The 111,966-nt window shown below is 43.3% G+C and overlaps 2 protein-coding genes across 5 annotated transcripts; one reads left to right on the top strand and one right to left on the bottom strand.

Moving 5' to 3' along the window:
- Positions 1-5,524: 5,524 nt before the first annotated feature.
- Positions 5,525-47,424, top strand: LOC149870887 (broad substrate specificity ATP-binding cassette transporter ABCG2-like). Its single transcript, XM_090037049.1, has 15 exons — positions 5,525-5,744; positions 7,722-7,781; positions 8,416-8,530; positions 10,390-10,542; positions 12,900-13,057; positions 14,074-14,225; positions 16,493-16,609; positions 18,074-18,321; positions 28,608-28,690; positions 33,302-33,391; positions 34,895-35,019; positions 37,886-38,040; positions 38,884-38,973; positions 41,768-41,868; positions 46,066-47,424. Exons 1-15 carry the CDS (start codon positions 5,533-5,535, stop codon positions 46,211-46,213), a joined length of 2,007 nt encoding a protein of 668 aa, XP_089893175.1. The 5' UTR covers positions 5,525-5,532; the 3' UTR covers positions 46,214-47,424.
- A 4,106-nt stretch (positions 47,425-51,530) lies between these two features.
- On the bottom strand, positions 51,531-103,013 carry PKD2 (polycystin 2, transient receptor potential cation channel). 4 transcript variants are annotated; one of them, XM_090037047.1, is made up of 15 exons: positions 102,531-103,013; positions 92,497-92,610; positions 84,656-84,669; positions 80,654-80,904; positions 78,687-78,911; positions 76,924-77,152; positions 71,187-71,357; positions 68,955-69,136; positions 68,041-68,161; positions 62,540-62,638; positions 61,442-61,563; positions 59,847-59,964; positions 59,457-59,620; positions 54,094-54,241; positions 51,531-51,970 (listed from the first exon to the last, which is right to left on the bottom strand). In XM_090037047.1, the coding sequence occupies exons 1-15, from the start codon at positions 102,925-102,927 to the stop codon at positions 51,731-51,733; spliced, it is 2,595 nt and encodes an 864-aa protein (XP_089893173.1). In that variant the 5' UTR covers positions 102,928-103,013; the 3' UTR covers positions 51,531-51,730. The 4 variants fall into 4 exon arrangements, with proteins under 4 accessions (XP_089893173.1, XP_089893172.1, XP_089893174.1 ...); XM_090037045.1 differs by having other exon boundaries at positions 51,533-51,970; positions 84,536-84,669; positions 102,531-103,012; XM_090037046.1 differs by lacking the exon at positions 92,497-92,610 and having other exon boundaries at positions 51,532-51,970; positions 84,536-84,669; positions 102,531-103,012.
- Positions 103,014-111,966: the final 8,953 nt, after the last annotated feature.

Below are 111,966 nucleotides of genomic sequence, written 5' to 3'. Positions count from 1 at the left end.
CTTACTTCCTGTGTAAACATTTAAAAAATGTGTTGTATCTGTTACCTGGCAGAAATGAAGGCTGTCACATGGGCCATGGCCCACAGGTTGTGAACCACTACTCTGCAGTGATCTATTCCTTATTCAATACCCTCCCTGGCATCCACTGTTATTGGCTTAGATGCCAGAGGAGTAACCGCAGCATGGGCCTACCTAGAATTTTGAAAAGGGGATGCAGACAGGTGCATCACCACATATGCAACAATATATAGTCTCCTCCAGTTAAAAAGAAACTAGCTTCACTAAGGGCCCTGCCACGTGTTCAAGTTAAAGTTGATCAAAACCAGTATAGAGTTGTTACACATTTCCAAGCACTAACTTTGCAGCTGGTCAGTTCTTTTAGTAGCTGAGACTATCTGAGGGGTGCTTAGAGTCTGAAAAGGTTGAGAACCACTGGCTTATATAAGTGAATTTAGAGACCTCGAAGAAAGAAAACATTAAATAAGGCTTTTAAATTCATTTGAACTAATTGCAACTTTGTAGTTCATGAAGTGTTTTACTTGCAGATTACAGACAAGGTTATTTGGGTTAACCTGAGACCAACTCAAATAGTCGGAAACAAATAGTTTCATAGTTTCTAGGGTCGGAAGGGACCTGAGTAACTCATCTAGTCCAACCCCCTGCCATGGCAGGAAAGAGTACTGGTGTCAAACGACGCCAGCGAGGTGTTCATCTAGCCTCCTCTTAAAGACCCCCAGGGTAGGAGCCTGCACCACTTCTCCTGGAAGTTGGTTCCAGATCCTAGCCGCCCTGACCATGAAGTAGCGCCTCCTGATATCTAACCTAAACCTACCCTCTGCCAGCTTCTGAGCGTTATTCCTGGTCACTCCTGGTAGTGCTTGGGGGAACAGGGACTTCCCCAGTGCCTGCTGGTCCCCTCTGATTAGTTTGTAACAGGCCACTAGACCCCCTCTCAGCCTTCTCTTGTGGAGGCTGAACAGGTTCAGGTCCTGTAGCCTCTCCTCATAAGGTCTGCCCTGCTGCCCCCTGATAATGCGAGTGGCCCTCCTCTGATCACTCTCCATGTTGTCCACATCCCTCTTGAAGTGCAGTGCCTAGAACTGGACGCAGTACTCCAACTGTGGCCTGACCAGTGCTGCATAGAGGGGGAGGATCACCTCCTTGGACCTGCTTGAGATGCATCTGTGGATGCATGACAGGGTATGGTTGGCCTTCCTGACTGCATCCCCACACTGCCAGCCCATGTTCAACTTGGAGTCAATGACAACTCCAAGATCCATTTCTGCCTCTGTACTGACAAGAATGGAGCTCCCCAACCTGTAGGTGTGGTGCCAGTTGTTCCTCCCCAGGTGTATCACTTCAGAAAAATTACTTTCAGATTTTGGTTGTTGTTGCTTTTTCTTTTGGTAGCTGGTCATTTCTTACCTGGGGTAAATACTTTGTGCATGTAGCTGCTCTAAATTAATTGTGGTTAACCAGTTAGTAGCATGCTAATGACATTACTATATGTAGCCTCTTGCAGGGGCCTAATAGGCTAAGGACCCAGGTCTGTGCTAGGCAATTTGGGTGCAAGCAGAAGCAAATTAAACTGCATTGGCATGGGTGAAAAGCAACCCACATTGCTGTGCAAGTGGAGCTTTGTTACCACGCGAGGTGGAAGCAGGCAGGAATCAAAGTGGGGTACAAGGGCACCCCCCACCTTTCTGGATTCCCCGGGCTCACTCTGCAGGGAGAGGTGCCTGGGGCCAGGCCGGCTCTTCGCTGCGCCCCCTCTGCTCATAAAACGCCGAGATAAATGTCTCCTCGGTGAAGTTTCCATTGTACCAACCGCTAGCGCCTGCAACACATATTGGACACAAACACACGCGACCCTAAACCCGCAAGCTGCACGGCTGAACAGCCACATGCTGCCATAAGCCACCACGCACTACCCCTTCCCTGAACCAGTTACTCTCGCCTCACCGCCCCGCCCCTGCCATACGGGCGCGCGGATTGGCTGGGAAAACTGTCCAGCTGGGCTGCGAACCAATCACTGCAGATCTTGTGGGAGGGGCAAACAACGGGGAAGCAACAATCCCACGCCCCACCTGCTCACGCTCCAGCCTCGAGTGTGCGGCGTTTTCCCCTCTCTCCAACCAGTTCCCGACCCCCGCGCAGGCGCATCTCACGTTCTCTTTCCGCCGCCGCTGCCTCCTCCTCCAGCCCTGAAGGCGCGAGGTGAGTGCAGGGGGCGGGGCGTCAGGCAGCCCCTCTCCGCAGCGGCCCCGCCCCTCGCGCACTCCAGCCCCATCCTCGCCCGCTGCCTCTTGCTTAGTGCCTGAGGCAGGTGGGTGCCGCGCGGACTGGCGCGCCAGGCGGGTGAAGCAGGGGCCCCTGACCACACACATGGACCGCCTGCCTGCGGGCCCAGGGGAGTACCCTGTGCTCACGCTGGCTGCCAGTGCAACAGTAGCCAAAGCGCTGTTGCAGGCGGGCAGTACCGGGGGGTTCAACGTGCCCCATGTGAGATCTGGCTTCTTGTTACACTTCATAAAAGGTTTCAGGGGCAGCAAATCCTGTGGTGAAAGTGCTAGGCTGGTGCCCTGTAAAGGAAGGGCTTTAATGCTACAAAGCTTCAGGGGCTAGTGCCCAGCAATGGTTAGGTGTAGGCACTGCCTTGGTGAAATGTGAAGGATTTGTCGCCCCTTTGGCTTATGGCAAAGCAGTCCGTGGTGGTGCTGCTACAGCGCACCACAAGGCCTATTTAATGCATATCAGTAATACGGAATCAAAACCTGTGGTGGAGGTGCTATCTTTTATTAGACCATAATAAAAGATGCTACCTCTGCCACAAGTTTGGACTCCTTTTGCTTCTAGACCAATATGGCTACAACCTGGATACCTATCAGTAGTGTGGGACTTCTGCCCAGACAGCAGCAGTTATCCCCTGCTGTTAAGAAAGGGGGCCATGAGATGTTTGCCCACTGAATTAGTGGGACGAATAGAAAAAGGGAGAAGTGTGAGGGGCGCAGGTTCAAAACAAGTGTACCAAGGGGGGAGGGGAGGGAGAAATCAAACAGGGTACACCAGGCAGAATGTACTACATGGGGCTGATGGGCACAGGAGGCACATGAACACCCCTGGACCAAGATTTTTGAATTTATCTATGGGAGAGCCCCTTTCCCCATCCTCCAATTTCTGTAAGGGAGGAGATATATGAAAAGGGTGGGTGACTGTCTTCAGCTGAACCAAAACTATACCATTTTGGGCATTTTGTGATAATGGTATCAGTCACTTGATATCGCAGATTCATATAACATGGAGGAGTGGTTTCATGTTAGGTGAAAACTTCAGTTAGTGACCTGTCATACTCCAGTGAGGGGGTAATGATGAAGCAGAATTATGTGACTGGCTTGAAAAAGTGGAAACTTATGTTTCATTTCAAGGCTTTATCTGAGGCATGCTAAGTTATTACTGAGAGAAGTGCCAACTGCTTGAGAAAACCCATTATAGAACTAGGCCAACAATAGGAGACTAGCAGTTACCAGTTGAAAAGATTTTAGTTTTCTTCCACCTGTAATGTTCCCAAAAGATATAATTCTCATCTTAAATTGACAGTATACTTGATGGTCAAAAGGACAAGTTATCTTTGCGCCCTGATTCATCAAGAAGTTACAAAAATAATAGTTTTGATGTGAGAAAAATTCACAGACCTTACAGCAAGTTGCCCTTTTAGAAATATTTAGTTCCCATTTCAAGTGAAGATAGATAATTTGCAAAAAAAAAAAAAAGATGGCAAGTAAAGCATATAATCAACTGCAAAGTTACAATTATTTAAATAAAATAAAAACACCCCCCAAAGCCTTATCTGATTTCTTTCTTTGAGGTCTCTGAATTCATTTATAAGCCAGTGGCTCTCAACCTTTTCAGACTCAAAGCACCTCTTGATAGTCTCAAGGCACTCCTTAGAAAGTGCCAGCTCTTAGTTTTCATCCATTTTTGGACTACAGACAAAAGATAGAGCAATTCTTCTGCTCAAAAGACTTCAGAAACACTGCAGTGGGTGCATCTACACAAGATGCTTGCTGTGCATTAGCCTAATAATTCCATGATGCTACTGTGGTGAAAACCATACTAATCGCCTACTGCACAGTGTTATTAGGCTAATGTGCAATAAATATCACTAACTGTGTACTGACACTACTGCGCAGTAACTCTAGGTACCATGTATTTAGTTAGTACTTTCTTAAGGAAGTACTAAACTAAATGTGCAGTATCTAAGTTGCATTAATAAACATGTAGATGTGCTCAGCAGGTCAGAATGTTTTGGACACTGTGGATATCTGTTTCAAATCTCTTGAGTTTATCTTGTGAATCATGTTTCACACCAAATGATGCTACCATTGTGTGGCACCTTGCAGCAGCTGTAAAAGGATGTGAAGGCATCCCAGGTTGCAATGGTACCCTGACTGAGAATCACTAATATAAGCTTAATGTTTCCTAATTAGTATTACCCTCCGAGCCATCAGTTTTACTCTCTCTCATTCTCTGCTACTTGAATATAATACAAATAAGAGTTTGGAGAGCCCAAGGAGAGAGAGAGAGAGAGAAATATATAACATAGAAAGTATCTTTGATTTGAAGATGTTTGAAAATCTGGTGTTGTCTTTTTCCTGAAACATAACTTTGTTTGATGTTTGTATCAATGCTTTGGCTTAACAGGGGCCAATCTTTTTGGCAAACATGCCACAAATTAGTGCCACACCCTCCTGGAGTGCCACTCCAGTCCCCTTCCTCTGCCCGTCTTGCTTAGGTTTCTCCTCCCTACTCTGTGCTCCTTACCCCTGTAGTGCAAGTAGGATGGGGTGACAGGGGCAACCGCCCTGGACGCTGTGTGAAAAACTGGCATCTACTCTAGTTGTGTGATTGCAATCACAGCAGAAGTAGCAACCAGAAGTAACTGCTGCTCCTGTGTGCAGCAGCCACCCCAGGCACCTGTCCGTCTCCTTATGCTGCTACCTTGCCCGATCTCCTGCTCAGTTTTCTGCTTCCTGCCTAGTACTCCCTACTAGATCTCCTGTTCTGTCTCCTGGACATATCTGCTGCTGTGCCACCTGACTCCTCCCTGATCCGTCACATCCCACACACAAAGGTTGCCCATGCCACAGGTTGGCCACCCTTGTTTTAGGGTAGTTTCAGAACCGGAATCATTCTTTGAGGAAAAAGGTGTCAAGTAGTATGCTGGTGCTGAGTTTTGTAAAAAAAGGAAACTTGCAGTTGGTCAGGAAGTATTTCAATGGCAGCTGTAAAATAATGACAGTCAAATTTCATATGTTTAACTTAAATCTTCCTGATATTGGGTAGCTGGGATTTTTCAGAGTAAGCTAAGAGAGCGCCATGATTTTTACTGTAAGTGTAGTTTCATCCCATAATAAAATATTAAAATGTAAGATATTTTAGCCCTTTTTCTATTGATGTTTTGTTATGGATAGGCTTTTGGTAAATTTTATAGCAATGTGTCTTTGTTATATGCAGCAATAATCTCCCTGTACAATGACAGAGAGCGAGTCCCATAGCCGCAAGCAGATGCTAGAACCAAATGTCAGAGGCTGTTCAAGGGGACATGATCACGCCTCTATAGAGGCACTGAAGTTTCCTGCACAAGCCACTGTGACCTTTCACAACATCTGCTACAAAGTAAAAATGAAAACTGGGCTTTTATGTTGGCAGAAAACTGTTGAAAGAGAAATCTTGAAAGACATCAAGTATGTATTTTAGTATCAAGCATATTAACTTAACTTTTCTTTCCAAGGAGGTTAACAAACCTCATTCAGCAAACAGATGAATGACAGATGAAATAACTGCACAGCAATACAATTTTGAAATTCATACTTTCAGATTTAGTTTTAAAAAGTTATTTAATACTGCATAGATACCCTTCTTGTTGTTGCACCCGTCAATTAAATTTGTCTTCCAGTTTTTATTAAGGAGTGTGTACACGCTGCTGATGCCTTCTCCAGTGCAGGAAGGTCTGAACGTCCATAGTGAAGACTTAGGTATTGCAACAGTGGACAGATATTCTGTCATCCAGTGACTTTTCCAGCTCCAAGTTAGGTGTCCAGGCTTCCTTTTATATGCATAAGAAGTTAGGCTGGCACATAAAGAAACAGGAGCCTAGGTAGCCAATAGGAAATGTTGAAGAGAAAGATGGGACCAAGAGAGTGAGGTACTTGACTCCAAATACACAGTTATGAATCTTCCTCTGGAATAGGCGCTTAAGTCAGGTCACTCTTTGTTCACAAAACACTGAGCATGAAAGCGCTTACTTCCTTTTATGCAATTGCCCAGCTGTTCTGGGAGGTGAGACCTTCATTCACAGTTCCCATTCCAAATTATATAGAGGACAAATTTGAATGTGGGTATTCCACCTCTCAGAAGAGTACATGTATTTTGTAAGTTAGACATACTCTGAGCACACATCTATGAGATCAGGCTCCACAGGCAGCCCACCACTTAATTTGTGAATCCCTCCAGAGCTAGGTATTAAGCAGCTTAGAGCTTTTAAGATTTACAGGGTCTACGTTTTCCTAATAGCAGAAGCACGTAAGAGACTTTAAGGTTTATTTGCACAATCAACCTTCTGCCAGTATAGCACAGTAAAATCTTCTAGTGGCTACATAGCCAGAGTCATTCATGAAGATGGTTTAGCTATGCTACTAGGAAAATAAATGGACCATCAGTATAGGTATATCTACACCATCAGTTTTGCAAGCATAGCCATGTCAGGCAGGATTCCCCCACTCCTCCTCTCCCCCACCCCACACACCTGGTTGACAAAGCTATGCCTACAAAATTTTGTAGTTGAGTCCAACACTTCCCAAGTTATTTTGACCATTCAATCATTGTTTACTATTGATGCTTCTCACAGACCAGCACACACTCTTTTATCAAACTTCTGACTGAAAGGAGTGTGTGCAACCCACAGATCAAAGTTTGGGAATCACTAGTAAAGATCAAGCTTTAGGCAGGAGCTGAGTAGCAGTTTCTTTGAATGCCAGTAGCATTAAAAGAGTGGCTGGGCATCTATTCCCCCATCTTGTCAGTCTCATTCCCATAATGTATTGAGGCCTGATTTTTGGGAAACCATTTACTGAATGGTAGAAAATACCCAAATAAAAGAATTTTACATAAATGCAAGAGGTATCTTCCTTTTGAGCCAGGTAACTTTCCAGAGTTTGCCTACTGGCAGCTCTTCTCCAGCCACATAAAACTCCTCAGACTGAGCTTCTTCAGCCCTTATAGGAATCAGGTGTTCATAATCCTATCTACGAGGCCCAAACAATTATTCTAAGAAGTCTCTGCTTTAGAATAGGGCTGGGTGGTCCAGGGTCCAGTCTAAAAAAAGGGTTAACCAACTGTTGCTGTGTGCTTAGTGTACAACTAGGTATAACTTTTATTTTTATTTTACTATCTATTTATAAGATAAAAGCATTAATTGTAGCAACAGCATGAAAAAATACTAACCTTTTACTAAGGTAAAAAACAAAACAGAATAAAAAACAAATCCACTTCTGAAATCGGCATGTATTTGTTTATGTTACATACATCAGTAAGGGATATTTAATAGTTTCTCAATGATTTTGTTTTAATAATACAATAAAATGGAATGGCCTTTAAAGCAATTCATTTTCACACAAAATGAAAATAAAATTAATTTGGGAAATGCTGATTTTGTTTTACAGTGGGATTATGAGACCTGGGCTTAATGCAATATTGGGACCTACTGGCAGTGGCAAGTCTTCGTAAGTGTTGTGGCAACAATAGGATTTCTTTTACCTTATGCATATTCCTCATATAGAGAAATCATGACAATCAGAAAACATGTCTGCACACTATTACGATTGATAAACAGATCAATAGAGGCCACATGTAAAAAATAGCTTCTATCCAATAGCCTTTGCATGTCCAAATTCTATTACTGTTCACCTCAAAAGCTATTCAAATTTCCATGCTTATAACAGATTTTTTGATGTTCAGCTACATAGCTAGGAGTGCATGTATCACATTTATAATGTGACACGTGTCACATTTATAATGCATAACTAAGCTTTGGGACCTTTTCTAGATAATATACGTAGGGTAGGACTTCAGCTGTTCAAATATACTAGCGTGATTGCAAATGGTTCATGAAAAATCTGAGATTTATAAACCTGGGATAAAAAGTCAGGGATTTAGAAGTTGTCTTTTGCTTGAGGTTTGGGCAGGTTAGTACAAGAGAGAATCTGGGGTGATATTTTCAGCACAGAAACTGCATAAAAATATGCACCAGATGATGCTAATTAGTTTGGTATGGCAAATTTACCTTTTACCTGCCCTGCCTTTGAAAGACTTACTCCTCAGAACCCTTTTTGGGAGACTGATTTTTCTTCTTTCTAGGCTATTAGATATATTAGCTGCAAGGAAAGATTCTCATGGGCTGTCTGGAGACATTTTGATAAATGGAGCTTCCCGGCCTCGCAACTTTAAATGTATTTCTGGATATGTGATACAGGTAAATAAGCCTGATGTTTCAGTCTTCTACTTTGGAGACAAATTCTGGATTAAACAGCCAGTGATGAGATTTACAGTATTGTGGTAGTGACATAAGGCCCTCATCATCTGGTTTCAACATTTTGTGGAATTGCTCCTTTTTTTTGGTCTCCTATTGTAAACAAGCACCTCATCCCACAGATGCAGCATGGTCTTGTCCACTCACTAATACAGTGGTTTTCAGCCTGTGTGGTCTGTGGACCCTTGGGGATCTGCAGACTATGACAGGTCCATGAAAGCTGATAATGATCAGTCAAAACTATGTGAATACCCACACTTACCATTCAAAGGGGTCTGCTCCTCCATTCAAAATTTTTTAGGGGTCCACAAATAAAAAAAGGTTAAAAACCACTGATCTTGTATATTGCTTTGGACATCTTCTTACATTTCCCATCTGGATTTGACCTGAATTTGAACTTATATGTATGCATATCTAAGATCATAAAACAATGTTAAAACTATTTCCTCTTTTCTGTCTCAGTTGTTTTGTTTCTAATTATTTTTGGATATATATGATGATTGGTAAAATCTTGCAAGAAAATGATATACGGTTATTGATTTTTTTCATTTTTTTCTTTTTATACAGGTATTATTTTTACCTTTTCAGTTTGCCTTACAGTCTCAATCAGAACTAAGGGTCAGTTGTGCCCTCTAGGCACTCACAAATTAACCTAGGTTATAGAGAAGTGTTTTTCATTTTGTCTGTTACTCACTTTCTACTGTTTCCTGCTTTGCTCTTTCATCTTCAAGTTACACTCTTCAGTTGATTCATTTTGGCTCTAAATACGATATTATGGAAATAATTAAAAAACCCAACTATGGTTAGAGGGGAGGTAATCTAAATAGAGCCTGTTCAGAATGAGGCCAGTATTGGAATTATAGCTGGCATTGTGCTCATTAAATGTTGTGGTGGACTGTGGTGGAAAAAGAGTGATCAGCTTTTTAATTAGCCATACTAGGTCTGGAAGTTTGTAAAGTGATCTGCATTCTCTTATTTAAAAAAATATAAATTATTGAACCTCAAAGACTTAAAATACAGAAACTCCTTCATACTTTGCCAGACATCATACAGTGATAGTTTAGGATCCTGTTGTAATCTGTTTTAAAATCAAATATTGTCCTAGTTAGTAGAAAATGTTTTCTGGCCAGTAAAGCCCAAATTCTGATCCTAGAAATAAGGATGCAAATCAAAGTAATCCTGTTAAAGTCCATGCATTTACTTGGTCTAGAGATCAGAAACTGATCCTAACAGATTTTTATCTTTTGCCATGATATTATTTTGTTCATATCCACCATTGATAGAGGGCAAACAGAAGAACAGTGCTTAATGCCTTTCTTATTCTCCTGTCCACATGAGGAGGAATGATGGACATTCTAGTAGCACTTTTCCCATCATCATGTAAGGAAAGCAAGCTACAAAGGGCACAGGAAAGCCCCATATCCAATGGGAAATGGTTCTCAGTGAAGTCCTGGAGAATCCTATTAGTTTGGATTCCTCGATGCAATGGATTCCCATCCACTGTGGGGGGGTCAAATTTTTCAATTCTGAGGGAGATCCATGACAAATATGGCCTTGGATTCCTTGCTATGATGAAACTCTGTGCATCCATGGGATGCAGTTTCCTGGTCTTGGAGTTCTGCCCACTAAATATGGCCTGGATTACCTAGGTTTGAGCTTCCCTGTCCTGGGAAATCCCCACAGACCATAATGCCACTGCCATCCACTATAATACTATAACTTTGCAGTGCATGATCTTGATGTCAAAAAGGGAAAAATGGAGCTTGAAACCAAAACTAGCTAACATTTTTGTATCTCCTAAGAATGATGTGGTAATGGGGACCCTGACAGTGAGAGAAAATTTTGAGTTCTCAGCAGCACTTCGTTTACCGACTTCTGTGCCTGAACAGAAAAAAAAAGAACGAGTTAACCAGATCATCCTGGAACTGGGTTTGTCCAAAGTGGCAGATTCCAAGGTAATGGCATAACAAGTCAAGGCATTTACTATTACCAAACTAAGAATTTAAAATGTAATTTCAAATCAGAAATTTCTGACAGTTGAGGCAACTTTAAAGTGTTTCCCCTACTAAGTTTGACTTCTGAAAAAAATTAATTGTGGGTTTACATACGTAATATTTTGCAATAATTTTCACGTTACATGTGTTAATTTACAATTTATGTAAATTACAGTTTACAAATCATATAGACAATTATGGATTCCAAAAAGGAAGCTGGGTTCTTTCCTTTTTTTTTGCACATCGTCACCAATTATAAAGGTTCTGGCTGTGAATTATGCCTTAGCAATATTTTGTAATCCAATTGCGTGAATGGGGGATTCAGAAACTTTACTGATTGGCTCAACAATTGGAATTTAGTAAAAAATTCTGTGAAAAAATGATTTAATAATTTCATAAAGAAGTAAAATTTAATACAAACATTTTTTCTTGAACATAAATATAAATGCCTCTGCATATACAAAGAGCAGATCTGTCCTGTAAGAAGGTGCATTTTTTCATAATCACTTATCAGGACTGAACTACTTTCTGACTCTGCTCCCCCAGATCCTACCAATTATTGTACTATCTATACACTTGTAAAGCTGGATATTTGCTCACCTTCACCTTAATTTGCCTTATAGTGTGGTTTGGTTTTCCCACTCACTAAAAGGGTCCTTCATTTAACTTGGTCTTTACTAGCACTACTTTCTGAACTCTCTCCTGAGTTTCCCATCTGACTATCACCTGATCCTTTCCTGCATCACTTATTAGCCCCTGACCAACCTTACTTCTGCCAGAAGGTGACAGGCTCTGTGGATGGGGGGAGAGCAGTGGTTATGGATACACCTTGACTTTAGGAAGGGTTTTGATACCGTCTCCCATAATATTCTCATTAACAAGCTGAGGAAATACAGACTAGACAGAAGTATGGTAAACTGGATACATGACTAGTTGAATTATCATGCTCAAAGAGTAGTCATCAATAGTTCACTGTCTAGTTGGGAAGAGGTATCAAAGTGGGGTTCGCCAGGGTCAAGTATGGTTTGTCCTGGGTCAGGTATTGTTTAATATCTTCATTAATGATTTGGATGATGGGACTGAATGCAGATTTAGCAAGTTTACAGATGACACAAAGTTGGGTTGAAGGTACTTTGAAGGAAGATCCAGAATGACTTGGATTGACTGGAAAAATGGTCTGCATTCAACCAGATGAAACAAGGGCAAGTGCAAATCCTGCACTTGGGATGGAATAATTGCATGCACAAATACAGATTGGGGATCGTCTGGCTAAACTTAGTGCTACAGAGAAGGACCTGGGAGTTACAGTGGACCATAAGCTAAATATGAGTCAATAGTGTGCTCTTATTGTAAAAAAAGCCAGCAGCATACTGGCTTGTATTAACAAGAGCATCACTTAAAAATCAAGAGAAGTGATTCTTCCACTCTGTTCAGCACTGATGAGGCCTCATCAGGAGTACTGTATCCAGCTGACAACAGTCTTCAAATACCTGAAGGATGATTATAGAGATGATGGAAATAGACTGTGGTTTGTAGGGGACAGGACTAGGAGCAATAGACCCAAACTACAGTAGAGAAAAGTTAGGCTGGAAAGTTGGTGGAAGTGTCTGATTATGAGGGTGATAAAGCTTTGGAACAGGCTACCTAGAGAAGATGTAGAATTATCATCCATGGAAATTTTCAAGAGCAGGTTGGCCTTGATGGTTTAATGAAGGATAATTGTGCCTTGAGCAGGGACCTGGACTAGATGATCTCATGAGGTACCTTTAAGCCCTACTTGGTATGATCCTAGTCATGCCTGTCATTTTTGCACTTCTTGTGTGTCCACAGCTTTTTATGCTCTGGACTCTCTTCCTTCCATTCATGTGATTCATGTTGCTTTTTAAATTTGATTCTTTTGCCCTTGACTTTTCCATAAAAGATTCACTTTACCAAACCCTAAACATGGCATATCCACAGCAACTGTTTCCTTCATTCCTTCTTTAGCATCTGATGAAGTATGTTGTTGCCTAGGAAAGCTTATTCCTTTTTCAACCAGTCAGTCTCTTAGGATGCCTGTAGATGTGCAGGATGTCTGCTCCGACGCCCTGTAATTACAGCATGTTCAAGTAGATTTGATTAATTGAGTCTGTTGGAGTGTGCTAAATATTATTTTGATGGGTTTTAAGATAAACCATGTAAATGTTTTATGTTTCATTTACATTTTAATATCTGATCTAACACCTGAAGTACTAATATTTTTCTGCATTTTGACATATTTAACAAAATTATTTACAAAGAAACCTTATTCTTAGGACATGATACTCTATTTGCACTAGGTTGGCACCAGTATAATTCGTGGCGTCTCAGGGGGAGAAAGAAAAAGGACCAATATTGGCATGGAACTTATTACTGACCCTGCAGTCTTGTTCTTAGATGAGCCAACAACAGGACTGGATGCCAGCACTGCCAATGCTGTCTTGTTGCTCTTGAAAAGGTGACTGTAATAGAATCACTAGGAATGGAGCATCCTTTTGGATAGAGATATATATACTCCTCACTTGCAATTATAACATTAAATTACATGTACACAGCCTTTAACAGTCTCCTTGGTTTATCCTTGGTTTATCCCTATTTAAAGAAAAGGCAACTGCAGGTTTGTGCACTTTCCTTCTAAATCTGCTTTTAGGGGATCAGGCTCTATCTTCTGTCCCACAGCTTTCAATGCACAATTGACAGGGTTTTCTGGGCAAACAAGAAAATCATTTTGAAGGTTCTGCCTAAGGGAAAAAAATGTAATATGAACATTACACCCTCTGTTATCTGCCCTGCACATGTTTTTGATTTGGAGGACATGCTGTACCTCATGAAGGAAAGTCACTGTAAGTTATCTCAGGCTACACTTTAGTAATAACAAGGATTACTTTGTCCTGTAGGCTTGGGAAATTACAGTCTGAACAAAATCTGATCATGCCCATATTTCTTTTTGTCATGCCTAGCAAGGGCTTAGAATTTACCCCTTTTAATTACATTTTTGCTCCATCAAAGTTTTTAAAAAATATATATTTTTTTACCCTGTGATGTTAGATCTATTTTATATTAATATAAATTGAAGCCAAGTGCTGCCTTTTGTTATTTCTTCTTGGAAATTGTCTAAATTTTTACCTCCTTTCAGGTCTCAAATCAATAGCAGGATAATGCAACTTTAATTGTACATCCTGAGAATGCTTCATTATAAGAAAATAACATAGGCATTGAGCCAAATTCTAAGATGTTTACTCCTTGTTTTATTCTATTTTCACTTAAGCAATTTTCTGCTGAAGTCTATTTCCTCACATAGGAATTAAGTAAAAATTGGGACTGGACCTCAGTGGTTTACCCCAATGTACTTGTACCTCTTCATAGTCATGGGTATGATTACTATTGGCCATTGATAGCAGAAATAAATGTAAAGGTGAAAAGAAAAACTAGAAGGGTTTAATATGTTTCTTCTATTTCTTCTGTTGCATTTAGGATGGCAAGACGAGGGAAAACAATAGTCTTTTCCATCCATCAGCCCCGGTATTCCATATTCAAATTGTTTGACACCTTGACATTACTAGCTTCAGGAAGGCTGTTATATCATGGCCCTGCTCAGACAGCTATGCAGTATTTCAAATCTATTGGTAAGCTTTCATAGGTAGCTTTAGTCACAATGTTGGGCACTGAGAAGAATCATGCTTAAGACTTCCAGCACATTATGTTTCGCATAAATAAGGAAACAAAACTTATTTTTTTAAAATCATTTGGTTATTAAAGAAATGAAAAGGATACATAGTTTACGTAGGCAATGATTCTTGAAATTGTAGACTATAGTATAAAATGTATATTCCAAGAACAGAGTGGTCATGTGCCGTAATAGCTAATTATTTTCCCATAGAGTTTGCACCAAAAGGGTCTATCATATGGAACACTATTAAGAAATAACACTTTTAAATATTTAAATAAATATTTCCTACCCATACTTTCCGATTCAGATATTGTAGCCATGGTGTGAACATGTTTAAAATTATACATACATTTTTCCCTGTAGGTTGTGCCAAATCAATTGGATAGGCAGGTTCCATAGTCATTGGTTCTCTGCACAAGGAAAAACATGCTTCCATATCCCATATTTTTGCATATGATAAGGACTTTTCAGCAAGAGCACATTAGCTGTTAAAAATGAAATAGACAAAAATGCACTAGGCACGATCTTGTAGGTATGAATCTTGACAGATTAATATTCATACCTTGAATTGCACCAAGAAATGGCAATTCTGTTCAGACTTTCCCTACCACCTACAGGGGTGGATCTAGGATTTCCCAAAGGAGGGTGCAGGAGCAATAACCCATACTGCAGTGGTGGTTGCACCCCCTGCTCCCAGTCTCCTCCACTCAGTTCCTAACATGGGTGAAAATCCCCCTTCCCCTTCCTGCTCAGAGGCATGCTTTCTCCCCTCTTTTTCTTCCTCCTGCCCCCTGTCTGCTGCTGTGGATTTCTCCACCATTTGCAGGGTGGGGAAGCTCCAGAGCCACCCAGGTTTAGTGCAGGCTGGGCTCAGCTGAGGAAGAGGCAGTGACAACAGGGTGGCTGGAGAGTAGTTCTCTCTACCCTGCCCAGTCCCAGAGCAGGTGTGCTGCCACAGTCCCCATCCCCAGCTGAGCCAAGCCTCTGTGCGGCGGGCAAGAATGGCTCTAGTGTTTTCCTGCCTCTGAACAATGAGGTTGGGGGAAGGGGCAGGGAGGGGACATGCCTTTGAGCGGGGAAGGGAGAGAGAATTTTCATCTGCTTGAGTTACTTTAAAAAATCCTAGGAGGCTCCTGTGGTACGGTCTAGTCCAAAAGGAAAGGGAAAGGGTACAGCTGTCCTGCTGCACCCCCTCTGGATCTGCCCCTGAGCATCTACGCTAATAGGTAGTGGGAGGCTACATTCAGAACCCATTTTAGTTTCTACACCATAGGCAGGCCTAACTTTTTATCAGTTTAAAAGAAGGGGCGGGGAGGTGCTGCCCAGAAGCATGCCTCAGCTGTTATGAGGTAACTGTCACATCTGCAATACAAATGAGCTGAATGGCTGTAATTTTAATCTTGATAAAATATTTAAATTGACAATACATTTGTTTTGTTACAGGAAGATTAATTTGTAACAGTTGCATTGTAATGGCACATACCAATATAATTCAGTAATCAGTATAATTCTTACATCTGTCTATACCTTAAACAGACTTTACAGGTAGCCTTATGGGAACCCCCCTTTAATAATCCAATATGGAAGTAAAAAAGGCATAGAGAATTGTTGTAAGGTTCACAAAATAGAAATGATCCCAAACATTGAACAAAATACAGATGGCCAAAGGCACTTCAGATTACTAGTTCTTCCTGAGGATTTGGAGGGTCAGGGATTCAGCAGTATTCTCAGGTATTGAATTTCATTCATAAATTATGGCCACCCCTTTTGTTAATGAAGTCAACACCTGGTAAATAAACAGTGACTAAGTCCCTCACATGCTTCTGTTTCATTACTCTGTTTTGGCTGAAAAGTGTTTCAGACAACTCAGTATCTCATTCAAGCCCCTGCTTTGGACAGAATTTTAAAAGCATAGGGATCATAGTATCCAAATTCAGATTTGAATGTTGTGACTGATCCCTATATCTCTACAACCGAATGAACCACAATTCTGGAGCCAAGCATTCATGAAATTTAGATCTGATTCTGAAGTGTAAAGTTCTGGCCCACTTAACTTTTGGCTTCATTTGTGCTCACCTTATTAGATAACAGGTTTAAATATCGAGGAGATATCTAACTGTTTTCCTTTCAAGGTCATTTTCCTAATTTTGCTCCTTGTCTATACAACACATTTTTATGATCTACTGAATGACTTTCTGTGGACTTGATATTATTTGTTTGTAGGTTATGAGTGTGAGCCATACAACAATCCTGCTGATTTTATCCTGGATATTATTAATGGAGACTCAACTGCTGTAACAGTGAGGAGAGCAGACTTTACCAATATGCCCAGTTGGTCAGGTATGATTATTTTCCTTATGGGGAAAAGGAGAATTTTGCATTTGTGAAAAATGTCTTGAAAAATAGGCAAGCAAGGTTCTTTGTGTAGATGTGATATCTTTTATTAGACTAACTTGAGTTGTGATATCACATCTACACAAAGAACCTTGCCTGCCTATATGGCCTTGGACTAAGATGGCTACAACCAAAAACGCAGCAACATGTTGAAAAATATATTTTTTACCACCCAGATAATTGAAAATATGGATTTTAGCAATTTTGAAATGATTCCAGAATGTGCAAATAAGTGAGAAGTTACAACACATTAAGAGCTGAGACAATCATCGTTAAAATAATTATACTTCAGATTTCGTAAGCACTGTTTCCTATCTTGCATTCAAAGTTACTTGTGGATACAGTTAAGAGCGGGGTAAAAAATGCAAACTCCTTATGGAAGCATAAAGAGAAAACGATAACTCTTAGTTTTTACTCTACTTTTTTACTACAAACAAGAATTAAGCACTACTTCTGTTGTAAACAACTCAAAAGATCACAGTAGGTCAGAATGTTTTTAATACTGTAGTATGAATTTTTGTTGGCAATCTCTGAGTTTATCTTGTGACTCATATTTGCATGCCTAACAGTGCTAACATTCTAACATTGTGTAGCACCCTGGTTGAGAATCACTGCATTAGACATTTAACAGAGAGGCCACATCTATATTAGTAAAAATTGAACTTTTGATTCCTTATCAGTGCAACTCCATTGGTAACAGCAATCAGAGAAGCTGTTGTGTTAACAAGGCTTAGGTGTTTTACCACAGTCATCTAACATTACTTTGAGAAGAGCTTTATATCATGGTGTTAAGAATACTGACTCCTGGCTGCACTTCCAACATTGCACTACCTGATGGAACTGCACCTGGACTGAATTATGATATTGATGATTCCTTTTGTGGACAGAGTCCTAGAGAAGTGAAAGAGAAAAATGATAAACCCCTGAGCACAATTCTCAACATTCCCAAAAGCCTAGTTTCAACAGATATAATGACATAGATTCTGGTTCATGACATGTGCATGTTCTACCATACACTGTCTTGTTACACTATCAAGAAACTCATTTCATCTTGCTTGCTTCATTTTACATTTTCAACCTTGTTTGATGTTTGTAGATGTAGATCTGATCTGATCTGATTTTGAATTTGGATCTATGCTGGAACTTTTCCAAACTTGAGGTGTTCCTTGAGCCCAGTGTAGACATAGATACAAGGTTTGAGGTTTGAATTCTGATCTGTATTGTCCTGAAGTTCACTATGTTTGGATTCAGGACAGTAATTTAATGTCATTTCTATTTTTTTGTTTGTTAAGTAACATTTAGGAGATGATGTGTAGCATTATTGAGACAATAGGGGAGGAGACCCTTCCAAGTACACAAACTGCCACAAACCTTTTATATCCTTACTGCAACTACATTTTTCTTTTGAAGCTGAAGAGACCTATGAAGAGGTCAGTGGTGATGACACTATTGCAAGGGCATTAGCAGATCTGTATTCCAGTTCCTCTTACTACAAAGAAACAAAAGCTGAATTAGAGAAACTGCCTTTGGAGCATAAAATGATCAGTTCAGATTTTAAAAAAATCACATACAGCACTTCCTTCTTTCACCAGCTCAAGTGGGTGTCCAGACGTACATTTAAAAACTTGATAGGAAATCCACAAAACTCCACAGCCCAGGTAACTGTCGTGAATCATTAGAATGAGAATATTCATAAATATATATTGTCATTTTACTTAAGTATTTACCTTACTGGAGTTGAGCTTTACTTGAGTTACATTTACATTATTTGAGTTGAAGTATGAAATGCTTGTTTCTAAAAATTAGACAGTAAAATAAAATCCAACTGCTTAGCCTTTGAATAGACACTTTTAAATGTAGAAGTCCTTACATAGGTCATATTTACAAAGAACCCCATAACTCATTTATGCTTTTTAAAACCGCTCTTGTCACTCATGCTAATTACCAGTACCTGGGATAGAAAAATATTTTCTCCTACAGAATCCAACATAACTACATAATTTCACTATGCAATAAGGTCAGAATGCTATATGTATGATAATAGATTTATTTTAAAAATTGTGATCTCAGAAACAAATTAGATGAAAACCTATAGTGTGTACACAGGCAAAATTCCCAGTAGCCTTAGTGAAAATAAGATTGATTCTTTAGGTTAGCACATCCTACATTTATAAATGTGGTTTTTATCTTAATCTTTGCAATTAGTCCCATTGATTTAAATGGGAATACTCATGTTAAAGTAGTGAGGGTGTCATAGTCTGGACCTTAAATTATTACTCTACGTTTGTGATACCTCTCTAGATTTATCGTAGTGTAGATATGACAAGTAATTAAAGATAGCGATAATAAAACATCAGTTTTATTTACATTTGTCCATCGTATTATAGGTTTAGAATGAAAATTATACATTTTTCTTTTTATCTAATCTTTACATAGCACATGTAGTTCTGGAGCAGCAAATGGTACAATGTATACACTACATTAAATTGGTAGATTTAGGACATCCAGTGATGGCATCCAGTGATATGTTTTACTGTTACTTCAGCCAGATCCAGCTACTCCCATAAACAGGTGTGCTGTGAGAAGAGGAGGGTACTTGAAGCCTTTCTTCACTTCCCCTTCTTCCTCCCTTTTTATGATCAACAAAATCATAGGCTCCATAACAAGGAGACTACAGGGATTCTTCCCTTTTTGTTCTGATTGCAGTTTCATGCACCCTGTTGTAAAGGGGAGAGAGGAGAGGCAGATAGGAAGTGGGATGCGGGGCCCAAAGAAGGGCACAGACTTGCAGGGGTCTGTGGAGCTGGGCTGGGCTGCACCACCAAGGAGAGGGGGGAGCTGGCTTGGCTCCACAGAGCCCCTGCCAGCTGGGACCCTGCACTCCTGCCACCTGGCTCTGGGCCCTGCCAGCAGTGGCCCTGGGACACTGGTGCAGGCTTTGTGCTCCCGCTGGCTCCCGCACCTACTCACTCCCAGTGCCCCTTGGCCCCAGAGTACAGGCACGGGGTAGTGCACAGCCCTGACCTGCTGCTCACTGGCAGGGAACAAGCTGGTGCTGAACGTGGGGAAGATCAGCCCCTCGCCCACCCGATGGCCAGCACTCCCTGCTGCAGCCACTTTCAGCCCACATGGGGTTGTCCTGAACAGGCACAGGCAGCCCCATGCAGGCTGCAAGCAGCTACAGCATGGGGTGCCGGCCACGGGGTGGGTGAGGGGCTGCTTTTCCCTGTGCTTAGCACCAGCTTGTAACCCACCCCGCTGCTAGCCTGGGCCCTGTGCTGGCTCTGGGCTCACTCATTAGGGCCGCACGCGGCGGCAGCAGCTGCAGCCCATCTGCTTGCTCTGCCAGGCAGCGTTTGTTGCCACTGCCTGTTCAGAGCTTGCTGAGCAGCCCAGAGGCGGCAGGGGCAAACACTGCCTGGTGCAGCAAGCAGGGGGGCCACAGCTGCTGTTGCTATGCACAGCCCCAATGGGCAAGTCTGGAGCTGGCATGGGGCCCAGGCTAGCAGCTGGTCTGAGCTACAAGCTGGTGCTGAGCATGGGGTGGGAAAACCGGCCCCATGCACGGCGCCTCGCACTGCAGCCACTTAAACCCCACCTGGCACTGCCTGTGCCTGCTCAGGACAGCCCTGCGTGGGCTGTGAGTGGCTGCAGCAGAGAGCGCCAGCTGGGGTGGGGGGAAGGGCCACTTTCCTCCGTGCTGGGAAGGAGCAGGAAAGGAGCCCAGGGAAAAGCTGAGCCTGGGGAAAAGCGGCCCCTCTCCTGCCCTGTGGCCAGCGCTCCCTATTGCAGCCGCTCGCAGCCCATGTGGGGCTGCTCTGAGCAGGCACAGGCAGCCCCAGGCATGCTGCGAGTGGCTGCAGTGCAGGGCACCAGGCACAGGGTGGGCAAGGGGCCGCTTTTCCTCATGCTCAGCCTTTCCCTGGGCCACTTTTCCCCGGGCTCCTTCCTTGCCTGGGGTCCTCCCCTGCCCTCCTCCCTGTCCCTTACCTGAGGTTCCAGCATGGGGCAGTCATGTGGTCCCAGGCCATAAGCCTCTGCTGGGTCTTCTGGCTGGGGGGCAGGGCTGGGCAGGCCCTGCTATTGTGGGAGCCCACCAGGCTTCCCCTGGGTCCTGCTGCCCTTGGTTCCTATCATTTTCCTGTCACAGAGGAAACAAGGGCAGATAAATATTGATTTTCTAAATTTTTTAGGGGCCCTGCGGGCTGAATAGAATGGCCTCATGGGCTGGATGTGGCCTGCAGGCCCTATTTTGCCCACCCCTGCCCTAGAGCAAAAAGACATGTTCTATCAGAATTCTTTGATTGTGGACAGATATAATGCTCAGATATTCTAAATGCACTTAAAGCCCGCAGAGTCAGGAGGTGCAGGCCATTTAAGACTAGCTTAATCTTCCTGAAACTTTTCAAAAGCACACCAGGAAAATCAAGTACTATTTTGAGCCAATCTTCTGGGAACTGGCTCAGTCCCCAGGTCAAGTAAGAGTCCTGCCCCCTCATTTGCCATCCCCACTCTTGCCACCTCTCCCTTCCCCTTTGTGCTCAGCAGTATGTCACTGCACCCCCTCTGGATCTGCCCTGGCCAGGTGATGAGGGTCTCTGTACTCTGGACCCCCCTTAAAATCTCTGTAGCTTTTCAAACCCTACCTTGAAAGACATGCTCTCAGTTTCACTTCCCTGCTAGAGACCCTGCACTCAGGTGCCAGGCTCATCTGGGGTGAGCACCACGAGTAGAAGAGTTACCGGATACTGAGGCAAGCCACACAGCTCCAACCCCTGCCCCCCAGAAGCTGGCAACTCCTCTGCTCCTCTTAACACAAATGAGCCTGAAGTTCAGGGTTTCTAGCAGGAAGGTGAAATTGACAGCTTGGTTTTCAAGTCAGGGGTTGAACAGCCATTGAGATCTTGGAGGTTCTCAGTAGCATATAACCCCTTGAGAACCACAGGCAGGGGGCCATAGGGCCCCCCCAGGCCTTGGCAACCCTTCCACTCTTTCCTGGACATCTTGATGGTCTGGGTTGGCTTTCAGCAGCAGTGCTGTCCCTAAAAGATGTGGGTTCTACTTAGAACCCTTAGCAGAACATGTGCAGACACTTCTATTCAGGTACAGTTGTTAACTAGTTCTCAATCAGTGGCATTCTTAAAATGGTTTAAGTGTTATGTCTGTCTGTACCCAAAGAACTGGAACATCTCATCGTTCCCTACTCTGACCTGTGCTTAAATGGCACTATCAAAGTATTTGGAGGCAATTTAAAAAAAATATGCAAGACTTTTCAAATAGACAAAATGATTACTATAGGCAAAATCTATTCTGAAGATCTGTGTGTGTATGTGTGTGTGTGTGTGTCTGTATGCTGATATTATGGATATCCTTAATAATTGCTTTGTAAAAGCTTGACCTTGTGACAAGAATTATACTTTCTAGAGCTTTATAATGCTCCAGGGTTAACGGTCCTGACTTTTTTCTCACAAGCCTTTCTCCCAAACATCATTAAGAATGGATTTTCATTCTGTAAGTGGTACATAATTAATGAAGTCCTTTTTACTAATCTGCTTCAATTGGTCTTGATTTGATCCTTTTTTCCCACTACAATTGGCTTAGTGGCTGAATTATCCCTGACATTTGATCCTTTCAGCAGGTTCTTAGCAATACAGTACCATGGATCAAGTGCTTTATAGTGGAAAGACTCTTGCATCCCACATGCTTAAATATGACTGAACTGCCTGATACCATAATTCTTGCTGAGATTTTCATCACTTGTTCTTATTCTTAAAAACTGTTGATCTACAGATTTTAAGCATCTTGATTATATCACTAAACCTATTGATATGTTTTTATCTGTAGGAAAAAGGTGTGTTTTGGTTTGCTTAATATTTACAATTGAGCTGCAATCTAGAAAGCTTTAAAAGACTTTTAATTATTATATTAAATTATTAATATGGTTGAAGTTTTCTCTTAAATCCAACACTGAATCTATTTTTAGACTTGGAAAAAAATTGAAAAATCTAATTTCAAAAATAATTTTAATAGCAATTTGTATCTACTATGGGAAATATGTACTCATTATAGCTTTAAAAACAAATTTCTTTTCTGCTTCACCGGAGGCCTTGTAGAAATATTCAGTTTGTCGTGGAAGAGTCGCTACTCTTCCAGGAGAAATCACAAATTTACAGATGTTCAAGCTTTTTCTCCCAGAGTAAAAATGGCTGCTCCAGGAGAAAAATAACCTGGGTAACAACTGGTTAAATCACTCCTAGGAGAATTTATTCTGGGACAGTGAATATCTGTACATGCTGTGCTTCTCAGAAAAGAACATAGTCCTCCAGCATTGTCTCTCCCCACCCAGAGAGACTGTGTCTCTTGCTGGACTTTGCTGCTCCAGCAAGGAGCAGAACATGTTCCCTTCAGAATATCCATATTGTGCTACAGGAAAACACAGGTTAAACATGCACAGTTTGGTTCAGTCAGTCGGGACTGCTTTTTGCACTGCTGCCATCTGTTGCCAGGCAGACTAAGTGAGCCTGCAGAGCATGCTGAGATGTGTGCACAGGGCCCCCATCTGGCTACACAGTGTCAGCACTGTAACCTGTCTGCTCTTCAGGGCCTCAGCGTTTGAATGACTGTACATGTGGCTCTGGGTAAGTTTCTCCACCAAGAGAACAAACCTGAAAGGATTATGTGAATGTGTGTACACAGCCAGAGAGAAAATCAGTCTCTATATTTCAGCAAAAATGTCTGTTTTCTTTATTAAGCTTTGTCTAATTAATTAAAGGTCATTGGTGTAGTTATTAAATATGCATTATTATTTATTACTATATTTATTTGAACTGGGATGATTCAGAGACCTCATTAGTAAATAAGCTGTGAAGATTTATTTTTGTATAAAATGTGGGACATAGTCTCACATCAGTTTGTATTAAATTAATTGTTTTTTTACCACTAGTGTTTTTCTGCAGCAGAGCAACCAGTTGAAGGGAAAAGATGCTAGTTTTGCTGTTGTATAACCAAGTCTTTGCAATCTGAAGTTCTTATTATAGTTTCCTCAGATAGGCATGTTTTGTGGTTAATTTACTGAATTATGGCCTTTCAATCATCTTGCTAACATTTTTTAGAACATCAGCTACACATTTAAACAAACACCAAGGATCTTTCAAAATAATATGAACAATAAGAATATGAAAAAAACACAACTTGTTTTCATAAATATTTCTAGAGGAGCTGTCCTAACACAGCTTTGAAAACAAGTGACTTCTGGGAAGAAAGGTTTAACAAGCATTGCAGGAACTGACTGAAAAGTCCTCTTGTCAAAGCAATAAAGAACTACAGGATAAAATTATAATTAACATGTTTATATGGAAAATACTTTTCATTGAGTCCACTGCATATCAGTCTTTGATAAAGTTACAGGTTTTATGTGATAAAAACTATTAGATTGATACAAGGTACTTAGACTTCCATAGGATGTTGGAATTGGATCCACATATTACAGTTAAAAATAATCACTGTAAAATCATTATAGCATGTACTAAATCAATTAAAATCAACTAATATATTATAACAGCAACATTAACAGTGTGCCATCCTTTTTTAATTGAATTAAGTAGGGATCAGTTCTTGACCCAACTCTATTCCAATTTTTTATTAATGACCTTAAACATGCTTGATAGTATTTGCACAGGACAAAAAGATGGGTGGAGTACTGAATGGTGAAGAGGATGGGTAATTATTTGCATCAGATATCATTTAACAACGTGTGTTTTAATGCCAACTAATGCACGATCTAGGAGCAAAAGAATGTTAATCATACTTACAAGATGGAGAACTGGTAAAGCCTCTGAACTGTATTCAGGGATCTTGGTAGATAATTAGCTAAACATGATCTTTCATTTAGTTTCTGTGGCAAAAAGGGGAATACAGAGTAGAATAGGGAAAACACATTGTACCTGAAAATAGAACTGGTGAATCCAGTGGTGAAAAAATTATAACCCATTTTGGTTCCTACACTTTAAAAAAGGTGATAATATTTATCAGGATTCAGAAAAGAGACCCAAGAATGAGTCAAGGGGTAAACAGTCCTTCCAGCTGAGAATCTTAGATCAATATATTCAAATTAGCCCATGGGCACCCATCCAGAGAGAAGCATCTTATCCTGGAAGCCTTATAAATTTAGTAGACCTAGGTCTGTCCAATTGGCAGCTTGTGGGCTACATGTGGCCTCTGAGGCATTAATTTGTAGTCCCCAGGTTCCCCCCTGGTGGTCACCCCTCCGATACTGTTGCAGCAGCAGTATGGAGTTCTGGGCTCTCCCTCCCTCCTCCATCTTCTGCTTGCTGCCTCTGCCTCTGTGAACAATGCGGGACAGCATAGTCCATAGTACTGGGCAGGGCTGGCCCACAATTTTTTGGGGCCTCCTGCAGGAAATAGTTTTGGGGCCCTCTGCCCCAAACCAGTGGGGGGTAGGGGTGGCAAGCAGCTGGATGAAGGGGGCTCCTTAGCTGTGGGGCCCTCTGGAGCCACAGGTTTTGCAGGAAAGGATTGGCCGGCCCTGGTACTGGGGGAGCCTGTGGCCCTAGACTTGCACGACGCAGTACAACAGGGAAGCCTTGGTTGTAGAGCTGAGGGTGGGTCCAGGATGCCCACGCATGGAATACAGAAAGAGGGTAACTATGCAGCTTGCAACCAGGGAGAAAAGTGGCTTACACTGGTGCAGCCCATGGCATGTATGGCCCCTGAGTGCTTAGAAGTTGGACAGACCTATGGTAGACAAAGGCAGAGTGACTAAAGCTTGAATCTGACAACCTGGAAATAAAATGCAGGGGTTGTTCTGGTTGCATTTTCTTTACAATGAAGATAATTAACCAGGGGAACGGATAACCAAAGACATAGTGGAATTTTTACCTCAAGATTGGTTGTCTTTCTATAAAATATGCTGGAGTTTAATTGCAAATTATTGGGCTTGATGCAGGAGTTACTGTGAGATATTCTGCAGTGTACACATGTCGGTCAAACTAAATGGTAACTGTGATCTCTGGGGCCTTATGGGTAGCATGGCCTGTCAGGTATGTAGCCTCTCCCCTCAACTCGCTTGCCACAACTTTGATGTTAAGGTACCAAGAGAGGGGGTTCAGTGGAGATCTTTTTGGAAGGGATCCCCAACAATAGTGGTACTCACGGTCACTCGTCGTGAAGTTCCATGGGGCTCTGCCTCCCCTACACCCCGTCCACTCGCCAGCCGGATCGGTGATGGTGTGACGGTTGTTTTGAACCCACGGGGCTTGCTCACCGCTTGCTTCAGATGGGGCTTCCCATGTCCAAGTGGGGCTCAGTTGACTCAGGTACTTCTGACCTTGATGTCTCACCTTCTTTCTCTAGGTCTTTGATTTTCCTTTTTTTTTCCCCCCCCTCTTTCTTCCTATTTTTGTTATAAGTTAGAGGAAATATTCTCCTGGGGAGAGGAGGAACATGGAGCCGCCTTCTTTTTCCCAGTCTCCTTCAGGGGGCTCAAATGTTGCTCCTTCTCTGCCTCCTGGAGAGAGCTCAGATGCTTCCCTTGGTCTGTCTGCCACAGGGAGCTGCAGTGCTTCCCTTGCTCTGTCTCCTACAGGGGGACTAAATGCTCCCCGTGGCCTCCTTCTGGCAGGGGGATCAAAGATTTCCTCTGCCCTGCTCGCTGGTGCTGCTCCGGCTGTGCTGCTCCTCCTTGCTCTGGGAGCCTCAGCGCTTCTGGGGTGCTGCTTGCCTCCTCCCTCTTCCTCCGGCTCCCCCTCACCACAGGGACCGCCAGGGCTTTTAAACTTCTGCCTGGCGGCCATACTGGGGAACAGCTGATTAAACAGCTGGTGTAATGCCGGCTCACATGGCTGCGGCTGCGGTCCAGGTTCCTGTGCTGCCAGATTGAAGTGGGGTAAGTTTCCGCCATGGGAAACCCAAGTTTGGGCCCTTTCTTATGACTTGGGCTATTAGCTAAGATCCACCTACTGGGACCTGGCTTCACTGGGACCCTATACAGCTGCACCCACCAGTGCACTGGGCCCTTTGGCCTTTTATGACTGCACTAATGAGGTCTCCTCCTCCCCTACAGCCTCGATCACAAACCACCAGTCTACCAGTCAAACACAAACAGTAAGTCCATGGGATATAACCAAAAAATAAAATTAAGGAAGGCAGTATGCCAGCTCACATTTTTTCTAAGGCTCTGGGTTTCTGCTTCCCACCATCAGCTATGCTACTTCTTGTGGGACTGCTGCAGGTTCTCTGAGAGTCATCAGGAGTTCACCCCTTCTGCCGCCAAGCCCAAAACAGCTCAGCCCACGGTTTTTATAGTTCTGGCCTCCTCCCTTCTGGTTCCCTGACTAGCCGGCAAGGCTCAGCTTTTAACTCCTACCCTGCCAGCAGGCTGTGCATGGAAAGTTCTAGTCTTAAAGGGACTGGCCTGCTTTCTGGTTAGCGTTACCTTTTTCCTGTACTTTGTTCTGTTATTTTTTTCTGAAACATAGCTTCTGACATTTGCTGCAACTACAGATTCACAAGTAGATACAAATAAACTTTACACACTGTGTAAAATCTTATAAGGAAAAACAGCCAACAGTCTTAGGAGTGGGTTTTGAGACAAAAGTATTTAATTATTTTCTTAAAAATGTTAAAGATAGAAAAAAATGTTCTTGGCTTGTTAGAATACTTGGTGGAAAGTTTCTAATGGCAGCAAAGAGAGCTATTCAGTAACATATACCATATTTACACATATACCACATGCATATTTTACCCCAAAGTTTGCCTTCTAAAAATTAGCATGTGTGCCTTAGGTGTAGGGAGGCTGATTTTCTGCCCAAAATAGCGTCAGTTGTGTTTCTATTCAGACAGCACTGAGGGAGTCAGTTGGCTCTGAGGCTCATTTTAATCTATTTAATTTTTGCTAATTGCTTTTCATTTAATAGATGTTAATGTCCTACTGTCTTTTTAATGGTCGTGATGGTCCACCAGTTAAGCTGTCCTTTGTTTGGCAGTTGTGCTGAAAAAATTGCAGTTGAATTACTTTTGGTCTCTCTTCTGGCCTTTCACAGCCCTGCAGACTGTTTTTAGTTCTTTTTAAAATCCAGATCTACCCAGGATGCCCAGTCTTCAGCAGCAGATGCTGTTTCAACTTTTGGTAAGAGAGGATAAATGTATTGAAGATTAGGTTCTGATCCTGCTGTATGTATCTGTAAATCTAGAAGAATCTTCTTTTCTTCATTAGTCTTCCCAAGGTGTGTGTTTTATTTTTGAGGCATGTAGTATGTAGGGAAATATGGCATTTTCAGATTTATTAGTTTACGTTCCTGTATCATCTGCTGCTCCAAGTATCACACTTCCTTGCCTTTCTGGTATACTCCTTAGTCTCTAGAATTAGACTGAGTTATTTTAGAGCTATCAAAGTTTTCATTGCAGACCTGATTTCTGTTCTAATCTTATAGTTGATATTGAGACAGGGTAGATTTGTACCTTGTAGAGTAACCAAAGTAGGTTTATGAATAAATAAATATATAGCACGCACAAACGTTTATGGGCTGAAGCTCCCTTCATCAGATGTTGTGAAAGTACATGCACAAAGTGTATAAAGGTTGATTATTGAGGCAATGGTTAATGATTAATATAATTTTACTGGGAGGGAAATTATCTGTTCATTCGTCTTGTTTTGCCAGTTTAAATGTTTGTTTCAAGCTGCAGTTGAATTACATAGTAGTTATCTATATAGCTACTATTAACCTTTATAGAAAATGCACAAATGAGGTTTCACAGCATATTTTGATTTCCTTGTAAACTTATACAAAATGCTATATTAATAGGTAACTTGTGATATATTACAAAATAGTTTTATTCACCTGTAACAGATCTTAATATGAAAATTACAGCCTTTAAATATACTTCTCTTGCTAATAAAACATGAACTCTTGCTTGAATTTTTTAGCTAGGTATAGTAACTGTTCTGGGAATAATTATTGGAGCCATTTTCGCTGGAGTAAAAAATGATGCCAGTGGTATTCAAAACAGGTTAGTAAACTTTAGGAAAGAACATTTTAAAGGGCATGCAAATTGCTCTTATTTGGGCTAGTTTTCAAAATACTTTTATTTGTGATAAAGTAAGCAGAGAACTCTAGATTAAAGGAAAACAATACTTTTTTAAAATTATAGTTTTGTTTTAAAAAAAAGAAACTCTTTTATACTTAGTTACATAAGAACTAAAAATTACTTTTATAAACACTCCCTGTATTTACCTGAATCCAAGATGACTTTGAAATTTAAGACAATCCTCCCAATAATTAGATCTTATACATAGAAAATTATAAATTTGTTATAATTTCCCATGTGTAGAATAAAATTATTGGAAGACCATCTTATATTCACCCCTCACCCCCAAACTACTGAGGCAGGGGATAAGGGGCCAACCCCCTACCCCTGTGCCTCCCCTATGCCTGCCCCTCCTGCCACTTGCCCCCTGCCATGTGCCCTCCTGCTGCCTGCTCCTCCAAGTCTGTGCCTACCTCCTGTCCCTTGCCCCTGTGCCTGTCTCCCCAACAGCCTCCTCTCCCCCTGCAGCCTGCCTCCCCACTGTCTGGATCCCATCCTTACTCAGGGTGTCTTCAACATTGCAATCTCCCCTGTTCTCCCCCTGGTCCCTTGCCCCTACTCCCATAAAATGAGCAATTCCTAGGGCAAGTGGCAAAGGGGCCAAAGCTCCAAGCTTGGGGCCAAAGGAGGAGCTGAGCTACCATCTACCCCAGGCCAATACTCAAATGCAAGATGACAAGTGTGTGGGGGAAAGATTCTCATCTTGTATTTGAGTAAATACACATTTACACTATATGACACTATACACAGCTCAATCAGATTTCAAAACTTTTGTCTGAACCTCACAATGCTAGTGGGATTTTAAATAATAATTAAGAAAGGCCCAATTCTACTGTCTTTGTCCATGTAAATGGGATTGCTTCCAGTATTTACCCGAATTCAAGATGATTACAAATTGAAGATGACCACCCCATAATTAGATTCTATACATGAAAACATTACAAATTTGTTATAATTTCCATGTATAGAATCTAAGTATTGGAAGGGCATCTTAATTTTATCCCCCCCACTGCTGTTTTGGGGCAGGCAGGAGTAAGGGGGCAGGTGATGGGGCAGTCAAGTTGCCTGACTCTTGCCCTTTACCCCTTCTGCTCCCGGCCCCTGATGTCTGCATGGCTCAGTGCCTACCCCACCTGCACAATACCTTCCCCCACCACAAGTCCCTCCATGATTGTGCCCCCCCAACACCTGTCCCCTCCACTTGCCCCCTTCCCACCTGTTCCCCACTGCACTTGCCCCTCCCACTTGGCTTATCCTGCTACTTGCCCATCCCCCAGCCACCACTTGCCTTGTCATGGCTCTGGCTCTGGACCTGCTCCAGCCTGAGGCACAGAGCACATGATCTCTCTGGCCTCTGCTTGGCCAAGCAGCAGTGGTTGTAGTGGTGGCAGTCCTGGTCCCAACCCCACAGCTGGGGCTAAAGCTGGTGCTACCACTGTATAAATGTGTGGGGACCAGATTGATCATGTGCTGCATACCCTGGGCTAGAGCCATTGACAGAGGGTAAGTAGCAGAAGCAGGGGAGGGTGACAGACGGGGAAGTGGAAGCTGTGCGGGGTGGGTGATGGTCAGGTTTGCTACTGAAACTCTGACTCCAACTCCCAGGCCAGCGTAGGTATGTAGGCTTGTTACTATTTGCTCTTCTCTTTCTATTTTGCTGCTATTCAAGGCCAGGAGAAAAAAAAAAAAAGCAGAGATCATATAACCTAGTAGCTGTTAACACCTGTTCTCCAGCACTGTAAGTGACCCTTCAGGGTTCTTATAATGCTTCTTCCCACCTCTAAATACAGGACCGCATATAGACTCCATTATTTAATTCTATCTCCAGATGGCACTCACAATAAATGACAAGAACAGGGAGAAAGCCAGGAGAAGATGTGGTAGACAGTGTCTGAGACTTCAGCGCCAATGAAGGAGGTGGCTGATTTACTTGCTCCTTTAGCTTGTTGGTTAAGGGCAGGTGACTCTCAGGAGCATCCGAACCCCAGGACCTCCAGGCTTTGGCCTGCATGTAGGATGCCTGCCATCATTTTGGAAGTATCTGAAGCCCCAGGCTGAAAAATTGGGCAAAGAAGATACTTGCGGTTCTGTTCAATTGTTCAGATCCATTTGGTGCTATCACCGGCAAATATCCAGCCTGGGGTATGGAGCACATGGAGCATTGATAGGCTGAATTGACAGGATTTGGAACTGATTTGGCTAAGTTGACTTGGAACATGAAATAAAAATACAGAGAGGAAGAAGCAGCCAGCTGGGGATTAGATGCTCAGGCACCACACTCATTGCTTCACTGTAAGTTCCTGATGCAGCAAGCCATCTCCCTTGTTCTCCCCTCCCAAATTGATATACATCCCCTTCCCCTGGCTTGTTAATGCAGGTATAATTCAAAGCCAGAGGAGCTGTTGATTTTGGCACTAAGTGCATCCTCCAAGTCAGTCATTGAAGCCAGTGCAAGAGCTTGTAGTTGTCTCCCAGAAGCAAGAGGCACTGTGCTATGGAGAATCAGGGAGGGAAAGCTGACCTTGTTCCCTTTGCCCTCCTTGGGTCCTGATGCCCTTGTCATAGGTGGAACATACGGACCTGCTCTGGAGCTCTGGCAAAGCCAGGGTAATCCTTCACTGTGAGCTCTGAGCATAGCTTTGGCAGCTTCTCTGCAACTGTCCTGCAGGCCTGTCTTTAGCTGATTTTCATAGCAGAGCATTTCCCACACCTTTGAGAACTTGGGACATTTCTATGTCTTCATGAGCAGTCAGTAAGGCTGAAGGAAAGTTTCCAAGACCTCCCTTGGGAATAATGGCAGCAGAGGCAAGAAGGAGGTCCCCCTCACCTGTTGGCAGTGGATCTGGTCCCAGAGTCCCCAGTTGTTGACACTGGACCTGGTACTAGTGGAGTCACCAATTGTTGGTGCTGGATTTATGACCCAGTCCTGACACATTGTTCCAGGCGGATCCAAACCATCAGACTGACCATGACTTCTTTCATTTGATAATAAGCAAATTTTATTGATGCAGAGTGATAGGAAATAAGAATAATGTAAGCAAAACAAGCAAGATGATTACAGAATACAATACCAATTATTTTTCAGTCCCAGGGTGTTCTCAAGTAGAGCAGTGCATCCAGCCGGAGTCAGAGCTGCAGCAGCTGCCTGCCTCCCAGCTTGTACTCAGATTCAAGACAGGGGCTTCTTTCCTCCATATTGAATGAGGGGGAAAGAACTCATTTTGGATTCGAGTAAATATGGTATTTTGGGGATATTCACATTTGTAAGGGCTATGTTGCAGAACCCAGTATTTTTTTTACTCTGTAAAATCATTCTAAACCAGCAATTGTCAACTGGGGCCCTTTTAAGAGTGCCATGCAACTGTTAGGTTCACACCTGCGTAGGATTCACAAAATAAACCCAGAGGTTTCAAATAGGAATCAGTAGTGTCAAACAGCATTTTAACTTGTGGTCTTTCCAGAGTTCTTTGCAATAGAATAATTGCCCTTTTATTTGTCTGTAGTCAAGAAATGAGTGAAAGCTAAGAGCTGGCATTTTCCAAGAGGTGCCTTGAGTCTAAAAAGGTTGAGAACCGCTGTTCTAAATTGTATGGGCTCAGGATGAGAAAACTGAAAAATATGTGAATGATTTCACTTTCATTGAGTCTTTTCCTCAGTAAGTCATTGAACTCTTGAAAATATCATCCTGGGTGTTTAGCTACACCATGCTGTGCTGAGGGGTGAGAGATCACTTTCTGCCAGTGGCAATCTTTCTGCATCTGCTTCACAGATTCTGATCTTGTCCTTTGTCCTTTATATTTTGGCAGGGATTAAGAGTATGTCAAAACAGGTTCTGTGCTGTTCTTTAGGCTGCTGCTGAAAAATAAGTCCCCACACTCATTTTGCTCCCCATACTCCAAATCTAGAAATGGAGCAGTGAAGATGCACCAGGTACATCTCCTGCTGCCCCTCTCAAGATCTCTGCCCCAGAGCCTCTTCACTGCCTCAGTTCCTGGTTTGGAACATACGGAGCAGAAGCTGGTAGGTAGCCCATATTTTTTGGCAGCAGTGTCAAGGGAGAGCCAGAGTAGGCATACTATTGGTGTTGTAGTCAAGTAACACAGTCAGTGCCTGAGAGGGGAACACATGCTATTTCATTTGTCTGTCTGCATTCATAGAGGGCATCAAGGGATTTTTAACTTTGACTAGGGCCCCATTGGTTTAGGTTCTTTACAAACATATAATAGAAAGGCGTGCCTTGCACTAAGGAGTTTAAAGAACATTACATTACAGTGCAGCAGTGCCAGACAAATGGAGCTGTTGCCCTCCAAGGGAAACAACCTGCTTCTCTCCTTAGCCAGAATAAAATCAAGCAAAAAGGCAAAATCAAGACCCTTTTTGCTATTCCCTGTACTGTTAACTTATTACTTCTTTATATCATTCTCATGTAGTAACACCACATGACACATATCCCTCTGACAATTCTTGTCCCTGCCTTTTTAGCTTAAAAATGTACACAGCTTCTTTTTTAACTTTTGCTTGTTTTCTCCACAGAGTTGGTGCTTTGTTCTTTTTGACCACCAATCAGTGTATGAACAGCATTACTACTATTGAGCTTTTTGTCACAGAAAAAAAGATATTTATGTAGGTAAAATATTGTGTTATGGAAAACATTGCCTATTGTTTTGTTGTATCAATTTACCGGTCAGTCTTAGTCTTAATCTGCCAATTATCTTCAGGGCATACCAATGAAAGTACTAGTGAAGATCAAGATTTAGCCCTAAGATAAAAATGTGAATTGTTTCAATTATAATTAAAATACTGACATTGTTAATATCACTGCTAATATTTTTTAAAGGAGAAATCACATCTAGTCTGGAGTTGGAGGAAGAGATTAAATAGATTATAGCTACTGACCCCCTACCCCTTCACTAGTGCCTGGTAACTGAAATCTCAATAAAACTATAGCTCCAAAATCATAGGTTGGTTCTAGGTAATGTGTCTGTAGTATAAATGACCAAAATTCTTTTGCCAGGTAGTATACAGTAATAAAATATCACATATGTTATATATTGCTAACAATCAAATGTTTTTTTAAAACCCCAAAATCAAAACTAAGGGATGAAAATCTATAGAATCCGCATGCAGACTACTTTAACACTCAAAACTCACCAAAGAGTACATTTCCATAACCAGAAAAGAAATCAAAACAACCAAGGCAAAAAAAAAAAGCAGTATGGTCAAAGTTCAGGAGGTTATTTGAGCTAAACGAATCAAAAAATGACATTGAAATTAGCAGAAAGGATCATAAACTATGACAGATGATATTAAAATTAGTAATCCTAAGAAGAAGAATAGAGAGAAAATAGGTAAAAACATAAAAGCAAGGAGAAATTATGCCAATATATATCAGAATCCAGAAGGTGTGAGAGAATCAGTAAGTCCACTAGGCTGGTAGGTAGTAAAAGGAACAAATAAGGAAGATAAGATAACTTTCCCACTGGAGGGAAGTTAAGCATTTTTTTACATGTGTCTTAAAGACAAAGGATAGGCCTATGAGATCTAAAGTGACTGAGCTTTCTAAAGAGGGAAGTGCTGGAATGAATGGATTAACAGAAAAACAGCAAATCATCTGAACCAGATGGTATGAATCCAGCATAAGAATAAAATGCCTGCACTACCAATGTAAATATGTATTCAATTTCATATGTACCAATGTAAATATATATATCGGTAGCATAGTTTACGGGCAACAGTTCAAAAGAGTTAAAATACATTGTCATTTTCAACATAGTTCAAGACAGATGATAAAAATTATGCAAGGGGTAGAAAGATTTTGGTATTGTAAATAGCTTGAAAAGACTGAGACTGGTTAGTTCCCAAATAATGAACAGAGCAGAGAAGCTGCATCTGTTTACCTAATATTATGATGTGGCAACAGCTCTTTGAAGTATTTATTAAAATACTAGATGTCTGCTAGAGATTGTCTGGGATTGTCAAAAAATAGTCTATAAGAATTAGAAGTCTAAATCCCGCTGACATGCAGTGGGTGAGGATTTGTCTAAGCGTGTCAATTTTCTCGGAGAATGCTTGATAAATAACATAATTGCTTTATTATTGATTTATAATCTTTAATATCTTTTCTAGACATGAATATGTCAGTGGGTACTACAGAGTGTCTGCATATTTCTTCTCAAAGATACTGGCTGATCTAATACCAATGAGGACTTTACCAAGCATCATTTTCACCTGCATAAATTATTTCATGATAGGCAAGTATCCTTTAAAATAAAACTGCATCAAAAGGAACCATGAACATTCATTGATTAGCAAGTATTTCAAGTATTTCAGGTCTCTACAAGTGGTCTCATTTTCACTTCTTCCTAATAAAGCAACAATCCCCTTCTATTTCTGTCTTGTCTCTACCTTAAGTATAAACATCTGAGAATCCATATACTTTAAGTGGAATAAACAAAATGTTTTCATAATACGGTTAAACAGATCTTTAGCTAACTTGGCAAGGGGACACGTTTACATTATTTTATGCAAATCTTTCAAATTCCAAATGCATCTTTTCTGATTTATCCAATCCCTACTGACTTGTGAGCAATAGATTTGAACGTATTCATGAACATAGCTTTTCTATAGGTATTAATTATTACTCTGGTTAAATTAGGCCAGATTTTCTCCTGGAAGCCATATCAGTTCATACCAGCTGAGGCTATGGCATAAAAATCAATTAATAATAAACTATATTGTACCATGAGTATGTGAAGCTTTCAAGATACTAAAGAAGACATCATTCCTCTTACAAAGTGTCTCCAAACCAATCAAATGGGACTACATATAAAGTATGGAATTATCACCATGACTGAAAAGAGGGAAGAAATTAGGGAGACATGTATCCAAAAGGTAATAAGGAAGTGGGGAGAGAAATAAGGGAAAATAATTAAATTGAATACAAATGGAAATAGTGAATTCCATTCACTAGGAAAATAGGAAAAGTGAGTGAATTTTACAGATTCTTATATTTCAAAGTATAGACCAAGTTGATGAGGAAACCATGCAAGTGTAAAAATCAGGGTCTTGAGGAAGTATTTGAAAGAGGAAAATTATTTAGCGTACACAGAGAGATGACCTTGCTACTCCTTCCCCTCTAGTTGAAATGCTTCTTTAGTTAGCCTTTTTATTGACTCATATATATAGAATGTATATTCATTTGCCTACCGAGCTCTAAGTATAGTTTGAGACATATTTGTCTTTAGGTTTTGTTTACTCAACAGATGAGAAAGTTTCATGATTGATTATACTCCTTCATAATTCCGTAAAATTTAAAATTTGTAAGGAATATTAGTTCATGAAAATGATTCTCCTGTAAAGCACAGGCCAGTGAGTTTTAATGAGATACCTCTGTATTAAGCCCAAAGACCTCAGATAGACTAAAGCATTTCAGTAAAACTGATTACCAAAGGCAGACAAAAGGAGGAACCAAAGTGCTACACATGTCCAAAGGCTCTTCAGCAGCAGAAATGAATCGATCAGGGGAGATATACTCAGGTGATCTGAGCAGGTGACAGTGCCCCATGTTGTAAAACAGGTTATGTCAATCTGCAGTGCTGTTCATAGGTTTTGGATTGGACCGCATTTTGCATGTGGCATGCCCCAGCCCCCAAGCCTGTACGCTGCAAGTGGCACTTGCACCAAACCAGCCCCTGCCCAGTGGATCTGGCACAATGCTGGTCATTAGACCTGATCTGGTCTTCAAACCGGCCATGTGATATTCACCCTGCCTATGAGGCCTGATGAGTTTGATACCGCTGCTGTAAAAAGGAAAGAAAAAAACCCCAAGGCTTATACTTGTCTGATACAGAAAACATTCTCTTTCGGACTCCAAGGGCACATCGACCAACAGTGCTAATATGCTATGATGCAGTATTATTAGGCGACTGCACAGTAGTGTTACTTAAAAGGCATTTGTCAGTGCTGCTGCACAGTAACTCCAGTTACTAAATGTTTATTTAGTGCTTGATTATACAAGTACTAATTAAATGCACGCTAACCACGTCTCATGTAGACATGCTACATGTAGTAATCAGCAGAATACTAATCATGTAAGCAAGAGACATCACTCATTTCTTCCAACCAGGACCAGATCCAGTGGAGGATGCAGTTGCACTTGCCTTACAATTCTGGTCCATGCAAAGTTTAAAACCTACTGCCACCGAGGGGCAGCTGCACTTCTATTCAGGCAGCAGTAAGGGAGTACATTGACTTCACAGCTTATTATAATCTACCTGATTTCATCTAAACTCTTTATTCTACAGATGTTAATGCCCTTTCTTCTATTTAATTGTTTTGGTATTTACTGATCAAGTTATCCTTCTGCAATTCTCCTGTTAGCTGCTTCTCATAATCTAGCTTCTGTTTCACAGCTCTACAGATTGTTTTTAACTCTAGTAAGTCAGGTGTGGAAATGCTAACTCAGGTGAACATTTACTTTGGTGTGGAAATACCTTTTAGTGAAGTTACTGTCAGGATGCTCAGGAAGATTAGATTTTGTTTTATGAATCTCAAGAAGATATATTCTAGTCTCATGACTACAGGACCAATAAGACATCTGTTGATTTTTTTGTCTAGTTTGTTGGGTCTTTTTATATACATGAAATAGCAAATTAATGAACATTTCAAGTTATATTTGTTTTGCTTTGATCCTACATTGAATAATATAACCCTAAGCTCCTGGCATATTAGTAAAGCCTCTAGTTTGGTAACTATAATGTATTGTGCCCCACTTCTCAAAATCCCTGGTCTGCCCATGGTTCCAACTCAGAATGCTTGTCTGTCACTTGTCAGTGTCTCAGCTCCAATTGTGGCCTCCCCTGATGCTTCAGCAAAAGTCAAAACAAAATGTATCCTGAATACATTTAGCTAAGTGTACAGTGGAAGAAAATTTCTTCCTGACCCTTGCAGGTTACTGGGTGGAGTATTAGAGCAGGAGGTTTGAGCATAATAATTTCCTGAATATAACTAAAAGCAAACTATCTAGCGTAGTAGCTAAAGTCTGTATATAGTACACACCAAAAAGCCCTTGTCCAGGAAAAGGTAGACTGACTTATTTTTCCCCCTCCCATTTTTCAGGTTTCAAGCCAACAGCTCAGGCCTTCTTTACTCTGATGATTACCCTCATACTAGTCGCCTACACGGCCAGTTCTATGGCTCTGGCTATAGCAACAGGACAAAATGTTGTGACTGTTGCTAATCTCCTCATAAATATTTGCTTTGTGTTCATGATTGTGAGTGCCATCAGATTTTTTAAAATTATTTATTTCCTCTATCTTGATTGTAGAATGCATTGCTTGTGATTTTACACCTGTTTATATGTTCTTTGAAATGCATCAAGGACCATTTAGAACATTAAGAATATTGTCTGCACCTAGATCTGCATTTTAATGCAGTACATAGTAGGTAGTTGTGGCCTATAGTAAGTACCTGTAAAGCAGAACAGTTCAGATTGCAGATTTGAACGAAGCAAAGGGGCCAGGATCAGTGAGCCACAGTTTAAATGTTATTGGTTTTTCAAAAGACTAATGTTTCATTGCCAGGATTGGTCTCTGACTCCTTAGGATTTGGTATTTTTGCAGAAGTAGATAACTTAGACAAAAGTACTTTGCATAGGCCTGGACAATAAAGTTGCTGGAGAAAAGTTAAAGGATCATGCTACCCAGGATTAATATATATTAGGGGGAGGCTAGCTCCTTTGTGGAATTTCATTTACTGCCAGCACACAAATGAGGTCCCAAGTCAGAGTATCTAAGCACCATTGCTCTTGATGGAGAGAAGCTGTCCTGCAATCATTCAAAGTAAACTTCTGCCTCAAATACAGCCATGCTGCCCTTCTTTCATTGCAAGATGGAACAAGTAAATATCCGTACTAGCAAAGTGCAATTTTATTCACATTGACTTTAGGATCAGGTCCAGACTTGGGATTCTCATTACTGTGCACGTGACAGGTGATTTATTTAACATTAATGGGAACCTTTTCTGTTTACTGAATTGGTGCTATTTAGTCTAAAGTGACTCAAAGATCTGTAAGATTCCCTGTGGCAGACTTCTGATTATGGCTTTTCTGTTTTTAGATTTTCTCTGGATTACTGGTAAATCTCACAAGTGTTGGACCTTGGCTTTTCTGGCTGCAGTATTTCAGTATCCCTCGATATGGCCTGACAGTAAGTGTTGCATTTTCTGTGCACTACATTAGTAACCTTTTGTGAACACTCACCATTAATTCAGAAGAAATACTGTCAAACAATGTTACTGTAGTTTTAATCAATAAATGCAACTTATGTAGTAAGAGCTTCTTGGTTCCTCGCATCCTCAGAACAGTGTGATGCGATTCCCAGTGTGCCAGATAGGACATACAAACCAATGTACCACAACATGAGAAAAAGCAGTCTTTGATTACATAAAGAACAGAACTGGGAAAGAGTACTTGATTTACCCCATTTGATCCTTTGCATGCTACAGAACTATTCTCAAAGTATGTTTTCTAATACAAGCTAAGTGTCTGCTGTGTTGATTCTCATTTACTTTTATGGATATGGGTATCTTCCTAGTAGTTGGTCCAACCTTCTCTCGTCTTACCTTTTGACATGACTTTTTTTCCACCTATCATGGTACTCAGGATAATTTTTTTTTCTTTATAATGATCACTGATAGCAGTTTTGGGTGCATGTAAGTTAAAGGTAGCATGAGGATATTTAAACAGCTTTTTAGCAGAAGCTATCTAAAAGGAAATAGAAATTTCTAGACAGAGGATGAAGCCTTTGCGTGTTATATAAAATAAAAACTCCTTAGACCAGGAACTCCTGACTCTGTGATGGTACAGCCCAAGACAATTCAAGTCTCAATAGGGGAATCAAGGCATAAGTGAAATGTATAGAAATAACAAACAGAATCTTTTTAATGAGTATAAGAAATCAACAGTGAACCTGCAATGCTAATTTGAAAGTCATTATCTCAATTGCTGCTGTAACTGTGGCCTCTAGTGGCTGAACACTGCAGTATTCAGTTATGTCTCAGTACGAAAATTCATACTTTAATTTCATTGGTTTTGTGTCCACTAGTAGAAATTCATGTCTCACAAAGTTATCTGCCATTTCAGAGACAATATATTTGGTATACAGTGGATGTGTCTATATGTGACACTACGTTGCTGTCAAAAGCGGTGGACGAAAATATTATTGTGGGGGGCGCTAAGCTCCACCTGACCCCCGCCCCTCCCTCCCACAGGGCCGTTGTGGGGCTGGTGCATGCTGGTGCTGTATGCAGTGGAGGAGCAGCTGCACACCAAGCAGTGCCAAGTGCTGCGGGACAGCAGCACCGTGGTGCTGCTGCTGTTGCCAGCTGCCATGAAAAGTTTGTGGGGACTAAGCCTAATTAGCCTCAGCCTTCTGCTGCCTATGGTTGCTATAGCACTGTGTTATGGAGACCCTAGCATCCCTGGGGGTCTACATGTGACCAGCGTCTCCATTGCTGTAGTTGACGTGCTCCCCGATATAGTGTGCCACTATGGCGAAGTAGCTGCTAAAAATAACTGTGTGCCGCATGCGTGGCGCAGTATGGGCTGTTACTGTGCCGTGATTTAGTACTTCCAAAAGGAAGTACAAAATCATGGCACAGTAACTTCTCCATAGCAACACGTGTAGATGCACCCTGTGTGTAATAATCAGCACAAACAGGATTTCTGGGCTCCAAAAACTGGGCCAAAAGGTAGAAGAGAATAATAGCATAAATATCTCAGTTAAAATACATGAGGAGAAATGAACCTGTAGTTTCAAGTTTAGCCCTGAAAAGTTATTTTTATTCTGAATGTTCCAAAAGTAGGTTTTCATCATAAACCTCTCTCAGCAGCAAATTGAACAAACTATGCCTAGCATATTACAGCCAAAACAGCACAAACCTATTTCAGAGTGGAAGTATTGTCACAGAACTGAACGTTGGTCTAAACCAGGGGTTCCCAACGTTTGTGTGTCCAAGGGCATATTCAGATTAAAAAGAAAAGCAGCAGGTGCCAATATGAATATTAAAGTATTTAGATCAATAAAGATTAAAGTATTTAGATCAATCCTGTGTGGGGAATAAACCTTGGGCATTGGGAACCACTGGTCTTAACTGTTTTCAGTGCAAAGATTTCACCAACATTATAGGAAAAATATTCAGTTCTGGAGACTGGTTTTTTTCAGATTTAGTAATTTTAATAAGTACCATATTTACCTGAATTGACAATGACCTCTCCATAATTATACATGGAAAATTATTTTAAAAAATTATAATCTTCCATGTACAAAATCCAATTTTGGAGGGTGTTCTTAAATTTATCCCCTCACCACTGTGGTGAGGAAAGCAGGGGTAGGGGGGCAGGCAGCCAGATCCGTCCCTTTACCCCAAGTCTTCCACCTGCCCCTTGACCCCCTGTGCCTATTTCTGCCCCCCCACTTGTTCCCAGCCCCCTCTCCTGCCTGCCACCCACTATATGCTCCCCCCTACTGCTTGTCCCCTGCCTGTTATCCCCCACAGCCTGTAATGGTGACCCTGGCCCTAGCCCAGCCTGGCCAGGCAGCAGAAGAGGTAGCCGCTCCAGGCCCAGCTAGGTCAGGGGCAGAGCTTTTTCCCACTTCCCTTTTCCCTTTTCCACACCATCTTCACTGCTCCCCTGTACTCCTTCTGCTATGTGCCCCCTCCCCTACCGCATGAGCCACCCCAGCCCAGGGCAGGTGGCGATTCAGCTCCAGCTTTGTAGCCGGGGCCACAGCACTCACCTACCCTGGGCTGGTACTCTAAGACAAGGCTTTCTTTCCCATATTGAATGGGATGGAAAAAACACCCCATCTTTGATTTGTGCAAATAGGGTCTTTTTTAAATGTTCTCTTTGATTTATTTAGCACCTGTTAACTAAATAAGTCTGTTTGGTTTCTCCCTTGAACAGCTATTGATTTAATTTGTTATTTTTTATTTTTAAAGGCTTTGCAAATTAACGAATTTACTGGTCTAAACTTTTGCCACAACAACACAACTGTGGCTGGAGTCAATCTAAGCTGCCTCAGTCGTAGTCCTTTTACAGTGTGAGTATGCATTTATTAGAAATAAAATCTTTGCAAGCATCACAGACAAGTAAACTAGAAAACTGAATTTGAGATTTTTCTTGCTCTACCCATGGTGCCTCTGCTACGAGTGGGTCTGTGATGTTATATCTGAACTACTGGACTCAAGAGCAGTCTGGAATAAAGCAGATACAAATACACTGAGCTTGATTCACTTGCTTGCATTAGATGCTAATTTAGTTTTAAGCATCCATCTGATATTGTTTGACTCTCCCTCAATGCCCCTTATTGTAGAAACAAGCAGAGGGGAGAGTGACCTAAAAAAATGACCTGTTTCATGCTTCAGAGTCATGCTTCACAATCTTTAACATATTCATCACCACAGCATTTGTTTGAAGAAAAGCATTATTCCTATTTGCAGATAATTGCCCGAGATCATAAGAGATCTGTGGCAGAACAGGTAATTAAACTGTGTCTCCTGAGCTGCAGGCTAACAGCCTACTCATTGATCTGCCCACTTCCTTTGTTCTTTCTTTGCTTTTCACTGTTCCTTCTGAACGCTTTCAGTACGCAGTTCAGTTACCAGACCCCTGAAGTTACAGGGAACAATTTAAAACTTTTTTTAAAACTAAGAGCTTTACATTCAGAAATGTTCCAGTACGTACCTCACATGATTCCAGAGAAGCTAGAAACCTAACAAAAAAGCATCTTTAGAAAAGCACATATTGCTATGTATTTTATCTTGAAGTTTCTCAAAAGAAAAACATTTTCCTCTCCTTTTGCTTCTTTCTGATATAGATTATTTTTCTACGGGTTTCTTTTCTGAATAATTTATTTTAACTTTAGGATTATCATAGTTTGTCTTTCTGTTTTGCTGGAAGTCTCTAGAAGACAAGGAGGATGGACTAGCTTCTTAAACAAGCAAGCAATGTGTCTGTCATGCATAACTTCAACAAAAGCCAACAAATCATGCAATTTTAAAACAGGATAAGAAATGAATTTTTAACTTCTATTAGAACTCACACTTAAAAATTAACTTCACAGGTCTTTGATAGAACAACAATAATAAGAAAAGATGACAACTATTTTCTTTTGCAGAGCATGTTTAACTAAAATAAATTAGCAGAACAATAGATACTGTTGCAACTTAGAATTAATTTCACGAATCAGTGGAAAATGAAGACTGATGTGCAAACTCCAAAACTATTTAAGGATTCATTTTAGATAGGTGAAGAAAAGTTTGTACATTTTAAACTATTTCAAGCTATGCTGGGGAAGAGAGAGAGAGAACAGGTTAACCATTATTTGAATGAACAGATACGGCACTAGCTGTTGCTGCTGCTCTCTGAGCCAGCTCATCCCAGAGAAGAGCAGCAGCCAGGCAGTGGCCAGACAAGCATTTTAACCCTTTCCTGGCTGCTTCCTTGGGACAGACAGTGTGGATGACAGCAAGTAAGCCATGTGGGGAAAGCCCTGTGTGGTAGGAGGGAAGCCCAGAATGGATGGGGATGTGATTCTTATCGTTCCGTCCTCCAGGCCCCTGCTGGCCTGAATTGACTGCTCCAGATTTGAACTAGCACTAACACCAATCAACATTTGTGTGGCTCATACTGTAACATGCAGCAAGACCCATAGTCACTGTAAAATAGTTTAATAGCTGTTCTTGAAAACCAGAGCTTCTTCACAGCAATAGGAAACACATCCTGGGCAGAGAAGAATCTGCTCCATTTTCTAATGATTTTCTAAACAGTTCCCATAAAGGATTCAGAAGAGAGAAAGTCCCCCTACTAGTTCTTTGTGGTCCCAGAAATCACTTCAAATCTTGCTAGGCAGACAAGAAACCTACCTTGCTCTTGCAGTAATGATGAATTTAGGTTCCATGCAGACCAGAAACACCTATATTTATCAGACTGGGCATTGAAAGTGAATTGTTCTGCAGAGATTCTGCATTAATTTTGATACATTGAAAAATCTCAAATCAGGAAAATTCATAAATCTAGCTGAACTCACGTTTCAGATGCAAATGAAAACAGACAACTCTCTGGAACAGGAACTACCTTTGTTTGTACAGCACCCAGAACAAAGGGTTGCTAGAGTACAGATAGGGTAATTAGCAGGGTTCTGGATTTCCTCTGATAAAAAAAATCTAAAATTTTGATAAAAAACCCTGAATCTATGTTTTTCTGTGATTTAAAATGAAACACTACTATATATATAGGTACCAGTTGGCCACAATGTTTTACTGATACATTAACAAATTTAAAGCCAGTTGGAAGCCTACCAGCGCCTCAATCATTATAATAAATTCTAAATACCTATGTATTTTGGTGTTTGATTTCATTATTTTATTTTTTATCATGGAAAATCAGAGCTCCCCCTGGGCCCTTCATTCACCAGGCCACGGACCCAGCTGTATCTGTCTCCCTCACTGCTTTGTGGCACTGAGCAACCTTGTTATGCCTGTGCCCTGCCCATGCCATTGCCCTTCACTCCCAAGCCACAGCCCCACCATTCTCCAAGCCCTGTTGGTGCCCTTCACCCCCACAACCCCCACTTCCTCCCATCCCCCTGTCCCCACCAGGGACCTTGCTGGTGCCCTTCACTCTAAACCCAGAGCCCCTGGCCCTACTGACTCTCGCTTCCAACCCACAGCCCCGCTACCTCATTAACTGTTAGTGCCCCTAACTCCCAACCTGTAGCCCCCTGCCCTGCCAGCGGGGGCCCCCCAGCTGCCAGGGTTATGGGACCTGGCACCTGCATTCTGCCCACTCCCTGCTCCACAGGCATCAGCCACAGCTGGTCAGCAGCACCTGAGCCTTGGCTGCTATGTGTGGAAGGTGGCAGTGGCTGCTGCAGCCAGAGCAGAGTGTGGAGTCTAGTGCCCCTACACTCCCATGGGCAGCACAGCTGAAGTAAGAGCCAGGTGGAGCCCATGGGGGGCAGGGGCCAGGGAGGATGCAGGCTGCCTGCTGTGCGGCTCAGAGTTCCCTACCCTACTGCCTTCCTTCCATGGCCCTCTGCACCTTAGTGGGCAGGACCTGGCATGAGAGGGCAGAGCGGGATGGGGAGACTGAGTGCCATCTCCACTGCCAGTATCCTTTTCTGGTATGAAGGTATTATTAGATTGGTTTCCGCACAGCTCTTACGATGCAGGGGAGGAAATTTCCATTTTTGCCAATTATTCCAGTATAAATAATATTTAAAACTGTGCGTTTACCCTTTCCACTCCACTTCTGCATTTCACTGCTCACTATATCTCAATAGTAACAAACAGAAAAAGCTGCTGTGCAACAGCATTAGAAAGGTCTTTCCTAATACTTTACACTCCATTATCAGTCTCTCTTTACCCTCAGTCCACTCTGGTAGTAATGGCCAAGACACAAAGCAGGAGTTTTTCTTTCCTGCAGAGGATGACTTAGACACACGGTTGTTTTAATATTTATATAGGATATTGATTTGTTCTCTTAGTGTTACAAATTGGTTCCTGGAGTATTTCTACAGTTTTGAGAGAACTCCTTTGGTGATTTGAGCAGAAGGATAAGATTTGGAGTCTAGAGGTCATCCAAAGATGTTGCTGTAAAGTTCATGGGCTTGTTCAGGAAGCACTAATATGTTATTGATAAATAAGCAAAGAAGCTTCTCAAAGAAAGCAGGATCAGATGAAAAAAATCTCACTTTAGACATGACAACTTCTTTTGTATTAGGGATTCAACTGACTTCTTATTTGGCAAAAGGGACTGTGAGACTCAGTTCTGTGGCTCTTGTATCCATAGCAAAATTTCTCATTACATAGCTAAAATTCTATTTTGTGAAAGTTTTTTCATACAACCTGCTAGCAAAGAAGATTGGAAAGAGGAATTTCCTTTAGGTCAGGTATTCTACTGAACTGTAGTTAGCTAATGTATTTGTATTTTTCCACACACTTTCTGGAGTTAAAGGTTTACTTTCCCCCACAGTGGGTATGCTCAAATACTAACATGATCAATGGGCAGAGGTCTCACAAAAGCTGGTATTTATTCAAGCTAATCAGAACTGAATATTGAAATTCAATTTCAGTGTTAAACATAAGGTTTAAATGCTCTATTTTTTCTTAAATAGGTTAATATATATCATCAGAGTTCTCTTGTGTGTTCAGCAATAGCCTTTTTCAGCAGAGCTATGAAAACTGGTAAATTAACTCTTCAGTTAACTTTCTAAACCTCAATTTGTACTGACTAGATGCACTGGAGAAGAATATCTGAAGATACAAGGCATCGAAGTGACAGCTTGGGGCATGTGGAAGAATTACATGGCTCTTATATGCATGACATTAATTTTCCTGACAATTGCATATGTGAAACTCCGCTTCCTGAAGAAATTATCTTAACTCCACTGTGTTAAAAAACCTTTAGTAACACTAAATATTTTCAGAGTGGCGTGTATTTATTGTGAAAGCTACAAAGAACATAATTCAATAAAGATTTTAATTATTAAAGGTAATGTGTTCAGTTTTCGTTAGTGGGGCCTATTGCTGAACTGCAGCAATTCTAAGTCTTATATGCATAGAGATAGCAGAGAGCTTGCACTTCAGGCCTAGAGTTTCCTAATGCTCTAAATCTTGCTATGAAAGGCGTATATCTGTGGTAGGGGAAACAGTGGCTATCAAGGGACCTAACAAACAGTCCAGCCTGGGCTAATTGCCTAGTGGGCCACATCTGCCTGAGGCTTTAATTGGCCACCCTAACAGCTAATGACTCCAGCTGGCTCCTATTCTGGCCTCCTGATTGGCTGCTGGATGAGCAGCTTCCCCATTTAGTGCCAGCTGTAGCAACAGACTCCAGGCCAGCCAGCAGTTCCTGCTGATGGTCTATCCTGGCAAGCCTGTGACATCTAGTAGTCCTGGTTTCCTGACCCTACTCCCTCTGTTCCTGGGCTCTGGATTTTCCTTTTATGTGGGGGTTCAGCCTCCGAGTCCTGAATTTACAGAGCTTGCGATTCACACCTCGCTCCTGGATTTCCCCTGAATCTAGTCATTTGGTATCTCTTTCCTGACCCAGGATTAGGCCTGTTTCAGATGCTATATTTGTCTCTGGCCTCTGGTGGCCTAACCACTAGGCTAGACTGCCCACAATCCAATCCATTACAATGGCAAAGCAGAGAAGAGGAAAAGGGTAAAACTAAGAAGCAATTCTGAGGTATTAAGATGACTAGATAAAGACCTACTCTACATTACCTGCAGTAGCAGCAATCTGAAAACAGACCTACACATGTATATATACAGATGCAAATACCAAGTATACAGGCTACTGACTATACCTTTGACTAACTAGGATGGTGCAAATGGGGCAACCACCCTGAGGGCTCACTTGGAAGATGAAAAAACAGCTTTGCAGATGCATAGCGATGCTGCAGCTGCCAGCAGGTGGCAACTGGAAGTTGCTGCTGCCCTTGCACCCCAGGCACCTGGCCATGTCTCTATCATGCTGCTTAAGGTAAAGTAATTGAGAACTTAGTTCTGCCGTCTCAGTACAGATCCTGCCTACCACTGAGTGAAATTAACCTGACCCTTTATGTGCTTACCATGGTTCTTCCATGCCTCTGTCTCATTTTTTTCAAATTTAAACTAAAATGGATGGAAGGAGGTAGAAAGGGGGAAGCAACTGGATGTGCACAATGCCATGACCAATTGAAACTGCAGCCCTTTTTTGATCCATAACACAAATATGATATACATTATTAGTTTTACATCCTATAAAATCTTTATTAGGAAGTAAAGTGCTCAGTATTACAGACCAATAAATCTTTGATCTCTGGGGAAGACTTGCATAATTAGCAGCTTCCTAAAAAGATCAAATATAAAAACAAAGACTTTACATTCTTTACTATAGATAAAAACCTTTCCTCTAAGAGGAAAAAGAGATACACAAGAATCTAAAATTAAAATCAAAAGAAAAAAAAGATCATCATAAAAATGTAAAAAAAGTTTGTCAAGTTACTATGGTACATTGTCAACGTACACGGGTACCCCATGAAAACTTACTGCACTTCAAAATGAAGTTTGTTATTAAAGTAACGACACGTTACACAAGTATATATGAACAAGTATAGCTATGAATGCAAACATTTTGATTTTCATAATTAACATATACTACAAAACAAGAAAAGCTTTGCAATTGATATTACAGTTTAAAAAGGTATAACTTTGATATACATTTATTTAAAGCCATACTGATAGTGATTTTTTTTTTAAAAAGACAGACCTCAGTAACAAATACAAATACCCATAATGCAGTTTCCTCTTACTTCTGCAATATAGTACCATGATTCTCTCTTACCTTTGTATTAGACTAATGGGCACAAGAAATTTAAACTGAACACAAGATACCTCTTTCCTGTGAATGTAGATCATGTTGCTAGATGACTGATTTTAAGCATTAAATACAAGCTATGTATAATACTGGACCTAGCATTTCTGGAATACTGGACAATAAACCAACTCATATTTTAATACAACTTATAAAAAAATATCACTACATTAAACTTCAAATAAGCCAACTGAACCACAAATTACACCCGTGACATAACCTAACTTCTAATACAGGAAAAAGGCTTTGTGTACCAGTACACCAGACACTCATATGTACTGATTTCTTGCTCATTTGGCACTGGCTGGTCTTGACTAGAGCAATTCAGCAAAAATTTTTTAGCTTTTGCAGAAAAATACTAATTTATCCAAACAGAAACTTTTTCATGAGAGTATCTGTTTCAATGAAGCTTTTGTCAGCAAAAGCTTCTCTCAAGAGTCAGATATTTCTTGTCAAGATGAGGGAAATCCAGGTTCAAGTCTTTGACATTTTAGCCAAGGACCCTACCCACTGGGATGTTGGCCACTCTAGAGTGCAAGAAAACTCTCTCTTTTTCAAAGGTCTTGATTTTGTTTCCATGTTGAACGGGAAAGTTTTTATGAAGTCTTACAGACAGAGTTACATGGGATGTGAAACCTTTCTACTAGTTCTTGTCTTAACTCATAGTTTTGATGTAAAAATCACGGTTCGTTTCTTTGGAGGCTCATAAACAATGATCCTTTAGGCACACATTGTTGGTAATACAAAAGGTATATATTTGCAAATAGGGTCAGAGAGAGAAGACAAAAGACCACACTCTCTGCCCGTGGGGAACACTTCTCAGCAGGCTTTTATCCCCTCTCTCCTGAGCACGTGTACAGAAGCAGGAACTCTTACAACTCATTTCCGGTTCATACAAACATATATGAAATGACGTCACGTCATACATCGCATGTGCATTATAATTAACTACTTAAGTATGCGGGGCGGATAGGCTTATATGCATTAGCTAATTGCGCTTGCTCAGAAAGTACTTTAGGTTACAAGAAGTTCAAACCCAAGGACAAGATGGCAATTACTCTTATCTAGCCTGAGAAATGTAGGGGGCATGAAAGGAAGTGTGATTTAGTGCAACAAAGAGATAGTAAATTTGCAGAACAAAGAGAGAGTGATACCTTAATACAAAGAGCCCTTAGTAGCTTTTTTTTCCAATCTCCCCCCCACCCCTTCTTCCACCAGGGAGACAGGGAGAGCTGGCAGCTGTGCTGTTCTAACAACACTATTGATAATGCATTTTTAATAATATTTCTAACAGTTTTGGGAAATTCCAAGTCCCAGGATTAAAATGGCTCCTTCTGCTCCCCACTTCATGTAAGTACATTTTGGTACATTCAATGTCCAGTGAAACTTTAATGTATAAAAAGACAACTCTGGAATTGTTCTTTGTCAGGTCCTTTGATCACAGGGAATGTGTTTTAGGTGCTATCTTAAGAACAATACAAGTGCAGGCATTCTTAGATTTAGGAATCTATGTAGTATGCATGTATGCATATCTACATTTACTCCTATGTCAAAACAATATCCCCATAAAAATTAAAGATACTTAATTACAAGTGCTGTATTAAGCAATATGAAAAGCACTAGCATAAATAAGTGCTATTTATCTTCTGATAAATAGACATCTTTCATCATATTCATTACAAATCACTACACTTGGAAACATTCTTCATTTAAATATGTAGCTTTCTATCTTCCCTTAAACCTAATTTAGTCTCTAGGTAGAAGGCAACAGGGACCTGCAGTAAGACTCCACGCTCCACTGTATCCAGGATTACTATTTAAAGTTCTATGTATTTTGCCTCCAATTTTTTAATAGGGAACCAAAATCTTTTTTTTTCTCAGTACTGTTACTGCTTTAGAAGCAGTCTCAGTAAGTCCATCATGTTGTGTGCTAGCAAGTGCTGGTTATACAAAAGTCTGCAAATATATAGAGAAGCAGTGAAACTCATCATGGAAAAAATATTTCTGAAGAAATGCCCAATGGCAGAACATGCAGGTTTGGCAGATGTAAAACAAGTAGCTAAACATTCACTTGAATAACAACTGGCACAAATGCTTACTAAACTGGCTAAAACTTTAAAGATGTCAACATTTTCCTTCTTAAAAACTGTTGTTATTTTCCGTGTAGTCCATAGAATGGCTGAAATTGTTTGAAACAACTCTGTTGTGAAAACTCTTTGTTTTTCAACTTGCTGTATGTTTACCTAGTGCCTGCATACAATTAATTGTAGAAAGTACATGGACAATTGCAGGCTCAGTTGTAGAAGGGGAGTTCAGGTCTACATTAGAAAATCTGGCCATAAAAAGCCAAGTATGAAGACACAAAGAAAATAATCACCAATCAGCTGGGTAAAAAGGCCATTCCCACAGATAGCCACCTTTTAAAATACTACAGGAAGGTCAACTGCACAACCCTCTGCTTCATAAAAAAGTCCATTTATGAACTAAATATGCCTCCTCCTGCCTTATATATATGGGAAACTTTCATTTAAAATAAATTTAAATACTAGAACATCGAGGAAAACTTCAGAATGTGGGGAAAATATGCAATTGCCTGGTCTTCTATACTTCATAATTATTGTGTCAGATATATTTTTAAAAAAATCAACCAAACTGAAAAAAGGCTCATGGCACAGCGACTCCTTAGTTTCCAGTATTTCCTGATGGGAAAAAGATGTTTTTGGTTCTACTTTACATATGCAAAATTAGCCCCTGCTAACCCACAGCCTTAAGATAGCAGTCATAAGAGACATTATCTCAATAAATTAAATGAACATAGGAAAACACCAGTAGCTAATTTCAAGAATCATATGGCACAAGCCCTAGAGCACAGCCACTTCTGCTTGAAACTGCTGGTAGCCTTAAAGCTAACATAGCTGGCCATAGGTTTAGTTATCTTTGTAGCATCATTGATGGTATGGTTCCATCTCCCCACACTTTTCTTGTTGCTGCTGACTTAGTGATTGTGAGAGAGATCCTTATGACTTTCTAACCTCCAGCTGATGCACCATTACCTTGAAACCACTGGTACCTAGTGTAAATTTAGAGCCTATAATAGACTCCTCTGAATTAAGCACAGAGACCGTCTGGAGATAGAATAGATTTAGTCAGGGAAGCACAAGGTCACCTTTTCCCAGTCTCCTAAAATCATACTGCGCAGTCCAAGGATCTTAGGCCATACAATAGAAATAACCTAACATTATATAATCTCTCTCTCCTTGCCATTGTACAATTCTTTCGTTCATGTGTGTGTGTTGTACACACACACACACACACACACACACACACACACCCCCCCCGCCCTCTCCCCACAAATCACTGGAGCTTTCCTTTTATGTTTGTTCACGGTGATTATCACTGTTTTGGAGAAACACATGCCAATAGCATATTTGCTGTTGTAATACCAGACTGAAAATGTTAAGAATCTATAGACGAGAAACGATTGAATTTCATTAGTAGATGTTTTCGATCTGAGCCTTCAAGAGGCCGAGAAGCGATTACTACACATGGATGTTACCTCCACCATTTCCTCCTCCCCCTCCCCCATCAGCACCATCTGACTGTGAGGAAGATGGACGGGAATTCCTTGAGCGAGGCTGGCTGGTCAGTCCAAGTGGTGTTCCCAAACGGTGGCTCATCTGGGATGCTGTGTCATCTGACTCCCAACGCTCCAGTTCCTCTCGCACTAGCCGCTCCATCTGTTCCCTGTGGATTTCATTGTCGCGTCCTAATCTTTCATCCTAAACATGTAGAAGATACAAACTCAGGAGGAAATCTTCAGAGCCCCATTGTGAGCAAAATTAGATAGAAGGTGTGAAGTAGCTTTGTCTCAGACCAACACAGCTACCAAATACATACAAGTAGCTTGATAAGTGTTCAATAAATTAATAAATAAGTAAATAATAATAAAAAAACCCAAACTTATGAACAGTCCAAGAAAGAAATACAATTATTCCCGTAAATGATTTTTCTCCCTAAGAGCATGTCTCTAATGCTCTTACTGCCTTGATTTGTGAAAAAAATATTGTACTGTTATAAAACTTACAACCTTACCATCATTCACCAAGAAAAAAAAAAAAAGTAAAAAAACAGATGGATGAAGTTACCATGCAACCCATAAGAAAAAGGAGAGATCTTAGTTGCAAAAATACCATGAGTATGTGGGAAGGAGAGGTGCACATCTTCCATGATGAATTAATGGTCATGGTCTCTGAGGCGGCTTTGTACTAAAGTAGACCTGTCCAACTAGTGGCCCACAGGCCACATTGGGATCAAGACAAGTTAATGTGTGGCCCATGGGCTCATACCCAGCCACCACTTCCCTTTCATTGCTCTGGCTCCTGCAGCGGCTGGGATGTCTGTAGTAGGCAGCATGGTGGGAGCCCTCATGATCTTGCTGCCTACCAGGGGAATGGGGCAGAGGGAGTGCTACTGACATGGTGGTGACAGTGGTGGGAACAGACTCATGTCTCAGGACAGTTCCTTGCAGTGAGGGTCTGGAAGAGTCAGTGACCCCAGCACAGGGACGAACAAAACACAGCCTGCGGGACGGATCCAGCCCACCTAGTGATTTTATCTGGCCCACACCAAATACAGCCTACCGGGTCCCTTGGGCCCACCCTGCCCAGGCATGGGAGGCAGCCTGGGCTGTGGTGCATGTGGCTGCTCTCACCACCTCTGGGTGTGCAGCAGGGCTGGGGTGGTGCAGTGGCAGCTCCTTCCAGCTGCTGCCACACTCTGCTGCCCAGGCTTCCCAGCCCATCCACCACCAGGAGTGCCAGACAGTAGGCAGGTGGGGTCTCCATGGAGACTGGTTGAGACCTGAACGGGGGGGGGGGGGGGGGGGGGGGGGGGGGGTGTGCTTGGCCAGGTGGAGGGGATGGGGCCATGGGCAGGGAAGGAGTGGCATTTGGGAATGGGACGGGTGGGTGGGGGCAGGGCATGATCTGCTGGCCACATGCCCCTGGTTCTGCAGGCAGGGGTGTGGGGATCACATTGCAGCTCTGCCTTGGTGGGGCCCAGCCCTGCAGCACTGCCCTGTGATTCCAGCCCTGCCCACCCATCCTGCTCCCAGATGCTGCTTCCGACTTGCCTGCAGCCCCACCCCCCCACATACCTGAACATGCCTTGCCCACAGGAGTCCCAGGCCAGTCTCCATAGAGACCCTGGGGTTGGGGCTCCTGGGTGTTGATGGTGCAGGGCTGGGGCCAGGCTGAAATCCGCTCTCAGGTCTAGTAATCTACCACTTACGGAGTTTTTCTGACCTGTTGTGGGTGGGGGAGGTGGGAGGAGGGAAGTGGGGGGCAGGTTGCCGACTTGGCCTGCAACAGCTCACCAAAACTCCCTGTAGCTCTCTAGCCCAAATAACTGCCCACCTGTGCCCTTGCAGCATATAGCCTGCCCGGTGCATAACCTGGGCTCATGACCCCTGTGGCATGCAACCCCTGGCTGCTCTAAATTTGGACATCCCTGCATTAAAGCAAGCACTGTATCATCTGAAGAAAAGGTAAATGGACAGTCTTACTAAATACCCAAGTACTAAATATCTTACTTACTGACTTACTAAGCAACATAGTTCCATTCAGGTTTTCATACCAGGGCTATCAGCATAGACTACATGCCGATTCATTATGATGTTAGTCTCCACTCAAACTCTGATCAAGAGCTTCTGAATACTACAAAAAGACCATGACAGTCACTGCCCTGGCACCACTGAGTGTTTACCACTCCGTTATTGCAACTCACTGTAGTCCCACTGCAGAAGTGGTAGAGAAGAGAAGTCCTTGTGGGAAAAGTTCAGCTTCTAACTTGTCCCAGACTACTGTCTGGTTGGTGTTCAATCAGATCAGAATAAGTTTCTCACCTCTGTAACTCCATCCAGAAGCCTCCCCAAAACATCTCTCCTTTTCAGTTTGGACCTCTCCATTGCTTCGAGCTTTACAATAACTGCATCAATCTTAGAAACAATACTGCCTATGGAATGCTCCATGCGATCCACTCGTCTCACCAGCCTAAAGGCAATAAATATTTTTTTAAAAGCTCATAAATATTAAAGTCAATTTGGTTTTAGCTAACCTATGTAGAGAAACGTCTCTTAATTAAACCTATGACTAAAAACTAAAATGACTACAATAATCTTTATTTTCCCCAGAGGGAAAAGGTCTATAGAAAAAAAGAAAAGGTAATAAGCAAATCCTGTATCCTTTTTCTTTTCTTTTTTTTTTTTTTTTGGAGGACCCATAAGAGACTACTGGACAGGGATCACTCAAACAGTGGTCACTACCACTTTTGTTTTTAGTGACATGCAATTATACTGGGAAGGTGAAACAACCCTTAAATGCTACTTCCACAGTACTCCTGGGACGTTGAACATGCATGTCAGCAAACTGTCACTAGAAAGAGATGCCAACATTCCCATGGCTAATGTTATTTTGACCTGAACACCAGCTGTAATTGTGTTAGGTGTTAGAGGTTTGCATACTGCACAATATCCAACTTTATTAAATTCATCCAAGAAAAATCTGACACTAGTTTGTGACTTCTTGATCAGAAACCCATGTAAGCAACAGAAAGAGTAGCTTAGTTTATATTATTCCCCAAGTTACTTTTCCCCTCTCCTGCAACTTACTGATACAGGAAGCAAGAAACAGAAATTAAAACTGAATTTGATGTAAATGTTTCAGCTGGCACTAGTCTTATCCAAAACTAATCAACATCATGCACAGGAACAAAGAAAATACAGCCAACATACATTTCATGCTCTATATGCCAATCTGCACACTGCTGGGATACCAAGCAGTCCTAGCTGAACAATGGATATGATCAAGTCTACCAGTTCTAGCTGCCCTAATTAATGACCAGGTATTCAGACCCATTATGCAATCATAAATCATACTAGTCTTTGGACTTGCTCACACATTTCTATTATACAAATAAATAAAATGATTGCTATGGATGTGTGCATGGGGACACTGCCCTCTGGCTGGAGCATGACAGTTGCCTCCAATCAGGGACAACAGGAGGTGCTCTTTTGCTTTCAACTCCCACAGCAGAGAGACAGCAGGGCAGCAACACTGCTGTGGCAGCTGCTGTAAAAACTATTCTGTCAATCAGCAGATTGGCCACCCACTTGGCAAGAAGCAACTAAGCACTGCTGCAGCTTTGCTCCCTGCAATTTATCAAGGAATCAGCTACTCCCTCTCCTTTTGTCTTAGTGAAGGGAGGGAAAGCGGAGTACTCTGGGATGCTATAGAGACTAAGAGACTCCCTGTAGCAGTACAAAAGTTCCCAACTGAAACGTGTAGACAAAGTTCTTTGGGTAGATGTGATATCTTTTATTAAACCGAGTATTTGGAAAAAAAGTTCTTTGCAAGCTTTTGGGTGCAAACACCTTTCTTCAGGCACAGGGCGTCTCTGCTGTTCTGAGACTCCACAGAATGAAAAAAGCTTAAAGTGCGTCAGGACATCAGTGAGAATATAAATAGGTAGAAATTAGGAAAACAAGGAGGTAGAACAGGGAAGGGGTGGGAAAGCAGGGAAAATAACCCCAAAAGGCGAGTAAAGGCAGACTCTACCATAGTAGTAATTCAAGGTAGAAAAGAGGCCGACTGTGAAAGTAAATAACTGGAAATTAGGAAGACAACGGGCAGAAATGGAGGTAAGGGGAAGAAAGCGGGGAGCAGAGAGAAAGGGGTACAGGATCAGGTATGTGGTGAATCAAATGTCAGGCAGGCTGTAATGGTGTCATAAATCCAGTGTCTATATGGAGTCCCTGATTTTTTGTATCCAGTAGATTTATGAAGTGAAGTTTGTAGGCTCATCTACAAAAGGTGTTTTGCAAGTTCCCTTTGAGGATTAGAACTGAGAGATCAGAGAGGGAGTGATTGTCTTGTGAGAAGTGTACACCCACAGGTAATTGGGTATTCTTGTCTTTAATAGATTTTTGGTGTGCATTCATTCTGGTGCACAGTTGTTGTTTGGTTTCTCCTACATATTTTCCATCAGGGCATTTGGTGCATTGGATGAGATGCACTATATTCCTGGAGGCGCAGGTGTAAGATCCAGGAATGGTGATGGGCCTGTTGTGGGGTGTGGCTATTGTGGGAGTGATGGACATGTGTTGGCAGGTTTTACATTTCTTGTCTTGGCATTGTCTGGTTTAGATCATAGGGAGTTTGCTTCTGGTGATGTTAATGAGGTTCGATGCTTGTTTGAAGGCTAGGATGGGTGGTTCTGGAAAGATCTCTTCAAGAATTGTGTCTTCTTCTAGTATGGGTTGCAACTGCTTGAAGATTTTCTGTGAAGGTTCCAGGGAAGGGTGATATGTCATAACTAATGGTGTGTGATTTGTGGGGATTTTCTTTTTGTACTGCAGCAAATCTTCATGTGATATCTGGGTGGCTCTTTCAAAACTGTGATCTCTCTCTGTGGAGGAGTGTCCTTGTTGGTCCTGACTCAAGAAGTCTATGGGCCAACGAGAGGCAAAGCGCTGCTTGACTTGGTACTGGCTACGGGGGACGACCTAATCGGCGACCTAGTGATTGGTGGGAAGTTGAGTGACAGCGACCACGAGCTGATCACCTTCACCATCCGCCGTAAAGCTGGCAAGTCAGTCAGCAACACAGAAGTCCTTGACTTCAGAAAAGCCGACTTTGATAAGCTCAAGAGGCTAGTCGGTCAGGCCCTCAGGGACCATGAACTCCCATCTCCCTGGGGTCAAGAAGAGTGGTTGCTTCTCAAGGAAGCGATCCTCAGTGCACAAGCTAAATCTATTCCAACACGGAGGAAAGACAGCAAGAAGGCACAGCAGCCCCCCTGGCTCTCCAGAGACCTAGCGGACCTACTGTGGCTAAAAAGGAAAGCCTACAAAGGATGGAGGACGGGATTCATCTCCAAAGAGGATTACTCCGCGCTGGTCCGGTCCTGCAGGGACCAAACCAGGAAAGCCAAGGCTGCAACTGAACTCCAACTAGCTTCAGGCATCAAGGACAACAAAAAGTCCTTTTTCAGATATGTGGGGAGCCAGAGGAAAAGCAAGGGCAATGTTGGACCCCTGCTAAACCAGATGGGACAACTGATGCCCAGGAAAAAGCCAACCTATTAAATAGGTACTTTGCGTCAGTCTTTCATCAGTCCCATGGGACGCCCATGCCTGCTATGGGACAGGGAAATCTGGGTGAGGGGGATCCCCTACCCTCCATCAATGCTGACCTCGTGAAGGAACACCTTGAGAAGCTGGATACCTTCAAGTCAGCCGGCCCTGACAATCTGCACCCCAGGGTACTCAAGGAGCTGGCGAGCATCATAGCCCAGCCCCTGGCACGGATCTTTGAAAACTCCTGGCGCTCTGGTGTAGTGCCCGAAGACTGGAAGAAGGCCAATGTGGTGCCGGTCTTCAAGAAAGGGAGGAGAGTGGATCCGGCTAACTACAGGCCCATTAGCCTGACTTCTATCCTGGGGAAGATCTTGGAAAAGTTTATTAAGGAGGCCATCCTTGAGGGACTGGCCCAGGCTAACATCCTAAGGGATAGCCAGCACGGGTTTGTTGCGGGTAGGTCTTGTTTGACCAATCTCATTTCCTTCTATGACCAGGTGACCTATCACCTGGACAAGGGAGAAGAGATTGATGTCATATATCTTGACTTCAAAAAAGCTTTTGATCTGGTATCCCATGATCACCTCTTGGCCAAACTGCCCAGTTGTGGCTTTGGCTCCACCACGATCCGCTGGCTAGGAAATTGGCTTTGTGGTCGGACCCAGAGGGTTGTGATTGATGGCAGTCACTCATCATGGTGCCCTATGACCAGTGGGGTCCCTCAAGGCTCTGTCCTGGGACCCATACTGTTCAACATCTTCATTAACGATGTGGACACTGGAGTCAGGAGTGGACTGGCCAAGTTCGCCGATGACACCAAACTTTGGGGCAAAGCATCCACGCCAGAAGATAGACGGGTGATCCAGGCTGACCTGGACAAGCTCAGCAGATGGGCAGACGAGAACCTCATGGTGTTTAACACCAAAAAATGCAAGGTTCTCCACCTTGGGAGGAAAAACCTGCAGCACCCTTATAGGCTCGGCAGTGCTACGTTTGTTAGCACTACAGAAGAAAGAGACTTGGGGGTCATCACTGACCACAAGATGAACATGGGCCTGCAATGCGATGCTGCGGCTAGTAAAGCGACCAAAATGCTGGCGTGCATCCATAGATGCTTCTCGAACAAATCCCGGGACGTCATTCTCCCCTTGTACTCGGCCTTGGTGAGGCTGCAGCTGGAGTACTGCGTCCAGTTTTGGGCTCCACAATTCAAAAAGGATGTGGAGAAGCTTGAGAGAGTCCAGAGGAGAGCCACGCGCATGATCAGAGGTCAGGAAAACAGATCTTACGATGACAGGCTGAGAGCCATGGGACTCTTTAGCCTGGAAAAGCGCAGGCTCAGGGGTGATCTGATGGCCACCTATAAGTTTATCAGGGGTGACCACCAGGATCTGGGGGAACGTCTGTTCACCAGAGCGCCCCAAGGGATGACGAGGTCGAACGGTCACAAACTCCTGCAAGACTGTTTCAGGCTGGACATAAGGAAGAATTTCTTTACTGTCCGAGCCCCCAAGGTCTGGAACAGTCTGCCAGCGGAGGTGGTTCAAGCATCTACATTGAACACCTTCAAGAGTAAATTGGATGCTTATCTTGCTGGGATCCTATGACCCCAGCTGACTTCCTGCCCTTTGGGCAGGGGGCTGGACTCAATGTTCTCCCGAGGTCCCTTCCAGCCCTAATGTCTATGAAATCTATGAAGGCCCTTTTGAGATATGCGAGCTGGCCATCAAAACGGTCCATCTAACCCTAACCCCCCTCCCCAAGCCTGTCAGCCACTCTATTAGAATGGATGCAATTCTTCCACAGTGGAGTGGGAGGTGCCAACTTAGACTCAGGTCTGATATGGCTTATTCTGACTAAAGACTAATGTGGAAAAATCCATATTTGCACCAACTCTTGTTCCTTAAAGCACTCACTACTATTTTTATTTTCATCTAAGCCATTTCATTTCAAAACAGCTTTAAAAGCAGAAGGAGACTTCAAGTGAGAGCTATTATCAAATTTAGCATAATCCCTTCCAAATATTTCTGAAAGATTTAATTTGGTCAACATCCAAGGTTATCCAAGAGACCAACACAATCTGAAACTAGCATATGCACTTACACATTCCTCATGCCACTGATTACACTTACACTTGGAATTCTTCATATGAAACCCCACTAGAGCTGCTACCCCTTCTTCTGGAACTGTGTCCACTGTCCTCATCATCATCCTCTTCAGAGTCATCCAGACTGCGAGGGAAGCTGCGACTGCTCAATGGACGAGGAAGAGAGCTCCTGTCCAGGTCCAGATCCTCCTTGTTGGAAAAAAACAAACAAATTGTTAAGACCTTGTGTTGGTGAGAGTCCAAACTGCATGACCACTTCATTCACTGACAAACCCACCCCTGTTCAGTTTTGCTGGGACTGAAAGTTAGACAATAGCAATGCAAAACTAATGCAAAGGAAAATTAGTGCTTAAAAACACAAATGATCCACCTGATGGTGATCAGGTTCCTACTGTTGCCCTGAAACATGACTTACCCTTTCTTTTTCTAGGTCATCTCTCATTTGCTGATGTTCATGTTCTGTCAATTCCTGATCCCCATCCTGGTCATACTTAGTAAATATTGCTTCAATTTCTGCATCAGTATGACCCTTCCTGAAATGAAAATATAAACATATCCCTGCTTATTTCTTCTTTAAATATGGAACAGGTCAAAATATTGAAGAAAACCCGGTATTAAGTGAAGTATTTTCTCCAGAATTCAGAGACATGTTAATCCAGTGCTGCCCATAATCTCTCTCATTGGGATTCGAAGTCTGGTAAACCATGATGACAAAGATTGGTTACCGGCCACCAACTGACAGCATGGCAATCTTGCCCCCAAGCCCAGAGCTTCCAAAGTTTTTCCTGATTTCGACTGGTATCACACTCTCTGCTGTGGACTTCATTTAAGAAAGCTTTCTCCTTTCCAAATCCTCAATGGTATCTGCCACTGAGGGAAAAGAATGCAATGGTCTGCCATTTGGAGTTGTAGCCTGACCACCTACATGCTATTAACACTGAAGCACAAAATTTACCATGAGCTTTCCTAGCTCCTGCTCCAAAGGCCTGGGAACAGAATGACATTGTAAATGATTTTGCATTCAAGAACAAACCTTTTTTATGGTAATCTCTTTGGCAGGACCTACTATTTAGTTGGAAAAGAGATGTTAGACAAAGTTACAGGCATGAGTGCCCTTCTTCAAGCCTGGGCTTCTTCAGGATTGAAGAAGGGCACTTTGTGCCAAATACTTATCTAACATCTCTACCAGCTAAAGAACTGGTCCAGTCAAGAGATGACCATAAAAACCCTGTTCCTTGCATATTTCCTGAACCATCAGAGCTACAGTGATACCTCAGTGTTACTTCTATGGGCATTTGAGGAAAGAAAAGTTATTCATTTACCTCTCTGCTAAATCAACTAGAAAGGAACACCTGTTATAAGACAAATATCCCTTCTCTTTTTGCCTCCCCTTCCCTCCCACTCACCCATAAAATCCTGCAAGCCAAGTAAGAGGTCTGCTGCAGAAATGCTGAAAAAGAAAATCAGTTTGTCTATAACCACTGTCCTTTATGGAGAGCAACCCCTTTCATAGCGCCCTCCCCCTGACCCAAAACTTACTGGTCAGGACAAAAATAAAAGTATTGAATCAAAACATGATGATGTTGCTCAAATGCCACATTCTAAAATCTCCCAGTCTTATGATCAGCATCCCTCTTAAGGCATCTTTCACCCAATGGGCACTGTTACCAGTCCTCCCTCCTAACAGTCCTAGAACTTCCCTGATGTAAGGGTCCAACTCTCAGACAGTATGATGAGACAGGCCTAGAAATAGTTGTTACTTCCCTTCTATCCCACACTAGTATCCTCTCAATCCTCCGTCTCCATTTTAATATGGGGTTTTGTTTTTATAATTCCCATTGACTCTGTAGGGGATTATATCTGTTTATGTCAGAAACCATCCATTAGATTTAAGGGAAATGTCTGGTTTATTACGAGCCCATCATTCATTAAAGCAATCATACATATTATCTATATATGCACTAATAAACCTTAACCAAGACTTATCTTGTAAAACAGGAGTCTCCTTACCCTTTCAGATCCTGGCGTAGTTCATCAAAGTTTAACTTGCCACCACCTTGTCGCAGGCTCTCTGAAATGTCATCAACAGTTGTTTTTTTCAATTTAAGCCTGATCATAGCTCTATTGTATCCCTAAAAGAGCAAATAAAACACTAGTTCTCTCTCCAAGAATGCTTAAGCTTGGTTTCTAATAGCATACTTAAGTTTGTTTGATATTTGTTTCACGCACAGAATTCCAGCATTTCTAAATGAACCAGACTAATTTTAATGATCCCAAATAAGCACTAGGTGAATAAATACCTCAATAAGTCTTATCTGTTTGTTATTTTAACGTTTCTATGAGGAATGCAACCATGTTTACTGCAAGGATGTCAACTCCCAACTACCACCAAAAAAAAGTCAATGAAACTGGGTATTCAATTCCACTATTGCAACACTTGGTGCAAGACAAGTGACAGACTATTTTAGCCACTTTGTGGCTTATCTGATTTTTAAGCTGCTGGGATTTGAGTTTCTTTGCAACGGAACAGCCATACACTGTTCTCCTTCTCGATTTAAAAAACTTTAATCAAAGCCATACAACCAAACTGTAGTCTGCTGCCCAAATACCTAACTGTTACTTACATGCTGCACAGTAATGCATACTGGCCAAGGTTTATTTTGCTGTTTTTTTAAAATAGGCTTACAGTTAAGCTCCCACCCTTTATGTAAAACTGTTTAAATACTGTCTGCACTCTGCAGGTTCCAATGTACATATTAATACTTGAGTCCCTGCATGTGTGACTGAACACTGGGAAGTACAAGAACAACTCAAACAACCTCAAAATGTAGTAACCAAACTAAAAGGCTTGGCACATTTCAATATTTTGCCTAATCAATTCCATATTTTTATCAGTGCAGATTCAGATATTCTATCTCCTTATTGATTTCTACTTGGCTGTGACTGGTTTGTCTCCAAATGAATATTTGCTTTATTTGGGTACTGGCTCATTGTACCTTAGTGTTGCATGTAATAACAGTTTTGTAAACCAGATGTGAGAAACAAAGCATTACTGATCCTGGAATTTGGCCAAAAGCCAGCATTTATGACAAAACACTTTTTATTTACCCTTTTGAGAAGATCAGACAGTTCCATTTCATTCTTCTGCTGCGCCATATCTGATTTGACCTCCGAGTATGTATCATTGATAATGGCCAAAAACATGTTCTGTTTAAAATAAAGATAGAAATGGGAGGTTAAAAAAACAACTCTCAAGAGATCTTCACTAGTGTACTTAAGCATCACTTCTATGACTTGCATTCTCATAGGAAGTGAAAACTTCTTCTCAGGTCACAGGAGCATGAAAGTGGCCAAGGATGGCAATACTGGATGGGCAAGGTCCTACATCCATTACAGCTTTTAAATAAGACCATAAATAATGGGTTGGTAGATTATACCTCGTCTCTAGCAAGGCTTTTGACACCATCTCCCATGACAATTCTCCTTAGCTTAGTAGCTAAGGAAAAAGATTAAAATGAAACTACTGCAAGGTGGATTGGTTGAACCACAGTGCTCAACAAGTAGTCAACAATGGCTGCGTCTAGTTGGACAAAGTTTCAAGTGAGGTGCCTCAGGGGTATGTCTGGGTACAGGATTGTTCAATATCTTCACTAATGACTTGGAGAAGGGATGTCAAAGATCTGCCCTGCAACCTTGATGCGAGGGAGGGGGAAGCTTTCCATGGCTGCAGGCAAGCACCTTGGTGAGACCTATAGCACTGGAGCCCCAGCAGCCCTGATGGAAGAAGCCAGGCATTGTGGCTTATTCCCATGGCAACAGCCAAGCACTGTGTAGCACCAGGCTTTTTCCCCATGGTGCCGCTTGGGCTCCAGCACTATAGCTCTCACCCAGGGGCTTGGCTCCTGCTGCAGAAACAAGCCACGGAGCCGGGCTGCTTTGGCAGTACTGCAGGTTCTCCAGCATTACAGCTCTCACCAGCTTGGCTGCCAAGCACCTGAGCAAGAGACACAGCACTGGAGCCCTAACATCACTGTGGAAAGAAGCCCAGCACCAGGGACTGTTCCTGCAGCAGCAGCATCCAGCAGGATGCTGGGCCTCTTCCTGCTGGGTACCAGACTGGCTGGGCAGGCACTGCCTGTGCTGGATCCAGCATTGTTGGGAGAGGGGAGGATGGGGCTGATCTTGCACCACTCATTTGACCTGCAGAGCCAGACGAGTTCAACACCTGATCTGGAGCAGCGTGAACTTAGCAAACTTGCAGACAATACCAAATTGGGTGAAATTGCAAACATACTGGAGGGTACAGCTAGGATTCATAGTGCCCTTAATAAAACTGGAGAAATGGTCCAAAAATCAACTGGATAACATTCAGTACAGACAAGTGTGAAGTTCTGCACCTGGGATGGAACAATCACATGCACAAATACAGACTGGGGAAGAACTGGCCAGGTGGGAGTACTGCAGGAAAGGACTTAAAGGGTATAATGAGCTAGTAGTATGCAAAATAGTCCAATAGCATGCTGGGCTGCATTCACAGGAGCATTAGTTGCAAATCAAGTGATTTTCCTACTCTGTTCAACACTAGCAAGGTCTCAGCTGCAGTCATGCATCCAGTTCTGGGTACTGCACTTCAAGAAAGATGTGGGCAAGATGGCAAGAGTCCAGTGGAAAGCAACAACAACAACAGCAACAACAAACAGAGGTCTAGGAAATATGATTTATGGGGGAAAGTTTTAAGAACTAGGATGATTTATTTTGGAGAACAGAAGACTAAAGGAAGGATTTGATAATGGCCTTCAAATATGTGAAGGATGGTTATAAAGAAGATGGAGACAGGCTATTCTGATGGTCCTAAACTGGGATGCCATGGCACCACGGGATGTCAAAAGGCCCTCTCAGGGGTGCTCTTGCAGCAGCAGCCAGCTAAATCTGGCCCATGTGCTCTAATCAACCTAAAGCAGGTGGCAATGGTGCCTCGTGCTGTGCAGAGCTTTTTGATCTGACCACCCCTATGCTCCTCCAGTAAACAGGCACAAGTGAACTTATCTGTCCGCTTCTGTTTCCAGGGGGAGTGTAAGGGGTGCCAGACCAGGTTGGGTTATATAGCACGAGGCAGTTCCTGCCTGCTTTAGGTTGAACAGCAAGCCCCAATGGCGGGAGAGGACATGAATATGGCACAGCTCTTCCTGGGCTGACTGTGCAGCAGGCACAGGGAAGTTTCATTTGGAGGCAGCAACACCCAGCTGAGAAGCACTGAGGTAAATTAAGCAGCACAAGCAGTGGTTCTCAGCCGAGTGGGCATGCTGCCATATTCAAAATATGGGGTTGGACTTGAAGATCTACAAGGTCCCTTCCGACCCTACTTCTACAACTTCTATGATTCAAAAGAGTGGCAGTGAAGTGTGCCATGGCCCCTGAAAAGGTTGTGAAGTACTGGACTGTTCTCTGTGGCTGCAAGGAATAGAAGGAACGATGGTCTTAAATTGCAGCAAAGTTTATTAAGCTGAATTTAGGGACAACTTTCTTACTCTGAGGCAGATTAAGCACTGGGACAAGCTACCAAGAGAAGATGTGGAATCTTCAGCCTTGGATGTTTTTGACACCAGGTTTGACAGACACTTAGCTGGAATGCTTTAGTCAAGGATGATCCTGGCTTGAGCAGGAGATGGGACAAGATGACCTCCTGAGGTCCATTTCAACTCTACTACTCTATGATTACAGGGTGTCATCAACTACACAAAGTTTTAGCAATTAACAATGTTCCACCCAAATGTGAAGTTTAACCAGAGCCCAACTGCTGAAATGATACCAGGAAATAGCCTACTGCTGTATGTGCCAAATATTTAAATTTCCCAGATGTGCGCTAACTACTAAGAAACAGCCATTCCAGGTGTACATGTATCCAATTAGACATCTGACAACAGGTTAGACTAGGGATGTCAAACATGCAGCCTGAAGCCTGGATCTGGCATGTAAAACTGATTTATCCAACCTGCCAAGAGAGAAGATGGGCACTACCCAAAGAATCACCAACGATGCAAAGCAACTCAACTAACCTAAGAGGGTTTTTACAGCATCTAAGGTGCCCCAACAGTCACAGAGGCCTCAACACTGACTTGACTTAGCCCTGCTGGACATGGGGCTCACTGCTACCACCATCCCTGGACCCCTCTCCCAACATGGACTCCTTGCAGCCTCTGGACTCGCTGCCACCAGACCCCGAGCTCCTGTGGCCTGTGGCTCATGAGTCATAGTGGCCACCCCCTTCCCTGCAATCCAGAGCTGGCCCATGACGAGTCCCACAGTTTGGATCTGGCCTGAAGCATCAGATGAGTTTGATCCCCTGGGTTAGACAAAAATCTCTGTTACTAAATATTTAAGTATAGTTGATCCTTCTTTGGAAGAGGGAAACAGATTGGCTAATGTCCCTTCCAGCCCTATTTTTACTTGATTCATGGCAATAGCTATCTTTCCACAAACGTCCCCAGCTGGAATTATAGGAGTCAGCATCATATTAGGGATTACTCTGAAGTAAAACATTCCATTTTCATGCAAAAACCCCATACATTAGTCAGTATTTCCTTTTGGAAAAAATCAATTAAAAACAGAAAAACAGCAATTGCCACCATCAGAGCCAAAAAGCCAGAAAACATTAAGGGAAGTTGACTCATGCCCATTTTGCCTTCAACTCCATAAAGAACAAGAAGCTAAACAAGCTGCCTTTGGTATGTTTCAGTTGTTTTTCTCCAATGTCACATAGAGCTTTCCAAAATCCCAACACTACAGCAGTCTACAACCACCTTAGCACCCATTTCATATCTTACCAAGCATGCAAAATATTATCTACTACCACAAAGTCCATGCTGAGCTTTAAAATCATAAAGGGATTTCCTACTCCAAGGCTGTTGTCTCAGTTATTAGCAAAATCAAAGCAGCAGGCACATCCTCTGACAAGGACATGCTCATAAGAAAAAAGAACTTTTAAACAAGATAAAATGACTTTCTTCCCTATGAAAGATCATCTTTCATTTAACTTCCTACCACACTATCTGGCAGGTTTCAAATCTGCTTAATTCCATTCCTGAGTCTAAGTGGCCTACACCCAATTGGACAACTCAACTCACTCCATGGGGCTGGCCCAATTTTTACATTCAATTCTCAACATTGTAACAGACAAAACGGATATAGTCTCTGCCCCTATAACAAACAAATCATGTTATATACACATTGTTCTAGATAAGGCCTATCCTATCATGTAATAATGTTGGAAGCTGTTTCTGTAATTTAGCATAGAATCAAGGCAAGAAAAATTCTGCTTAACAGGTAGTCAGTCATATGGAAACCCAGTTTTGAAAATAATTTAAAGATATTTACTCCATATTTATCCACAATATCCAAATGATTGCAGTCAAAAGCAGCAGTAATTAATTGTACCCAATTAAGGCCTACCTTTTTTCTAGATCATTGCTCAAGAAAGAATACTAGTACAATAGTATTGTGTAAATGCTGCAAGTTGATTTACAAGTAGGGTTGCTGTGGGAAAAATCAGATTCACTGATCTTTAGGACACACCTACATGAGCTAGCAATGGCACAGAAACTTCCAACAACTCTGCTGGTTGCTTCGGTTATAAACTATTAATCTTTTAGATCAGGTTGGCAACGTTTTCTACCTTGGGTTGGAGCTTGTGACTTAGACCCCTGCTGCAGGCCACATCCCCCTTCCTCGCCCCACCACTCCCTTCTCTCCCAAGAACTCAAACGGCCCATACTTTATGCTCATTGCAGATACCCAGTCCCTCTGCAGCAACACTAAGTGCAGGCACCAGACTGAACAGAGGGCTGTGAAGGAGGATGCTATGGAGGTAGTGCGCAGCTCAGTACAGCTGCATGATCCTCCTGGCTGCCCTGGGCTGGGGTGAACTTTCTAGGTAGGATCCAGCCTCTGTATGAACCAGATCTGGCTAGGGCGCTGTAGGTTGCTGACCTCTGTCTTGAGTTTTCCCCATCAACTCCCTATGCACAAAGGCAAAGCAACTTTCAAAAGGTTAACATATTCTCATTTGAAGGGTACTACACATCTCAATGAAAATTGGCTTCAGAGCTGGTAGCAGGAGCATGTCCTCCATTTCACACTCCTTAGTTCATCAACATGTTGTATCAATACTATCCTTAGCCTACGCATAACCTGTTAACACCAATTAAGTAGTAGGCCTAATGTTTCAATTCATCCTTCTACATTAGTACACGTTACCCATCCTTCTACATTAGTACACGTTACCCATGAAAATCAGCACTGTTAGCAAATAAAGATGTTGTCTCTATGGGAAAATATAGAACTCATCATAATGCTGTTGGGCTATTTCTTAATAGCATATACAAAAAATTACTAGTTAAGTTTCAATAGAAATAAAACATCCTTGAAAAAGCAAGATGCACGGACGGTTACGAGAGGAGGTAGATAAACACAAGGTTTTAGTGGTACTGTAAGCTTACTGTTACCAGAGTGAAACCCAAGCTGCCAAAAAGTGGGGCTAGTGGTGATGGTAAAGATGGCAATTAAACCAAAGTGTGCCACTAACCCCCCACCATAAACAAAAGTTTACATACCAAAAGAATGAAGAACATAAAGAACACAAATGTAGTGAAATAAATTGGTCCCAAAACTCGGTTAGCTTCTTCAACCTCTGTGAAGTTAAAATCTCCCAAAATGATGCGGAACTGAGTCAAGCTTAAAAACAAAATACATCCAGCAGTTCAGAAACTGTTTTTGGAGTCTTGCAGCAATTTTTAAGATATCATTTTGTTCTGACCTAAGCATTTGACTATTTGGGGGTAATAAGGGTACGCTATTTTGTCCCAAATCTAAACACTTGCTCTGGTAGCTACACCTTCATGCCCATCACTAAACATAACCAGTCACAACAGAGTGAAAACTGCTTCATTTAAATTCTTCCCCTCTCAGATCTTTCCAGACACAAGACATCACAAAGTTACCATTATGCTGTTAAACATGGATTTTTTTTTTTTAAACTGGCAAAAGAAATAAAAGTAGAGTGGAGAAGTTATATGGAGATGTTTAGGGTGTTATGCAATCATTCAATAACTAAATGTATGTCACTACTGCGGAGTAAAGTAACATAACCAGCTATATTAACAGTCAATGAAGTTGTGAAAATCATTGAGCTTAACCATTTCAAAGCTGATCTTTTATTTTTTCTTAATATCAAAAGAAAAGGCTTAAGTTATAATATGCTTTTCTTATGTTTAATAATATATGTTCTGTCATTAAACAATTGCAAAGTTTTAACTATTGTATGCAACTGAAATATTTAACTGAAGATACTGGGTTGAAATAAAGTATACTGGATAAAACGGTGAAGAGGTAAAACTAGTTTTCAGAAACTGTATATACAAAAAAATTCTAGAGCTTCTAGTACAGTAAAATTGTGTATTTTTGATTTTGTAGTTTAGGTAGTTTGCTGATGTACTGAGGAATTTTTTGCATGTTTTATTATACTTACACACAGTCCTGAAAAGTGCTGAAGTCATCGACTTGGGTGCCAAACACCAGATAAGCCAACTGTGCATATGCTAAGAAAATAATGAAAAACATAATAGCAAAGCCAATGACATCTTTAGCACAACGAGACATGGTGCTGGATAACTGACTCATTGTTCTGTTGATGCTGACAAATTTAAAGAGCTGTTAAAGGAAAAAAAAAAAAAAAAAAAAGGATGTAAAAATAAGGAAAACTACAACTTACCATATCAAAACATCTTTCCAACCTTTCTCACTCTCACTGCATTTAGCTTTGGGAAAAACTAATATTAACAGACTGTCTGTCAACTTATTTTTTCGGAATAATGTCTCTCTCCCATTCATACAAATAATTAAAATGGAAGGAAAACGCAGTGACAAAACCATATTTCTCCTCAGGCTCCCCCCAGATGCATAAACTGGATCTACCACTGTATCATTCAAGTGTTGGGTTACCAATATCAGAAGTATTATTTCAAAGGACAGGAGGGGTGGAGGGTTCTGAAGAAGTCAGAAGCTCTGAAGAAACATTCAGATGGAATTTTTTTTAAGTAGAAAAAGTAAAATAAAAGCTAGAAACAGATTTTTTAATTTTTATCCTTAAAGAATTAACAAATCTTGATAATTATTTTTTCTTGCTACAAATTTCACATAATTGTTATAGAAAGCTTGCATGAGTGGGCAGATGAAACAGCTGAACCAGGCTATAAGAGCAGGCACCAATTAGGGCTGCTAAGTACCATATTTACTCAAATACAAAATAAGATGTTTTTCCCCCACCAATCAACATGAGGAGAAAAGCTCTTCATCTTACATTCACAAATAAGGAAACCTCATTAAACACACTGCCCAATCATTAAACTGCTGCCAGAAGCAGCACATGCTCAGCAATGGAAATTATGAGGCTGATCAAACGCAGTCAACACTGAGCATGATTATAAAGCACATAGCCCATATTGGGCAAATAAGGATAGATTAGTGCAGCCCATCTGAATAAAACATACAGTAGAGCCCACTAAATGCAGCTCCCCTCAGCACCAACACTTTTTTCAAGCTATGGTGAGCCACTACATTGCATTCATTTCAACTTCCTTTTTACTCCCCACAGTTGAACTGTGCCTCTTCCTCCCATTTCCATGATTCCTATGATTTCTTCACCCCAAACAGTTCATCCAGATCCCTCTGTTACTCAATGTCTCCTCCACTTGTTGCATATAATTATTGACCCAACCCTCCATGAGGGAAAGCCAAACCAGGTTGGCCTACACTTCATCTGCATGTACATTTTTGGAGCATTCCAGGACTCATGATGAAAACACCCAGTGCCAGTCATGAGTAGGGGCTAATTAGCACATGGCCCCTTTGTGGGGGTATCTAGAGTACACACATATACTGAGCAATGCTGAGCTATGGGGTCACCATGGCTTGAAATCCTGTTGACTTGTGGGGCCCAGCCCAATGAATGCCATGGTAAACCATGAGCCTTTTGGCTTTGGATGAATATCGTACATAGTTTGTGCTATATACAAGTAGGTACGAAACTGCTGCTTAGAAACTTTTTTATGGAGCATCTGTGCTATGATTTGTAAGTTTCAAAAATGGTAACATGCATCAAATCTGGATGAACTGATGTCTAGAAGTACTCTGTGTAAATTACCAGAGCCACATTTAATTTCAAGGTCATTGTTTTTAAATTTGCTTCTTACTTCCATGTGCTCGGAGACAGCAGGGTTTGGCAGTGAGGAGAGGGGGAAGAAGCTGCAGAGGGAAAAAGTTGGGGGGGAAAGCAAAGGAGCTACCTGACCTCTGATATCTACCCATCTATCTACCTACCCATCCATCCATCCATCCATCCAGACATAGATAGGTAGATAGATATCTTGGTTGTCTTATATTCACGTAAATACGGTGGTTATTGGAATAAGACCAGGTTACTGTAAACAAACAAACAATACTGGTGCTCCTCAATGATTTTTTCCTTAGATTTAAGAAGTACTATACTAAAATTGGGAGGAAGGATTATAAACATAGCCATGGACATAAAACCATCCTATTTTCCATGACTGGTTTCAGAAAAAATTTGAGCACACCTGGAATGCAACTGCTTGTTTCCAAGACAAAAATAAATCACAGGGATTTCCTTCAATTACATCAATATGCGTGCTAAAACCTTAATTTCTATTTGAAGCACAACAGAAGAATATTCCTTAATTACCTTAATCCAGACAAAAAACATAGTAACAGCTGCAATGTTGCTGAATTGTATTTGCCAATAGGCCAAAGGCTCAAAATTGGGGAAACTGTTCTGATCTTCTAGCAGTTTCTTCAGTTGCATATCCACAGTTGAGGTTCTATAGATGTTAATTGCTATAGCTACCACTGATAGCTGAGTAGGAAAGAAATACATAAAACAATAAGAAACATTTGACTTAAAGACACAACCTATTTCAGTACTGAATCCCAAAAGCAAACTTTTTGAAGTCAGGCGTCAACAGCCATTTCTACTTTTGTCAGGGGTTGGGTGGGAGTAAGGAAGAGCAAAAGTAATGCTGCATATGCTGTATGTAAGGCTCTCTAGCTGCTGGCTGTGGACACTATCTTTGCTCCTGGCAGAAGCTTCCACTGTAAAAAGCTGCTACTTAGTTCTTTACTGCTCTTTACAAGTTTTTCCAAGAACAGAATTTGTTTCTTCATTCTGCCTTCCAAAAACAGGGCTGTATTTTATTTAGGGGCCATGTTGTATGCAAGAAAATATGGCATGAACCAATCTGTTTCCAATGCTTCAGTGTCAGCTTTCATTATTTAGTCATTTATCGTGTTAATGTATAGGTTTGAAGAACAAATCTGAGATCAAAGTAAACAGTCCCAGAATTTATACCTGCTACAGAAAAGCAGGGGTGGAAAAAAGAAATGGACAGAAAAGACTGACAGGCAAGGGGAGAGAGCAGAAAGACTGGGAACAGCAGGAAGAGAAATGTAGGCCTAAGTAACAGAGCAAAGGCCTAACCAAGAGCAGCAGATATTCTTGTTGAGCGATTAAGAGGTCACTACTATCCAGAAAAAATAATAAAACTTCAGATTCTTCCTTGATGTGTGTATACACACACACACACACACACACACACACACACACACCCCCCCCCAACTGCCCATCTAGAATGATGGGGGGCTGGGGACAGAGCTATATATAAAGAACAAGCTACTTTACAGCATGGATTAAACAGGGATCAGAAGATCAAAATGGATTTTTTTCCCCACTCTTACAGCCAATTTCTGTACATTTCTGCTATAATATTTCTCCTTTTTGGAAATTTGTCTCGGCAACCACCCTGAGGGAAACATACCTTTTTAGGCAATGCTATGCAAACATCTACACTTCCTGACACTTGAGTCTGCTTGACAAGCAGTGCATAGGTTGGGTGTTTCTATGAAATGCCCAACCTCCAACACCACATCACTCCTGCTGAACAAAAGTTGGGTGTAGCTCTCTCAGGAACCCCAGTCAGAGAGCAGGTGCAGGGGCTAGGGGTTCCCTCTCCTAGAAGGTAAGGGCAATACACCTCTCTGGTGCAGCATGATGTAGACAGCTCAGGACAAGCATCTGAGGGGGGAAACTAGTGGCTGTTTACAAACTAGCCAGGAGGACCAGCAGCCATTGGGCAAGTCCCTGTTCCCCTGAGCACTACCAGGAATGACTAGAAATAATGGTCACAAGCTGGCAGAGGGTAGATTCAGGCTAGACATCAGGAGGCGCTACTTCACCATCAGGGCGGCTAGGATCTGGAACCAACTTCCAAGAGAAGTGGTGCTGGCTCCTACCCTGGGGGTCTTTAAAAGGAGACTGGAGGAACACCTGGCCGGGGTCATTTGACCCCAGTACTCTTTCCTGCCATGGCAGGGGGTCAGACTTGATGATCTGCTCAGGTCCCTTCCGACCTTACTAACTATGAAACTACTAGTGTTATTCAAACCTCACTTAACCAAGTGTTGGAACACCACATTAACATGCATTAGTGATAACTTTGCAAATACATTTTGACACCCAACCCTTTTCTCAGACAAAGAAAAAGTACCGGCTTTAAAGTGAGTTTTCTTATTGTGGAATACTTATACGCTAGGGCTGTACGAAACGGGTGTGTTTCAATTCTGGTTTCAGACTTAGCTGTTTCGGAGGACAGCGACTCATTTCGGTGTTTTGGATCACCGTCCTGTTTCATTTTGGCCAAATCTGTTTCGAACAGGCTGCAAAGGAAGCTTTACACAGCCCTACCCAGGTGGACAGGGCTGCAAGGCCAGGGACTGCAGGGCCCCAGCGGGGAGCAGGATAAGGCTGTGGGTGGCTCATCCAGAGAAGGGCTGCTGCTCTCTGTGCAGGAGAGGAGCGCAGATCTCCGATCCCCGTCACGCTGGGTCGCAGCGCAGAGCAGCGAACACGCCTGCTGGTCCCTTCCATGCAACTCGGCTCTGCAGGGAGCAGAGATCCATGCCAGAGGTCTCCTCGCCACCACTGCCCAGGCAACATGGGGCTGTGCGGGGCAGGCAGAAGCAGTAAGGAGACCCCAGTGCAGATCTCTGCTCCCTGCAGAGCCAGGTTGCATTGCACGGATAGCCCAGCCTGTAGTTTGATTCCCCAGGCCCTAATTTGATTCCCCAGCTCTCTGATCATTCCTTCAGGTCTTCCCAGGGGATGCGGGCCCCCAGATCCGCACACCAGGTTTCAGCAGGCTGCTGCTGCAGGCTGGGGCCAGAAGCAACACTGCAGTCTTCTTGGTGTGGCTGTGCCAAGCAGCTGTTGCTGGCCCCAGCCTGCAGCAACAGCCTGCTGAAACCCTGCATGCAGATCTGGGGGCTTAGACCCCCTGAGAGGAGCCAGGGAAATGATTAGATAGCTGGGGAAACAAACCAAGAGGCAGATGTCAATATCAGAGCAGTCGTTCCCTCCCTCTTCTTAGTTTTTGTTTCCCTGCAAGCCTGGCTCTGAAACGCCAAAATTCTCCAAAACATTTCCTAATTGTTTCAGAGCCTTCTGATTCATTTCAGAGCCTTTCGTTTCAATTTAGATGATTCGGTGTTTTGGGTGCTGAAATGGCCTGAAACACCTCCAAAACAAAACAGCTGCCAAAACTTTGCACAGGCCTACTGTACACTACTAAGGTGTGGAAGCCTAGAGGAGGGACACCTAAGAGCCTTTTTAGTTTCTTCCCCTCATGGGTGTCTCTAGAGCTTCAAGAGTCAAGGCCTAGGGACAGTGAGGATCTAGTCAGGGAACTTCTGGAGGGACTGGACGTATTTAAAATCAGCTGTTCCTGAAGATCTCCATCCCAGGGTGCTGAGGGAATTAGCAGAGGTCATTGCGGGACCCCTGGCACAGCTTTACGAGCGCTCGTGGTACTCTGGTGTGGTGCCAGAGGACTGGAAGAGGGCCAATGTTGTTCCCATCTTCAAAAAAGGGAGGAAGGCAGACCCAGGAAACTATAGGCCAGTTAGTTTTACCTCGGTCCTGGAGAAGCTTTTTGAGAAAATTATCTTGGCGCATGTTCGTGAGGGGCCATCAGGTGAGATTATGCTTAGAGGCAACCAACACAGGGTCATTAGAGGCAGGTCCTGTCAGACAAACCTGGTGGTTTTCTATGACCAGGTCACAAAATCCTTAGAGACAGGAGTAGCAGTGGACGTAGTCTTTCCGGACTTTAGGAAGGCCTTCAACACCGTCTCTCACCCTGTTCTCATTAAAAAACTAGGGGACTGCGGTGTCGACACCTATAGTCAAATTGGTCACTAACTGGCTGGAGGGCCACAGCCAGAGCATGGTGGTGGATGGGTCATTTTTGACCTGAGGGATGTGGGCAGTGGGGTCCCCCAGGGCTCGGTCCTCAGGCCCGCACTGTTCAACATCTTCATCAGCGAACTGGACGAAGAGGTAAAAAGCACCCTGTTCAAATTCACAGATGACACCAAGATTGGGGGGGGGGGGGGGGGGAATGTGGGTATGCTAGAAGGAAGGAATAGGCTGCAATCAGATCTAGGATCTAGACAGGTTACAGGGGTGGGTGAATGAGAACAAGATAAAAAAAAGTTTCAACACTGACAAGTGCAAGGTGCTGCACCTGGGGAGGAAGAACCAGCAGCATACCTACAGGCTGGGGAACTTCCTTCTCGTCAGGGCAGAGGCAGAAAAGGGTCTTGGAGTCATTATTATTGCCAAAATGAACATGGGCTGACAGTGTGGGGACACTGTCAGGAGGGCCAACCATACCTTTTCATGCATCTACAGATGCATCTCGAGCAGGTCCAAGGAGGTGATCCTCCCCCTCTGTGCCACTGGTCAGGCTGCAGTTGGAGTACTGAGTCCAGTTCTGGGTGCCGCACTTCAGGAGGGATGTGGACAACATGGAGAGGGTCCAGAAGAGGGCCACTCGCATGATCAGGAGGCAGCAGGGCAGGCCCTACAAGGTGAGGCTCTGGGACCTGAACCTGTTCAGCCTCCACACGAGAAGGCTGAGAGGGGATCTGGTGGCCATTTACAAACTAGTCAGAGGGGACCAGCAGGCATTGGGGGAGTCCCTGTTCCCCCGAGCACTGCCAGGAGTGACTAGAAATAACGTTCACAAGTTGGCAGAGGGTAGATTCAGACTAGACATCAGGAGGCGCTACTCCACTGTTAGGGTGGCTAGGATCTGGAACCAACTTCCAAGTGAAGGGTGCTGGCTCCTACCCTGGGGGTCTTTAAGAGGAGGCTAGATGAACACCTTGCAGGGGTCGTTTGACCCCAGTACTTTTTCCTGCCATAGCAGAGGGTTGGACTTGATAGGATCAGAAAGGGACCTGAGCAGACCATCAACTATGAAACTGTGAAGAGTCACTGAAAGTATGTAATTGCAAAAACATTTTGAGGGAGGGTATGAACAATTCTAGAAATCTCTGTATGTTAAAATCCTTCCAGATCCTCTCCTAATCACTGGTACCACTGAGCAAGACAAAAATCAGGTGGATCTGCAAGACGTGCACACATGCACATGGTGCTAACTGCCTGTAAATTTATGGACCATCTGTTTTTTTGTTTGTTTGTTTTTAAATTGAGCTCCCCATAAATAACTAAGAAACCACGAGCTTGACTGAATAGCCATCATCAGAATAAAGCTGGATGCGACTATTGGTGGATGAACACAGCAAAGCAGCCCTGCCTTGAGTGAGTGGGAGCACAGCTTGGTGCCCAGCTGGGAACCTCTCCTTCAGGGCTTTGTAGCCCACAGAAGCCTCTGAAGTCTCATCCCGAAACCTATGTGCTGCCACTGTCTGAGGTATGGGGTAGGACAGAGAGGGTGGTGGTGGTGGTGGTGGCGGCCAGGATGGAGCTGTAAGGCTGGGAAGGGGAAGCAGCAGCAGGTGGGGGCCTATGGTAGGATGGGGGAAGTAAGCCCAGCAGGGATAAAGGTGGGGGCCGGGGTTTCCTAGTGACTGAGATTAGTAACTTGTTTCACTTAATGTTTAATGGCTAAGGTTTCTCGAAGGTGGTGTGTTTATTATCCCTTCCCTCACCCCATACCAAACCCTGTTTTAGGTGAATGTTGCTTGCAAGTGGGAAAGTTTGTTTCTAGGTGGGAACTGGACACAGATTTAGTAAGTTGGTATTAAACTCCTAAAGCTGAACCTGGCCCTCATTACTGCAGGCCAGGGCATACAGGAGGGTTACCTTTATATTATGTAAAAATATGTTACTAAATAAGTCTAGTTGGCAACCACGAGACACAGATACACACACACACACTACTACCCAGATTTTGACACCTCCACTCACATTAATGGCACTTTACATTGCAAAAAAGTCATGACATCTAGAAGATGTAGGAACACTGCTGTCATTCTAACCAAGGTGCTAGCACTGAGTATGCTAACACGCTCAGGAGAGGAGTCGGAAGAAAATAGTGGTAATAATGTTACCCCTTACGCACCACAATGATGATGATATCAAGGCAGTTCCAAAGACTCCTGAAGTAATGCAATTTATGAATGCGAATTTCCAAGATCTCTTCCACTGTATAATAAAGAATGAATAGGCAAAATGCTATTTCACAGGCTGCCATGAAGAAATCAAAAGTAGAAATATAATGAATTAGCTTCACTGGCTGAAACTGCCAAGATGTAAGAAGGCCTCCAGTTGCTGGAAACTCCACTAATAACCTGTTTCAAAACAAGAAAAAAGAAACTATGAAACAGTCTTTGCAAGTGTTCCTGCCAAATGGTTTACAGTATGTTAGCAGGCAGTTTTAGCCACCCAAAATAATATTTCAGAAGAAGCAGAGGAAGTTGCTCAATTTCCTTTAGACCCAAATTTTATAGATTTCCCCAATGCTATTCTGTGCTCAGGTGAGATGCACACCCAGCACTGTTTAAGGCATATATACAACCCCCCAATTTACATAAAAGAAAAAGAAGGAATCCTAAAACACTTGTCTCATTTCAGAAATATCTGAAGGAGGAGGTAATACAAATGAGAGGCTTAGCCATGCCCCATAGACCTACTGGCAGGACACTTCAGTAGTCTCTGGTAACTTTATTTATTTTCCCTCCCAGAAGCTACCCCCAAATGTAAGAACACTGATGAAAGTCATTAGAATTGAGACTTCTGACAGGCAGTTTCCTCAGAGATCTGATGAATTACGGGTTGGGTTTGACCTCCCTGCATATTTACATGTTTTGATTATCTGTACTGTGTTCTTACAAAGGAGACAGGAAAATGGAGCTTGCATATCTGGTTGGACAACTGTATCATCAAGACTCAACAACATTTCAATAAAAGTCTAGAAAGGCAAGAACATGGAAATACTAGAGAAAGTGGTCAAACTCAATTTAATCAGCCTTCTTCGTACCAAAGGTGGAATGGAGAATGCCATAAAAGAAGAACAAAGGGTAGATGTCACAGCATGGTTTTAAGGGAAAAAGCAAGTAGGGGGGAAACAAAGAAACAGGCATATGGTTTCACAGCAAGAGGGGTCCTTTTTAGTGAGTCATTAGCCATTGAAGAAGGGAACTGACTGTATGGAAGATATTCGCAGTAATTCAGAGATTCTATCTGTACAAAGGAGGATCCCTAAAGGATGCCGACTCAGTTCCAAAGAACATTTGAAAGTGACCAGAAAACAAACAGGGAATGACAAAAAGAGTATAGTTATGTTACTGTTTTTGTCTAAATCTGCACTTCTCATGCTATCCAAACCGAAGAATACTACTAAAAATCCCCTGCAAAACCTGTTTTATGTGCTTCAACTGTCCATGCTGTAGAAATAGTAAACCATAAACTCAAATGCCCACAAGATCAGAGGTCTAAGAAAGAGTGTGCTTCAGCTGCCATGGTGACTCCAGGAGGTTAGCAAAGATGCTGGAGGCCAGAGCAGCTGGAACATGAGGTCCCACTTCCACATGTGGAAAACAGAGAGGCAATACTCAAAAAGCGTCTTTGATCAGAGCGTTCCAAGAGAGACATGCCTGGAGCACATGCAGATACAGATACATGGCTCGAGTATGCAAAACCCTGAACAGCAGCCTGCTGAGTATGCAGCATGAAAAACTTTACAGGGACTGGACAGACTCACTTCAGTAATGCCAAGCGCGTACTGAATAACTCCCACAGTGAAAAGGAACACAAATCTTAGAACTAGAGGTCCTGCTCTGAACTTGGAGGGAACATAACCATTATGAAAAGTTCTATACATACCTGACAATACAGAATAGATTGATGTTTGCATTGTATACAGAGAAATCAATAAAGGCTGCCCTTGTCCCTCTATCCAGCCAGAGGTTCTTCTTAAGTGTAGCAATCTGTGCAGCTGTCTCCTCCCTGGTTCTTGACAAATCCTGGTAATAACCAGCCCCACTGTAGGTAGCAATCAAACCCCAGTGGCTGCTCCCATTCAAATCCTTTTCACTGGTATAAGTCCAACTAATTTAAGAGCAAAAGAAAGAACACATTACTCCCTCTTCTTGCATTTAACAGCAACTGTAGAAAAAATGTGATTTCTTAAATGAAAGTAGCTGCTACTTTTTTTTTGGTTTGTTTTAGAGATATGCACAGGAATTTGTGATATATATTCCCTGAAAAAAGCACAAAAGGTTCATTTGATCAACCAGAGAAAATGCAAATAGAAATCATGCCATAAGACATAACAGTGACAACAGATCACATACATTCTAACAGGCAGTCCAATTGTTGTTGTGGTGAAATAAAAAGCATCAGTTATACCAGGGGTGGGAAAATCCAGCAGACTCCATTTCCCAGGAGCCCCTGTGGCAGCAGCTCCTTCTGGCTGCCACTGCCTGAGCTAACCTCACTGCCCAGGCACCCTGATCCGTCTGCCTCACTCACTGCCAGAGGTGGGACCCACGAAGGCAGGGTGCATGGCAGGAGCAAGATATCTAGGGGTCTCCATAGCCCTACCTGCCTCTTAGGGCAGTGACAGTGCGGGGCCAGGGCCGGGGCCGAGCCATGATCCACAGCCTGCGTGCCCCTGCTACGAGTATGGGTTCCGTGGGCAGGGCCATGCAGGGAGCAGTTCATGGCTCTGCTGCAACCCCATGCTGTCACTTCCCCGAGATCCCAGCCCTGAAGCAGCTTCCCATGTGGCTCCTGGCCAGTCTGCATGGGGACCCCAGGAGCAATGTGGTCATGGCAGTGCAGGGCCAGGGCAGAGCCCCGGTTCTGCAACCCCTTACTGTCATGGCCCTACCACTCCCAGGGTTTCCATGGAGACCAGCTGGGAGCCACCCAGGTAGGGCCTGTTGGGAAATGGAGTTAGGCCACCAGCTGACTCTGCCATTTTGCCCACCCCTGGGTTATACAGTACTTTACAAAGTAATCTGCACAGCCAAATAGCCCCTGTGTTCTGGTTGAGGGAGATAATTCATCCAAAACCTCATAGTGAGTAAAGCAAAAAACCCAGAATTAGAATCCAGAGGTCCTCAGAATCTAGTCTATGCTTAGAGCACAGTTTATTTCCTAACAAGGGAAATAACCATTGGAGGCAACTTGGACACATCTAAACCAACTGAGCCAAGCACACATTTTTCTGAAAAACTGTGAAGGATGACTTTATAGGGGTGCAAAAAAATCACCTGGAATTGAGTTTAATTGGAAATCAAGAGTTTACATATAGAGCACACAAGAATTAAAATATTGCATCTAGCAGCTACTAGGGAACTGGTTAAGAACATCTTCAGAAAATAAAATACTGTCATTTTGGTTGTGCACATTTTCATAGATTTCATAGACATTAAAGGCCGGAAGGGACCTCATAAGATCATCGGGGCAGGAAGTCAGCTGGGGTCAAAGGATCCCAGCAAGATAAGCATCCAACTGTTTCTTAAAAGAGTCCAGAGTAGGTGCATGCACCACATCTGGGGGGAGTCTGTTCCAGGCCTTGGGGGCTCAGACAGTGAAGTTTTTCCTTATGTCCAGCCTAAAACGGTCTTGCAGGAGTTTGTGACTATCGGACCTTGTCATCTCCTGGGGTGCTCTGGTGAACGGGTGTTTCCCCAGATCCTGATGCACACCCCTATGTTCCTATAAGGCTGCCACCAAGTCACCCTTGAGCTTCCGCTTCTCCAGGCTGAAGAGTCCTATGGCTCTCAGCCTCTCCTCTTAAGGCCTGTTCCCTTGCTCTCTGATTATGCAAAAGAAATACATACGCAGTTCCATTTCGGAGCCCAAATGGAGCCTTGTCTTCATTAGTAACAGAATAGACATCATAACATTCTTTAATTTCATCCTTTAAATCATCAGGTATTGAGCATGATCCATTTCTCACTTTCAGCTGCCGAATACGAGGCACCCCTAAAAGCAGATTCTCATAGTAAATGAAGCTTTTATTTTCTGCCACGGTTTTATTATTGTACCACATCTTCCAGTACAGACCATCCAACAAAGGGCCTTCTGTGAACTGAGGAGAAAGACAGAATAATTTTAGAAGCGATTGGTTTACTTGCAGCCAACACTTAATATTTTAACTATGTTCATTCTTGCCATAGAAGCATTTTTATTACAAATGCCAATTTTTTGCTTTTAACAGAAAATGATTTTGCTATATAGAATCAATTAGAAACAACTTTTCTGGAAAATTAAGTGTTGCTAGGCCCAAGGGGAATTTTCTTCTACCCATCATGATCAGAAGTATGTTAGCTATGCTACCTCAACTGTGGCAAAGGAAGACGACTAAATAATCCTGGCCCCTTGTAAAATGAACAGCTTCTTTGTGCCCATTATCTTTTGGAATTAAAGCACACACGCACACACACACACACACCCCCCCCACCTCCATGCTATCACCCATTCAACAGCATGTAGCATTTCTTAATCATCTTAACACTTTTTAGCTCAGAGTCAAATAAAAACACAGATCACACACACAAGACAATATAGTAGTTTAAAGTACAAACAAATGGAAATGTATCTTTGCTTGATATATGACATCATTATGAAAAATTGCTGTTGATCAGAAAAGCTAGAATTTTCAAAAGTTCAAGTGATTTAGGAGCCTAAGTCCCATTGGGTGCATCTACAGGTTCATTAATGTGCCTTTGCTACTGCACATTAAGCTTATTACCTCCAATATGAGGTACTACAAAAAGATGCACTGGGCTGCGCTAATGCACAGTAGCAAAGGCAAACTGTCTACTACGTATAATGCGCAGTTGACAAATTCTACTGTGCATTTGCATGGTTTTTGCCATAACACATTAATGCAGAGTAGAATAGTTACTGTGCATTACAGTATCTTGTGTAGACACACTCATGGAAAGATAGTTTTAAGACTTTTAATTTTACTAAGGCTTCATTGTGAAACAGTGCTTTGGGGATGAGGAAAAAAGAACTAGAGGAATTCAAAATAATTTTGCAGTAAAAACCATTATAACATTTTCCATATAGCACCAACCACCCCAGAGCAGCCCAAACCACTCAATGACCCTGTTCTTATACCAAGAAGGGCAAGGGGAGATTGTGGTACAAGGGCACTGCGACGGCTCAGAGAGAATCTGAAGATCGATGACCTACAAACAAAAGTTCAAATCCTACAAAAAGTTATGCATATGTTAAGCTCTAAGCATGCAAATAGTATCCCCGAAACCAACAGGATCATTCATGTGCTTAAAGTTAAGTACGCTCAATCTTAGCAAGAGTGTGATCTAGAACTGCTTTAAATGTCGAGCAAAAGTGCAGAGGGCCGGCCGAGATGCAACCCTACTAGGAAGTACCGCATTCAGAGCAGCCAGCTGTTGCCCCAAACCTGGGCAAACTTTTGGGTGATCTCCAGAACCTTGCCCGGTGTCCAATAGTGAGTGGGGCTTCTATTGCTGCATCTTCTATGCAGCTAAGAGCTGTGAATCTTCTTGGACAGGAGTAGGCAATTATTTGGCTTGGAGAGCCACTTAGGGAGGTTTGGTGAGCTGTTACAGGCTGGGTCAGCAACACCCCCCCAGCCCACCAAAACTGTTTAAGTGGTCTGTGGCACTGGACAGAGTGGGCTAGTGGAGTCTCCATGGAGACCCCCGGGCAGGATGTCGTTGGCTGCACAGTTGGGAATCGAGCCACAGGCAGGCAGGCAGTAGCATCTGGGAGCAGGGCAAGAAGGGCTGGGATTGCAGGGTGGTAACAGCGTGGGGCCAGGGCACCAGGCAGAGCCACAACTGACTAAGCACATGGCCCTGAGCTGTCACCGCCTCGCAATCCTGTCCCTAGCCCCAGCCCTGTCCACTCATCTGTCCCACTCCCCACCTGCCCACCACCCCGTTCACCTGGCCGAGCAGGCCCTGCCCACAGGGGTGTCTTGGCCTGTCTCCAAAGTAACCCTTCCATCCCGCCTGATCCATCCACTACCCCTGGCACTGCGGTGTCCAGGCAGCGGAGCCGGGTCAGACAGCAGGAACACCAGCACTGACAGCCAGGAGCCACCACTGCCAGGGCTGTCAGGAAGCAGAGTCTGACCTCTGCGCTGCCCCAGCCTGCCTGCGCACCTGGGGGCAGTGGGAATGGCCACATATGCCACGGCTTGTGCTGCACCCCCCTGTGCCTGGGCCAGGCAGGGCCAAGGGACACACTGCAGTCCAGATAAAATCCCTCGGTGGACCAGATCAGGTTCAGGGGCTGTATTATGCACAACCCTGTTCTTGGAGGTAGCTTGGACAACCTGGTACATCATAGTTTTTCTTAACTGTTTTCTCATGAACTGTGAATTGGGGTGTTGGTAGCCCTTCTGACAGATGGTCTTTTTGTTTCCAGGCTGTATTAATAACACACTGCTCTACACAGGAGGAAGTGACTGGAATCTGAATTATTATTATCTTGATTAACCCATGTTCCACTGGGTGCCTTGCCTTCCATCCAGTTGTATGTGATCTAACCTGCCACAGGAATGGAACTACCGTTGCCACCCTGAGAGCGGCATCTTGACTTGGAGCATGGACTACTGAATAGGAAGCAGCAGGCACTGCATGGTCTGCTCCCTGAACCATTACACTCTCTTGGAAGGACTAGAAATAGCTGATAGGGCAGCAGCCAGCATGCTGGCCATGGGCACAACATGCAGCTAGCACTTCAGCCTTCCAGAAGGATTGGGAGGAATTGAAGCACTAGGCCGACATTAGGCTACTGAATGAATGGAATGCTGGCTTTGCAAAGCATGAGAATCCACTGGGTGTGGGAACTGCCTATGAACACAATGCACCTGCTGTTCAGGTATATCATCTCTTAAGATACCAGCATCTGCATTAGTAGCCTGCAAAGTACTTGTATGAGTATACAACAGGGATATCAAAAACTCACCAGCACCCGGCAGGCTAGATCCAAAGCACGAAGAGACTCACAGGCCAGACCTGGAGCCAGGGAGCAGGGAGAAAGGCAGCAATGCAGATTAATGCAGTTGTCACTTGCCCCCACTACCAACATGCTGCCCACTGGGGCTCCATAGCTGGGCTCAATACCAATTTCATTACACCCTCAGAATTCACCTGGGCCAGGTGAAATGGTTTCATGGCCTGCATCGAACTCATGGACCTTATGTATGACACCCCCAGTTTACAAGAACTGATAACCTGAACCAGGATTTAAATCTATTGCTCCAGAACTGAAACAGAAACATTGTGACACTTGGATATTTAAATTAAACCTTTTTTAATTAATCGTACTGCATAAATGTTGCTTTTTCTGCAATAAGAGCAACTTGCTGACATTGCTACACTGGCAAACCTAGTGTAGATACAGCTTATACCATCAGAGTGCTTTTGTCAGTATGATTTATACCAGTTCCCACAACAAAATAAACAGTACCAGGAAAGCAGTTTGTCAGTATAGCTACATCTACACTAAAAACTCTTGCTGGTATAGTAATGTTACAAATGAAAAAGAATCCATACCACTAAATGTCATTGCTACATTGGCAAAAGCGTTTTGAACAGAACAGGTCTAAGAGTGCTTGCCACGTAGAGTAAGAACTCAGGAAACATTTACTGGTTAGGATCATGAATACAGAATAAAAATTAGTTTTTACAGTGACAATGATTTATTTGTTAGGATACCTTCCAGAAGTCCTCCATGGTGGACAGGGTTTTATAATTAGTTTTCTCCATCTTTGATATAGGCATTTCCAGAAAAAGCTGTGACATGACTCTTGTATAATAATACATATTGGAACTCACCATCCCGTAAGTCACTGCAAGAGATGGAAGGAGGGGGAGAGAGAGGGAGAAGAGAAATGAAGAATTCAGTTAAAAAGGCTCATTTTGAAAACACCAGGCTGTACTATCCATAGATTATGGAGATATTCCTAAATAGGAACAAATGTTAGAACAGGGCTATCCAAGTGACGGTCCACAGGCAGCATGCAGCCCATGAAGACTCAAATGTGCAGCCCCCCAGGGTCTTACCCAGCCACCGTTTCTCTCCATCACTCTGGCTGCAATAGCAGCTGGAGTTTCAAGATTCTCCCCTCCAACTGCTGCTTCCTGCCTTCGCCACAGCGGTGTTGCCGGCACAAGGTGCCCGAGGGAGGCAACAGCGGGACAGGGCAGTGCAGCAGTACAGGGGGTAGAGGGTGGAAACAGCACTCAAGCACAGTGCCACACTGGGGATGGCATCAGGTGCATCCCCATGGTGTGCCTGGTGTGACCCACACAGTGTGTGACCTCCACTGGTATGGCTCATGGAACATGTGGCCCCTGGGAGCCTAAAGCTTAACAGCTGTGTGTCAGAACAAAAGCTTGTCCCTCCAAGAACAGAAGTGTTAATACTGACAGTTAAAATTTAAGTTTTCAGTCAGTTCCATTATGTTATCAAGCTACCAAAACATTAAGGTTTATGAAACAAAGTGAACACTGACTTCAAGAGGATTTTAAATCAGAAAATGCTGAATGCCAGTTAATATTTTGCTCTCGACTGAGGACTGTAGAGCACAATTGTGGAGGTGCCCAAAGAAAGCATAAAATGGCACCTTCAGCATGTCTCTGATCATCAGGTCACAGTGTACAGGGCCAGTTCCCAGTCATAAATTACTACAGCTCTCTGCAGAGATGTAGGTGGCACCTCCGCACCAGTCAGGGATTCCCCTTGAACATACTACTCCTCCCAGCACTGGATATGAGGGGTCTACAGTAAAATTCTGTGAGCAGCGCAGCACCAAGCATCTGGAAGCTAGACAGTCTTTAAGCTTATCACGTAAACACAGGAATTATGTTTCCTCCAGTTGCAAATATTTGAAAACTACCTGCAGTCAGAAAACAACTTTTATGTGGCTCCTGCATACAATGCCTCTGCTGTAGCACTGATACTATGGTGATCCTAGTCAGTTTTACATTATCCCTCTTACAGGCTATATGGGCAATGCTCTGTATCAAACACATGGCCTGTGGGCCAGATCTAGCCTGTGGGGCTTCTGGAGGGGGCCAGGATTTCAGTGTTAATCCTGTTGCTCCCTGAGCTAACACAGAGGCTCAGGGAGCCACAGAAATTAACACTGCTGTCACTTGTCCTGCTGCTAAATCCTAGGTGCAGATTCCCATCGGGACTCATTATGGTGGTGATGGCAGAGCAAACAATGGCAGTGTCAGAACCTGTGACTGCACCAGCTGACAAAGCAGCTAAAGCATCTTCAAAGGTTTATGCCACCACTGCTTGTCCTGCTGCTGGAGGTGGTTCTTGATCCGGCCTGTATGGAGCACCACTGTCTTGATTTGGCCCATGAGGCCAAATGAGTCTGACACCCTTGCTCTACAAAGGAGACAGCATCCACTATTAGAAAGACTATACATAGGATAGTGTTGGCTCATGTACATACTGCTTTCCCCTTGTATAACCAGAACAGACACTACAACCAACTAGCGTCCCCGAATGAACCATGTATTTGAGAAATCTCCATCCTTAACATCAAAGTACTTGAGCTCATGATTACTCACACAATTAAAAACTTTGCTGAATAGGGCCAGGATTATTTACATGCCCGATGTTAAACTAAGGCTTACTGAAACCAGGACTGATACAAAAAAGTATGATAGTGTACTTAATGCCAGAGCATACTATCACCAAGACATGGCCTCTTTTTCACAGTACCCATACTGTTACATGAGGCATAAAGAAGGCATAACCAATGCAGAAGAAGCTGAGGACCTACTTAAAAAACAACAACAAAAAACTCACCTACCCTAGAAATGCAACCATAACCAGGCTGAGAGAACCCAGTGAGAGCAGAGTCACTGCATAGAGGGCATTTAATGTGGCTAGGGGCAGCATAAACCTCTGAAAGGTTCAGTAATACAACTTGCAAAGAAGGACAGCATTGGGACATTTCACTTTATTATAAGCAGGACTCCTGTATATCACAGAGAGTTAACAGCAAAATCACCATCTGTCACAAAAAAAAAAAGTATCAAACAGCCCCTTTTTGAGCAGAAAGGGAAAGTTCTTCATTGAGACTCCCCCAAGAAGTATACTTATTCAGTCTCCCTGTTCTGAAAGGACCCTTGCAGCCAGTTCTAGCATGGCTTCACAAGAGACAAGCCTCTGGCTTTGAGATCCTGGCTCTTCTCAGTCCCTTGTGACCTGCACCATGTCCACCTCCAGGAGCTCCTCCTTTTCAGTCGGCTCCCAAGAAATAGGGAGTTTCCTAGTTGGCAGGGTTGGAAAGGACCTGAGCAGATCATTAAGTCCGACCCCCTGCCATGGGCAGGAAAGGATGCTGGGGTCAAACAACCCCAGCTAGGTGATTGTCTAGCCTCCTTTTGAAGACCCCCAGGATAGGGGTGAGCACCACTCCCCTTGGAAGTTGGTTCTAGCTCCTAACCCCTAGCCACCCTGACAGTGACGTACTGCCTCCTGATGTCTAGCCTGAATCTACTCTCAGTCAGCTTATGGCTATTAGCACTTGTTACTCCCAGTAGTCCCCGGGGGAACAGGGACTCTCCCGTTCCCTGCTGGTCCCCCTTACCAAATTTGTAGATCCCCTCTCAGCCTTCTTTTGTGTAGGCTGAACAGGTTTGGGTCCCTTAGCCTCTCCTCCCCTGTTGCCCCCTGATCATGTGAGTGGCCCTCTTCTGGACCCTCTCCATGTTGTCCACATCCCTCCTGAAGTGCAGCACCCAGAACTGGACGCACTACTCCAACTGCAGCCTGACCAGTGTCACAGAGGGGGAGAATCACTTCCTTGGCCCTGCCTGTGATGCATCTGTGGATGCATGACAAGGTGCGGTTAGCCTTCCTGACTACATCCCCACATTGGCAGCCCATGTTCATCTTGGCATCAATAATGACTCCAAGATCCTTTTCTGCCTCTGCACTGACAAGAAGGGAGTTCCCCAGCCTGTAGGTATGCTGCTGGTTCTTCCTCCCCAGGTGCAGCACCTTGCGCTTGTCAGTATTGAAACCCATCCTATTCTCATCCACCCACCTCTGTAACCTGTCCAGATCTAGTTGTAGCCTGTCCTTCTCTCCTAGCGTGCCCACTTCTCCCCATATCTTAGTGTCATCTGCAAATTTGAACAAGGTGCTTTTCACTCCCTCATCCAAGTCCAGGTAATTTACACTTTTAAAAGTATTAATATTTAAATTCTTTTGGCATTTAACTTTACTGGAAAATTGCAATTCAAGTTATGCCCCGCCTAAAAGACACACAACTGCAGGACATGTTAAACAAACAAACAAACCAACTAACTAACTTAGGAGCAATATTTTGAAAACAAAGCACATTCCTTTCTATTTGAAATAAAATGCTGTAAAAATTTCCAACAGGTCTCCCCATGCACCCAAAACACATTTTAAAAGATAATAAATTATCCACAATATCTGTTTTTGCCTGCAGGGCACTCAATGGAAGTTTACATCAAGTTATTCAGCCAACTGATCTCTTAGGGTTTCCAGCAGCACTAAAACTCTAAGGGAGTAAGCTGTAAATCATGCGGGTTTTTCCCCCCCCCTTAAGTCTCTCTCTCTCTCAGTCTCCCCCTCTCTGTGGGCACATCTATACATGCATTCATGCACCATGGTTATGGCACATTCAGTTTAGTACCTTTTTAACTAAATGCACAGTAACCAGGACCTTAAGTAATGCTAATGCACAGTAGAATAATTCTACTGCGTATTAGTGCAATAGCATGGCTTTTGCCATAACATATTAATGCACTGTAGTAAACTAATTCTACTTATTTAGCATCTCATGTAGACGCACCCCGTGTGCTGCATTTCCCCTAGTGCCAATACGGATCAATTACTTGCATTTTTACTATTACATCTCCTAGGGATATTCTGTGCACTGTTAGATGACAATAATGTAATAGCTAATATCTTTAACAAACCAGGGCACACAACAGAATGCCAATATAACTATACCAGTAGCATAAAAAAATACTTAAAGACAAACCGCAACGGACACCAAAATCATTCTTACACCCAAAGCAATGGTGCAATTTTATATTTCTATCAGTACATGTATTTTTCTTTTTAAATATATCAAGCATTTCTACTATTGTCCATAAACAGTTTATAAGTCACTCGCATCCAACTGAAAACATGAAATGTCAGTATGTCAGTGGCAAAGCTAGGGACCATTAAAAAAAAAAAAAAAAAGAAAAGAAAAAAGAAAAAAAGAAAGAAAAAAAAAGAAAAAAGAAAAAAATTGGCCATCCAAAATTATATTAGCTAGGAGTCAGTAATATTTTTGTATAGCTTAGTAAAATATTTGTTTTGTTATCGCTGCGGTGATGAACGAGTAGATTTTGTGACTGTGCTGATATATCTTCACAACTACTTTACCAGGGAAAAGTATGTAGCAGAACTGGTAATCCCAGTTTTCTGGCATTACTTTTGAACCAATGGACTATAAGAAAATCCACACATTTCAGCCATTTTTAATGATATATTTGAACAAGCTAATTATTAATAGTATCATAACCAGAAAAGTGTCTGTTTCTCTCTCTCTTTTGAAGATATTTACAGGGGTTTTACTTAAAAAGTTATATTCAGACCTCTATTATTTTCTAGTACCATGCAATAGCATAATTATTACTGACCATGATTAGTTGCCTACGTGCAGTAAGCAGCTGTGAAAAAACAGCAGAAGGTTATTTTTGTCTCAGTTATGCTGGAAAACCTATTTTGCAATCTGAATTCTGGCATATTAATAAAAACTAGCAAGTAGGGTCTGTACAAAGTGGCAAGTATTCAATTTGGATTTGGCCGATTCAGAAGGACAGCGATTTGATTCGGTGTTGAGTCACGGTTCTGATTCGATTTGGCCAAATCGGATCTAGAGATTTGGCCCCTGAATTGGCCAATTTGGCCATAGACTATAATGGGAAAAGTCACTAAAATACTTATAACTTTGTCAATTTTTTTTTTGCAGATTTAAATGAAAGTAGCAGGGATGGTAGCCCCTTCTGAGGGCATGAAGCCTGCCAAGTTTCAAGGAGATCGGTGCAGTGGCTTCTGTAAAAGTGCCCCTCAAACTATTGAAAGCAAAACTTGTGTCACTTGTGTATGTTAACTGGGTTTCTGGTTGTAGCCGTGCTGGTATAAGGAACAGGCAGGCAAGGTTCTTTGAGTAGATGTGAAATCTTTTATTAGACCGACTGAGTAGTTGGTAAAGTTCATAGGCTTGTCTGTGAAAAGTGTTTTGTAAATTCAAACAAGCACTGAACCTCGCTAACCTCATCGCCAGAAGCAAAACTTCCTACAGCCCAAAACGCACCCAATGGATCCAAATCATGCCCCAACAAGAATGGAAAACCCACCAACAGATTTCCAGTACCCCCACAATTCCTATACCCCACAACAGAACCATCACTATTCCAGGTTCTTACAGCTGTATCTCCAGAAACGTTATATATCTTCTCATCCAGTGCATCAAATGCCCTGATGGAAAATGCATAGGAAAGACCAAACAACAGCTGTGCACCAGAATGAATGCACACTGGACATCTATTAAAGACAACATCCAGTTACCAGTGGGGGCACATTTCTCACAAGAAAACCACTCTCTCCTCAAAGGGAATTTACAAAACACTTTTCACAGACAAGCCTATGAACTTCATTTAATCAACCTCCGTGATGCAAAAATTCATGAACTCTATACCGACATTGGATTTATGATGCACTGTAACCTACCTGACATCTGACTCCTCAGGTACCTCTCCACTTTTATTTGCTACGTCCCCCTTCCCCACTCCCTCCCAGCCACCTCAATTTACATTTTCATTGACTGGCTTTCTTGTACTTCCTCCCTCACTGCAGGGGCCTCCATCTGCCACCCCGCAACGCCCCTTCCCTTCCCCCTCCCCATCCACCACAACAGACTTACCAGCTGCATGCAGCTGTATCAGAAATTGGATCAGTATTGGCCGACATGCCTCCTTAAAAATTTGTTACTGGTTTCAGCCCCCAAAATCTCTATCAGTGCACCCCAAGTTAGAAGTTAAATACATCTTGTTTTAACAGTTTTGGCAGAAGAAATGTTATGTCTACCATAAATGCAAAATACACGAACACAGACCATGCAGAAGGCTCCTGTTGTGGATCCTATGTATAGCTTCAGAGTTTTAAACAACCCTATACAACACATGCACAAAACATTAAGTCTTTCTTGATGGATAGCTACTAAAAAAGGGTAAGACACCATTTGTGTGCCTGTTGTATTAGGAAATCTTATACTTGCTTTTGTTCTACTTTTCACACAAAAATGGTAAAGGAAAGCCACAAGATACAGGAATATGGTCATGATTTAGTTCACTTTCGCCATAATGCACTGAAAAGTTTTTCACAATATAAAACGTTGTACTTTAGAGTTATTCAACTCATTTAAAAGTGAAATAAAAATGCCCAAAGCCTCCCAAGAACAGAACATAGGACTGAGATGGGCTAGCTTGAAAAAAGTCTGACCAAAACCACATATGACACTGGGTGGATTATTGACAAGGCTCCTATACAAGCAACACTAACGTGCTAATCACCAATGGGTCCTTCAATTTCATTATGCAATACCTAAAAGCAACAGGAGCTAAGTAAGCTCTGGTGGCATTCTGTAAATACATTTTTTTTTTTTTTTTTTTTTTTTTTTTTTATGATCATGTCTGCATGTTTCTGGCCACCTTAGTTACTGCACAGCTGTGTCCCAGGTAACATGAGTGTGCCCAACATGCTTTGCAAGTATGAACTTGAAACAATTACACAGCTGTATCCTCCATTATTTTCTTAATACCGTTACAACTCAGAGTCACTGGTCCCTTAAGTAGGGATTAAAATCAGTTCCTACTAAAACACTGAACCAACCTACCACATTGTAGTTGGTAGCCAGTAAACAAAACTGCAAACTAAGCCAGGGACCATGATGTCATACATATGTGTACAACATTCAGCATAATGGGACCTTTATCACTGGGCTTTCTGGATGCCACACCAAATAATACATCAGAGAAATTTAATGGTAGTCTCATGCTTTAAGCATTTACTCTCCATCTCCTGGCATCTAGCATCACACTCTCCACATAAGATTGTAAGACAAAGCAATGTATTTTCATGCACAGGACTGAAGACTTGTCTAGAACAGTCAGTGTCACATTATCATGCAATGACAAAAACCTAACGGTAGTAAAAGTATCACTGCCTCCTGCACTTATACCACTACAAAGAACTTTAGTGCACAGCAATATTGATTTTATGTCCAGTGATAAAATTATAGCTTCTCTGTAACTTTCTAAAACTTCAATGTTCGTCTGCAATCATTTAGTGATAACTTTCACTATTACCAGTTATTTAGTGTTTTAAAAAATGTGTCATACTTGTGTCTGACAGCAACACTGACTGTCATAGGAACCACTATATAAATAGCTTTAATCCGCAACTGCCAAAGAACTATTTATTTGGGTGGGAAGGGAGTGGGCTAGGGGTAGCTAAGAAGGGGGGAAATGCAGTTAACCCACTTTAAAAGTTCTCATATTACCTTAAAAAAAAAAACTAGGAGTCACACATGATTAGTACAAACTTTGAATACGGTACTTACAGATACACAACACCACAAGAAAAATCAGGTATGTGATCAGTTCTCGTAACACACTTTTCAGGTATCTCTCTCTGCTAGTATTGTTTTCCTCCATCAGTCTTGTGCCCCACAAACCTTTGAAGAAAGAAATATTATTGAACAAGGTCTCTTGTATTAGCCACCATAGTGATGGACCCGAGGCAGAGTCCACATGTTTTGATTTAGTTTGATACGTAAGCCATGTCTGCTCCATTTTTAATAAAAATTGGAATCCATCTCATTTAATACATACACTGTTTATATTTATCACTCTTGTGCGTCAAAAAGGGGCCAGGCACTTGAACATATTGACTGATTAGAGATTGATCTCCCCTAGCTAACTGAAAGCAGCTCACTGATCTCTTACCAATCTGTAGAATATTTGCCAACAGTGTTATTGCATACTCCAACTTAACTACCTAAGGTCAGCACTTATAACAGCCTATGCAGTTACTGAAACTCAGCATAAACAATATTGGTTAATATGGAACAGGTGGACTAAACTTTTCGCACCCCATTATGTCTGGTTACCTTGTTCTCAGTGCTTTACTCCTCTAATACCAGCTTTTAAAACCACAGAACAATTCTGGGATGCCTTAGCCTTGAAACTGATGGCTCCGCATCAGTTTTTACCAACTATGCAGTTAAAAATCAGAAAGGAGACAGTGAGGCCAAAGAGTTTCTTTGCACTTAAAAAAACAAAAACAAAAACAAAAAACCCCCCCAAAAAAGCAACATGACAAGCAGATAATGAATGCTACTCATAATGTAAAAAATAAGGGGGGGGGGAAAATCAGGTTTGAGCTAGGTAGGTAACATTATGCAGTCAAGCACATACAATTCCCCAAAGACATTCAATGGCATTTATCTTCCAAAAAAAACAAAACAAAAAACAACCAAAAAACCCCAAATTAGAGTTTTAAAAAAGATGACCATGAAAGCACAATTAAGTGAATGTTAGTTTCATAGTTTCTAGGGTCAGAAGGGACCGGAACAGATCATCAAGTCCGACCCCCTACCCTGGGCAGGAACAAGTGCTGGGATTATAATACCCCAGCCAAATTTCTATCCAACATCCTCTTGCAGACCCCTAAGGTAGGGTAAAGCACCACTTCCCTTGGGAGCCCATTCCAGAGCCTGACAGTCCTAACCATAAAGTAATGCCTCCTGATATCAAGCCTGAACCTGCTCTTAGTCAATTTATGGCCATTGTTCTTTGTTATCCTAGGTGGTGCCTGGGGGAACAGAGCCTCACCTATTTTCTGCTAGTCCTCTGTGGTGAGTTTATAGATGGTCACCAGATCCCCTCTGAGTCTTCTCTTGTAGAAGCTGAATAGATTCAGACCCTTTAGTCCATCTTTATAGGGCCTGGCCTGCTTCCCCCTCCTTTGGACCCTCTCAAGGTTAGCCACATCCCTCTTGAAGTGTGGTGCCCAAATCTAGCAAAGCAGCTGAAGGAAAGGTACATATTGAATCTGCAGTAGGGGTCCTACTTTTTATTTCAATATGGAAGGGAATGCAGAAAATTAAACATTTACAAAAATTGTTGATATAACCTCCTCTCCTTCAACAGTCAAGGCAGGAAGATAGCAGAGGCTTTAGTAAAGCTTCCCACACATTCTAATTTTCAGTGGAACATAAGAAGCCACCATCAATTAATTAAAACCCCTAGTTTGTCCTTACAGCAGTATAAAACTCATTTCCTGCGCTGGGGTGGATCCAGACCACAGGGCTCCTTGTAGGCCGGATCCAGCCCAGAGTACGGGGGGCTCTGGTGGCAGCTGTGGCAGCGGCAGCGGCAGCAGCAACCGCAGTTCCTGCATGCTGCACATAGAAGCTGTAGTTGCACCAGTTTCCTCCGTATACCCCATGTCAGAGCTGAAGCTGCTGCCAATGACATGCAAGCCCACAATGATGATGGCTCCAGGTCTAGCATGAGGTGCAGGGCAGTGGCAGCAGGTAGGGGCAACAGCCAAAAACCTGAGATTGCAACAGTGGCAATATGCGAAGTGGCCAGAGATTGACCAGGGCAAGGATTTAAACAATCCCCTTTACATCATTAGCACATGGAAATAAAGTGATCTAAAAATCTCCAGGAAAAATAATGAACCACTTCAAAATACCACGCTAATTTGAAGTCAATAATGACAGGTTAAAGCAAACTAACCAGAGTGTGAAGCAAAAATACAGTGCCTACAAATATATAAAAGAAATGTGAATAATCCAGACACCAAATAAAAGCTGTCCAGTAAGGAAGAGACATGGATAATAAGGTTTCAGTCTTTCATTTTATGTAATGCTAAGGTTCATTCCAAAAGCATTAGCATGACAAATATTTTTAGAAGCCATTAAATCACAGCAAGTCAAGACGTAACCTAGCCACAAAGCCAGAGGGGAAAATAATTCAACATTTCAGCACAGTGAATAATGACGTGAACACTATTTTCCTCTGTTTTCCACGTTTTTAATAACTTTTCATTAATACACAAAGAGCAGGAGTTGGTACCATTACAAGAAAACAATTTTATAGTTGTGCTTCAAAACCAAGGCTGAAGAATTTACTGATAAGTGCTACAGTTTTTACCATGCAGAATTCCAAGAATGCCAAGTTCTCTGGATGCTCTGGAAAGGGGAACAGGAAAGCAAAAAAGACAATTGGAAGAGTCACCAAGAACATTCAACAGACAGAGAGCATTTATGAGAACAGAATGGATTAGGAAGCTTCACTGGAAAGGCAGGAAAATAACCTCAAACAGGGAGAAATTTGGAACAGCCAGTGAATCAAACTGACAAAACTGCCAAGCTCTAGCTTGTACATTACTCACCAACAACAAATACCTCAGTCCTAAATGAGAAAAGCCTCTATCGGCTCTCTCATTAACTGAGACTGGCAGTCATGCAAAAATCCTGTTGTTTTGTGATACAGACAAGTGAAAAAATAAAAATAAATGTGAAGTACTTTGATGTGACCTGTTAGAATTTTGTATAAAAAAAGTCAACAAAAATAAAAAGCCAAGACTTATTCACGCTACCGACTGAATTTTCCTGTCTTTTTTTTCAGTATCCTAAAATAGTTTTTGTATCTACCTCTCTGAGTGGTTGGTTAGAACAGGATTTGTTTTGATAACCCATCAAAACAAATTTGATAAAGCTGAGTACTATTCGTCACCTGGCTTGCTTCTAGTTGCCTACACATACACTACTTAATTACTATTAACAGTTCACTGCAGAACATGTTCAATTAAAATTTCACTACAGTACCTCCATCATCAGCCTAGAAAAAGCCTTGCCTCTTGCTAAACTGAATTAAGACATCTATCTGCATCACTGAGAACCATAATTGCTTATCAGCAACATTTGCCTGAAAACATGTTCCTTGCCATGTAGTCACACAACACTGCCTGTAATAGCAATAGCCACTTCAGAGCAACGTAGCACTAGGACGCTAACGTTTGTACTAACAGATGTTCATTATACTATCCTGTCTTTGTTCCCATACTCAAGTACAGGAGACTCTTGCCATTCACGGGGGATACATTCTAGAGATCCCCGCGAATGGAGAAATCTGTGAATACTATATTGTACCGATAACAGACTAGGGTAAATAGGCTGGATGAACTATCACTCACTTTTCTTTTAGGTGCCTTGATTAAGGGTATGGGTTAATGCTGAAATACTGCAATGTGCTGAATGTAAAAGTATCACTAAAGCGCAGTAACAAAGTGTCATCATGCTGGGTGGGGAGAGAGCGTGGGCTGGCGCGATGCACCACGGATATTCAAAACTGCAAATCCGCGAATGGTGAGGGTCTCCTGTACCTCATTCTCCGTAAAAATCACCACAATAATTTGGTGCATTTCCAATGTTAGGCTGAACAGTTCTTTTAACTACTCTGCAGTCAATTTCAGTAGACTTCAACACAGAGGTGTTCAGCACATTTACAAAAAGAAACCTTCAGCCTATCTTATGTCAAATTTGGAACCTCCCTTTCAGAGTACCCAATTACCTCCAGCTTCCTTAGTGACAACTAGGACTACTTGAGTGTTAAGCAAGTGTAACTAGTCCCTATAACTAATAAAAAAATAAAAAAATAAATAATGCCCACCTCTAGATCTTGAAAATAGAGATCTATGTAGTAAAGGACATAAAAGAACCAATTGAGGAATGGCACACTAGTAAGTCAGGTTCTACACTGCTGTAACTTACATTTTAAATATTATACTGAAGTCAATGGAGTTGAGGCATTAAGCACCTAAAATTAATACTGGGCCCATATACATTAATACAAGACAAAACAGCACTGTTTTACAGCTGATAAGTGCCTTATGCATTTCAGTAAAATATTACCCGTATAGGCTGAAAGTCCTAGGCAAATGAAAGGGTGATTGTTCATGTCATTCAAAACTTGACCCTGTATTTTTTTGCATTGCAAAACCCTGAAGTGTAGGCCCACCAGGTTCCAAAAAAGCACATGCTTCACCAGTGCGATCATGCATAGTCATTTGAAGACAACTAAAACATTCACCAAAAGGCTGCATGTGGGAGTATCACACCAGACAAAATCTGGTGAACCAAGGTGAGCCTACACTTCTGGCCTGCAACAGAAAAAGAAAAAACAAATTTAAGTTACTATTAGGCATTACATTCCAAACAGCATAGCTGGTCTGACCCATTTTCACTAGGTTAAAGCCCCCTGCCCCCCAGCCAAGATGTCTAACAATCCTGTTCCCAAACAGCTTCTTCCCCTGACAACTTTTTCCTTTCCAATGCAACACAGGTATAAAGTGGCAAACTGAAACTCAGCCAGAAAAATATATTCCTACTTGATCCAATGTCCACTCACCCAAACTAATGTACAAATAACTGAGTTTAAATTAAAATGATAGGAACCAACCACAAAAGTGATTATGTATATTTTGTGTAATAACTTTGTGGTTTATTCCTCATTTTATCACACCTTTAACTGAATGAATATATGGCCAGGTCATTACTTAAGATGTGATTAACTAGTTTATCATGCTTTAACTGTAATGTCTTTCAAGAGCTTAAGTTTCAACATGATGTAAAAATCACGGTTCATTTCTTTGGAGGCTCATGAATAATAATGATCCTTTAGGCACACATTGTTGGTAATACAAAAGGTATATTTGCAAATAGGGTCAGAGAGAGAAGACAAAAGACCACACTCTCTGCCCGCGGGGAACACTTCTCAGCAGGCTTTTATCCCCTCTCTCCTGAGCACGTGTACAGAAGCAGGAACTCTTACAACTCATTTCCGGTTCATACAAACATATATGAAATGACGTCACGTCATACATCGCATGTGTATTATAATTAACTACTTAAGTATGCGGGGCGGATAGGCTTATATGTATTAGCTAATTGCGCTTGCTCAGAAAGTACTTCAGGTTACAAAAAGTTCAAACCTTTCTTGCCTTCAAGGACAGAACCAAGAAATGGCAATTTACTCTTATCTGCATGAGAACACTAAGGAGTATATGCTTTACTGTAACAAAGAGATAGTAAATTTGCAAAACAAAGAGAGAGTGATACCTTAATACAAAGAGCCTTTTGTAGCTTCTCCTTCAACCTCTCTCCCCCCCTCCAGGGAGAGAGCTGGCAGCTGTGCTGTTCTAACAACACTATTGATGAGAGCTGGCAGCTGTGCTGTTCTAACAACCACTATCGATAATGCATTTTCAATAATATTTCTAACAAACACAAGGTTTGAACTGTTAAGTATGCCATGTCTCCCAGTCCCAGACTCCCAGTGTGAAGCAGTTAACCATTTTAAGATCTTACTTGACTAGACAGCTCAGAGCATTAAAAAGGAGGAGGGGGATCCTTTTTGGAAATATAAATAAACTCTACACTAGGCAAGTGAAAATCCACAAACCAGTGACCAAAAGCCATTTAGCAACAGTATAGATCAAATTACTATACTCAGTTGTTGTCACTGTTGCTGCACAAAACATGACTGAGTTGTGGTAGCTAGTTAAATAATGCAACACTAACTCCCAGTGGGCACATCTACATGAGACATTTATTGCACAGTTGACTAATTCACTGCACAGTAAACATCTTGGAGTCTACACGTGTGGCCCTATTAGGGCACATAAAACTAATGAACTCCACAACAAGGTAATGATTTTTCACGTGCAGCACTGCACATGTACATGCTGCCCTTGGGGGCTGGGGCACAGGGCGATTCAGTACAGGGTTAGCTGGCAGGCAGCTCCTGCACAGAAGCACACTTGTGCCCCAGCCAGCCATTATGCAGCACATGGAGCCCAGTCAGAGCAGCCCTGGGCTGGTAGGCTGACCCCCCAGGTCCCCTGCCAACTCGGGCTTCTGTGACCCCATGTGCTGCGTACAAGTAAACTCCAGAGCAATGTGCTCCACAGTTTATTCATGAGCATTAACTGTACGTGTAGATGAGCCCACTAAGTCACAATCACCATCACACCATCTAACTTAGCGCTTGCAAGCATACTCCAACAATACAATTTTCTAACAGACAGTCAAAAACTTTAAAACAATCCTTTCAGATCACTGGTGAAGCACATACATGGGGAATTCACAGTTCTGTTATAACTGTCTGGAGACCAGACCTGTTTCTAAGTAAAAGAGGATTTCATTTTCTACAACTATTGAGTCTATTCCTTTTCCAAGCATTAGATTTACACACTCAGATAACAGACTAATTTTAGTATACACTATCATATTTGTTATAAAATATATTAGACATTACTGCCTATTTTTCAGGTCTCCCTATACACACATACTTATTGCACAGTGCAGTGGTTCTCAATCTTTTTTAACTCAAGGCACCCCTCAGAATATGCCAGCTTTGTTTTCACTCATTTTTTGGGTACAGAAAAACAATAAAGCAATTCTTCTGTCGCAAAGAACTCAGAAAGACCACAGCAGGTCAGAATGGAGTTCATGGTGGTAAAACCAATTTGAAATCTTTGAGTTTATCTTCAGAATCATGCTTTCAAGCCTACCAGCACTAACACTTGTGTGGCACCCCAAAGCACCCTTGAAAAGATCTCAAGGCACCCCAGGGTACCCAGGTTGAGAATCACTGGCATAATGTAATTTTCCTATGAACACCGATGCAGAGAAAATACACTGCATATCGGATATTGCACATTAATTAGCATCCAAAAAAGCTTGGTGCACTTACTTTAAATATGAGATGGCTCAAATTGACCAGAATTCTTTTGTACCCAACAATTTTTCAGGATACCATGGATAAAAATCATTGAAAAACAAAGGAAAGGAACATTTGACACATTTGCAATCCGTGGACCTGAAACCAAGTGCTTTTTCCAACATCTCTGTTAACTTCCTGCGAGCTAGTATTTGTCAGTTTGCACCAGTTCAGTGTATTCAACTGGCTGCAAACATTGTGAAAAGCGCTTCCATTCTTTTCTAGAATCTCGCAAAATTTATTTTTAAAAAGAAAGAAAATCTTGACTTTAGAATTCAACAGACCAAGCCTGTTGAATTTGTTATTGAAGTCTGTATTATGCAACAGAAAGCGGGAGAAAGAGAAGAAGAACAAGAAAGATGCTGAGCTTTTCCTCCCAACAGCTTAGGATGCCCTCTAACTACCTACCCAGAGTTAGCTTCTGCATTGACTTTGCCTGATCCGACACCCACCTGCAGGCGCTCAGAACAATGCAGCAAGGTGGCATCCACCAGATAAGGATGCATCTGTGCATTCGCCACATATTTGCTTTCCCAGAGAGAGAGAGCTCAACCAGCTAGTCTCAAGTCAGGCTAAGGGCCTTATTACACATTACGCTGCGAGCTGTACAAATGTTGATGGGTGTTAGTGCTAGGGAGCAGTCTCACATTCAGGCCAGCAGGGACCTGGAGGGCAGAAAGGTAAGAATCCCACCCATGCATTCCAGTCCTCCCCCCGCCACCTCCAAAATGCTTACTTGCAACCGCCTATGCAATCTGTACATGGAGAGCTGGCAAGGAAGGATTAACCTGCCCCCCATCCGCAGCTGCTGCTCTTCTCCAAGCTGAATCCGACCCAGAGAGTAGCAGTGGCAATGGACAGGTAGGCAGACAGGCAAGCCTTTTGATAGGCTATTCCAGAGTGTGGGCCAAAGCCCACCAAGTAAAGCTATAAGCCCCCTTTGATGAGGAGGGCTGCTAAGGTTACATCACAGATTGCTTGGGGCAACTAAAGGACAACATACGGATGCGAGTGACAGTCAAAGGTTCAAAATGAGTGCACCAAGGGAGGACATCAAATAAAGCACACTGAACAGCACCCACTGGCCCACCAATGAGTCCAAGGAGCCAATGGACACTGCTCAGTGAAACTCTACACAGGAGGTGTAAATGGACCACGGACAGGAAAACAGCCCCACACACGGACAGGAAAACAGCCCCACAGTCCCTGGAAGCCTCTCCAGCCAGAGCCTCCTTCCTCGTCAGGTATATTGCCAGCTCGGCTAGAGCCAGGAAATGTTTGACCAGGAGGGTCCCAGGACTTGGTGGGGCTGTGGATGGAAAGTGCGTAAATGAAAACATGCAGTAAGTATTGCCGCTACTGGGGAGACAGGTTAACCCTTCCCTGCTTGCTCCCCCAGGGACAGACAGCGCAGGCAACCACCAGCAAGCCGGGGGGTGGGGGGTGCAGTGAGTGGTGATCTTGGGTGCTGAGGTGGAAGGGAAGGGCAAGTGAGGTATTTATACTAAGGCAGGGGTCAGCAACCCCTGGCACGCGTGCCAAGCATGGCACACAATGCCATTTTGCTTGGCATACCACCGCCAGCTCGGGCTCTAAGCAGCTGCTGCCAGCCACAGAGCCCAGGCTGCTCCCAGCTGCAAACAAACTTCCCTGCTGTAAGCAAACTCCGTGAGTCAGCTGCAGCCAAACAGCTGCTCCAGGCACCAGCATGTTGGCACTCCAGCACCTTCCAAGGTAGACATTGTGGGGTTTTTTGCCACTCTGGCCAAAAAACGTTGCCTACCCCTGCACTAAAATATAGCCTAGAGTGGACGCACCTTAACGTAACATGAGCTGAGTAGCACTGATCAGGAATAATCCTACTCCGGAATAGCATCACTTTGAGCCCCCGAACACAATGGTGATCCCGCTTTTTGCCTGGAGGAGGCCAGATGGACAATACTTGTTCCATCCACAAGCCAGAACCAGCTGTTGGTCCCGATCCAGCACCCAGAGCAGGCATGGCAGGGCCCCATCTGGCTACGCAGAAGGGACCAGAGAGCAGCCTGGTCACAATCCAGCTACAAAAGGCGGCTTATCCCAGCCCAGCCCTGCACGGGTGTGGGGGAGAATGGGAGGGGGCATGAGCCAGCCAGGAGAGAAAGCAGGCATGGCTCAGCCCCAGCCTGGCCTGTTGGACGGAGGGGAAAGGTGGCTCACGCAGGGCTTAGAAACCAGGCATTGAGAGAGGGTGGCCTCATCCCTAGAGAGGATCAGATGATCTGCCATGAGGCAGATGTGAGCTGGAGCTTGAGCACCCCTGGCCTAGTGAGCACATAAAACTAGCTCCAGAGTTGAACGCGCAGACAACCCAGGGGCAAGGAGCTCCAGGAGCCCTGAACTGTTGCCGGCCCTCTGCCACAATGTTCATCCAGGTGGGCAAGAGCCGATGCCAGCTCATGCCTTTACAAAGCAGCAAGTCCCCAAGGCAGGCAGTGTCTCCAATCCTGCCCAGTGCCAAGCTGCCTGCCAGAGGCCTGAGGGCACCCAGCTGCCCCCTGCCCGTGCCCAGGTCAGAGGGTAGCCAGCTTGCAAAGCAGCTGGATGCCTGACAGACTGCCCTGGGCTTGCAGAGGGAAGTAGCTGGGCCAGGGAAGCAGCCCAAGCTCTGCCCCATCCCCTTGCACCCCCACAAAGACATGTGCACACAGGACCACACATGCATACCCTTGTGTACAAACACACCCCGTGTCCACGCACACCCTGGCCACACGCACTAGTACACCCAGGAGGCGAGGGTGCCTCCGTGGGCGGCTCTTACCTCGCAGGCGCCGCAGCAGGCGCTTGGCCCAGGCGCGGCGGGCGGGGCCGGGCCCGGGGGTCGGGGGCAGCCCGGGGGGGTCGGGGCCGCGCTGCTGCCGCCCCCCGCCGCCCGCGGGGTCGCCGCTGCCCGGGGCCAGGGCGGGGGCGCGGCGGCCCCACTCCGCCTCCAGCTCCATCTGCAGCACCGCGCCCGCCCCGGCCCCGGGCCCGGCCGCTGCCGCCTCGTCCTCCGGCTCGAAGCCCGGGTTGTCGCGGCTCCAGGCCTGGCGGGAGCAGGCGGGCAGCGGCGGGGAGGGCGGCAGCGGCCCGGGGCCGCCCGCGGGCTCCCGCACCCGCGCCAGCTCCAGCTGCTCCCGCCCGGCCCCGGCTCGGCCGCCTCCCGCCGCAGCCGCCATGCGCCTCCCGCCGCGAGCGCCCGACGCGCGGGGCCGCCGGGGAGGGGCGAGCTACTCCGGGTGCACGCCCAGCCTACAGGCACACGCCTTTGTGTGCACTCTTGTAGACGCCCCCCATGTGGCCACACGCGCATGCGCCCATGTATACACACACTTCTGTATATATACCGCCCCGTGTTGGTACACACGCCCAGGTATGTACACCCACCCCCACGTATACATGCACCCTTGTATACACACACAACCCCCCCATGTATACACACATACTCATGTACAGACAAGCAGACACACCCGTGTATGCTTACACATCACCCTGTATGTACACCCCCGACCTAGCCTCCTCCCTCCCACCCATGAAGAGCCCATGCTGCTTTGCCCCCCCAGTCAGTAGCAGGCGGCTGCAGCACCCTGGGGGGCCTGAGATGCTTCACAGTGATATTAGGGGGCTCTGAGGTGCTCTGATATCAGCGTGGTCCCACGCACAGGGAGACAGTGGTCCCCGATTTGCAGGACTGAACCCAGGGATTCCAAACTCTTCTGCCGTGCCCTGGCCCCACAGGGCACCCTCTGAGTGCCTGGCAATGGATAAAGTGCTCTGCTCTTTCTCCCTTGTGGAAAAATGAGTGAAAACTCAGAGCTGGCATTTCTCAAGGTTGAGTCTTATGAGGTGGAGAACCACTGCATTAAACCGGGGTGCTCAACCCCAAGCCTATGGGCCAGATACCATCCAGGCAGGGTTGTGGGGAGCCCCTTGGGACTGTGATCCTCTCACTAAATCAGGCACAAAGGCCATCATTGCACCTTGTCCCACACATAGGGTCAGGGGTTGGTGTGGAGCCCTGAAGCTCAGTGCTGGCTTGTGGGACCAGGTGGAGGCAGCATGGGGCACCTGAAGCCCAATCCCAGTAGGAGGAAATGGCAGGTGGAGCCCAATCCTGGCAGGCAGCGGGAATACGGAGCCCCCAGAGGCCCATCGCAGTGGGCAGGGTCCAATCCAGCCCTCAGACTGGCACTGAGCCCTTTCATCTGGACCTTGGGGCAAAAGGTTGAGCACCACTGCCCTAAAACAAGCATCATACACCAGCATCCTTCCCCCACAAATGTGGCCATCCCCATGTGCCTGGGCCCCTCTATATACACGTGCATCACCTTGTCCCTTCAATACTCAGCAGCAGATCTAGAGGGATGTGCAGTGGTACACTCACAGCTTCCGCCCCCCCCCCCCGAGCCCCCTTGATGGGCCAGATCCCTGCACACCCAGATCCAGCCTTAGTGCCACCCTGATGCCACCTTACAGTGTCCTGTTCCCACCTTACCCCACCTCACACATTCAGTCTAATTTTCTGGGCCACAGGACTCCCCAGAGGGCTGGAAATGTGGCAGCAGGGGAGAAGCAATAAACATTGCCATTGGTCCCCCACTGCCAATTTTCAGACCCATAGGGAGCCTGACATGGCCTGCAGGCTGTGGGTTGAGCACCTACGCATTCCTTCCCAATTCTCTGTTCCACAGGTATTAATGACACACTCTCCCTTTTTAATGGTCCCTGTAATGAAAGTATGCTTTCTTCTGCAATTCTGCTGTCTGTTAGCTGCTCCTAGAAACAGGTCCTATTTCACAGCCCTGCAGACTGTTTTTAACTCTAGCTGGTAACATTAACCCAGGGAGGAAAGACATTCAGTGAAGCACTGGATGTACAATCAAGATGCTGAAGAAGGCTAGACTTCGTTTTATGAATCAGATAAATAGTTGTATGTTTAACTCTAATAACCTCTATTGGTGGAGGAGGACAGGCCAAGCCTCCCCAAGGTTGGAAGGATCCAGATGATCAACACCAAGAAGAAGTGATGGGCGGTGGTAGGTGGTTGGAAACTCCCTTCTGTGGGGGATGGGGGCATCCCCCCATTTGCCAGCCTGGCCTATTGTCTTGGGAGATCCACTGCTTTCCCAGAGCCCGGATATAAGAGATCATGGAGGGATTAACAAGACTCATCAGGCCTCTGACTACTACCCCATGATGCTCATCCATGTGGGCACTGATGATAGTGCCAGGGGAGACCCTGAGCAGATCAGAAGTGATTACAGGACTCTGGGTGCAAGGGTGAAGGGGACGGTGGCTCAGGTGGTGTTCTCAATCCTTCCTGTCGAGGGGAAGGGCCCAGACAGGAGCAGATGCATACTGCAGATCCAATACATGGCTGCGCAAATGGTGTCACCAGCAGAGCTCTGGCTTATTCAACCCTGGGATGTCATTCCAAGAAGAATTGCTAGGAAGAGATGGGATCCACCTGACAAAGAGAGGGGAGAGCATCTTTGCAGAGACACTTGGTAACCTAGTTAGGAGGGCTTTAAACTAGGTTTGCTAGGGGATGGACACCAAAGCCCTGAGGTAAGTGGGGATGCAGGTTACCTGAAGGAAGTGTAAGCAGGAGTAGGAAACGGGAGGCATTTTCACTCTCCCTGAGAAATCAGGACAATTGGCTATTTATCTCAGGTGCATGTACATGAATGCAGAGAGCCTGGGAAACAGGCAGAAAGAAAAGGAACTCTTTTCACAGTCGTGGACCTATGATGTGATTAGAATAACAGAGACTTGATGGGCTAGCTCACCTGAATGAAGCACTGTCATGGATAGGTATAAACTGTTCAGGAAGGACAGGCAGGGGAGAAGAGTTGGAGGAGTTGCGGTTTATGTAAGGAGATGTATGATTGCTCAGAGCTCCAGTATGTGTAACCCCGGGCACGACACTCCTGCACCCTCACCTGAACAGTGGGATCCTGGGGGACCTGGTAGGCAGTGGCCCCACTCAGCTCCCTGGGTAGCTGCTGCAGGGGCCCCAAGCAGAGAGTCCCCCCTTACAATCAAACAACCTTGCAGACCGTTATAAAACTATTTACAGGATTTAATTATTTACAAGGTAACATATAAGCAATGCAATAGAACAAATGTTACACTGCATGACCTGGTGATAGTGGCTTAAGCGTTAATGCTTCTTGGATACACATTACAGGAAGGTACACAAATTACCCATAATAAATAAGGAACCAATACATAAATACATTGACACTCCAACTAATAAGCCATCAAGAACTTATTTACACAGCCTTTAACTTGTACACTGTATACTGAGGACCCTGTGCATACTGCCCCTGGCACAGTGTCTCAGGGAGGAGGACTGCATTTCTGTGTTCCTGGCACAAGAGCCATGGGCGGTTCCTGGTGCTGGTGTCCCTTGCATGAGCTCCAGGGGTCTCTGTGCAGCAGGTAGTGGATCCTCCCCTGCAGTCCGTGCAAGAGAGCTTGTTGTCCACACAAGGCATACAGTGTGAATTAAAAACGAGCAGGAATCTTATCAGGGGATAAGGCACAATGCTACATTTATTAGAACATAAAATATGCAGCATGAAAAGAATAAAGAAGAGTAAGGTTACCTGCTTCACTCATTCCCATGCATACTCATTCATACAAAAGAAACAAGTACATACACACAGATAGTCCTGCAAAGGTTAAGGTGTTACCAAGTTCTAAAGTCACACGGGTCAGTCTGGTGGTCGGTCAGACTGACCACAAGGGATGGAGTCAGGTCTTGTTAGACGTGCCCAAAACTCTTTCTTGTAGGTGGACAGACCCAAAGCCTTGTCTTTATGTTCATTCTTTCTAGTGATAGATGTCCATACAAGCCTATGGATTCCACTGAGTCAGACGCAAAGGTCATCCTCCTGGTCCTGTTGGCAGGCTGGGATTGGTAGGACATGATCTTCTGGCTTTGTGGTCTACCATCTTCAGGAGGATCATTGCTTGCAGTCTTCAGCCATCAGGATGAAGCATGATCTAGTATTTCATAATCCTTAAGTGCTGACTCAACATCGCTGGAACGTTTAACGATTAACTCACAGAAGGCTATTTTCACCTGTTGCAAGAGGACCGTCTTCCTTCACATTGTCACATACATACTTCATTCATTCTTTCATTACCTCTTTTTAAACATGTCAGACATATCACAGACACATAAGCATTTTCCTTATACCAAATTTAAGTTCTAAAATCATGACACCAGTAGGTCAAATATATTTATCCTAAGCAATAGGAAATTTAAAATAGATGGGTAATTCCAGAACATTAATAATGACTGATTAAAATATTATAAAAATTAAATCATAACAAGATTAACTTTATCTTAATGGCTAAATAATTCATTATATAAAAAGAAAAATAACAATTCAAGTAATCAAAGCAATTATAGCTACTGCAATACAATGAGCTCATACCTACCCAGACCCCTTCCCTGGCTCAGCAGGGAGCAGTGTCTGGTAGGGCTGTGCTAAGCTTCAGTCCCCAATTTGATTCGGCCTGATTCAGTGGCCGAATCTCCACATCTGAATCGAATCAAAGAACCCTTTAATCTCTCCGAATCAAATCAGAACCCTCCAGGGAGACACAGGCCAGAGCATTTCTATGCTCCATTTGTGCCCCAGCTGTTCTAGCACACCAGGAGCCAGGAGGACCTGGACAAGGGCAGTTTGTGTCCTGCAACAAACTGCACGTGCAGGGACATACCCTGTGACACCAAGTAGCAGCACAAATTTGTGCTGTTACTATTTGCGCCACTTCAAGTGCGTGGCCCAGCTCATATGGAAGTGGCTGCAAGGTTCAATAAGGAGAAGTGCCTTTAGAAGTCCTGCACTTAGAACAGAACAATACTGAGCACAAATACAGGCTGGGGACCAAGTGGCTAAGCAGCAGCTCTGCAGAAAAGGACCTGGGGGTTACAGTGGACAGTAAGCTGAAAAGGAGCCAACAATATCCCCTTATCGCAAAGAAGGCTAATGGCATACTGGGCTGAATTAGTAGGAGCGTTGCCAGCAGATTGAGGGAAGTGATTATGCCCCTCTATTCAGCACTGGTGAAGCCACATCTTAAGTACTGTGTCCACTTTCGGGCCCCCACTACAGAAGGGATGTGAACAATTGGAGAAAGTCCAGTAGAGGGCAATGAAAATGGTGAGGGGGTGGGGCACATGACCCATAGGCTGAGGGAACTGGGATTATTTAGTCTAGAGAAGAGAAGGCTGAGGGGGGATTTAATAGAAGCCTTCAACTACCGGAAGAGTGGTTTAAAAGAGGATGGAGCTAGACTGTTTTGAGTGGTGGCAGATGACAGAACAAGGAACAATGGTCTCAGGTTGAACCAATGAAGTTTAGGTTAGATAGTAGGACAAACTCTCTCACTGGGAGGGTAGTAAAACACTGGAATAGATTACCCACAGAGGTTGTGGAATCCCCATCCTTGAAGGTTTTTGAGCCCCGGTTAGACAAAGCCTTGGCTGGGAAGATTGAGTTGGGAGTGGTCCTGCTTCGAGCATCAGGTTGGACTAGATGAACTCCTGAGGCCCCTTCCAGCCCTGATTCATTAGCCACAGTAGAAGTTTGCCTGTCATTCTTTTAGTTCATAACATGCCTTATTAATGGATTTAAAAAGGCATCTTGGACATAATTTTTCTTCGCTTTTTTAAGTCCTTCACAAGACAGCATTAAGATAATAGGTATGGAATAACATGCAAAATATACACGCAACTGGCAATCCAAGACCACTGCTACAGCATGCAAAAACTTGAGGACAATAATGTGGAGGGTGAGGCTGCCCTGAGAGATGCTGATAAGAACCACTGGCTGTATGAGAGTCTCAAACTCCAGGACAAGTGCTTAAGATAACTGTACCAGTTGACTTGGCTCAGTTGAGTTGACTTGGCTCTTTTTCAACTTAGAGAAAAGGTGCACAGTATAAGTTATCTTGTTGGTTGTAGCCCTGTTGGTCTAAGAGCATAGGCAGGCAACTGGTAAAGGATTTGACACAGAGGTCAAGAATTCTAACCTGCTTCCAAGAACTCACAGAGCCTGATGCCCTGACTTGGCTCTTTTTCAACTTAGAGAAAAGGTGCACAGTATAAGAAATCATCGGTCACTTTACAACCTTGTTGGGCCAGGTGCACACAGATCCTACCAAGATCTGAGAGCATGCTGTTAGCTTATACAAGGAGTTGTTTTGAGTTGAGCCTACTGGCCCAGAGGCCATTCAACATCTACATGAGGGTTTTCCCAAACTCTCCATGTCTGAGGCTGATGAGTTCAGAGCTATCCCAGGCAAAACAGCTTGCTGTCAGGCCTTGACTGATTACCTGCCAAATTCTCCAACACCTTTTGGCCTCTCCTCAAAGATCCTTTTTGTGAGCTTCAAAAATCCTTCTGGTCAGCTGCTGACAAGCAATTCTCACACTGCTGATGAAGCAATGGGCTCTCGGGAACATTAAGAACTGGCAACTGGTATCACTTCTGTGTACAGGTTACCAAATCCTAACCAAAGACCTGACAAACAATCTCAAAATAGTCATGGCCTCTGTCACAGGTCCCAAATAACCTACTGCATACCTGGGCAGGACAGCCTGTTTCTGCTGTGCGGTCTGCTGCCAGGTCTCGAATTCTATGGCTTGAACAACAACCCTGTCTTCCTGAATCAAGAAAAAGTCTTCAATCAGGTCAGCCACAACTTCTTATTTCAGTCTCTAGGGTATGTATACATGTGCTTTGGGAATGTGGGGGAAGGCTTTAATTGGAGCATCTCCGAAAGCTTCTCTAATTAAAGTGCCTGGAGTGTCGTGTGTATCAGCATCCTCGTGTGGAAAGATGGTGGCAGGGTCACTTTAGCTGAAGCTCATTCAAGCTTTAGTTTAAGGGCCCTTGCCATTTTTCAGCATAGGGATGTTGATACAAATTGTGCTGTAGTCTGCTAGAGTGCAGTCTAACAGGCTTACCTTTTCCGGGCTTGGGTTGAGTCCCAGGCTTGAGGGTCTGCTGTTCGATGGTGGAGGCCTGCCACCAATCCGGAGGCAGCACAAGGGATTGATGCCCCACCCTTTTTTGAAGGGAGGGGGCAAGGAGCAGCTGAACCTGAATCAGAACTGTGCCAGCCAGGTCCAGAGACCTTCAGGGGTGGAGCTCCTGAAGAGTATAAAAGGGGAGCATACTCGGCATGGTGGGAGAGAGACAACGAGGGACAGTGAGGAGAGAGGAGCTCTGGAGACGGCCGTCCTTGGGACCCTGCTTGAGCTTCAGCAGTGCGTGGATCAGCACACAGGGATCAGGCTGTAGGAGCCACTCGAGGAAGTTTGAGCCTGCGAACCCAGCAAGCGGCTGGGCAGTTGGTGTGCAGATTGGCACATGGAGATCTGGCCCTGGGAGCAGCTCGCGGCTGCTCAGGCCTCACCCATTGTGCAGGTCAGTGCACGGAGAACCACCTTGGAAACAGCTTGTGGCTGCTCATGTTAGCCCTGGCCCTAGGCTGAGTAACTGGAGCCCTGCAGTGCGGCTCCACCTTTAACTAAAAGAGCCCTGGTGCCCAGAGCAGGGCCTGGGAAAGGGAAGGACCCCCGGTGTGAGACTGGGGAGTTGGAGCCTGCAAGGGCTTGGCTTCCACAAGAGAGAGAGTGCACTGGGTGCCCATTGCAGGGCACCACGCCATCAAGGAGAGCCTCTCCCCACTGGGAGAGGCTCTTATGGGATTGGCCACCAGGGGATGAGCCTTGCCTTCTCCAAAGAGGAAGGGTGATTTACTGGGGAAGCAGGCCCGGCAGGGGAGGCTGACACAGGTGAGGAGGGTCTGCCGCTTCCACCCTCTATTGCAGGAGGTGCGTGTCCATGTCCCAGGGCCCTACAGGGGAGGGTCTTCACGGAAACCCCTCAGGGAGGTGCTGAGTGCACTCCCTTTTTTGAGGTTGTTGTTGTGTTAAGAGCTATATAGCTAGGGGTGTTCTTTAAGGGGGTTTATATGTTTTATGTGTTTTAATGACTCAATGTGTATACTGGTATTGTTATTTGTGAATGTTTAAAGAAAAAATATTGTTAATTTACTTGGGTTATATAGATTAATATCCCTATGTGTTAATAGTGTTGTATAGGTTGTAAGTTATCTGGTTCATGTTTGGTATTATATGTGAATTGTGGAATATTATATATAGTATTATATGTCAAGCCTTGTTGTGAAGGAGTAAATGTGGATGCGGTGAAAAGACCCATATTAGGATGAAAGCTCCAGGATCAGAGTGAGGAGAGGAGATGGGAGCTTCAGCAAGAAAGAGAGCAGGGCAAAAAGAGAACAAAAGGGAGAAAGAGGATTCCCAGGGGGTAAAAAACTTACCTGAAGACTTCTCACAGTGCCAGGGAGATCGGAGCTCTGAGGAAGAGGGGCAGATCCCCAAAGAGACAAACCGTGGGACACATCTGACTGCTGACCTGTAAAGTAAACAAAGAAAAGCAGAGAGTGAATTTTCACCCACTCTCTCAGGCTTAGAAATGGCGTCTGATTGTCCACCAAGAAGATTTGAGGCTTCAGTTGTACTCAGGATAAAAGGTAGACACTTATAGCAGCAGAATAAAGAGGAAGTATACAGCGGAGCTTGAAGATAAAAGCCTGCATCGAAAAAAAACCAGACGAGCAAGATAGAAAGAGACTTTGTTTACTAATACTAAGTTCTGTTCCACCAAATTAATAGTTGTTTCATAAGAACATTATATAGGTAGAGTTACAAAGTTGATGTTATTGATAAGGTTAAAAAAAAAAAAAGAAAAAGGATACAAAAAGACAGCTTCTGCCTAAAAGTGAAGGAAAATTGTATAGAGTGGTAAAAGATAAAAATAAAGACAAGTGTTCATCTGAATCAGACGGCGAGTGCGTGTGGATATTCAAGGAGGTGAGCGAGGTATTTCCCCATAGTACCGGGACCCCTAATAGAGGCATAAAACAAACAAATAAACAAAACCCAAACTATATATATATATAAAATAACCCTCCTGGCTAGTAACATAAATTAGAACATATAATAATAACATCCAAGACATGGCAGGCAGGAAAGTCGGAGTACCTACAGTTCATTGGAAGATCATAAGAGGATATGAAGAGGCATCCTAAGCACAACCACCACACTTGTAAATATTCTATGTTTTATATTAAGTGTCTGTATTTATTCTTGTAATAAATTGTACATA

This window comes from Crocodylus siamensis, chromosome 2 (assembly GCF_052110815.1).
Source record: "Crocodylus siamensis isolate JL-2025a chromosome 2, ASM5211081v1, whole genome shotgun sequence".
Lineage (NCBI taxonomy): Eukaryota > Metazoa > Chordata > Crocodylia > Crocodylidae > Crocodylus > Crocodylus siamensis.
The sequence above is the reverse complement of the archived record's forward strand: the minus strand, read 5'-3'. Positions and strand labels throughout refer to the sequence as shown.

Coding starts and splice junctions, on each gene's coding strand:
- LOC149870887 (XM_090037049.1), top strand. CDS start 5,533: ATGACAGAGAGCGAGTCCCATAGCCGCAAGCAGATGCTAGAACCAAAT. Junction 28,691..33,301: donor GCCAGTGGTATTCAAAACAG/GTTAGTAAACTT, acceptor TTTTCTCCACAG/AGTTGGTGCTTTGTTCTTTT. Junction 33,392..34,894: donor ACAGAAAAAAAGATATTTAT/GTAGGTAAAATA, acceptor TATCTTTTCTAG/ACATGAATATGTCAGTGGGT.
- PKD2 (XM_090037045.1), bottom strand. CDS start 102,927: ATGGCGGCTGCGGCGGGAGGCGGCCGAGCCGGGGCCGGGCGGGAGCAG. Junction 59,621..59,846: donor ATGACCTAGAAAAAGAAAGG/GTAAGTCATGTT, acceptor TTTTCCAACAAG/GAGGATCTGGACCTGGACAG. Junction 51,971..54,093: donor TTCTGGATGGAGTTACAGAG/GTGAGAAACTTA, acceptor CTACATGTTTAG/GATGAAAGATTAGGACGCGA.